At 50.2% G+C, this 144179-nt stretch overlaps 1 protein-coding gene across 2 annotated transcripts; it reads right to left on the bottom strand.

Moving 5' to 3' along the window:
* Positions 1–26276: 26276 nt before the first annotated feature.
* LOC116947946 (homeobox protein Meis1-like) lies at positions 26277–120241 on the bottom strand. 2 transcript variants are annotated; one of them, XM_032964291.2, is made up of 14 exons: positions 120101–120241; positions 119454–119680; positions 115330–115471; positions 114110–114160; positions 112404–112454; positions 110738–110890; positions 96141–96267; positions 64364–64506; positions 48289–48365; positions 34648–34706; positions 34083–34169; positions 32638–32726; positions 29479–29855; positions 26277–28121 (listed from the first exon to the last, which is right to left on the bottom strand). In XM_032964291.2, the coding sequence occupies exons 1-12, from the start codon at positions 120110–120112 to the stop codon at positions 32671–32673; spliced, it is 1185 nt and encodes a 394-aa protein (XP_032820182.1). In that variant the 5' UTR covers positions 120113–120241; the 3' UTR covers positions 26277–28121; positions 29479–29855; positions 32638–32670. The 2 variants fall into 2 exon arrangements, with proteins under 2 accessions (XP_032820182.1, XP_032820183.1); XM_032964292.2 differs by having other exon boundaries at positions 32638–32723.
* Between the last annotated feature and the right edge of the window lie 23938 nt (positions 120242–144179).

The raw sequence follows: 144179 nt of genomic DNA, 5'->3' as shown, positions 1-144179 counted from the left end.
AAATAATCCTGTGACGTCTTTCGCAAGAGTGCGACGTCGGCATACGTCAAAATCCAAACTTTTTACAAATTTGTTGAATTGCTCACAAATTACTCAAGCTTCAAATCAAGTTTTTACTCTAAGCGATCATCGCCCTCCCCACCCCCCCTCCACTGAAAAAATCTTGGCAAGGTCCTCCTGAAAAAAAGCCACGAGACTCAATGAGACTTTTGTGGGTACACACGTATAATAATAATAATAAGAACAAACACAGCAAACAGGATGAACACATTACAAAGATTCAAAATGTAACATTTAACAGGCTGTTGGGGCAAGAGCACGATGATACTTTTGTGGGTAAACACGTATAATGATAATAAGAACAAACACAGCAAACAGGATGAACACATTACAAAGATTCAAAATTTAACAGGCTGTTGGGGCAAGAGCACGATGTGGATGTGTGGCCAATTCCATGCGAGACTGCCTTTGTCTCGTTCCAGCGCTGACATTTACACGTCTCATCAGGGACTCATTTCAGGATGGGTCAACCTTGAGGAAACAAGAGGACGGGTTCGCACATCACTCACCACTGATGTTAACCGCGTGGCAGGGATCAAACTCAGGTCGCGCCGGGTGTGGAGCGCAATGCGATATCCACAACGGCCCTTTTTTTGAATCCACCACTCAGATGAAAACCTCCTTAGTCCCACGAAGGTTATGGGGTTATTTTGCCGCACTTCACCACGCTGTTCTCGGTGCGAATTGATGAAAAACATTACACACACTGATCGTAAATAACATTTTACTTCAGCTGTTTTAAGAAATTGTGCCGATTAATTAGGCCTATATTGTTGGGTTAAGCAGGGCAGCCCCATAGTTTATATGGAGTGCTCTTGCCAATAACATTTGGTAACTGGCAGCATTCATTTACCAAGTCTGACTGCTGGTGAAGTGTTGGTAACGGTTGCCTGCTGGCATCCAAGATGGTTTTGATCTTCCACGAAGCTCATGGTCCACCCTAAACCGCATCCGTACAAACCATGGCAGATGTGAATACCGGATGCATGAATGGAAAGTAAAATGTATCCGATGTGCAACTCTTTTCATCCAGAACGGACCGTATAACGTATACCGACGCAATGCCCGATCCACGAATACAATGGATAAATTATAGTGATGCATTTTGCTGCTCCTGATACGGTTATGCCATCTACATCAGGCGTACGAACGAAGAAGACTGCTGATGACAACCCAGAAGGTCGAAATCAGTTCCTAAGTTTTGCGAGCCGAAATAAATGCTACCTGATCGTACTGACAAAGAAACTCAACACATTGCGTCAATAACATTGTGGCCTGAAAGGGAGAAAATACATAAAACGACGATTCGGGAAATAGCCCTTCTTCGTAGCACAGATAGGGTGGATAATGGATCTCTTATCTCTACAGCCTGCGTATTTGCTCTTAAGGGCCACTGGCCAAACCATTGCCCATTGTTTTCCTTTTAAGGCCACAGCATTCTTAGCAAATGCCGAGGGGATTTTACTTTTCTTTGTTAATTGTGCTCGTGCACTACTTGCCAACGCAGGGTCAACCAAATGACGTGATGGCACATTGGTCTGGAAAACCAATCGGCTTCGCTGGACTGTGGAGAAATGGGCGACTGGTGGCTCAAATTATTTTGGTGGGGTGGTGCCGGCACCACAGCGGTGGCAGGCGAGTGGGGTGTGGGGAGGGGGGGGCAACGGCCGCTGATGGTACCTTGCCCTGGCTAACAGGTCCGTGTGTGAACGGTCCTGCTTATATTTACTGAAATGCCTTCAAGTGTATTTGGAAACGCTGAGATATATATAGAGAGAGCCACCGGCGGCAGCGTGGAAATCCGGCGTGATGAGATAGTCATTGGGCAATGTCCGACAGTGTATTTGTAAATGTACTCTTTTACAGTCACTTTCTCGGCTCAGCGAGCTGTGAATTTGAGTGGATTAGGGAGCCGCGGCCCTTCATTGTCACATGCCAATCAGCCAGAAGTCAGTGAACGCTTAGCGAGAGTCGTGAAGGGGGAGAGATTTAGTCGAGCGATGTCGAGCGACATCATTATCAGCGTCATCGGCCATGGTCGGTCCGCTGCTGCATGAAGGTCTCCCAAAACCGTTGCCTTTTCTCACTATGACGCGATGTACAATACTACACATAGCACCTGCACGCGAGCTGATTTCATTGCTCCATCTCCATGCTGAATGTGCTCTCGGATGTCATCAGGCAACCGTTACTAATGCACACCGACCAACTCAGCGTGGGAAGGCCTCCTTCATCAATCCTGCCGTGGATTGACAAGGGGCTGATAACCATATATCTGCATCGTTAAACGTACTCAGCGATTACAAATGCGTATTCAAGCAAATTTGATCGTGCTGTTTGTTGCTGGCTGCTTGGCATTTTGGGACTTTAGGCTTATCCCAAATAACCTTGATTGAAAATGTAGTTTGTTGAACATTAAGGTGGGTGCAATTTATTTTCGCATCTCGTTCTAAAAAAAAGCATAAAAAGCTGCGTGTTAAGGTGACTGCTCCCTAACTTAATCGAGCACCCCGATTTAGCCACTTAAATACGGTCGTGAGTTCATCAGCGCACAACAGCTATCGGTGATGGAGCAATCACGTAACCAACCGCTCATCTCTGCCAAATAATTGTGTAAAGCTGGCCAAACAGTGGTGGCAGTCAATACCGCAATCTCATGCACCCATAAACGTGTGCGCCTGGTGTCAATAAAATGACACAAAGTTGGTCACACACACACACGCACCTACCGGATTATACAACACACATGATTTTTTTTTAATACAGGGGCAGGGGAAGTTCATCTTATAATCCAAAGAATTCAGTAAATATTAAAAGCCTACATTTCTGCAGATATCTCCTAGCGCGGCAGTAAGGTAAGGTATATTGAGCTATATGGCTCTTTTTAAGAAACAACCTGGCCACAAATGATAGCTCAACGAAGTGGCTTACGTGGAAATTTATAGCAGCCAAATGCCCTAAACGCATGTTGATTCTAAATGTAGAGGGGAAAAACCGGAGGACTCGGAGAAAAATCCACGTGACTACGGGGAGAATATGCAAACTCCAAATATATAGGCGTCGGGATCGAACCCACTGCACCCTGCTGTATACCGCCTTGGTAGACAGGTGAATCACTTTCCTCTCTCGGCATACTGCGTGTGGTGGAGTAAATTGTGGGGTACTCCCACTTCCTCCAAGTCGTCTGGCCAGCGTGGAAGTGGAGGCCAAATTCGTTTTTTTTTTAAACTAATCTCTAGTGCTGCCTGCAAGTGGAGGCCCAATCGCCAGCAGTGGTGGGAGCGAGCAACTGCAGGGCAGCGTCTTTACCTTCCTTTTGCGACTACTGCTGCTGACATTTTAGCGGCCAAAACTTTTTGAGGATGCACGGCTCACGTTGTCGCAAGTGTGTTATTTGCACGGTATGTGCAATCATATCTAGCAAATCGTTGGCTCATCCTACTGTACGATGAGGTCTCTATTATGTCTAATCCCAAGTGACAGCCAATGAGTTAATTATGCCACAGATAGGACAAGGCAATGTTACAAGAAACTGATTACTAGGTAATGCATGCATTAACTGTTTGCAACAACACATTTGGCCGTGGTGAAAGACGAGCCCGATTAAGGCAGTAGCGTATCATCATTATTTTTTTGCAACTAATGAACAGATTTTTACACCAATAAAGGAGGCTTGTATGTGTTAATTGGGTGCCTTTCACGAGAATCGTTTGTAAAAGTGTGGCTATTCAAATTACCGTTCAACACTCACTTCACACTAATTAGTCCCCATTTTAGGCACTCGCGAGTGGAAAGTGGTGGAATGGCATTCAGATTTTGGAACATGCTACCCATCACTTTAAGATGTTTTCTTGTTCGTGTTTTTGTTTTATTGTTTGTTGCGGTTGCACACGATTCAAGAGCCGAATGGCTCACATGGCTATACCTAAATAAATAAATAAAAATGAAACTGAGCTGAAAACATCAACCAATTGTGCATTAAAATTACCTCCGTGTGAACACATTTTATATGCCTCCATCAGTTATTCTGTGCATAGAAAAAAAACTGTCTGGGGATAATGCGTTTATCTAAAAAAACTGTGAAACGATTGTTTCGTGTTCCGTACAATATATTTGTGAATTGAACTTGGGCCCATTTCTTACAGAAAGGGGTCCTTGCCTATATAAGCATCGGGCAGTTCACCAGCACGGATTCAAGCGAGCATAGCCGGGTCCCTCCTCCCTTTCTCCCGTTGTGATCTAATGAGAGAAAGCCCGGCTACAAAAGCATTGGGGAACAATAGATGTTATTCTGCGTTGTGTTCTTGTCCCTAACTGCATCACGTGGCTGGTTGAGATGACTGGGCAACTTTCACGAAGGGGGACCCACTGGTGGCTTTTTAAAGGCAACACTTTATTCAAAAGTGCTCTCATGGGTAGCTTTTGTATCTGTGCAACAATGACTAAGAGACTCCACATCACTAAACTGAATTTTTTTTAATTTTAGCAGGTAAGGCCCACTGAGCTATATACAGTGAGGGAAAAAAAGTATTTAATCCCCTGCTGATTTTGTACGTTTGTCCACTGACAAAGAAATGATCAGTCTATAATTTTAATGGTAGGTTTATTTGAACAGTGAGAGACAGAATAACAACAACAAAAATTCAGAAAAACGCATGTCAAAAATGTTATAAATTGATTTGCATTTTAATGAGGGCAATAAGTATTTGACCCCTCTGCAAAACATGACTTAGTACTTGGTGGCAAAATCCTTGTTGACAATCACAGAGGTCAGACGTTTCTTGTAGTTGGCCACCAGGTTTGCACACATCTCAGGAGGGATTTGTCCCACTCCTCTTTGCAGATCTTCTCCAAGTCATTAAGGTTTCGAGGCTGACGTTTGGCAACTCGAACCTTCAGCTCCCTCGACAGATTTTCCATGGGATTAAGGTCTGGAGACTGGCTAGGCCACTCCAGGACCTCAATGTGCTTCTTCTTGAGCCACTCCTTTGTTGCCTTGGCCGTGTGTTTTGAGTCATTGTCATGCTGGAATACCCATCCACGACCCATTTTCAATGCCCTGGCTGAAGGAAGGAGGTTCTCACTCAAGATTTGACGGTACATGGCCCCGTCCATCGTCCCTTTGATGCGGTGAAGTTGTCCTGTCCCCTTAGCAGAAAAACACCCCCAAAGCATAATGTTTCCACCTCCATGTTTGACGGTGGGGATGGTGTTCTTGGGGTCATAGTCAGAATTCCTCCTCCTCCAAACACGGCGAGTTGAGTTGATGCCAAAGAGCTCCATTTTGGTCTCATCTGACCACAACACTTTCACCCAGTTGTCCTCTGAATCATTCAGATGTTCATTGGCAAACTTCAGACGGGCATGTAAATGTGCTTTCTTGAGCAGGGGGACCTTTCGGGTGCTGCAGGATTTCAGTGCTTCACGGCGTATGGTGTTGCCAATTGTTTTCTTGGTGACTATGGTCCCAGCTGCCTTGAGATCATTGACAAGATCCTCCCGTGTAGTTCTGGGCTGATTCCTCACCGTTCTCATGATCATTGCAACTTCACGAGGTGAGATCTTGCATGGAGCCCCAGGCCGAGAGAGATTGACAGTTCGTTTGTGTTTCTTCCATTTGCGAATAATCGCACCAACTGTTGTCACCTTCTCACCAAGTTGCTTGGCAATAGTCTTGTAGCCCATTCCAGCTTTGTGTAGGTCTACAATCTTGTCCCTGACATCCTTGGAGAGCTCTTTGGTCGTGGCCATGGTGGAGAGTTTGGAATCTGATCGATTGATTGCTTCTGTGGACAGGTGTCTTTTATACAGGTAACAAGCTGAGATTAGGAGCACCCCCTTTAAGAGTGTGCTCCCAATCTCAGCTCATTACCTGTATGAAAGACACCTGGGAGACAGAAATCTTTCTGATTGAGAGGGGGTAAAATACTTATTTCCCTCATTAATATGCAAATCAATTTATAACATTTTTGACATGCGTTTTTCTGGAATTTTGTTGTTATTCTGTCTCTCACTGTTCAAATAAACCTACCATCAAAATTGTAGACTGATCATTTCTTTGTCAGTGGGCAAACGTACAAAATCAGCATGGGATCAAATACTTATTTCCCTCACTGTAGCTCTCTTTCAGAAGCGACGTGGCCACAAATGAAGTGAGCTATCGTGTGGAAATGTATTGCAGCCAAATACTCTAAACGCATGTCGATTCTAAATGTGAAGGGAAACACCAGAGGACCCAGAGAAAAATCCACGCGACCACGGGGAGAAAGATACATGCAAACTCCAACCATTCTACAGGCATCAGGGTCAGGATCGAACCCACGTCCTCCTGTATACCAGGCGAGGTAATTAACATCTCGCCACTGTGGTACCCACATGCTGCAAAACACCACCCTTCTCAATCCCACAGCAGCCCGCTAAGCCAGCACTCGCTATGATAACACAATATCACAACAAAAATACCTTTACATATATATTTTAGCCTAAATTAAGCATTAAAAACCACTGTAATGATACATAAATTAAACATTTACTTGTAATCAAAATTAATACATACATTTAATGTCGAATTATATAAATTAGGTAAATAACAGTGTTATAAAATTGGATCTCAACTCTACTAAAACTCTGCTCACACCAAAACTCTATGCCACATCTGAAGCTGCAGAGCAGCCATTTCGTTCATTTGAAACCATTAACACTAAAAACTGCTTAAAACGTTAATTTAACTACCCTAATGGCCTGTATTGTTTAACCATTTTAATCACTTTCCGATTTCTATGTATGCATCAATTAACCTCAGATTTTCCTAAGCAAAGTTATTACCACTCGTGAATATAACCAAATAAATTTAAACCACAAGCTTCCAACGCCATTTTGTTTCTACATCTTACCGCCAAAAACGATAAATTCCGTTAAATTAAACACTTCAAATAAACATCTATGTACCAGCAACAATCACCAAAGAGACACCACATCAACCCACACACAAGGCAAACCACCCTGCTCAATCCCCCTGAAGATGGAAAAGCAAACAAGTATTTTATTCACGAAGGATGTCGTGACCAATATCATCCATAATCGAGTTTTTTTGGGTTAGATCACCTACATATTTAAATCTCTGCATCTTTTGAGGAACGCCAGTGAAGACAACAGCTTCATCCGCTTAATTCTGAGTTTCTCCAATTTTCTATTTAAGCGATCTAACCCAAAAAACCTCTATTATGAAAGTATTTATTTCCTTTAAGCCCCCATCCAAATAATTAAATGTAATTATAATGTATTCATCATTATCTAATTAATAAACAATTTACTTGTTTTATCTGTCAATTATCGTTCATGGAGCCCACACTGGCTACATTCACTCATCCTGAATTGGGCTATAATTTAGGCACTCCTTTAAAAAAACTAATCATGAAGTTAGTTTTCAAAGCATCTTTTCGACAGCAAGTATTCCAAGAGCGTTCTGCCACAACACTGGAATGGGACCACCCAGCATCTTGACCCAAGTATACCTCAAAAGCTATATAGCTCAGTGGGCCTTACCTGGTAAAATATAAATAGTCCATTAATAGTTATAGTTACAACTATTGCTTTGTGCAGCCGCATCCTATAATCCACTTCCACTTCCTCCAGAATTGTGAATGTGCTGTAAAAGTCTGCAAGGGGCATGGCAGACTAGATTAGGTCACTAAATTTATTTTAAATTGTCAAAAAACGATTGGGGTCGCTTCCTGGGGACAGTTTTATTTTCAGAATATCCCAGACTCTGCCCATCAATCTGGAAACTACCTCTTGCGAATATTTATTCGCCGAGTATACACGCTCCTTAAGGTACGTCTCAATGAGTTCCTGCCATTCCTGGACTGTGTACTTATCCGACGCTTCGTCCCAGAAGAATGGAGTTTCCTTGGCACAACCAACCGAATCCCAGGTACATTTTAAGTCTGTGACTGGTCAACCCCAGAATCGCCAGGGATACCTAGCACGAGTGTCACATGCCCTGCCAATTTACTGTTGCTGCATGTTCATCAATTGGCCAATTTGGTGTGCCAGCTGGGTAGTTAGGTCAACTGAGCTCACTCACTAACTGCTATTCACGTCATTCTGTTGGATTCTCTCCGGGCCTGAGCTCGTAGCGCCTGGGATGCTGTCGTCAAACTGGCATTCCAACACCACGACCTCGCCATTGCTTCTCTAGCCACCTTCGAAGCCTGGCACCCATGAGCCCTATTGGTTGCTAATGGTCGCGCTTTCAGACGTGATTATATTATCCACCGTTGCATCCAATAAAAAAAATATATTACGTGTGTGCAACGCACCGACGCAAGAATGGGAATCATTCCAGAAAGCGGAAGCTTGTGAAAGAAACTCACAGAAACAAAGGAGAGAAAAAAATGCACCAACAAAATGTGTGGTAATAATATGAATACGAATAAATATTAGTCGTTTTTTTATTGTTCCGGTCTGCGTGTGCAGTGGTGGAGAGTTTGGAATCTGATTGATTGATTGCTTCTGTGGACAGGTGTCTTTTATACAGGTAACTGCAAGTTATAGAATTTAGACAGGGGAACAAAAAACACAAATCTCACATGCAGCCGGCCAACCCGCGCATGCGCAGCGAGCCCTTTTAAGCCAAATGGCTTGTGCAACAACAAAAAGTAACGGCACCGGTGTAGCTGGCCCGTACTGTTGTGATCGTAACAAGAGAACAGACTGGGGGAAAAAAAAACGCATTTGGGGAACGATGGATGTTGTTCTGCCTTTTGTGTTCTTGCCCCCTCCTGCAAACACGCGGCCGCTTGAGATGACTGGACAACTTCACCAAGCGGGAACACGGGTGGGTCTTTTAAAGGTAACACTTTACACAACGTACTCTTTTGTCACTTTTGTATATCTGCAGCAGTGATAACGAGACACCAACATCACCACACACGCCGCAAAACACAACCCTGCTCAATCCTCCAGTCGCCCACTAAGCCAGTACTTCCCGATAACATCTTAACAAAATACATAAAATATAGAGAACTCGCTTAGCGCGACCTTGTAGAACGCTGATTCGTTATAGCGTTATTTGTCTTGGAGAACATTTTTATGAACAAAGCGCATGAAATCAAAACATATACAGGCAGTCTCCGATTTATAACGTTCTAAATTTACGTTTAATGCCACCATGGATCGATTCACGATGCCGAAATTCGATTCACGCTTCATCTTCCAACACAACTTCCAAACACCTTTGAACAGTCAGTCTGGTTTCCGATGTGATTTGGCGTGGAGCTATTGTTATTTTCAAGTAGTTTCGTGGATTCTTAGCTCTTAAAACCTGTTAAATATGGCTGATAAAAGGAAAACACATCGACAAGTGATGTTTTTGCTCTTTCCAATGTCTATAGGTAAAACAGGGTCTGATTGACGATGATCCGATTAACAAGGGGGTTTCCAGGAACGCGTTGTACATCTGTAAAAAAAAATAACTTCATAGCTTATCGTATTATTCCAGGATAAATTAAAGATAAGTGATACAAGTGGCGACACGAAGCGGTGGCCGAGGAAACGTACACGCCGCCATTTTTTTATAGATTTGTTCAGCCAATAAGAGCTACGCACGCTCTGAGCCAATCAGAAGCTCACCCTCCGCAATTCGATCATCACGTATTGTGGTCACGATTTTTTTTGCAAATCGATTTGTTATTCAATATTATTACAGTTGCACTCCGAGCCATGGTGTGCTCGCCATCATCTTCTCGGCAGTCGCTCCCCAAACCTCGTCTCCCACTGCTGCGATGTAAGCGTATAGTAAAATGTACTCGTGCATACAGTACGTAATACTAAAGTTATTAGAAAACATTTTTATTTGTAGAATGTTTACCATCTGTATTATTAGTGCTCTTACCTATACCCTAATGGATCCCTCGAATATTGCACATGCATAAGAAATAACACTGTCGGGAACGCATCCCCATATATACAATGGCACAATGACCCCTTTTAGTGCTTTTTGGATTAGCACTCACTTATCTACGAACGCATCTTGAGCGCTAAGTGAGGTATGCCTGTATAATTTCAGCCTATATTTCCTATGCAAAACCTCTCATAATGCATTATATACATTAAACAAAATGTACTTGGAAAAATAATATTGATATCTAATTATATTATACAAATGAAGTAAATAATACTGTACTCATGATAAAGGCATTTAACAAGTAATATTCTATCTGAATCAACCATTACAGTATTCTCTGCGAAAACACCAATAACATCATGCTCACACCAAAACTCAATGCTAAATCTGCAGTTGCAGGGTGGCCATTTTTCAATTACCATTAAATTGAACTACCCTGGTAATGGCCTCCACTTTTTACAATCATAACGTTTTAATCGCTTACCGTTAACTACATACGCATTCGTTCACTACCGATTTTCCAAAACAAACTTGCTACCGCTCGTGATTAGTCCTGCCCTGCTCAGAAGTGAACAACCACTGCTTCCAAGTGAACGTTAACAACGAGGTCAGCTCCTTGCAGATGCAAAATCATGGACGGCCTCGGGGGATCTGTTCTTGCCCCAACTCTTCCACATTAACAGCAATGACCTACCGACTAAAAAGCCACAACAATTTGTCTACGCGGATGACATCTGCATCGCAACCCAAGCCTGTGACTTTGGCAGCCTGGAAAATACCCTGAACAGTGCCTGTCTGACCATGGTGGCAGTCTATCGGTGACTCCAGCCAAGTAAGAGCAAGACAGTTTGCAGTGTTTCACCTGCACAACGCCAGAGCCATCTACGGGCTCAAAGTAAACCTGAACGGCCAGTTTATTAGAATCAGAAAATGTATTCATACTGGAAGAATACGATGAGCTATTGAAGCTCTTTTTTACAGAAGACTGGGGCGAGGAATCAAGATTTGTGGATGTGACTAACAAGGACCTCGCCAGTGAATCGCCTGTCCAGATGCCTGGCTTCAACCTCCCAAGACTCCAGTGGATTCAGTTGAACCACTTCCGCTGTGACCAGAGGGGGTCTGTGCAGCTTTCAAACATCGATGGGGAATGACAGGACACTATGACGCACATCATCTCCGGCTTTGAAGTTCGTCAGGGCGTGCCTGGCGGACTGGTTTTCCTGCACGTGCTGGAGGACGCTGTCACATGGCTCTGTGGCTATGTGGGCTGACGTCCACTCACAGAATATTCACATTCATGTCTATTGTATCTGGTGCTCTGTGTGAAAGTCACGTGTAAAAGCATTCGCTAAATAAAACCGTGCGTGACAATAATGAATGTTCCATTTTTATGAAGTGAATGTGTGTTATCTTGGTGTGGTCTGGGAATATTTTTTGCTGTTGTTTTACTGCCTTTCCAAAGCTTTGGAATTGATTATGCAATTTAAACGTATATAATGTATTTATTTAAGGGCCGCCACGATGGTGAAATGTTATCTTCCTCACCTGGTATGAAGGAGGTCAGGAGTTCGATCCCATCCCTGACGTCTGTATATTTGGAGTTTGCGTGGTCTCCCCGTAGTCACGTGGACATTTCCTCCGGATCGACACTATTTAGAGTATTTTGCTATTCTAAATGTCCAATTGATAAGCCACTTTGTTGGGCTATCATTTGTGGCAGGTCGCTTTTGAACAATAAGTGAATACCTTCGTGGGCTTTGTCTGGTAGGATGGGGATGGTTTTAGTTTTATTTGCATATTTTTGGGTTATTTGTTTACTTTTCCTATACTCTGCACTCCTTTCAATTCATACCCGTCAACCCACATGGTTTATCCGTATTCTTGCAAAGGGAAATTTAATTTTCAGGCCCATACGGTGCACAGCCGTTTCAACATCGGCAATTTTTGTTTTATCTATTTGCATTTCTCCCTTGTGATGGGACTTTGTAGGATGAACGTTGAGATTTATAAGTGCACGGGGTGACCAATAAGGGGCCGCCCATAAATGACATCATGCGATTTTTGACGATTTTTGACCCCCCCTCCCTTCGTCACACGGCGTCACAAAGAGTCAGACCCCCCATCAAATATGACGTCAAAAAGCTCTGCCCCACCACCCCCTAAAAAACATGCTTCTAATCGCTTTAAACTATTGTCATTGTAGTGCGTATTTAATGTGGCGATGCACTCTGATGTTGTAGGAGAAAACATTTATTAAAAAGTCTATTTAATTATGTAGAACGTGTTGTGTATATTTATTTAAAGTTGCGCATTTTGATGTGACGTCACATTTCTCAAACCCCCCCCCCCCCTCGTCACACATCGTCACAAATGTCTGACCCCCGCCTAGGTGCGTGACGTCATTTATGGACGGCCCCTAAGGTCTGAATTGGTCTGTAATAAGGGAGGCAATTTTAAGGTTTTGACAAGTATATATCATGAATTTGTATTGTTTCTCGTAACGTTCTTATCCGCCCCGACTGGATATCTGTGAAAAAGAGTTTTATAGCTTTTCGGATTCCTCCAGTATAAATAAATGTTCTGATTCTCATTCCGAACTGAAACCACGAGGCCTCCGACGCAATTTTTATTTAACACCTTCGCGACAAAAAGGGTAAATTACATCACATTAAACACTTAATAGAAACATCTCGTACCTGCAACCGTGACGAAGAGACCCACACGCCGAAAAGCACCACCCTCCTCAACAAACAAGTATTTTATTCCTCTAAGCCTCCCGACTAAATCGCCACAACAAATGATCAAAGTCAATTTTAACATCAAATGCAATTATACATGTACTCATCATTATCCAATTACTCAACGAACACTTTAATCTGACAATTTTAGTTTAACGATATTAATGCAGTTTGTATCTTTATACCGAAAGGCTCAAACAGCACGTGGCTTTTACCAGTCGCCTCGAAGCCAGCACTGTCTGTGCGTGGCCGTAAAGTGCACGTGTGCACTTGGGGTCCAATCCCGAGTCACTATTGCATGACGTAATATCACACACGTCTCACTCCACGTTGCAATTGTCACCCCAACGGGCAGTAAGGAAACTTCAAGGTGCGGTGTGAGACTGCCACTGCGCACCTGATGACTGCAGACAAACGCAAACCGGCTACACACAAGCCTGACTGCTGATAGCGCACTGAATGTTGAAACCGGTCTAAGAATACGCTTCTGTTGATTCAATGCTGCTAAGATGCACTCCCAGAAGAATGTGCGGCCGATTTGGTTGTCTGAAAAATATATTTGGAGAGACAAATACCGTATGGGAAGGTGGAGTTATTTACCCTGTTGCGAGGGCAATTTACGATTGAGCGATTAAATTGTATTCGGGCGCCGCGGTGGCGAGATGTTGACTACCTCGCGTGGTATGCAGGAGGACGTGGGTTCGATCCCGACGCTGATGCCTATATATTTAGAGTCTGCATGTTCTCCCCGTGGTCGTGTGGATTTTTCTCCGCGTCCTCCAGTTTTTCCCTCCACATTTAGAAACATGCATTTAGAGTATTTGGCTGCTATATATTTCCACACGATAAGCCACTTCGGTGAGCCATAATTTGGGACCAATACGCTTCTGGAAAAGATCAATATAGCTCAGTGGGCCGTACCTGGTAAAATATAAAGAAATGTTTTAATTTTAACCGTCATCGCAGCGCTTCAATCGTTAATTTATCATTCATGATCAGCCAAGATCAATCCACTGCTGAATGAAGGCCTCTCCAAACCGCCACCATCACTCATGGTTCTGCGATTGCAACAATCCATCCGGCACCTGCACGGGGACTGATTTCAATCATGAATTTACGAATTACAGTTTTCATGTATACAATGCAACCTATAGAACTTCAATTGTAATACGTCACGGTGAGAAAAAAAGTGAAAAACGAAAAAGTTGCGTGTCCGTCCACGGGGACAGAACAAAGTGCTAACATGTTGTTTGTGAAATACGCTTGGGTCCTGCTGTAAACCAAGTCAAACTTGGCTTCTGTGCCAATTATGAAGGCAGAGCTCAATTATTCATAATAAAAAAAAAACTTCCAGCGTAAATCTCGTCTGCAATAATTAGGCTATCATGGTCTTCTTTTCGTCATCATCATCAATGTCATAATCATCAATTGTCATCATTGTCATCACCAATTATCTACCCACTGCTGGATGAAGGCCTTCCACAGCCGCCACTATCTCTCACGTTTTATGTATTTCAAGATTACGATCTAATATAGATGCCCAGCTAAAGTTAACGCTCTCAAGTCACTACACCATGAAGATAATTCAAATGTGTGCTCCAATAACAAGCCATGAATGTATGTATGTCGAACTTCTTTCGTACCTTACGTAGTCAACAATAGACGAATAGGTAGACCGAATCGATGAATAAATTACCCAACTATTGAATTAGAGTAATACGCGTAACATAATCGAAATGGGTGACTTTTAATGCTAAATAAGGTAAGAGGTGCAGAGCTGAAGAGATAATTGGCCAGTTTGGCATTTGAATGAGAAAGCAGAGAAGTGAGAATGTATTACTTTTTTTATTTTAACCTGCCTTTTTTTCCTGGTGTTCTGGATCGATCTGATACGTGGTAGTGCTGACCCGCGACCTACAGTTCTCCGCAGACCAGACAGCAACCAGGGCCGTAGCTGTCAAGTGTGCAGGCAGTGCAACTGCACCACGGCCCTTGGACCAGAGAGACGGAGGAGGCGCTGGGCTACGGAGAAAGAGAGTGGAAATTGGACGGGCCCCATTTAATTTCTCCGCAGCAAGGCCCATCGCAACCACACCTCTCTACCACTGCACAGGACCTGGGCTCCGATGCCAGATTATCCTGGTAGCAAAAATAGCATATGCTACGGGTCCCGCACTTTCAAGGGCCCCGCGCTAAATGCTATCAAGCTATCAATTCCGGTTCAGTGATTTAGCCTTTGCTCTATTACTATAGTACTATACTGCCTTCAACTTTTGCGAACGACTGGGTGTTTAAGGTTAGCGATTTGTCATATTATCTGGCTGTATAGCAAATGAAAAAATACAATTACTTTACTATGCCAGTTAAAAATGTGTGTCTTTTAATATTTCTGTGTTTTTGTATATTTAGGGCCCCTTTATAACATATGCTATAGGCCCCGCACTAGCTTAATCCGGCACTGCTGCAGGGGCCATACATCTGTAAATGCCAGAGACGGCAGTGGTGTCATGCAACACGAGCAGCTACCGAAGAAACCCCCGCCTGCTGCCGCCTTCATCCTCAAATAGGGAGATTAAATATTTGAAAAAAAAAAACATGTATTTCAAAATTAAAACGTGCTTAGAATTACGCTCAGGGACAGACATAGACCGAAATAATTGAGTCGAGAACAATCACAAGTGAGAGTCATCGTGCTGGCTGGACTCGGGCAACGCACATCACGAGAAGAGATGATGATGATGATGGCAGGTGGTTGAAACGGAACGAATTGGGCAGCCAAAGGAGAGAGCGCACCGGGAAGGGACGAGCAACTGTTGAGACGGAGCGATTACATCAGCTCGTGTGCAAGTGCTGAATGGATCGTTGCATCGTGGTACTATGAGACATGGCAATAGCTTGGGGAGGCATTCACCCAGCAGTGGATTGATCATATCTGCCACTGATGATGAACATTGAGTCTTGGTCTGGCTCACCCACGCTTCGTTATCTTTAAAAACTCAACAAATACCGTCAATAACACTGCATTTCAATAATACATATTTCAAAAATTTATCAAATAAAAATAATTTGTGGCGTTTCAGGCAATGACCCTTTTTCATATTCAATGGGTGATAGCACATAATTGCCGAAAAACGTCACCCATTAAATGTATGTTTTCTTTTAAGGCCACAAGGCGTTCTTGGCGAATGCTATGAGCGATTGCTTCGTTAATTATGTTTGTGCGCCACCAACAACGCAGCAGCATCACCAAATAAATATTTATCCGTAGTGAAATCACGGGCATCGGTTAAATGACCAATCGACTGTTACCCCAACCACGGTGGCATTGGCGCGTCTGACTTAAACAACAAACACTGCACATTTCACGTGTTTAATACGAGCCTCACACACACACAAAATTGCCTCCATCGATTCTCTATTACGGCTGAATAAAAAAAAAGTTTGAAAAAAAAATCTATTGAAATTTTCCAGCCAAGCTTTCAGCTCCATTACATCACGGTCCTCAGCAGGGCAAAAAACGGCTCACAATAAATCTTCAAACAGCCTCCTCACCCCCAGATAAGTAACAGATTGCTGGGGAATTAAGCCACTCTCTTAGCCACCCTATTACCCTCTGCTAGCGTGGCTTTGTTAGCCGTTAAAGACTCCCTTTAGTCACAGTTCCTGCCCCACCGTTAGCATCCTAAGCAGATTAGCAACTTTCATCTTTCTTCCGGGGAAGCACCTTAAGATAAACAAGTTTTTTTCCCCTCTCCGAAAAAAACCTTTGATCCATCAACTGAAGATAAGCTGCAATTGAATGTCGTTCACGTTTTTCCATTTCGCACGCAATGACGTGGGGCGTTTATGCACCAGCGAGTGGCGAGAACTGAGATGTGTTACAGTGCCGCGTTGGTTTTCGCAGTTGTGCCTGCACTACCCAGGTATGGGGGACCTTCTTTAGGAACTGAGACATCTCCTGGCACATGAAGCGAAACGTCGGACGTCCTGGCAAACAACAACGCGTAGAATAACGCGAACATATTATAAAGCTGATGTTTTTTTCTTGCAAAACGAAAACAATATACAATTTTCTTGGAGGTTAAAACAAACGTAGTATGCTTTGTAGCGTTAATATGCAGCGTAATAATTCGTGAAAAGCGTTCATTAATTTTGCAACCGATCATACAATGTTTTTTTTCAGATACACAGTGGGGTAGAACGGTGGCGCAGTGGTTAGCGGAATGCGCTCTGACCATTGCACCTCGAGTTCGATTCCTGGCCACGGCTAACAGCAGTGGCAAGTGATATCTGAACCGGCGCTTGGATCTTGTCGCTTCATCAACGCGCACTGACCGGCATGGTGAAGTATGGTCAAACAACTCTGCATGACTGCATCCAGCACTGGATTGGAAAAGGTCTGCACGACATCTATTTATTTATTATTTTGTAAATAGTGGGCATGGTACGCGCACTGAGGGATTGCAGCGATGAAATCAATTCGTGCGCAGGCGCTCAGTGGATTAGCTCAGCGGACATTCACGAGAAGTGGCGGGCAGCTTGGGGAGGCTTTCATCCAGCAGTGGATTGACCATGGCTGATTATTCTGACATGGCATGGGATTGCAGTGAGATACGGTTTATGCTGATGTGCGGGGATTGTCCCAGGCATTCGAGTCACGCGCAGCGAGCGACTGGCCTTCGGAGCGGCACATGCAAGCTGAGCAGAGAGTGTTCCAAATGAAGAGAGCACAGGCGGTCGCTCTCATTGGGCAACCGTGATGCTCACTCCAGAGTTAGACAACTTCTCATTGGCCACTCCATGAAACTAAGATTTGCACAGGACTGAGCGGGATCGAGTTACGCAGGATTGGGAACGCAACCTCGCAGGAGAATAATCTGGACACCGTCCGCCCCTTCACACTCTCACACTCACCCCACCCGACAGACAACATCCCTGGACAGCACTTGCTGATATTTTCACGACAACATCCAACCTGAGTACTGCTGCATATGACCTTCATCAGGAACTGTGAAAACCGTGAAAAAAAATTCCAATTTCTGAAAGGTAAAAGGTTAAGGTGCAGCCCTGCATTTGCTTGCTTATGTCACTTTAGCATGTAGGCTTTCGCGACCAATAATATCCATAATAGAGGTTTTTGGGTTAGATCGCGTAAATATACAGCACAACGGTGTGAGAGTAAACCCACATTACAATTCGAGTATATATAGTGGGTTTACTCTGCAACATACCGTACTAGTAACGAATTGGCATGTTTTGTTTACGTGACAAACCTTAGTAATTGGCTGTGTTATGTGGTGGTGGGATTAATGACACCTTTATATTTACGTGATCTAACCCAAAAACCTATATTATGCTTGTGCCACTGTTTGCAGAAGGGGCTTCAAGCTAGAGAAAGTTCAGTCTTGAAAGCCCTGCTTGAGGGTCATTTTGGTCTACCCATCCTCGTCGGCCGGACATCTAGGTAGAGGCAAGAATACCCAACACATCGCCTCTGGACTGCGAGTCCACGGTGCTGCTGACTTACACCACTGCGGCAGCATCAATGAAATCACGATATGCGTTTACATGGCCAACACAACGAAACACACTGTGAGCCACAAGCGAAAGGACAATAAGGGCAACACCACCACTTGCCGAGAACATATCCAACAGTGATAACTACACTTTTAGCAAGAGGCTAAAACAGGTCAAAGAAATAACCCTAGAGAGCCCCTCCGTAGGTATTTTTAATCATTGTATTTATATATATAAACGATCAAACAGTTACAATGGGAACATTTTAAATCGTTTATCCCTCAAACATAACCGCTAGCCAAGCCGAGACAAAAGGCCGCATTAAACAGAATGCCTTCAGAACCCAGGCTGAGCAGCGGAATGAGTTGGCGACTTGGATACGGGAGCCCACGTTGTTTTGTCATCAAATAAGGGCCCCTCCGGTGCTGGCAGTGGCGTGCGCTTTCTGTGCCAGGGCAACTCCTCGGAAACACGGGCGGCTGAATGGCGGCCTCCTCCCTTAGCCCCTAAACCCGGCCGAATTGCTAGGTGCCCGGAATCCGTGCTTTGGAAGCTCCCTTAATGACCGGCGAAGAAATCTTGGGCTCTTATAGATAGACAAACGAGTTTGCAACCAGCGAAAAGAAAAGAAAAAAACAGGTTGCTTTGTGGTAACCTCCTTCAGCCAGCCAGGAATTTGCGGGATCCTTTTTTTTTTACTTGCATACGAAGAGGGCACATGGATGATGGGATCCACACAGACTGACCACAACCGTGTTCCCCACAGAATTCTGATGATTTGCATTTGTTTTTGTTTGTAATCTTCATCCTCACGTTGTAGCAGCGGGCTTTGCTGGTGAACCACTGACACCTGCGGAAGGATGAGATTAAAAGGCCAAATGTGTTTTAGATGTTTTCTTGCAGAAGAATGGGAAGTTAAGCCAGTGCGATAGGAAGAAGAATGAAGATGTGCTGAGAGAGAACGGCTACAAGGAGGAATGACCGGGAAGTCTGACGTGGAGAAGGAAGGTGACCTGTGCAAAGACATCATATCCTCGGAGAGTCACGGCTGGAGATAATCACATTCAAGACCCTGACTGATCTCGCACCTCCAAATATTGGGGGGTTGCTGCGACCCTACGTTCTAACAACAACTCTGACGTCGATGGACTTAGATCTCCTCTGCATCGCCAGAAAGAAGCTCAAGTCCATGTGTGATCGGGCCTTATGTGGTACATGGATTGTGTAACTCTGCCATATTCTGTGAGGGAGTCCGATTCCGGTTGGAAATTTAAGTCCTGGCTAAAAAACATTTATCTTTAAGAAGGCATTTCCTATTTTGACTTCACCACTTCCTACCCAAGAACCACATTGTAATTGATTGAAAGCACGTTGAGGTTTTATGAAAGGCACTTGATAAGCTGTAATTATGATATGACAAAGACGATTCTGCAAGTTGACATGGAAGGGAATAGGACATGAGGGACATTGATCAGTTGGTGGGACAGTGTGAGACAGTTGGTGGGACAGTGTGAGACAGTGTGAGACAGTTGGTGCGACAGTGCGAGACAGTTGGGACAGTGCGAGACAATTGGTGGGACAATGTGAGAAAATTGGTGAAACAGTGTGAAACAGTTGGTGGGACAGTCTAAGCCAGTTGGTGGGACAGTGCAAGACAGTTGGTGGGACAGTGTGAGACAGTTGGTGGGACAGTCTTAAGGCAGTTGGTGGGACAGTCTAAGGCAGTTGGTGGGACAGTGCAAGACAGTTGGTGGGACAGTGTGAGACAGTTGGTGGGACAGTGCGAAACAGTTGGTGGGACAGTGCGATACAGTTGGTGGGACAATGCGAGACAGTTGGTGGGACAGTGCGAGACAGTTGGTAGGACAGTGCGAAACAGTTGGTGGGACAGTGCGAAACAGTTGGTGGGACAGTGCGAAACAGTTGGTGGGACATTTGGAGACATTTGCTGGGACAGTGTGAGACAGACAGGACTCCCCATGAGGGATGCTCAAGATTGTAAAAAAATACAAACCATCTGTCATGGACATCAACCCTCAGTTATGAGGATGACGCCAGACAGACAGGCATCTCCTTCCACGCAGGCTGCTGACTTTTTTGCCAGAGCCAGTAAGCTCGCTTGCAACTAAAACAAAACCTTAGAAGCCAGCAAGCGAAAATGTATTTAATTGTTTCCCCCCCCCCGCCCTCCCTGTGATTTACCAGCGCGTGGAAGAATGAGCGAGAGAAAGCCCCAAAAAGGTCGGGTTAAACTTTGCCCCAACAAAGGCTCTGCAAATGTGTCAACGTGTACTTAACGTGGCTCCGAAATTCGCTAGGATTCTTTCACACGACGCGAGACGCCACGCACACGGGTGCGCATGCAAGGCAAACAAAAAACGTCGACTTTTTCATACGACGCCAAAGCGTCAACATAGGGCGACGATGCTTCGTGTTGCCCCGCGTTGCGTTGTGTCGGCCGTCCAATTGCAAACGGCTTGATTTGTAAGTATTCTCTTTTTTTTAATAAAGAGATTTCTTTCCCACCGTTTAATACCAAACGAAAGTAGAAGTCCACGGCCACGGCGTTACAAAAAAAAAAGTTAATCAAAACGTTACGTAAGAACTTGTACCCTGTTCTTGTCGCCCTCCCACCCAGCGAGTCAGTGAGTGTAGCAGAAGCCTCTTGTGGCTGGGTCATGCCACATCCACTAGTCGCAGTACAGAAGGTGGACAATTATAAACCAACAATATATAAATTTAATGATTCAAACATCAATTCGGTGCACGCAAAATGTAACTAGGGCGACGCGGTGGCGAGATGTTAGCTTCCTCGCCTGCTTTGCAGGAGGTCGTGGCTTCGATTCTGACCCTGACGCCTGCTGTATATTTGGAGTTTGCGTGTCTCTCTAAGCATAGTCGCGTGGATTTTTATCTGGGTCCTAAAGTTTTTCCCTCCACATTTAGAATCAACGTGCGTTTAGAGTATTTGGCTGCAAAAAATTTGCACATGATGAGCCGCCACTTCGTTGTGGCCAGGTCGCTTCTGAAAAAGAGCTATACAGCTCAGTGGGCCTTACCTGGTAAAATAAAAAGTAGTTTCGTTTAAATAGTTTAGTTTAAATATACTCCTTGGTTCTTTCGGTAAAGTCACGTAGGTAACTTTACCGAAAGAACCAAAGAGTATGGATTCCTGCAGTCACGAAAAGTTTCAAATCAAGATTAGTTTAACTACATCTCCTATATCTCTGTAAATTAAACCACTGAATAATGATACGCATGCAACAAATGCTGCATGTAATATTTCTAGACCGAAAATGGCTGCAGTGTTCTCCAGAGCCATTCATCATCAACCCAGTGAAGGTGGAATGTTGGGCCAATGGTTCCAACCACATGCCAACGTTGGCCCAACGTTGAATGTTTACTGGGTAAGATGCCATGCTCCAGAGGTTGCCTAAGTTGTACAGTGTACAACCTCGCACTTTAAACGTGGGAGACTGTGCGTAAACAAGTGTTTGTGAAACGCATGAAAAATGTGTCCAGTTGCCCAAAAATATCTTTTCCAACCGGTCTCTGAGACGCCTTCAAATATATGTGCGCATATATTCGAGCCCTTTTTGTCAATCCCACTGGGTGGATGAAAGCCTCGCCACGCCTTCCCCATTCTGGCATGCGTGGTGGTAGACACATTGTGATATACACACCGGCGTGTGTGACTGTGGTCACTCAGAACAGGCCGTGGGACGTATAACGGACTCAATGGCCAATTCGCAACGACTTAAGGAAGCGTTATCACGGTAGTGATACACCGCCCTGCGACTCCCGGACGCAATTATTTGGCTCAACAACCTCGATGTAAGTGTACATCCTTGCTGTACATCGACATTAACCGTACGATGAGGACGACTGTTATCCAACACTCAATGTGAATAAGGTACTTTGGCAGAGGTACAGCTTGATGAGAAAGATAATTAACACAAACACGATTTACGTAGCATTTTACAACACTTAGCGTTCACGCTATTTCACCAGGGTCGTCCAGAGGTTTGGGACAGAGGGAACATTTCGCCCTGTGCTTCACAAAGGCGCTGGTTTTCATCGCTAATGAATAAAGAGGGGCTGAGAGGGGGGGTGGGGGGGGAGTCCCAAGTGGTTCGATGCCCAGGGGCCCCTCCAGGCACCTCTTAGGTATCCCTTGGGTGGTTCCACTAAATTTGGTGGCTCTCGTGCAGCGGCGGTCTCGTCAAAAACACAAGCGGGCCTTCCCTCCGCGACAAAGTTCGGCAACCACGCGCGGGATATGAAGGCGTCGTCGGCCACTCGCTTCGTTCTCCACGTTCGCCGCCGTTTTAGTGAAAAAAAATAAAACACTTTTTCAAATGTTAATGATAACGAAACATCTGCCCCGTGTTAATCAAGCATTGGGGGGGGGGGAGGGGTTGATTATTTATCTTTGTTTCTGTCATTGGGTGCTGGTGGTGGTGGAAGGGGTGAGTTGGTGGTGGTGATGGTGGTGATGTGAGTGGGAGGGGGGCAGCAGTTGTTTGGGGGGGGGGGGGGCTGGGCGAGTTGTGGGGGGGTATCGGGTAGGGGGGGTATCGAGGGGGGGGTAGTTTATTTATTTATTTTTGTTTCTATCATTTGGTGGTGGTTGTGGTGGTGGTGGAAGGGGTGGTATTGGAGTGGGTGAGTTGGTGGTGGTGATGGCTTGAGTGGGAGGGGGGCAGCAGCAGCAGCAGTTGTTGGGGGGAGAGGGCGGCTGGGCGAGTTGTGGGGGGGGGGGTAGGGATACCGGGGGGTGGGGGGGGGTATCGAGGGGGGTGGTGGGGTGGGGGGGGGTTGCCTGACAGTCGCCTAGTGATGTAGCGCCTGCTGCCATCACAGGCGGTTGCCTGGCAACCGGCGCCGCTCCGCAGCTGTCGTAGGGCCTCGTGTTCCGCAAGCAAAACCGCTCACTCAAGCACGACGGCCTCACCAGAACCAACCGATTTGAGGGGAGGGAGTGGAGAAAAAAGAGAGAGAGAGAAAAGAGAAGAGAGAAGAGGGAGCAGAAATGCCCAACGCCACACTCGTTAAACCTCGCCTCATGCATTTTTATGGAGTCTGGGCCTCATCGCACGTATACATTAGACGCGCGCGCGCGCGCACGTGCACAACAAAGACGAAGATCGTCACGCCACATCCCTCTCCCCCCCCTCCCTCACCCCTCCTCCTCAATCCACCCACCACCCTGCTGACCCCCATTAGCCTCACACACAGGCTGCTGGGGCACAGTGCTGTTAGCGAGCACCTATTAAGGCCGGCGCGGTGATTGAGGCTGACGGTGTGCCCGAAGGGTCACGCCTGGCCGCTTTGTTCATCCTCCCGACGGTGCCGTGTTACATCCCCGCCGCAGCGGACACTTGTTTCATGCTGAGTCGACCTAAGGGAGGCACGGTGGGTACCGTTTCAGATATTCGCCACTGATGGCCACACCGTGCCCAGGGCCACCTTTGTGTTTGTTGTTGTTTTTTTTCCCACTGCTTGCTGTTGTTTATTACACAAGCGTGGGCCAAGGCAGCCCCGTATGAACGAGCACTTAACACTCGCGTGGAGACATGACAGATCAAAGATTTGGCCACAAACACGACGGTGCGCTGTTGGAAGATTTTGCTGGGGGTTTTTTTTCTCTCTTTCCCCTGGATTTTTCTGCTGCTCCGTAGTCACTTTAAGGTGTTTTCTTTGTTCGTGTTTTTGTTTTGTTGCGGTTGCACCCGAGTCAAGAGCAGCATGGCTCACAGGGTTATCTTCTACATGTATATGTAAAAGGAAAAGTTGTGAATGTGTGTGTCTGTTCAAAATGCTTAGCGTACTTCCCGACATGCAACAAATTTGAAATTTGCCATGTGGGTACTTTCCAGACTGTACACCATGCAAAAATTATAAAAAAAAAAAAATTGGGGGGGGGGGGAGCTCAATAATGCATTTATTTTTTGCACGGCAAGTGAGCTGTGACGTCAAATCTGTCGTGTGACCCGCGCACGTGGAAGCGTAACGCATTGTAGTGTAGTGGTTAGCACGCTGTCTGTGTGTGTGGGTGTCTGTGTGTGTGGGGAGCGGTAGTGTAGCGGTTAGCGCGCCGCGCTACGAACCCGGCGACCCGAGTTCAATTCCCGCTCACGGCCACCACCGGTGACGATTATTTGAACCGGTCCTGGGCCTCCCCATAGGTCGACTCAGCCTCAAACGAGCAACTGTTGTGGTGTGAACATCGCCACTGGGGAGACAAAGGCGGCCGGGTGTGGCGAATCCAAGTCCCGGGCGAAGCCGGGTAGTGCAGCTAGTACCTAATAAATGCAACTGAACCTTAACAAACTGGGGGGGGAGCGATGCCAGTTCAGTATAAACCCGTGGGATGACAGGCGGTGGCACGTGCGTGCGGGCAGGAGGGGATGCGGCGAGCACCACGTTCGGCCACTTTGATTTCCCAAAATTCTGATGTTGTACGCAACTGCGCCCGTTATATGCTTCGCTCACAGTACTTTCCCCAACAGTCTATCGGGGTAAAATGCAGGGTATTTGTCTTTGTTTTAAATGAGTGCATGCAAGCAAGTACGTTACGGAATCTTCTGCTGAACTTTTCATGTTTTTTTATATAAACTAATCTTTTAAACTAAATTATATTTTTATTTTAACAGATAAGGCCCACTGAGCTATTAGGCTAATTTTTCAGAAGGCGCCTGGCCTGGCCACAACGAAGTGGCTTGTCACGTGAAAAATTATAGCAGCTAAATACTTTAAACGCGTGTTTCTAAATGTGGAGGGAAAATCCGTAGAACCCGGAGAATAATCCACGCGATCACGGGGAGACACGCGCGTGATCGCTGCCATCTTTGAGAGAGCTGATATTTATATGAGTGAATGCAAAAATGTAATAAAATTTTTTATCTCTCTCTCTCTATTTGGAACCAAATAACATTTTTTTTATTCTTTGGAAACAAAAACAATCCACTAATTTCATATGCCGATAACAAAAAAAAGTCTGTTGAACAAGCGACCGGGCTTAATGGCAAACACAGGGGTGTTTACACAAGTTGTGGGAAAATATGCAGAGGTCTCCGTCTTCCACCACAGTGTTATTTACACTTCTGGATATTACCGCGCTCGGAAAATGCCACTGCCACGATAGCTCAGCGTCGGATGTGCACGGGCTACAGTCCACGGTGGAAAAAGAACACCACTTTTTTTTACCGACACAACTGCACGCGCGGGCGAAAAAAGGCGCCTCTAACGCTAATTTAGTCCACGGGCCAGGGCAGAAATCGGTGCCACCTACGGTAGTAAAAACACACACTTCAGCCGGACCGATTTACACAGCGAATAAAAGTGAATGATTTTATAACCCCCCACTCGTGTTTACATAATTCACCATCATTGGTCGCTTCAAGAAATCGGAACCGCGAGCGTGATGCCACCTCTGATAGTATCGACAGGCTAAATATTTACTCTGGGCTCATGTTTTCGGGTTGCGCGTCATGCGTGTTGTCCGGCATGATGGCACTCATAGATTTTACTGCATGGGAGGTGCGATATCAGTAAATGATGATTAGATCTGAGGTTTTGCACCACGTGCCAAACACAGTTGCTGAATGGTGCCAGCGCGTGGAGTAAAACGTCGGATGGACATCGTGCTGAACAACATTTGCTCCAACCCAAAAAAACACATCGCAGGGCTGTGTTTTTCATTATGTATGTAGGTTGAACTTCTTTCGCACCGTACGTAGCCAACCGTGCTAATCGGGCGAAGGACAATTAAACACAAAAAGAACAGTTCTAAAGAAATGAGCGTTCAATCTAGATAACTTAAAAAAGCATGAGCTGCAGTGGCTTCCAGACGGCCGCAGAAGCGCATCCGAAAGTGTGCGATGCGGTGAACCTTCTTTGTAATCGCCCCTCGATTTATTTACAGAACGCTGTTACCTGCTGACACCGGCAGCTGTCATCATAAATACAGGTCACACATGTCCATGTTTAACGAGGTTGCCTTTCAAGCGCAGTCCGGGAGTATTTAAAATAACTGGTATACGCCACTCTTAAAAGATCAAAGACTTTTTATTGACTGTACAACATTAAGTATAAAAATGTCCCTCACACTTGCTTACACGTGAGCTTCTGATAAACATTTTAAACTTGCAGTGGAATGTCAGGGATTTCTCTTTCGGGATCCAAACAACAACAAAAAAAGGGGGGGGGGGAGGGGAGGGCATCACTCACGTCTTGAAAAATTCCTAAAATGGAAAGAACGGCGCATGAAAGAAAACATGTTGCGTGTGTGTGCGCGCGACACTCATGAATTAGCCTATGACAGTGCATACATATAGCAGTCACTGCACGTCAATTAAGTCTCTGAAAAACACAAGGAAGGTGGGGGGGGCAGAGATTTGTTGACTTATTTTCGTAGCAATTCCTCAACAGATTTCAAACCGTTTAATTTTTTTTATGCGCTGCCTACTACCACACCGTAACAAACCGCCTCTTTCCGACTGCCAATTACACCGTCCCTTTGGAGCGGACTCTTCCACGAGGAATACGGGGAAGGATTCGGCCCGGCCTAGTGCACAGAGAGGGGGGGGGGAGGATAAACCGAGCACTTTCCAGAGCGATCGAGAGCAGAATGGAATCCCGAGTACCTTCGTAAAGGGTACGCGCGACCTTGCAAAAAGTACCTTGACTAAAAGGTGCACACGTAACAGCAATCGAACACAGCAAAGCCATGGAGGTGAACACATTCGCAGAAAAAAAAAGTCTCCCTCGTCAGTATTAAATACAACAGTACCGTCCGTGGAGGGTATTCTTTAGAAGATATCCTCGGGTTATTTCGGAAACTACAGAAGCAAGCCAAGGCTGCTAGTGCATAACATTGTTTTTTAATGTGTTTGTTAATTTTTTATTATTAATTCTTTTACTTTATTTGTTCACAAACGACAACAGGCATGCAATGTTATTGAGACCCACACTCTGCACTAGTTGCAATCCCGGAATGTTCCAACTTCTTCCTTAAATCAAGCTACAGCCTCTGGAACTTCGTAAAATGTGTGCAGACAACGGACGCACGGAAATAATAAACAACAACAACAAACAAACAAAAGTACAAAACATCAAGCTCAGTCTCGGACATTACGGTGGTTTGCACTTGCTGGCAAAAATAAAACAGCCAAGGTGAAATATTTCCCATTCCTGGGGCCATTTGCGGAGATAAAACAAAAAGCTTCTTCTCAATGAGCCGGAGTTTTTTTTTTAGGAAGAACTTAACGGGCAGGGGGCCACACATATTGCTTGATTGACGTCACAGCTGAGAAAATCCGGCCCTCCACACAACGACCCTGGGAACAAGGATCGTCGTCGGCAGAAGAGGAATATCACAACGGCGATTCTCTCCACGATCTGGCTTTCCCTTTGTTTTAAGTCTCCTTCAACGTCTCCTTCTTCTCCGTTTGTTGTTGCTTGAGTACCCTGTTGCGAGAACAGTTGTGTGTGGCGTGGTCTTCCGAAAACCGGAGCAAAAAGGAGAATCGACTCGAAACAGTAGAAGCAGGTGTTGTCACAGTCGGTGGAACATTTCTCATAGGCATGCCACGCATTGCAAACGGTAGTTTCATTTTTTTTGTTTAAGGACACACGAAAAGGAAAAAAAAAACTAAAAACTGTCTCTTGCATGCCAGTAAGCATATATTTATAGTGTTTTCACTGTCTCTTCATTTATAAATAATACAAACGGCAAATTGGCCATCCTGTTGTTGCTGGTCCCTTTTAAATAGAGTGTCGCATATTAATCCCTTGAGGGTTCGTCGTGTTTTACTTGGGCAAGGTCCTTTTGTGGGGCAGTGGGTCGTCGAGATCTATGACGGCATGGTTTCTTCAGAAGGTCACTTCAGAACCTGAAAATAAAAAAAGTAAAAACCCAGTTATTCACGCTGACCGAGGACGTGGCAACGGTTCGTTCGCGGAAATGCGCTTGCGTCGGAAAGATGTGCCCCGACGTTTCGCTCCGCCTGCTGGGAGAGGGAATTCACGTTCCTGAAGTGGCCACCGAAACGTGGAACGGAACGTCGGACGTCATGCCGAAAAACGCGCGGTGCCTCCGATTGGCACGGTTGGCTACGTACGGTGCGAAAGAAGTTCAACATACGTACGCACGTACAACCCCAAAAACACATCGGACAGCAATATCCACACAAGCAACGGCTTGTGCGGATATTGCAAAGATCAAACAATTGGAAAGAGCTGATTCTCTGTGCCACTGTTAAACTTTAAGCATGTAGCCGCACAAGCTGACTTAACATAGTTTGACATTATTATTTTTATGCATAAATGAATGAACACTGTCATTTAATACCACGTGGGAGCTCATTGACATAGGGTCTCAGATTTTTGCTGAATATGGTACATTACAAATCTTGGATTGATTTATTGTATGTATGATTGATTCTATGTATGTATGTATGCATAGTCCAACATTGCAAAGGCAAACAATTGGGGGAAAAAACTTGAGTCATTTAAACCACGATTACTTCAGGTAAATGGGTATTCCTGGTTCCCAGCTACAGCTAGCATCATTGGCAAGTGATATCTGAGCCCAATGGGCTTCACCAACCCGCACTGACCAGCGTGGTGAAGTAAGATCATTAACTCCAATAACCAGCAGTGGATTGACAAAAGTGCATTGTTCTGTTTTTCTTAACTAAGTTGAGACCTGTTTTATACTGGTGTTAAGCACGATATCAAATAATAATAAAGGATGACGATGTTTGGACTGTTGGATTTTATAGCACAATAAAACAATTACATTTTTGAAAGTCGCACCACCATCGCCACCATTTTCATCATCATCATCACCACCACCGCCATCATCACCAAGATCCCTGGATTCAATCTTCAGCGAAGCTTATGAACCACAACCATAAACCGCATCCCCACAATACCTTGGCAGCAGATGCAAATACATCATGATAATGATGATGCACAAATGGAAAATTAAAAACTATTCCACAGTGTGCAGAGTCTGTGGTCACCACCCAGAAGAGAACCGTGAACTTATAATGACTCAATACCCAATTCACAAATACGAAGAAAGCATCATCAGAGCGATGCACTCCGCTACTCCCGATCCAATAATGTGGCTCAACACCTCGATGTCAAATTTTAGTTGTTGTTCTACATTAACATCAGCCGCATGAAGAAGAACCATCACCGCACCACCGCCACCACCATCATCGTCATAGGCATTAGCGTTACCTGGAATTTCTCCGCAGACTCTCCCGAGAGCTGTGTGAAAGTGACACGGAGGTGTGGGGCTGTCAAAGTGCCGAGTCGCTCCGTAGGTGAGCGTGCCTCGCTGTTACGTGTCGCCGCTGTTTCCTCGAGGTCTTGCCGTGGTTGAAAATTCGCATAGCAAACCCGGTTCGCTCAATGCATTTGCAGTGCCTATACAGTAACATTGATCAATTTTAAATAATATTTACAGCAAAAAAAAAATTCTCTCTTTTTTTTACAGTTTTTTTCTTTTTTTAAGGGGTTTGCTGACTTAGGTATAGCTATAACATATTTTGAATACACGTAAGGAAATTGTTGGTAATCGATGTTCGGTGGAAAATCCCAGATTCTGAAGTAACCTGCAAAATCACACCAGAGAGAGAGAGAGAAAAAAAAATGTGATTTGACATTTTCCACAACCTTGATTGTAACTCCTACTAACTTTAGCCTGGGTACGGCTGCGTGCGTGAATTGGTCTCAGCTGACAACTAGCGGTCAAGTCACAGAACCTACAATTTAGGAGCACGCAAAGGTGCATTGCCACAAACACAGCAGGATAGCACCACTCCCGTCATGCTTTGCAAGCGTGTCATGTTATCGCGGCGCTGTACGTTTCAATTCTCTCTCAGCCTTGTCCAGACCACCGGCTCAACAGGACTACAATGTGTGGCCGTATTGTCGTTTAGACCGCCAGCTCGAAGACTTGGAAAACGTGGGCGGCCCCAATAGGCACACGTGCAGCCATACCCGAATAAAGTTAAGACTACGAAAATAAAATTTGAAAAAAGATTAAAACGCATTTTTATTCCATGCTAACATTTCCGACATGACATTAAACGCTGCATTGGAGTTCCAAAGAAAACACTACTTAAAGGCATTGTTAAATCCAAGTATATGAAAGTACATCTGGATGTAAGCTTAGATCAGGGGTGGGGAACCTTTCCCTTTGGTGGGCCACACACACACACCTCGGCGTTATTCAATAACAAGAACAACACTGAGCATACACTGAGTAGTGTATAAAGAAGAGGGCCTTGCGGTGACAGTATTGACGGAGCGTGTTAAAATTATGAACACAGTGTTGTTGCCAGGTCTGAAATATTTCCCTTTCAGGGATGGATAAATATCGTTTGCAGGTCATTTCGAGCGGTATGCTTTGTGTGGTATGGACGCTTCAGTAGAAGTAGCGGGTTGCATCTGGCCAATGGCCTGTAGGTTCTCCATTCCTGGCCTAGATGTACAGACCTCTGTTGAGTTCAGTGCATGCTCCTACTCCATGTGGCACAACCAAAACTCCAATTTGAAAATTTACTTCAACAAATTAAAAAAAGTAAAAAATATATATGGCAGTGGCGTGGAGCAGTTGCACAGTGGTTAGCACACCGCGTTACGAACCTGGCGGTTCTGAGTTTGATTCCCGCCCACGGCTATAACATCGATGACAAGCGATATCTGAACCGGTCCTAGGCGCTCCCTTTCACCAACCCGCACTGACCAACATGATGAAGTACAGTTAAACAACCCCCCCCTCCCCATGTGCCACTTGGCATGATTACACTAACGATGACCCACATCTTCAAATGTACGCCCGAAACCGTGGAACTTCTCCGCATCCCCCACCACCCCCCCCCCCCCCCCCCGTACAAAAAGGGGCTTTTGTACCTCAGTAGACACTTCTCGTGTTCTCAAAGGACACTGGTTCGAATTGTTTGTGAACATTTATGCAGCTATAGCTTCAGTGACCTGCATACAGCGCGTGTTTGGTGGAGGACCGGTTTTGTCCTTAGGCGACGTATGACACTCAGCAGTTGGTTAATTGGGCCGTGCCACGGCAGACAATGGCCCACTCTTAGCGAGAGTGTTACAGAATATTAATAGGAAGTGAGTGGCCAGGAGCACCGGCCCCGGCATCCCCAACTCAAAAGACGTCGGCGCATCACAATGCACGGCCTCCTCCTCCTTGCGTACGGCTTTTGTATAGCGGCTCATGAGTCCATGTGCAGATCTGAGAGCCAAAGCACGGTCCCGTAGGAGGAATCTGAATGGACGTCTTCAACGCCTCTGGTGAATTTAACCAGGGTTCACAATGGCTCTCAATGTGGTCCACCGCGATTCTCGTCGGGAAACAATGCACCGCGTTTGAACAGCGTAGCATCGCGACCACAGTTTGAACCGTGTCTCTAAAGCCAGCGTCCAACTGCTGAGCGATCGATTGCGCGCAACTCGGTTGCAACCCGGTTGCGACCGGTTGTGCGCAACTCGGTTGCAAGCAACTAAACCGCCTGTAAGCGGACGTCTCACGGTGAAGACGGACTCGACTTTTCAAGCTCCCGTCTGCTCGGCGATTTGTAGCGACGTATGTCATCGCGTGGTGCGTTTGTGAACTCGGGATTGGTTGTGGAACCTCGTGGAAACTCTGTGCAAAAATGGGACTTGTGGACCTCAACGAGCTGCGGTTGTTACCATCCTGCATACGCGGTTTTCAACGATCGTGGAATGTATACATCCACACTGGAGTTCGCTTTGTATTCGGGCATGAGGGATTTGCCAACAGAATACGCCGTTAACATTCGTTTCTGTGCCACCACTAACTCAGATGTGGCCAAAGCAGTGGTGGGTGATGATTACTCAGGAGTGGGCCCAGCTGAAAAACAGTGTCTCACAGAAGGGATGGTGAGAAGATGTTCAGTCCCTCTCCTGGTATGGCAGGAGGTCGTGGATTCGATCCCAACCCTGAGCCTGCTGTATATTTGGAGTTTGCATGTTGCCTCTCCTCGTGGTCACGTGGAATTTTTTTTCCGGGTCCTCCGGTTTCCCCCTCCACATTTAGAAATGCGCGTTTAGAGCAATTGGCTGCTATGAATTCACTCATGATAAGCCGCCACTTCGTTGTGCTATCGTTTGTGGCCAGGTCGCTTTCTGAAAAAAGAAGGGGGTATTGCTCAGTGGGCCTTACCTGATAAAAAAAATAAAAAGATAGTTTAACAGTTTTTTTTTTTTGGTGCTTCTCACCAACTGCCAGTCGAGCCTCCTGCCCAGACTCAAGAACCACGCCCCACGTAGGCTTGGAAGCAATTGCCAAACGATTACCGAACGCGGTGTACGGAGGTATTAGGGGCAATTGCTTGAAACAACTCTTACCTCCATTGACCTTGCACGACCCGACTGCTGAAGTCACATGTAATGCCACTGGCCCTCCATGCCCATGCCCATGCCAGCCATGGGCCCTGCTGCAGCAACACAGACATTACGGGTTAACCACACGACACGGAACGCGTGCTATTGGGCAACGCTGCTAAGAGGGGGGAAGAAACGACTAACGAATGTACATAATGGATATAAAGAATGGATATAATGAATGTATATTATGACTATAATGAATGTATATAATGAATGTACGTAAATCGAGAGCTGTCACAACTTGGGATTGAACCGGAGAAGTGTCGCTAAAGTTACATTATTTTGCATATATACACATGTATATCCCCGTGTGATGTTGTCACAATTCATAGCATGCCTTTCGCTTCTCATCTTACGACTGTATTTGCGAGCACAATAACGCTGATTCCTGTAACATGCTAGAGCCATGCTTTCAAACTCAAGACTCGTTTGACATAACGTTGTGTTGAACTCCTTCCGTGTCGTACGTAGCCAACCGTGCTAATCGAATGCATAATAAAGAATGGTAAGCTGTTATGATGAATTGTGGGTAACGAACTATAAAAACTAGGTGTAGTTCATCAGCCTATGGTGCTTCTGGAATGATATTTTAACAGGCCATACTCTGCTGATGAGACTCAGAGCAGTCGAAACCAATGCAGATATATTATTAGAAGGTCGATACGTTGCGTGGATGCTGTGCATTCATCTGCGCCTTCCTCTTTGTTGCCCGCTCCCAGTACCGCTCTGGCTGGCCCCTGGACCCCAGTGCAGTCGCATTGGCTGCACACTTGATGGCTACACGACTGCTCTTACAGAGACAAAGATCCCCCGTTTAGCCTTAAAATAATGTTGGGGCAAGTGCTGCTAGCGAGCACCTATGAAGGCCCGCACAGCACACGAGGGGTGGGTGGCTAGCACCACGCTCGGCCGCCTTTGTCTCCCTCGTGGCGAAGTTTTTGCATGTCGCACAAGGTACTGATTTGAGGCTGAGTCGACCTAGGGGAGGCACAGGACCGGTTCAGATAATCGTCATCGATGGTGGCCGTGAGCGAGAATCGAACTCGGGTCGCTGGGTTCGTAGTGCAGTGCGCTAACCATTGCACTGCCAGATCCCACACAAAAACACGCACGCACACACGTACGCACGCACACACGTACGCACGCACACACGTACGCACACACACACGTACGCACGCACACACGTACGCACGCATACACGTACGCACACACACGTACGCACGCACACACGCACGCACGTACGCACGCAAGTACACACGCACACACGCACGCACGTACACACGTATGCACGCACACACATATGCACGCACACACGCACGCACACACGCACGCACTCACGCACGCACGCACACACGCACGCACACACGCACGCACGCACACACGCACGCACACACGCACGTACGTACCAGGCGGATGGAGGCCCATGTGCTGCTGCCCGTCCATTACAAACCCTCCCAAGTGCTGCCCGTCGGGGCTGTACCCCGAGCCTTGAGCTGAGAAAGTTAAATAAAATGTACATAATTATACATAGTATATATACATATTTAAAATGCCAATTTTTAATATAAAATGGGCTAATTAAAATTCAATGTACTGCAGTTCACTTTGTTTAAATTCTCCAACAGACGATAAATAATAGGTGATGGTTCACGTAGTGGCCATTCGTCATAGCAGCGGGGCCATTGCCCAAAATGTCACCAGTTACACGTGGTTTAGTTCCCCCTTTAAGGGCCACAGTGCTATTGACGAATTCATCGAGGCTTTGTGATTTGTGCTCATACACCACTGCCAAAGCAGCCTCGCAATTGTTTCGTACAACCGTCGACAATACGTTAGCAGCTTCAAACCAGCAAGCGACGAAACATTTATTAAACAGCGGTTCACAGCGGTTCACAAAGCAAGCAAAGAAAGCAAAGAACAATTAAGCGTGCAAAATCGTGAATAACGTTTCAAGTGAAAAACAGCACATACCTGTTCGATTCGACTGGTCAATCATAGGCTGAACTATCCTTCGCCTGGCGTTGATAAACCTACGCAGAGAGAGAGCGAGAAAAACAAAACGCAAAATTAAACAAAGGCGATCGGTAACGAAGCGTTAGATTTTTATTTATTTTTGCAAACGGACGCTGCCATTTTTTGGGAGTCGGAGTCTCCCAGAAGACACTGGTTTCACTGTCGGGCCGGGCAGTGACAGCTCATGATAAACGAGCTGGGAGGTCAAATCGCTACGGCGTGACATCACCCGCGCGCCAGCCTCGCTTCCAAGCCAAGCCAATCAGAGGGGGGTCATCACGCTGAGCTGAGCGTTCCTCTTGGCACAAGGTGTCTCCAGTTGGAGGAGCTACTGGGACCGTTAGGAATTCTCCCCCCTCCCCCCCCTTCGCTTTATAGCAGCTGCTGCGTTATTAAATACACACATATATATACCGTATTCTAAGGCTTGTTATAAGATGCTCCGCAAAAGTAAAACGCACCACACAATCGCCAGTATCTGCCTTCAAGTGGAATAAGGAATTCGCTCTCAAACGGCATGATCGTTAGTTCGGAATAAACTCGCTATTAATGTCCGCTCCGCTCGCTGACAATGGCGTCGTGTGCGCGAGGCCGAGAGACAGTGGTGCACCCAGCGGAAAAAATTTGCAGGAGGGCAAATCGTTTTTCCTTCCAACAGCACTGCCATATTCTCTGGTTTATAAGACGCTCCAGAATGGAAGACGCATCCCAATGCATGTGCTCGATGTCAATGGAGTTATACAGATCTGATCTCGCGCACACACACACACACACGGGATTATACGATGCACCCCCCAACTTTTGCTTCAAATTACAGAGAATAAAAAGTGAATCCTATAATCCAGAGATTGCGGTGTACATTACGTATAAGGGTACTCCATTTATAGATACCCCGCTAAAATAATAGGGTAAAATTATAAAGAGATCAGCCTTTTATCCAAAGCCTTTACATATCTCCCACCAAACTCGACGCGCTTATTAAACCTTCTGAACACAGTCGCTCTGTAACACAACGAGCCACCGCTTTCACCACATTCAGCTTGTCGGGAAGTCGGAGAAGAGGGGGTCATTAGCGATCGGTGGGGCATCTATAAACGGATCGCCCCTTACATTCGTAAAGAAGAAAAAAAACTTGCAAGTCCTCGAGCGGCGCGGGAATCCCTGGCCATCGTTAGAGACGCTCGCAGACTCATCCGGAGCTGTCAGTGCGCTCGGAGCGCAGTTCACAAGTCTCTGCCTTTGAGCCTCCCTCCCATTGTCGCGTCTGCTGCCTCATCAATTACCCCGTCGTCGTCTGGGAGTTTATCACCACGGCGGACCCCCCCCCACCCCTTCCCCCACCTCCCCAGGCCAGCTCTACCAGGGCAAGAATAGCGAGTCTGGATTTTATTTTGCTTCTCATAAAGATGCCGGGTCATTTGGAGGTCATGCCAGTCGTGCAGCAGCCTTTAAGGGTCCCATTTCGGTGCCAGTTTTAACAAGCGGCTAGCAGCCCCCCTCCCCCACCTCCTCCCCGCCTACCCCCCCGCCCCGACCCTGCATGCCTGCGACCATAAAGAGAGGATCAACTATGCCCCTCCAAAATATAGAACTCCTCTTAACCGCAACCCCCTTATCCGCAACTCCCATTACCTGTGGGAGATGTAGGTTTCGCAAAGACTCATATAATCAAACTCCCTATAATCTGCCTGTTTCCCTATCCTGTCTCCCTGTGTGTTTATTAGCGTGAAAGCGGGCCAAAAAAAATTAGGGAAAATTTCACGGATAACAGGAGCCGTGGTGTCCGTCCCCCACATCACCACGGATAAGAGTTGCTCTGCTTAAACACCAATTTCTTTTGGGTTGGGTGGGGGGGGAGGTAACTCATGACACTACAGGGGGAACCGCGACAGTTTTTCGGATCCGCTGAATAAATAAAAGAGATGCAAGGTCAAAGAGAAGCGAGCTGCCAAACAGCCAAAACATGCAACTACTGTGTTATTATTTTATATTATGCAGAGGGAAACAATAAAGCGTAAATTGACCATCACAGCTGCTCTCGAGACAGAAAATCTGCGTGATTGACGGCTGTATGCAAATGCGGCGGCAAATGTAGCTATCAATGCGGCTCCCCGACTCTCTACTGACCCCTTGTCTAATTTTCCGCAAATCACAGGAACGGCTTCGCAATTACCGGCCCTAAACCGCTAAATCGCTTTTTCTCATCCTCTCCCCCTGCCCATTGTCTGCTGCGGGGTCGGTGCGAAGTCCCGGTTGTTGCAGCCCGTTGTGCTCACTGGCACCAACCGCTCAGAGACGGGAGATGGAGCTACCACAGTGGGGAATATTTGTGAAGACAAATTAAGTGAGTTGAAAACGTAGTAGGCTTTAGCGACCAATATTATCCATATACAGGGGTTTTATTGGTTTCGTTTTTGGGATAGATCGCGTAAAATATAAATGTGTGCCGGTAAGCCCGCCACCGCTCGACACAGCCAATTAGTAAGGTGTGTCAAGTAAACAAAACGTGACAATTAGTTACTACGTCAGCACAGCGGTACGTGTTGGAGCGTAAACCCACAACATTTACAATTCAAGTACGATGTTTTGCCAATAATTACGACCAGCCTCATCAGGCGACAGCCAGAACTGTGGAGAAAACCTCCTGTTTCGGTCTTAAATAAAGTGAATCCACTGTTTTCCTTGGGAGAAAGCAAGTTGAGGATACAATGCCAGGTAATTAATATAATATATAGCAATCCACTGCTGGATGAAGGCCTCGCAATACCGTGCCAATCGTTAACACAGCAGCGGTCGGTAACCAAAATAACAGGAATATCCATTTTTCGGAATTCGGTAAACAACTTAATATTTCAAGAGCTGCCAATGTAATGTGAAAACGAGACGGTGGGTCCTTAATAAATAACGTCACGAAACAGCCCTTAAAGAGCCGCATGCGAGTTACGGAGCTGCAGGTTGCCGGCCCCTGATGATGGGGATTGTTTGACCGTACTTCACCACACTGGGTGTGTGAGGTTTTGGGGTCAAGACCGCTGCAGCTATCACATGCCAGTGGCGTTAGCCGTGGCTAGGAATTGAATTCAGGTCCCAAGGTTCATACATAACACAGCATGCAATTCACCGTGCCATCGCTCCACTGCGATAGAACGATACGATACAATTTGGATTTGAATAGCGCATGACTGCAACGGGCATCTCCAGACGCCAAACAGAGAAAGCGGGACATCACAGGGATTAAATGGCCAGGAATTGAACTCAGGTCACCGAGTTTATAGCACAACACACAAACCGGTATACCACCACGCCACCCTCAAACGGTAATTGCTGTATGTAAAAAATATTTGTTGTTGAAATGTGTATATATATATATTTTACAATACTGTCATGTGTGGTGGGCAGTGTGCTTTAGTCAATGAAAAGAATAAGGTGTGTTCCCCTTGGTGTGTTTTTTTGCATACATTAATGATAAATCTATATTTCCTAAACTGCATGAATAGCCACTGATGCGTGTTTATAATGATGCACCGTGGGATGGGATTAGCAACTTTTTTTTACCCGTGTGGGCACACCATGGGGATAGCTAGTAGAGTCAAGGATATAATGTATACAAAAAGACACGGGAATGGGAAAGGGAAGAGATGAGAGATATAAGAGGAAAAGGATGGAAGAGGACTGGAAGACGGCCAACCAAAGGGGGTTTGGAGAGATGAGGACAGGGAAGAAGAGGTTACATAAGGGCCAGCGAAACTGATGCACAGAGGGGCAGAGTCTGTTTTCACAGCGGGCAGGGAGGGGGGGGTGGGATTCAGAGTGGGGGTGGCCACACAGAAGTCACGTGATTTACGGTAGGCTCGAGCTGATTTAGATAAAGAGATGTAGTATAACAATGCACTCGTGGTCACAATTGCCTTAATATTTTCAGTGATGCTAAATAATTAAATGGAGCAGAGTAGCGGCAGTGGTCAGTGTACTGATCTATGGACCTCTTAACCAGAGTTTGATTCCTAGGCATGGCTAACATCAGTGAAGCGTGATATTTGAACCGGTCTGAGATTACCCCCCCGTCCACTTCACCAATCCGCACTGAACAGCATGGTGAAGTATGGTCAAACAACCCCCTGTTGTGTGGAGAGGCCTTCATTGTTCAGCAATAAATGGATAAAGGGCTGTATATTATTATTCATCAGCCATTGTCAATCTACTGCCGGATGAAGATCTCCCCAAGCAACCTGCCACTATCTTGCGAAGCAACAAATGTTATGATGATATTGTTCTTTTTATATAGAACAAAAAAACAAACTGAGAGTCAATTTATGTCATCTGAAATTTTTTTCTGTAAGGTGAGAATATCACATGAAACAATATATAAAACGTCAAAATGTACAATTTCTCCGAAAAAATGTTTACTCAACAAGCCCCTTCCGAAAAAGAAATAAAATCACAAACGTTAAAAATATCGGAAGATTGCGTCAAATAATTACCGATGCCAAATGTCAGAAATCTGCGGCCGAAACCCCCCGGTTTAGACCGCGCGCGAGCGCCGACCGACGGCACCGTCCAAAGTGTCAGAAGCTCGCGCGGAGTGCCCATCTCCACTTCACATGTAAATCCCGGCCCGAGAATACCCCCACAGCCCCCACCTGCCCTGCTCAAATCCCTCCCCCCCCCGCCCGCCCGCCCCCCCCCCACCCCCCCCCCGACTCTCGCACACGTTAAAACGCCTGGCAAACAATCCGTGATCAACATTAACAGATGGTTTTAATATTTAAAATGTTTACCGTGTGCCAAGGACTAGAATAATGAGGGCTTAACTCTACATCAGCAATCCCTGGCTCTTCACTGTGGGCCTCCCTCTCCCTCCCCGCTCTCTACCCCCTCCCCCTTTCTCTCCACGCGTTCTCTCTCTCTCTACGCTCTCATCTCCACTCCCGCCCCCTGCTCTCGGTTTCAGATGGCATCGCAGATTTACACGCCCCCCTGCTAATCTCTGTTTTCTGTCTTAACACAGCTGTAAACCACACTTCTTCCCTCCCAGCGTGGAGGAGGAGGAGCCTCCTGCAGTCTTCCTGTAAATGAAGGTCTCCAAACGACCTCCGCCTGGCCCTCACTGCAACACCCCCACGCCCCCCTACGCCTACTCCTCCCCACACGACTCCAAGTGAGGGGGGCAGGGGGCCATGCCGGGGTCAAATCTTGCCGGGGGCTGAGGTGGTGCGGAGGGGGAGGGAGTTGGAGGAGGAGGGCGGGGGGGGGCGGTGATGGTGTGGGGTTGGAACTCAACACGGCCGTGAAGTATTTTAAGCTGCTCCGAGTACCTTGGCATGCGAGAGAATGGTGGGGCCAGATACAGGCTGCGTGCTGCTTGCAGCAGGGCTACAAGGCAGGGGGGATGCAAGGAGCCCCTGGCTACGTTGCACTTTGCGCCGGGGCTACCGGCGATCCGGCCGCGAGAGCCGCCCTCAACGTGCGCCGGATAAATGTGAGCGCATCTTGCGCAACACAAACAACAACAACTACGGCAACTAAAAACAACAACAATAACGAACTGCTGTTACTCGTCAATAAATTACTCAATTGGGATTATACACAGCAACCATAGCCCCCTACCGAAAGACGAATGCCCCAGCAGGTCGCCTAAAACTTGGAGCAAGTGTCGCGAGGTTTCTCCCATGCGCATGGGGTGCCACCGCTCCACTGAAAAGCTGTTGCCAAAATAAAAGACGTGAAAATATTTACGTGGCAGATTTGTTATCCAAAGGCATCAAGCTTGCTGTATATTTCCCTCTATACAGGGAGATTGTGTGTGGGCAAGACAGACGAGATAAGGCCCAACATAGGAACACAGCCACATTGGCTTGAGCCATTCAGTAGCCCCTGAGTCGTGTTCTGCTTGAGAAGACCTCATCCAGCAGTGGAGAGAGCTGTGTTCGGTGTCAGAAGACCACCCCCTTCCCCATGGAGTCCAGCATGTCATGAGTGGCCATCCAGCACGTCCCGATAAACCGGGTGCATAATTAGCAAGCTTGGACGCCGCAGTGGCGAGATGTTAACTACCTCGCCCGGTATACAAGAGGTCGTGGGTTCGATCCCGACCCTGACGCCTGCTGTATATTTGGAGTTTGCATGTTCTCCCCGTGGTCACGTGAATTTTTCTCTGGGTCCTCCAGTTTTACCTACACATTTAGAATCAACATGCGTTAAGAGTATTTGGCTGCTATAAATTTCCAAATGATGTTAATCCACTTCGTTGAACTATCATTTGTGGCCAGGTCGCGTCTGAAAAAGAGCAATAGAGCTCAGTGGGCCATACCTGGTAAAATAAGAAAATGTTAGAGTTTCGAGACTATTACAGACAGTTCCTGCATTGGAATGTTTGATGTCCTATGAAGCAGGCGATTGCCCACATCCTCACCTCTTACATATATTTCTCATTAAGGCCACAGTGCTATTGATGGATGTGTTGAGTTTTTTTATTAATTGTGCTTATGCACCGCTGCCAAAGCAGCAGCAGCATCGCTACCAAGTAATTTGTTTGCATTTTAAGGAGTGTTTCACGTGTTGGAGGAGAGCCGAGAAGTTGGAGAAAACCCACAGAGCACACCAGAGGATAGCACTCAAAGGCCCCCAACGTGGGATGGAATGACAACTCCAAATATCGCACTGCAACCTTCTGAACCATCTAACAGGCCAGACATTTGGGAGTCTCTCAAAATCTATCATGTGGTCCACCACCAACCCTTGCCTCCGAAGCGACGGATCGCAGGAATGTGTCACCGTTTCCTTGGCCAAATATTCAACATACCTGTTGAAACTCGGTACTCACCGACGATCTCATTAATCTTATTAATGAGCCGAGCGGTGGCGGCAATGCACGCCTGTAAATCCAGCGCCTGTGAAGGCGAGGGTTGTGGATCGCACAACTGTCGTGAAACTCCCTTCTCTATGGGCGTCGAGGTGCCCTAACGTCGCTTGCCAGGAGACATCAGTACAGCAAGTGGAACAATCGCCGTCTGTTTCCATCTGTACGCAGATAGAGTATTGCCTGCCCAAGCACGCGAGTTTTCTCCGGGCGCTCCGGTTTCCTCCCACACGCATAAACACTCATCATTAATTGGCTGAAAATATTTTTTCAAACCCGAATGCAATACCAGCGTAAATAATATTCCTAGGACTAGCGTTGCTTTCCTGGATAATTAAATCATAATTATAAAAAAAATATTTGATATTCGTTTGCTCGACGGTGCAAAGACATCTGACCTTCCGTATTGACGCAAACACGGCACAGGTCTATAAACCTCAACGTGACGACAACAAATAATAACAAAAATAAAAACCGTAAACACTGCCACATGTAACTGAGGAATGCTGCGTGGTGGAAACTGTAGAGCAGATTTTTTTTTAGCCAAAGTTTTGTCCAAATGCCGCGTTGCGCGCTCCACTCCTTAGCGGGAGACGCGTGGACGTCCCAGTACAGTGCTCGCACTTTCATGTATAAGTTTACTCTCTCGAAAAGGAAATTACCGCATACGCCAAAGTATTTCCTGAAACCCAGCCAAGATTTTACCCTCAAATATTGTGCCCGAAATCATAATTTTCTCCTACTGAGCTAAACCCGTGGGTCCCTTAGGTCATATAATTAATAGTGGGGGGGGGGGGGGGGGAGACATGACATATCAATCTCTTTGGGGGTCGCTTTTTTCTTTGGCAACTGTCGTGAGCCGCCAAGTTTCTGTGCGGCCCACAACACAGCCGTCGCAGTCGCATCAGCCAAGACGACGCTTTGACACCGACTGGCCCGGGTATTTTATATTTTTTTAAATGTTTTTAAGCGGAATGCCACTTTTCCAGTTTTTGACCGCCAACCATCCCTTCGCTCCCTCCCCTTCCCACCGGCGTTCTCGCTCGTCCGCGTGTGTGTGTGTGTGTGGTGTTGGGGTTGTTTGAAAGCAGGCTCAGGGCTCACGAGTGTCAGCGGGCCTTTTCACGAGTGAAATGACGGGCCTTATCGGGGGGGAGGGGAGGGAGCGCGCGCGCACGCGCGCGCGGAAATACCGCAACCAAAGGAGTGAGCGAGCGAGAGAGCCTCGCGCGCGCGCGCGCATTTGCAGCTGTTTATCCGTTACACAAGAAACCCCGGTGCTGCTCCCCTCTTTGTCCGCCGGTGCGATTTTAGGCGGCGATTAGCCCACACCCGTTTGTGGCGCGTATCTCCAGCTCGGTTGGTGGGTTATTTTTTTCTCTCTCTTTCTACCGCCCGCTCCGGTACCGCCTATCCCGGCCCCCCCCCCCTCTCTCCCCGCAACCAAAAACGGCTTCATTCACTTGTTTTGTTGTTGTCACGGACGAGAGATATCTTTGGGCAAAGAGTGCCGTTTAAAAAAAAAAAAGACCCTGAAGCGTGCCGATGTCTTCAAATTGTGCGGAAACGTTTTTTTTTGGTTTTCGGATGTGTGCAGTTTTCGGAGAAAATGCGACGAGAGAGGGGAACAAAAAAAACGCAGCAGCGTGCAGCCAACCATCAGCGGTTTAAGATTAAATCGTCGTCGTCGTTTTGAGGAAGAATAATGTCAGGTGCGGCCTTGAGGAGTAGCCAGCGCAACCCCAGACACCACAATTTGCACCCACAAATGAACAAACACGGCGGCATGAAATGAACAAATCTGGAAAATAAAAATACTGCCAGATGAAGGCCTCCTTCCTAAGCCACCATCATTTGTGATCGATCCACTGCTGGATGAAGGCCTCCCTTACCCAAGCCATCACTTCCAGGATCAATCCACTGCTGGTGAAAGGCCTCCCTCTCCAAGCTGTCCCCAGCCCTCAATCCACAATGATGGAACATTAAGCGAGTATAAAAAATATATTAAGTAAAGTAAACATTTTTTTATATCCTCTCGTACACTGATTCTCAACCTTCACTGCAGCCTTCTACCCCTATGGTTCTCAATCGTAAAAAAAAGATTATGTTAATACATACATACGGTTTGCTGAAACAAAGTACTTGTATACTAATGTGCCCTTGCTTAATTTGTGTTTCGATTATTTAGCTTCTAAAAATATCTGGCCATGTCTCGCACCCCCAGAAAGGGCATCACGCACCCCCAGTGGGTGCGTGCACCCCAGGTTTTGAAGAACCACTGCTCTAGTAGGACCACCCGGATTGGGCAGGACAAGTCCGTAGAATGAATGGCAACCGAAAATAGCGTGGAACACATCCAAGTGACATCTATCGGTGAGATGGAACACTGAAAGCAGCTCATGCTCAGGTGCTTGATGGATTGTTACATTGTTACATCGCAGAACACAGAAAGGTGGTGACATCTGAGGGGGGGGGGGGGCTTTATCCAGCAGTAGATTGGTCATGGCTGATGATGATTTTTTTGTTATGTTTTATTTTTATTCTTTTATTTCCATTCTACATGACTTTACCGAAAGCGCCAAGAAGATTTTGATTTAAAGCTTTCGTGACTGCAGTAATTCATATTCTTAGCTCTTTCGGTGAAGTCACGTTGAAGGGAAACAATAAAATAATAAAATATATATAAAACAATAAAAACAATTCTCACGACGTTTCGACCATTTGTGTTATGGTCGAAACGTCGTTAGAATTTTGTATTGTTTTATATATATTTTTTATTATTTTATTGTTTCCCTTCAACGTGACTTCACCGAAAGAGCTAAGAATAACCAAGAATATGGCAAAGGTCACTTAGACGACCGGCAAAACATTTCAGAGGTAGCTCTGCGATGTCCGCTTCCGCAGGCTGCTCTCCAGCACCGAGGGCTGTCGCACCGCTCTGTGACATTTCCTGAGCGGCACGGCGGCAGGGAACCTCCCCCCCACCGGTTGCCTGCTAAGCGATGGGCAGAGGTGACAGGGACCCACAGCGAGTCCCACAGATGCATCCACACCGGACTCACTCCGTATCGGATCAGACGAGCAGAGCGGCAGCGGTGCTACAAATAAGGCCCTTTCAGCTCCCGCAGAGGTCCCCCCCATCCCTTCACCCCCCCCCCCCATCAACCTCCAGGCCCCAACGGCACTTTGTACGGACAGGACCTAACACTTCTTCTGTTTTTCCATCCCCTCGCCTCCCCACCACCTAACAGGGGCCTCAGAGGTGGGTGAAATCGTGCCACTGCTAGCGCCCCATCCGCCCCCCATCCCCACCCACCACCATCCCTATGTCCCTCCCGATGTTTTGTCTCTTGCCACGGCTGCGTCATTTCCCCAGGCCTCAACCAACGTTCGCCCACCCCCCCACCAACACTGCTCCCCTTCATTCGGACCGGCAGGCTCGGTGTCCGCGGCTGAAGCTGCCAAATTACGAACAAATCTACCCGGTATCCTGTCTGAAACGGGAGCCCCTCAACAGATACACCTTGATTATGTAAAGCGGGAACTTCCAGAAATGCAATTCTTTTTATTTTTTACGAAGCCGGCGGCGATCTTGTCAAAGAAAACATTTAACTACTTACACCCTAAACATGGCACTCACAGTCACGTGTGAAGGTAAAACCACCGAGATGGGGTTTTGTTGTCAGATTTATTTCTAACTTTGTATCTCTTTCTTTGGGGGGGTTTTATTGCACCACACCGTGCTCGACCCAGCCAAACACAGCGGCTCCACATCACTCACTCTCTCACTCTCCACTTCTTCTCTCCTCACACCGAGCCACTATCGGCATACCCTCCCGTCGGCGCTCGGTCGGGCGATTGTGCAATTCGAGAAACGCGCGGACTCTTGTCCACGACACCCTCAACAGTGCCGTGTGCTGCTGGGCCCCCATTGCGGCACGAACAAATTAACAAGACCAGCAACACGACCGCCTGCAACTGTGTCGCCGCCAACCATCGGGCCGCACGTAAACACGGGGAGAGCACTCCCTCCGCCACGGACGTGGCACTGGCCAAGAAGAGCAGGAGCGAGATGCTGGTAGAGCCAGAGCCGTCCCCGCGCCCGAACCACCCCGACCCTCCCCCCCCCCCCTACGTTCTGAGCGCTCCAACATTACACGCCCGTCGCCGACAGCGGTATAAATGGGTTCAACGCATCTCAAGTCAATTGGCCGATCGGCCGGCCGGTCGCCTCGAGTGGTGGCGGCAGTAGAGTCCCGGGTAGCCTCACCTCTCTGAGAGGGCGCTCTCTAGAGCTCGCTCAAGTGGAGACCCCCCCCCTTCCGCTAGCAGTGCCGTAAGCCAGCAATTGCAGGGCTGCGCCTTTAACCCCCCCACCACCCACCCTCCCCAGCACACCCGACCCCAAAAAAATCGCAGTCCCCGTTTCGTCATTCTCCGCCAGGTGATTTCACCCCCACGATTTAACAAAACAAACGGCAATATAAATATCCGCAGACCACAACAGTCGCAACAGTCGCGACCACCCTGATTGCTACTCTTCTTCTTGTTTTTTATTTTTATCTGGCGCTAACGGGCGAGCCGACCCCCGGGGGAGAAGGCGCTTCCACGGCCCACCCAGCACCTCCGGCGTGCCCCCCCCCCAACGTGCAGCTAGCGCCTAACAAGCCGGCGCTGCGCTATCCTGATGGCGGCAGCTGCAGACACATTATTTTCCTCTTCAGTCAGAACATCTCTGACCCAACCTTGACTCCTGCACACTGCTTGGGCGCACATGCCTATTGGTGTCAAGAAGACAATCCATATGGCACCTTCCCTCCTGTCCGCCCCCTCCCCACCACCACCATTGCATTCTAAGCCTCTCTCGTTCATTTCATGTGAAGATTTTGGTCTGCACATACGCAAAGACAAAGATCCCCCGTATAGCCTTGACAGATAGTTTGCACATGCAAAGAGACAAAAACCTCTGTTTAGCCTACACAAGCTGTCAGGGCAAGTGCTGTTAGTGAGCACCTATGAAGGCCGGCACGTTGCACACCAGGCGGTGTGGTAAGTGTTGTCTTTATTGTGGGTGCTGTGGGTGGTGTGGATGTTGTGGGTGGTGTGGGTGGTGGGTATGGTGTGGGTGGGGTGGCCAGCCGCCTGTGTGCTGATGTGTAAACACCGCACCAGGTTCTCATTTAAGGCTGAATTAACCATGTAGAGACACAAACACACACATACACCATACTATGGGCAAGCCAATGCGGCTCTAAGAGCTGGATTGAAACGAAAAGTCAAGCCCCATATTTAGGAGTATGCGCTAATCGTAAAATATGACGGTGAATTGATTTAAGGGACGATCACATCGAAGAATACGTTAATAATTGGATTCCGTGTGGATGTTTAATGGCTTATTCTCGAAACATTTCGACCCGCTCCTTGTGTATCCGACAAAGGATTCGTAGAACGTAACTTTTAAAAACTACATCTGCAAAAATTAAGCGCCACAAGCGGTTTATTGGGACGGAGGAGTCTTCGCGGTATCTTTAGATTTTTTTTTTACCCATAAAACAAATTCCAATAAAAAAATTACAATGATAATAAATTAACCTAAAACAAAGGGGAACATCTTCACTATGAATAAGACGAAAAAAGCTGTAAGGTTTTATTGTAGACGGAGAGGCATCCCCTTTAAACGCGGCGTACGCTGGAACGCAAAAAGGTGGTTAACGTTTTATTTGTTAATAAAAGAAAGTTCCCGTCATAAAAACCCACATTGAAATTCATGAAAATTAAGATCGTTCCGTAAATCTGGCGACCAATCGAGGCTTCGCGTTGAGCTTTCCCCGCTCTAATTTATTGTATATCTGACCACTGTTAAGCCCTTTTATGTGTAAGAATTTTTCCCTGACCTTTCATTACCAATTTATAGGGAAATGTGCTCTTTTCCATGGTTAATGGCAAAACTGGTCATCTTTATAGGCTAATAATAACACGCTGTTCCGAGGCAGTAAATTCATACACTGCCGAAGGTGCAGTGCATGACATGTGAACTGGGGAAGATAAGGGGGGGAATGTCTTTTTGGATTTCCTCCCCATTTCCTATGATTTCCCCTAAAGTCAGTGTGGCGAAAAGCATGGCAAGATAAGGCTGAAAAACTCCATAATTCTCCAGATGCGTCTCCTCACGCTGTGATACAGCAAATAAAACGGGATAAAAAATGAATGAGAGCAGAAGAGAAATCAATTGACCCCAGGCTGTGGATGGGGGCCAGAAGGCTGATAAAGTTGTGGGGCTCGGGAATGTTTGTCTATCTGTGGCCTGCAGATAAAGGGCTCTGTAAATGAAACATCTCAGATAAATACGGCGGGGGGTTAACTGTAAATGAAAGGGCCACCGTGTCATTTCTGTGAGGCGAAGCCTTGGATGGAATTATCGCGGATTGCTGTAATTACATTTTAGTGGAAACCTCAATCCGGACAAAACCCCGGAAGTCTTCAGTTGATACCTCGCAGCCTGGAAACTCCTGGGAGTGTTTAACGAATACATCACGGGGGGTATTCGCCCCCTTTTTCGATTCGACTCTCACACCGTCCAGCTCCCCCCCCCTCCCCCCTCCTTGGTGGAATTCCGCAGATCAACAAACAAAGCTGTCCCGTGCCATATTTTGACAACCATTAAGAGCCGGAGAGCGAATCGCTCCTTTTAATGAAAGGTTTGGCGAGCGGGCACGGGACAAAAAAAGAGGTCCCCTCACCAGTTGTTGACTTGAAGGATGGACAATCCAGTGTCTTGCGCCAGCTGCTTTTTCTGTTCTTCCGACGGGTACGGGTGCTGGAACAGACGGGCAACAATACGTCAGCGCAGCGCAGGCAACGGGCACGGCATCGGGCGTGCTCCAAATTTTTAATTTCAGCCATTTAGCATAAACGCCTATCGATGCTTACACATGAGATTATACCAATTAGCGGCATTTGAATGCTAAAACACGCTCCCGGTTCAGCGGTGTCCCTTATAAATAAATAAAAAACCAATCGGCTTCATTGTGGTTTGCTTTCTCTTTTTTTAAATAGCTTTTTCGGGATTTAAAATTTGAGACGTTTATCACGGAATCGAAGGAGATGCATTCTTATTGTTTTTGTCTGCGAAGCGCACACGGGGTAACGTACGCGCGGGGTAACGTGCGCGCGCGACGTCTGTATGCACGGCGGTGCAGGCCCAGAGACTCTTGGGTCTGCCGATATTTACATCCCATCACTGTTGGTTAAGTCACCAGGCAAGTGTTCCAGCTGCTTGGTGTTAATTTGATGTCACAACAGCAGATACGTGGAGACACTGGGATCGGGGGCTTGTTTTTTTCGTGGTAAAAAAAAAATATGCGTAGTTAATGTCACAAAGAACGGTCTTGGGAGTCGGAAGCCCGGAGGGGGCATGAGAAATGAAAAGGAATATTAACCCAAATGTTCTGCCACACAGCACGACCCAACATGGGTTTTTTTTTTGCCCTCCCGAACATCAAACCACGATCCAGTTTCCTTCTGTAGCCTCTCCCATCCATTCGCTTGTATAGCATCAAGGATCACCACAGGGTTGCTAATCTTATTACACATCTGTACCACGTGGCCTTTTTGTCTGGTTATTTAAAGCCCGATTGGAAACTGGAAATTGGTACGATGTAAATGTGAGCATATCTCACGTCCTTCATCTTGAGAAGAAGAAGATTATGACTTCATGCTCAATTATACCTACTCACTGCATTGTTCATTCAGTTAAAAGTGTTAACATTCTGGGTAATTTTCTAATTCATGTTTTATAAAAAAAAAAATGTTTTTTATTAATAATCAATTTGCTTCGAATGTAATTTGTGTTCATTATTACTCTTGTAGCTGTTGACAAGTGTTGTATTCCCTAGTATGACATGAAACAATGTATCTTGTTATCACAACATACAAAAATTACACAAGCACTTGAAATATGAGTAACATCATCGATATTTACTCCGAAGTGGATGAAATATTTCAGTAAATTCCGAACATGATTGATAATACACAGCGTTATGCAAACAATACTATAAAAAAGCTGTCTAACATACTACACTAATCCCTAAATGTTTTTTTTTGGGATAGTACATACCAGTTATTACGACCACCAAAAATTATATACAAACCCAAATATTCGATCATTCTCTATTTAATTCTCGGACTGAAGCCACTTGGGCAAAACAAATCGCACAACACTAAACGCCACTTCTTCGGGATAACAGCACCGCTCCTAAATTAGGTTTCATTTGGGGAAAACTGCCACGATATGAAGCCCTGGCAGAATTTTCACCAGACAGGGAGTACCAGGCCCGGAAAGGGCAGCCACAATCCATCAGTCAGCAACCCCTCGTGCGTTTTCAAGAACACAGAAAGTGCAAATCCTACACTAGGCCTCGCAGGCACGTGCCCCACACACACAACGGCAAGAAATGCACATTGGGGTTTTTTTTGTTTCCTGCAGAGGCTGCGGCCTAAATTGGGATTAAGTTTACCTCATAAATATGGAAGCTGATGTGTGGCAACCTCACAGTCAGTGCCTTCCCTCGACAGCCATGTTGGTTGATTGAGCACGACCTCCACTAGGCCTCACATTACTTAAGTTTATTAAAAACGGCAAAGAAAAATGAAGGTGTAAATCAGAAAAAATAAAGAATGAAACCCACCAATTTATGTTAGTACCACGACGTAAAAAAACGCATCCATTCAAATATTGTGAGCGCTATGAATAGAAAACTGTTTCAGATCCAAAAAATTGCTCCACAAAACTGAAATTCCAACGCATTTTAAATTCCTCAATGCTGCAAAAAATGTTTATTTTCCATTATGTGAACAGAATTGGACCATTTGTTATCATTTATATTTAACTGATATCGGTCATTGCAACAAAAATATGAATGTGTGTTTTAATGTTTGCAATTGCATTTTTAAAGAATATAAATTTCAGTTACTACCGTTCTAAAGTCCCAATCTTTTCAGATTTTGGACAACGTTGCTGAAATCCATGCACATGCACATAACAAGCGAACATTTTTTATTTTCTGGAAGAACATAAACCGTTTAATGTTACTCAATTCAAACGGCCATGTTTACGGCCAAAATTAAATGTAGTTGAGCAGGGCTACGCCACAGAATTCATTTACTAAGGCCAAGGGAAAACAGCAGAATGCAAAGGTCAAAGTTCAGAGTGCAGGAAGAAAGCCACCCATTTGTCATGTGGTTAGTTTATCGCTCACCGAATCCCCTTCTTTTTAAAGCACCCCGCTCCGCTCCTCAGAAATGTCTTTGGTGGAGACAAATGCTCAGACTGCTTAAAATTATTTACACGGGCTGCTCTCGCACGGCAGACATCATTAATTTCCCTCAGCCAAGCATGACTGGAGCCAGGCCCGAGCTGTTTTGATTAACAGGCGGGGAGATGTGTGCGTGGGCCTCCCATCCTACGACGTCCAACCCTCTCCAGCCACGCAGCAAGCCAGCAACGCAGCCGCCATTAGCCCCCCGTGCTCCTACGGATCACCCGCGCGTTTCGCGAAGGACACAACCAGTGTCGCACGCGCCCGGCGGATAACTTTTTGGTAAGGTGGGACGAATTATTATTCTGACCAAGAGAGTGAGAGTGAGAGTTGGCCATGGGTTATTCCCGAACTCTGTTTTTTCCTATTACAATCGGTTGCTACAAACACGAACGACTGAATTGACGCACTGAACGTACGTAATGACATGCACGTCGAGAATGTTACAACTTCATACGAACGACAAAAAAAATCTCAAACATGGCCTATGCTGTGGAGAAGAGCCATTGCCTGAAACGTTTCTTCTTATCACCGTTTTCCACTCGAGGGTCGGGCTATTTACGAATGCGTTGGGGTTTTTGTTATGACATACAATGGCCCTCTTAAAACATTTCCGAGGGTGGGAGGGGACTGTCCCCTTTTGCCCCCCGCCCCCCACCATGACCCCTCTGTTGGTGCTCCTCTTGCCTGCTTACACCATTAAGCTCGAGCTATGCAGCCTAAAAGATAACGCGTTTCAATGAGCCCCACCGTCAACATTGTGTCCGACTCTACAATTCCTCATTGCATCGTTGAGTATCGTTATCCACAAAGTAAACACATCTTGAGCAACAGAGAAGCTCTCACTCACGCACAAAAGACAAATACCCACCCCCCTCCTCCTCCTCCTCCTCCACCACCTCATAGCTACAAACAGACTTGGGATGGATGCTGTATGCGAGCACCTATTTTGGCCAGCACGGAGTACCAGTTGGGTTATGGCCAGCGCCATACACAAACTGCCTTTGTCTCGTCAGTGCTGAAATGTACACGCTGCACCTGCTATACTAAGTTAAGGCTGAGTTTACCTAGAGAAAGCCCATAAACCGGTTCAGAAATAATTCGCCGCTGACGTTAGCCATGGCCGGGAACCGAACTCAGGTTAACTGGGTTCAGGGTGCAATGCGGTAAACACTATACCGCTGCTGCCACACACACACATACACTCACTCACGCGCACACAAATATATACAATCGTTTGAGTGGAGTCTGGAATTTATCGTCTTGGCCTCTGTGGAGTTGTACTTTGTAACAATGCTCGTCTTTAGGTATACACTGTACAGCACGCTTGTGTGTGTGCGCGTGTGGCTTGCATGTTTGTGTATATATACACGCCGTTGTGTATATATACACCGCATAACCTGCGCACGCGCGCGCACGCAGGCACGCACGGGCGCAGCAAAATCCCCCCCAACGGTGCCCACCACGGAGGGCCACCGGAATTCTCTGCAAGACGGAACGAGCCTGAATGTATATTTGTGAAAATAACGCGATGTGGACAGACCGCAGGGGAAAGGGGGGGGGGGGGGGCGATCGCTCAGAGCGCGACGTGCCAGAGGGCTCATCCCGTGTGCGAAGAAGAGTCGCGTGCACGGCGGCGGCGGCGGCGGCGGCGGCGGCGGTGGCGGCGGCGGCGGCGGCGGCGCTCGCCCAGCCACGACGTTTCCTCGTGGGAAGATTTGTCTTTCTTCCGAGAGGAACCCGGTCGAATGTGTTCCCAAGCCATTTCAGGAAGCGACATTTATTGCGCCTACGTAACGTTGTCTATCATATATGTGTGTGTGTGTGTTATGTATGAGTAACTGTAAAGCATAGAACGTGACGTAAAAAGAGATTTTTTTTTAAATCTCAAAAATGGTCCATGGCATACAATGGCCATCCAAACATTTCGGGTAACCACCCCTCTTGCCCTCCCCCCGCCGTCCTCCACCCCACCCTTACCGCCCCCCCCGGGTGTCCCTCTGTTCCCACATTCAGGACGTGGCGGTGCAGTTGAAAGGAGGCAATGCGCCCAAGAGGACGTCCGCCGGCGGAGACGGAGCAATGGCGTTAGATCGTGTGCACAAGCTGGATGGCTTGGGGAGACCTTCATCCAGCAGTGGATTGACCGTGTCTCATGATTGAAGATGAGTAGAAACCTGCTATCCACAGCGCTTCCTTGGCACAGGTTGGGCAAGGGTTTAAAATTGAGATAGATTTTTTATTTATTTCAGCAGCAAGGGCCCGATAAGCTGTTAGGCTCTATTTCGTGGGCGTCCTGCGATGGCACCGGCGCAATATAATCCACTGCTGGCTGAAAGCCTCCCCACACAATATTGGTCTTGGGGGTTCGTTGACCATACTTCACCAAACTGGTCAGTGTGGGTTGGTGAAGCGCAGGGGGAGCCCAGAATCGGTTCAGATATCACTCGCCACTGACGTGAGTGGCCAGGATTCAAACACTGGTCGCTTGGTTCAACTTACGTACATTAAATTAATTCTTACAATAATAGTCTAATTTACTTTTGCAAACAGGTGTATTGCGTATATAACCTCATACCACAAACAAACAAAAATATCCCCCGTGTAGCCTTAATAGATCGTTGGGGCAAACGCTGTTAGCGAGCACCTCTGAAGGCCGGCACAGCACATAAGGGGGTGGGTGGCCAGCACGACGCTCGGCCACCTTTGTCTCCCCAGTGGCAATGTTCACACACCACACCAGGTACTCATTTGAGGCTGAGTCGACCTAGGGGATGCCCAGGACCAGTTCAGATAACTGTCACTGGTGGTGGCCATGAGCAGGACTTTAACCCAGGCCGCCGGGCTCATAGCGCACGAACTGCTAAACTCCCGCTACCCCACCGCAGAAAAATACATAAAAACATACACACGCACGCACCAATATGATTGCTGTTTTTCTGTACCTACGAGCCACTCACCTGCTCGGACCCCCCCCCCCTCCCCCGGTCGGCACAAAGGGAGGGGGAGCCAGAAGACGCCAGATGCATTTTGCGTTATCAAAAGATAGAGGAAGGCACGTGAAGAGAAAGAAACACCACCCTGCTACCCTCCCTCTGGCATCCAGCAATGCTCAGGCTGTGTGCTGAATCTCGGCCTAATCCTTTCCGGAACATTCCACACAGATAGAGCTATTCTGGCTTACGGATAACATTAGTCTTGCTCTATCAATCACATTTCGCAGACAAAGTCTTCCATTATTTTTCCCCCCCCTCCGGGGCGATCTCGTAGTTAATGCCTCTGTTTATAAGCTGCGCTATTTGCCCTCCTCGCAAGAACCAAAGCAAAAATAAAGTGAGCGAAATCCCATCAGGCTGCTGCGATTAAGCGCACACAGCAATCGCCGGCATCTGCCTTCAAGTGGAATACGGCGTTTGCTCTGAAACGGCGCGATCATTAGTTCGGTATAAACTCGCTATTAATGTCCGCTCCGCTCTCTGACAATGACGCCGTTTTTGCGTGAAGCCGTGAGACAGCGGCGCAACCGGCGGAAAGGGAGCATTGGGATCTACGGATGAAATGCACCTTACAAATGTTCATTATTATTATTATTAACACTATAGTATTGTTGGAAGACACACCCCAGACATCGACAAACTTGCACAAATTTGGTGGCGCACGCACACACACACACCTACAGGGCCATAAGACGTGACTCCTAGCTCTTGTGTTATACAATCCACTTGTCTTTAAATCCGGAGAATACAAGTCGGGGGGGGGGGCTGCTGCAGAGGAGTCACAGCCGTCGCGTGATGCGTGCATAATCGACGCAAGGTTGCCCACAAGCTATAAGCATCAGCGACGTCCACACGAGGAGACGTGAAAGAAACCCTTCCTGCACATCCAGATGCTCACGGTTGGGTGAACAGAGCTGGGGAACACCAGGCCATGAAGAATTTGGACACGATCATGACAGATTCTCAGAAGCAGCCGTGTCAGGTGGTGCGGCTGCACCAGGGCCCATGGGACAGAGAGCAGGGGTCCAGGTTCTGGACTACGAAGAGCAGGAGAGGGAAGACAAGTGACTTCCGTTTCATCCCGCGCACGCAGAGGATTCAGGCCAACTATGCTACACCATTGACCGTGTGGGGTTTTCTCTGGAGCCCTGGACCATTGTAGAGGTCCAGTGGTTGGTGAAAAAGGGTCTGGTGCTTGCTGCAGAAAAAGTTCGTGAGAAAAACGTCGGCTCTTCGTTGGTCCCGCTTTCCCCGTACCGTTGGACCTCAACTGCCTCGTGCACCCGTCGGGCAAAATTTGTTTGACACCTAAACGGCAAACTCTGCTTCGTTAATCCACCGCGAACACACTGTGTTTGTAATGCTGCCGGCGGGATGAGAAGGCAGCGATGAACATGGGGCAATGTTTAACTCGGCGCGACTGGGCACCTCAATGAAAGTAGCGCTGCTCGAGCCAAGGAAAACACTCCGCATAATACGATTAACACTAAACATTTTTAACGAGGTTGGCTGGAATTAAAGGAACTTTAATGGGGCACTGTATCCACTTCAGTCGCAAAGATTCCAGCTCACTTAACATGGATCTTGTTTCTATATTAAGCCCTCCCTTAAGGGGGAGCCCTGTTATCTTGAAATGACACGGGGTTTTAAAATGAAAATATTCCCGGCACACACACTCGGACACACACGCAGCACACACACACACACCGCACAACTGCACACACACACAGTCTGCATGCCAACCAAAGTCCATTAAGCTCGTAATTGGGGCCCATTTAAATAACGATCATCCGCAAGGATTCACAAACGCAGGCTAATGGCAGCAGGGTGGCGAGTTAGGAAAAGGGGGGGGGGTAGGGAGAAGAGGGGGGGGGGAGGAGGGGGCCTCTTTATGGCAGAGGGCCGTTGATTGTGGATCTGCATAATATATGTATTCTGGGATTTTCAATTTAAAGCATGTGCACAAATAATGTGTGGGATGTGGAAGTGTGTGCGCGCGTGCGTATGGCTGCTAGGGGACACGGCAGTTCGAGGGAGCCAAGCTGGTTTGACTGACGTCGCCAATTGTCTCAGCACATTGTCTGGCCCTTCCGAAAGCCGCCGCTGAAAGTGTAGGGGTTACCACCTTACAATCAGAACAAAGTACGGACAGAGATGGCACAGAGATCGAGTTGTACTTCAAAGCAACGCATCACCGCGGGCACGCAGGTGTTGGGGAAGACATTGGCGTCAAATTGCGCAAACCATTTGAACGAGATTCACAAATACGGAGGCGCAGGTTTTTTGCTACCACGCGCTGCGCAACTCTCAGACGGTCTGTTTTCGGGTCGTGCCCCTCGCTCCGTCTCGTTACGGCACGACGTCCAACGTTTCGCTCCACGTGGCGGTCTCAGCTCCTTCAGGAACTGAATGGAGGCATTCGGTAGAGGCATTTGGCTCCTGAAGAGGCCGCCAGCGCACGGAGCGAAACGCCGGACGTCGTGCCAAACCACGCGAAGTTGGTACGACCTGGAAGCACACCGCAGGCAGATTCTGGGCGGGGGTGCCCGCCCTGAAACCACTGGGAACTCGACTGTACAATGGTGGTTAGTGGACACAGCGGACACAACGGGAGCCCGGAGTGGAAGAAGATTCCGCCTGGAACAGGAAGGGTGCCGCCGGCGATGGCGAGATGTTATGTCCCTCGCCGGGTATACAGGAGGCCGTGGGTTCGACTCCGACCCTGACGATGCCCTGCATATTTGGAGCTTGTGTGTCTCTCTCCCCGTGGCCGCGTGGATTTTTCTCCGGGTCCTCCGATTTTTTTTCCCTCCAGATTTAGAAAAAAAACATGCGTTTAGAGTATTTGGCTGCTATACATTTCCACGTGATAATAATCCCCTTCGCTGAACTGTCATATGTGACCAGGTCACCTCTGAAACAGAGCTATAAAGCTCAGTGGACCTTACCTGGTGAAATAAAATAGTCAATATATATAAAAAAAAAAGTTAGTTTACATTGATCATTTTGCGATGCTGCCACGGTGGTGTAGCAGTTAGCACACTGGTCGTGGGCAGTATCTAACCACACTTCATCACGCTGGTCAGTGAGGGGGGGGGAAGTCGGTGAAGGTGAGAAGCGTAGAACTCCAGTATAACCATGTATTTTTGCTGCAATTGCCTTCCGCGTAGCCGTGCAGCAGGCTATAACACCTGTTATGCATGGTGCTCAAACGACCCATGCACTATCCAGGCTCAACCCTGCTTAAGTTCAAAGCTCCTGGTGAGATAGGGCATATTGCGGACGATTTGGTCATTGGGAGGAACCATCGCAGCACTAAAAACACAAATGCTATTTTTGGATGACGTTTTAATTTTTGCGAAGGGCTCTATGAATCTGTTTGTATCTGTCGCGTGGGTTAACCCAGCTGAACACGCGGCTTGGAATAGTTTTTTATCATTGTTTTTGGACAGTTAATTGCCGTGGGGCGAACTGGGCTTGCGATCGAGAGGCCGCCAGTTCCAGGTCGATCTCCCGCCACGGCAGATGTAACAACGGTCAGCGTCGCTCAAATCCCACACCCCCCCCCCACCACCACCACCTTCCCCCACCGTCTCTGTCTACCCAGGGATACAAATTGGTATAACCGCAGGTAAGTCGACCGGCACGTTACGTGTGGTGGAGTAAAGCGTGGGTATTGAGACCCCTCTTCAAAGATGACGTTTTGGCCGCCGGCATGAAAGGGTCGGCCGATACACCATCCAGAGCGGCTCTCCCCTGAAGGCCCTTGAGTGGAGGTCCTTCTGCGACCAGTGACGTGAGCGAGAAATTTCAGGGCTGCGCCTGAGCCTTTCGTCTTGAGCGGAGATAAGCCACTCTCCTTGAACTGAGAGTCGTGCTCCGCCAGCCACCCCCCCCCCGCCCCCTCCAAGAAGCACAACCACTCAGTGTGCACCTTTATATCCAGTGTGTTCCAATTACCGTGCTTACTACCGCCCGTCAAAGCAAATTCCCGACATGCTGTTGCTCTTGCGTGTGCAATTCGCTGTCCATGCATGCTCGCGGAGACGCGCCGCTTAAGAGCTGCGCTGGCAGTGCCATCGGTGACTGCACAGGCATCACACACACACAAACAAATTCACCATGAGGCGAAGATCCCCCCCCCCCCCCCCCATAATACAGGGGTTTTTATTTTGGGTTAGATCGCTGGAATATATAAATGTGTCGTTAAACCCGCCACCACCCGACACTGCCAATTTGTGAGGTTTGTCACGTAAACAGAACGTGCCTATTCGTTACTAGTACAGCACTAACCGGTGTCTTGGAGAGAAATTCCACAACATTTACAATCTGAGTACGACGTTTCACCAGTAATTACAACTAGCTTCATCAGGCGACAGCCAGATTTGTGGAGAAATCCTCCCATTTCGTTTCTTAGAGGGATTCCAGATTTTTGGGGCAAGTGCTGTTCGCGAACACTCAAGGTGGTGATGTGGCCAACACCACGCCCGGCCGCCTTTGTCTCCCCAGTGGCAATATGTAAACACTCATTTCAGGCTGAATCGACCTAGGGGAGGCCCAGGATCGGTTCAGATACCCACCACTGACATTGGTCGTGAGCGGGAATCGAATTCGGATCATCGCGCTAACCACTAAGCTATCGCTCCCACAACAACAACCGCCATTTGCCACTAAGTGGCGGTGGCATCACCATAGCGCTTGTACCAGGCTATGTGCATTTTGAGGCCACGTGAAGTGTTGAAGGCTCGCTGGCAGGAGGCTGCAGAACAGACCCAGGTGCCATGGGTTGACTGACTGAGATGACCGGCTGATGCACCACCTGTGCCCCCTACTGTGCCAACTTGCTGTATTTTAGCCGCCCGGTATTCCGCTCGTTGTTGTGAGCATTGCTCCTCTGCCCTCCGTTGTTGCTGGAGGGTGACTAACTCCAACTGCCCAGTAGCGTCCTTCACGAGCCTCCTCCACAGAGGCCTATCTTGACACCGCTGGGACTGGTCATTGGCAAGTTCACTCAGCTCCACATCATCTTGTACCCATCAGTCCATCTCTTCTCTAGCCCGTGCTAAGTTCGTTAGGCCCCCTTTAAACGAGCATGGCACGGAACACTTGAGGCTGAGTCGACCTTGGGGAGGCCCAGGTCCAGTTCCGACAATCGTCGCTGGTGTCGCCTGTGAGCAGGAATCGAACCCGGGTTGCTGGGTTCATAGCACAGCATGCTATCCACTACACTAACGCTCATTAACACACATGCATACAGTATATATACTATACCTATGACCAAATCACCCAAAATGCACCCTCAATCTCATCGGTGCACAAAAGCTAAGCAGAGTTTACGCTGGACAGTGCTTGGATGGGTGACCAGGTGCCATAGGGTGCCCACGAGCTTCGTTGCCAGCAGACCATAATACATACAAATCTATTTTTATTGAAATGTACTCTACTCCAATGTCTATGATGCCCTCTTTTTATTCATTAACCCACCCTGGTCAGCATGGTGAGCGCGTGGTCAAATTACACCCATGATCCGCACGGTTGTGCGGGAGACCCTCAACCGAAAGAGGGTCGTACACGAACAGCGTGAACATGTTTTTTTTTTTTACAAATCCAATGATGAAAGTGAACGAGTGCCGTTCGCTTCGATTAAAACGCAGCAGCAGCAGCAACAGCAGCAGCAGCGGCGGCGGAATTCTCCGGTGGACTCTGTCCCTCCCCACCGCCGGTTATCTCCGGCGGACACGCACGGCCGGAATCGCGCGGCACTCCTCCACAGCTACTTAGCGACAAAAGTAGGAAATGAAAGGGGGGGGGGGGAAAAAAGAGAAAAATCCACCCGACACGACCCTGAAACCAGAGGGGGGGGGGGGGCAGCTTTGGTGTCGTTCAACAACCCGTTTTGAAATTCACCATTGGCAGGAGCGAGGAGGAGATGAGAGGGAGAGCAGTGTGGAGCACGGGGCAGATGTCTGTATTGTGACTCATTTGCATAATCATGCAAATGGAAATCGGCGGTGTACCGCCGACACAGAGAGCAATTCACCAGGGAGGCCGGCATTGATTTGGATTGTCCTGGCCCCGGCTATACAAGTCAAATTAACTCCTTTGTACCGGCCAGAGCTCGGCGCTCCGTTATTCTGCTGCTCTGTATTCAGCCCCTCTCCCCCGCCTGCGAACATGCCTTCTGAGACTTGGGGCCAATTGACAGCGTTTGATTCGGCTTCTTAAATACGATGCGCAGGACCGAAGAGGTGGGTGGGGGGGGGTTGGGGGTCGGTCGGTCGGTCGGTCGGGAGGATGGGGTGGGTGGGGTTGGGGTGAGAGAGAGAGAGAAAGCCATGGGTAAGATCACTGTATCAGTGGAATTCAGTCAATTTAATAACCGCTCAGAACACCGGCTCTTAAGAGCGCCGCCACGTCACGGCTACGCGGAGATCTCTGTGTAACGGCAGTGGCCGTCAGGTGACCTCCCTAGTACCGCCCCCCCCCCCCTTACCACCCCCGCCGCCCCTAGCACCCTCGCCACCCCACAGCCACTACCGAGCCACCACCGCCACCCCCCATCCTCACCACCCTACTCCTTTCTGCAAAGACAAAAAGGCAGCTCCCTAGACCTCGCCCTCCGACCCACTCCCCCAGCCGGCCTACGTTCTCCTCCCATGAGCCTGTCAAGTCCTGTAATTAATGATGCCAGGTCATGACCCTTGCAAAAATGCACTTAAGGACTACTTAACGAGTTCAGATATAAGTTCAATATAAATTGCATTTGCTAATCGAAACATTAAGTACACTTTAAATGCGCTGCTTAATACCCCGCATTACGCAACGATGCAATAAACAGATGGGTACACATCCTCACGTTACCAGCAACAGACCAAGCCGCACCACTCAGACCCAATAACGCCGCGGTTACGATACCAAACACGACCGCCAATTAAATCACGATCTCTCTTCCCTCCCCCCACCCCCCGGCCGAAACCCCCCCCCCCGATCAAATAACCGCGCGCGGTACCCACAGCGTCAACAACGCATGCCGAGAAGAACCACCGCTGCTCGGACCCAACGCGCCGCTTACCCACAGGACATTAACGTCTCTTAGCCGCTATGCGAGAGCGCCGTCGCTCGATGAAAGCTTCGCAATACGCGGAGGGAAGGGGGGCAGGGGGCTGTGAACTTGGTCGCTCGCGTCGAGGCCGGCGGCCCGAGTGCTCCGAGCCGTGCGCTTTGATCAGGGGAGGCCTGCGAGCGGCACGACGAGTCAAAGGCCAAGAGGGTATTAGCGCTTTCACCGCGGCTCTTGAGCGCATGGTTGGAGCACCCTCGACCGGCACGCTGAATAAACCCTCGCTTCCGTTGCGTCCGACAAACATGGCCAAACACAGAAGGAGAAGAAGAAGAAGAAGAAAAAAACAACCCGCAACCCCCTGCCGGCATTTATCTTTCTCTCCGCGACAGCGAGCCGTTTGCAGAAGCGTCTCGAAAGCGGTGCCGTCGCCCGACGGACGCAGTGCCGCCCCGCCGCTAATGTGGCGGCTTTTGTGATCAGATGGGGAGTGAGGGGGCGGTGGGGGTGGTCGGGGGACAGAGGTGGGGGGGGTGCTGCCTCGAAACAATAATCATCGTGGACTCTGAAGGTAAAAGGGGGGGGGGGGAGGGGGGGGCGGTCGCAACGAGAGAAATCCCAAGCGCATTGCCCAGTTTCAGACGAGCGACTCTGAATAAATATGTAACATATCAGTATCCTTGCCGCCGAAAAGCTCGTCAATGACATTACGGGACAATGAGACAATTCATGCAGAGCAACCTTTAAACACAAGTCGGGAGTTTGTGACGGCTATCCCTCTGGAGGAAAACCCACGAAAGCTCAACGTGCGAGTGCGGTACGCACGCACACACTCGCTCGCATACACAATGCACAAAATTGATCCAATTCCTCGGCGATGTTTAGGTCCACTCGCCAAGCACAGCTGCATTCGCTCGGCAGTTTCGGTGGAAGGCGGCAGCCAGCGTCGCGCTGGGAGCGGAGCGCTGGGGGGGGGGGGGGGGGCCCGGCTCGGCGCAACTGCAGTGTGGAGTGCAGCGTTAATGATTTCGGGAGTCTATCCATTGCCTCGGCCCGAGCCAGCCGAGCGGGGAGCACCCGTTGAGAATTTGGCTAATGAAGAGCATAATCAACACATCTAGCCAGCCGGGGCTAGACAAAGGCCCCACAACGGCTTGCCCTTTCAATGCAGATAAAAAGTGATTAAATGCAGTGGATTGCCCAAATGACCTCGGATCGATTCACAAGCCTTTCCATTAGGCAGGGCTTTTTGTGCGAGCGTTCTTATTTGGTCAGCGGCCACGCAGGTTACACGGGGTGGGGGGCGGGGGGAGGAGGAAACTGGGGGGTTGGAGGGGGCAGGGCACGGGTGACCTCGCCGCTGTAACCCCACCGCTCCAGGGTCGGAGCACCTTCCCCCGCGTTGGTAGCGGCGCCGGTCGCCGGCGCTGCACGTGGGAACGTGCAGCGCCGTGACGCGGGTACAGGAGACCCCCCCCCCCCCCCCCCAGCGCTGACTCGTTGGCGCCAACGAGGGCTCGTGCATTCATTTCACCCGTGAATTCATTCCGGAATTTCAAATTGGGTCCTGTACCCGGGTTTAGGCGAACCCAGAAAACGTTTCCGCAGACGGCACACCACATCCAGTAAACATCTCGCGATGGCTGTAGCCATGCGTCACATGCCACTGTACCAGCGACCCACACAATATTCAATGAGATAGTAAGGCCTGCGTATATGTTGTGAGTGTGTGTATAGTGTACGCGCTGTAATATATGGAGAGATTAATTTCAGTCGGGGTCCGTCTGGGTCGGAGACCCGGAGAAAATATTTCGGTGCTCGGCACTCCACATCCGCGATTATTTCTTGCGCCACCTACCCAAGTCTACGAGCCACCCGGAAATTATTGAGCGAGAAATCAAGCCGTGCGTGAACGTACGAAACGGAGCAAAGTGACGGCCGTCATATAAAACAAACTCTGAAGCTTGTACGTACCGCGTGCCAAGGCTGGAGATGTTTAGGCCGCGTGCATTTTTTTTTGTTCAAACCGATAGATTTTTTAGTTATTCGCGAGAGGAACGATGGCTTGAATGTAAAATGTAAGCACGATAATTATTATTATATTATTCATACACCGCACGTTATGGTCTCACAAAGAGATGAAAGCGAATGTTAATAGTTATTTATTAACGCCACTACAAATGAAACCGTGCAAAAGGAACCAGGGGAAATGCTGCTCGCGCTCGTACTCATCCCACAGCTCGGAACGTGACTTTTTGCCAACAATTACAGCGCAGAGAACGCTAACTTAATGTCCCTCCGCTACCCCCCCCCACCCCACCCCCCTTGTGAACCAGCCCCACGGCATCAACGTGAATTGTTACGGGACACTGTGAGACGGGGCAAGAGGAACGACACGGATGAGAGATCGTACGCAACTAGTTAGAGGCGTCATATTGTCTGTGAAAGGAAAAGTCAGTGGGGGCGTGGGCCGGGGCGTGTCGTGAGAAGGGGATATCACCAAATAAAGTGGCGACATTTATGTAATTGGAAATAAGTTGTACGTGTGTGTACGCTGAACTTATTTCGTACCGTACGTAGCCAACCGTGCTTATCGGAGGTGCGGGAATTGCCGGTGGTAGAGACCGTCAAATAATACTGATAATTCCGACTTAGAACGCACACGACATTCAATGACTCTGAAGAACCAGAGGAGAGGAGGAAGGCAGCCACCACGGGGTGGGCCGGTGTCAACAATTACCCAAGCTCTGCGGTCCTCTGTATGTTAAGTTTTTATCAGCAAATTAATGAGTGTTTAAGTAGTGGGAGGAAACCGAAGCACCCACACAAAACCTACGCGTGCGAGGGGGAAACGCTCTATCCCGCGGTGACCTAACAGGCTCAATCCATATTGTTGCTGTGCCGGCTCCCTCCTCGACGCCCACCGGAAAAGAGTTTCACAGCGATTCGTGTGCGATCCACAAACCCTCGCCTCCACAGCGCTGGATTACAGGCCACGTGCATGCCACCATCGCCTGAATGAGCGCAGCAAAGCGAAAGGAGACGTGTCCCACACATCCACCACGGAGATGGAGGAACGGAATCATCTCGTGTGCACGGGGGAGCTAGTCCGGGGGTCGGCAACCTGTGGCTCAGGAGCCGCACGTGGCTTTTGGAAGGGCTGCTTCGTGACGTCGTTTATTAATGACCACCGTCTCGTGTCCATCACGTGCATTGCGGCTCTTGAAACATTGAGTTTTTTTTTTACCGAATTCGTAAAAATAATGCCTCTTCTTGTTATTTTTGGTTGCCGGCCCCTGAGCTAGTCAAATCTTCGCACTGCAATACCGTGAGATGATGGCGAATAACTTTTTGGGCGGGTCTTCATCAAGCAGTCGCTAGATCATGGCAGACGGCGACCACGACCGTGGGGACCGCAACGGGTCACGACCGCGGGACTCACCGTCAGGTGCTGGAAGAGCCAGGCCCGCATGATGTTGGTGGCCACCTTGGGGAAGATCCCCCGCTTTTTGTCCCGTTTCCGGTCCTTGTCCAGGTCGTCGTCGTCGCCCCCCTCGGAGGCCGCGCTGTTGTCGAGGCCGTCCCCTAAAGGATCGAGAGAGAGAGAGACGACAGATGAAGCGGAGAGATGACGCTTGCCTCGGGGCTGGAAGTACTCCGGTTTAACTAATTGATGCGGCGCGTGAGACCCCAGCGCGTCTCGCCCTGAAGTCATAATTTACAAACGATGGGGGTCTGGGGGGGGGCCGCGTTTGTTAAGCGGGCATCCATTCTGGAGGGGGGGGGGCACATCGCCCAACGTTGCCCGCTACCCATCAGAGGAGGCCGCGTGAAAGCGCAAAGCACCGCCGCCCGGCGTCGCAAGACTTTCTGGGGCACAGCTCCCCCCCCCCCCCTCCGCGCAACGTTACTCCGAACTGTTTCGCTTTCATGGCACGAACAACAACATCCATTATGATTATGACACGACAAGGCACACAACCGAGGGTGGCTTTTGAACCTGCAAGAAGCCCCCCCCCCCCCGCCCCTTTCACCTGCCACAGCCATTAAAGAAATATCTCCTCCCTTCTTAAAAGCCATCGCCTTTTCTCTCGCCTCGGGCAAAAAACCGTGCCTTGAAAGCGTGTGCCCCGAAGGCTTGTGAATTATGTACCGAACCAAGGAGCTTCAAGCCAAAATGGACCCTGGCAGTTGTGCGGTCTTAGAAGGGACCTAATCAGGGGGAATGAATATTCATCGCGGCGCGCGAGCACATCGTCTGCATCTGCCGCGGACGCCGTGCGCGGCTCCCTCCCAGAGTTCGCGAGCGGAGTTGCAAATCCGCGTTGGGCTTGCCGGGGGCAGGGGGTGAGGATTCTGCTGAATTCGAAACTTTCGCCTCTGCACGGCAACGGTTTGGAAAAGATAACACTTTCAAGCGTGCATATTTAAGAGTGGATGATTTATTTTTTTGTTTCAACGAAAAATTGTTTACGTTACCGTACGCTCAAACGGAACAAACCTATACACCAGGGCATACTCTGACCCCGACCTCACAGTGTCGGGGGCTTGTGTCACAACGTGGCCGCGTTCGATGCTAAACACGCAAGGCGTACGTGCTTATAAACGTACAACGACTCAGCTTTTATGTGGAAGCGTGCTTTCGACGTAAGGCTACGATGAAGCAGTTTTAGAATTAAGCCACGTGCGATGCGGTCGTGCTCTTGTGTTGTTGGGTTTTTTCTCTGATTTCTCTTTGCTTCAGTGTAGTACTTTGTTGTCATGTTGCTTTGCTTTTGTCATGTTGGTGACCCAGGTCACGCTTGCAAATGAGACTCTCATCCTGGTCTCTCGAGTTCAACAAAACCATCATCGTATCGTCATGCACTTGCAATGGGCATTCAATGCGATTGTTGTAAGGTCTCTTGTTGTAAGGATCCCATTCAACGTTTGCCACAATGTGACACAAATGTGTGGCAAATTGGCACTTAAAATTATTTTAATATTCAGATATTTTTATTTTCTTACAGATATTTTTCTTTTCTGGATTGTAATAACTCATCGCTTATACCCATACATCATTGGTTCACTATTGCAATTAAAACCTAAAATGTATTTCCCTTATAGGAGAGTCAAAATAACAACAACAAAAATTTCAACAAATCATTTTGGCGATATTGGCACAAACAACAAAACAAAACTCAACACGTACATCAATAACACTGTGGCCTTAAACGAAGAACTAGCACATTGATGTTCTCTGAAGATGGGCCATTGTCCAAAACGTGACCGATTATACAATTTTCCTTTCAAGGCCACAGTGTTATTGACGAATGTGCTTAAGATTTATTCTAAATTATTTTCAGCTTCACCATTATTAGAACACATCAGTACAGAACAGCCATCGTTGCTTACTGCCGCCTTAATGCACCAAGGGGGCCTTCGTGTGGACCGGCCGTCCCTGGTCAATGCGGGGTTACAAACGAGGCATTTACCGTTTAATCCAATGCGGTAGTTACACCGCGTCCTTACCGGGGAGTCGGACCGATGACAGACAAAGTTTTGGCGACAAGGTCACTGTCCACCGCGACACCTCGGCCGTGTCACAATATTAGCGCCGCGCTACCGATAACAACGCCGAAAATACACCGATAATAAGAGCGCGTGGGGGTAATTATCACGGCGGTGATTTGTTGCCGCACATTGGCAACCGGGGGCGCCGAATTCCTGGAAGCAAAAAAAAAAAACCTCGAACCTTTATTTGGCGGCGTAGGCATGCTGCAGGAAAATCTCTCACGCGCAACCCCGGGGGGGGGAGGAGTTGTAAAATTTAACTGAGTCACCCAGGAAAGCCACACCGAGTCCAAATAATCTTTTTTTTGTTTTGCACGAGGGTCCTCTGCTCCACGGTGAAGATGTTTGGCCAACAACAATGACACCGATTCCTGATTGGTTGCTTTTGCGCTGCTTCGGGTGAGTAGAATGTCAAGGGCTCAGAGCACTCTCGAGATCTGAGCTCTTGTTAAAAACCTGACGATGCCGTTGTGTAATGTCGAGCGAAACGACGTGGAAATTTGGAACGAAAAATTTGCTTGATCTTCTTCATCATCATCATCATTGCAATTTTTTTTCCCGTGAAGCACAATCAATTGGCACGTCTGCCCACGTGACAAATTGATGTGCGTGGCTCTGGTGGAGCATTAGAGTTAAGAACTGACACAATACCTACACGACCAAACCTAAAATAAACCGGTTACAAATCGTAATATTGGTCGTGAAAGCCCACGAATGAGTGAACAATGTCACTGCGTGTATTCAGCTCCTCCGGGAGGAAACCAGAGAAGTCAGAGGAATCTCACGCAGAACACGGGCGCATAACACACAAACCCCACGTGGTAAGGTGCGCGAGTCGGGAATCATATCCCGGTGCTACATGCCGCAAAGCACGAGTGTTAACACTGCGCCACCACATTGCCGCCTAAAAGAGTTGCATAACATTAATGGTTTCGCCACAAAGTCCATCGATGTGGGCCCAGAGAGGCCTTTGCATGTATGTATGTATGTTGAACCTCTTTCGCACCGTACGTAGCCAACCGTGCTAACGCGAGGTGCGGACGAAAGACAACAAATGAAATGCAACACAAAAAAGCGGTTGTTTTTCAATCTCGATTCAATCCTTTGGGAGAAGTTAAGAGACAGCAGCGTGGAGAGACCGCGTGGTGTCGGTTCCCGGGAGGTTGGGCCACGGCTCACCCCACGCTGCCGTAGCGCGACGCCGGCAACGGGTCAGCTCCCCTCCGGTACCGCTGATTTGCACGGCCCCTTTCTCGATCCACTGCTGGATGAGGGTGGGTTACGGCCGACTCAAGGAGCGTTCTCCACATCACGCGGGACATGTCGGGCAATCGCCCGGCACGTGCAGTTTGCCACGACCGTAATTTGCATTCCCAATGGGATGTTTGGTAAACGTGGGACGGACGTGCTGCGATTGGGTCGTGAGGACTGCGGTTTACCAAATCCTTCGTCATACGAACGAGTGACGGCGCATTGTCAGCCTGCTGCTGGATTATGAAGGATGGATTCCTCATGGCGGTTGCTTGACCATACTTCACCAACCTGGCTGATGTGGGCTGACGCGATTCCCGGCCACGCCTAGCATCAGTGGCGTGCCATATCTGAATCGGTTCTAGGCAGCCCCCATCACCAACCTGCATGAGCCAGCTGGCCGGGAATCAAACTCGGCTCGCCGGGTTCGTAGCACACTGTGCTAACTACTCCGCCACCACTCCACCGCACCATCACTCTGGTCTGAAACCAACGTCAACAAATAACCCAACTTATAGCTCTCTCCCCCTCTCTCTCTCTCTCAAGAGGGAGGAGGAGAGAGGCGTTCCACGTCTGACGCGACGAGTAGAGCCATGCGTGATGAACTGACGACACTTCAATAAATCTGCATCGCTCGTTGCGGCGGCATGACAGCACACCTGACCGCACATTCGGCCCGCGGGCCTCCGAGCGACCGAAACGGCCGCACTGCTCCTCTGTCGACAATTAAAGGGATCATAATCACGTGCGGGAACGTAGAAAAATAATAATTGATTTCCGAAAAGAAAAAAAACCAGGGGCTCACAACGCCGCCTCCTCGTCCTCCATCAACAACTGTGGAGGCTCATTAGAGACGGAGGCGCGGGCGCGGGGACCCAGGTTTCCAGGCCGGGCTTAGATACCGCGAGGAAATGCCGCGGGGCAGGTCCACGCGACGGCTAATGGCTTTTGACGGCCGCCTGGAAACGTGGACGCGGTAACCCGCGCCACCGCCTCCGAGCCCCCCCCCCCACCACCACTCCTCCAACTCCCCCCCCACCCCCCCCCCCGCGCGCCGCTTCCCTCGCGACAGGCACGGGAAATGTCAGAGTCTCTGCCCATGGGGTCCTGGGGGCCGCGTGCCAATTAGGGGCGGCAGCGGCGCAGCAGAGACACCGCGGGAGAGGGACGCCCCCACCCCCCCCCCCCAACCTACCCCGGACCGCACCGCGCGACAGTGAGGAGATCGCAGGCGGGCAACGGTGCCACACAAGAACGTGCGGCTGGTGCAGTGCCCTGCCCGCCCGCCCGCCCGCCCGCGCTCTCTCTCTCATGCTCGGCGGGCTCGCGGCCCCATTTCTGAGATCTTTATGCACCCAATCACACTGTCAATTTTCTGGATGCCGCGGGGTCAGTCAGGGGAGTATTTGTAATGCGGCGATAAAAGAGCGTAAAAATCAAAAACCGCTGTATGTAGGGAGCAGATTTACATAGTCACATGGGAGCCATTACCACGAGAGGGGATTCTTTCAGCACTGAACACAACAAATAAACTGCAGCGACAAAAAAATAATTAGCCGAAAATTAATTATGAATCCAAAGATGCCTAACCACTTGAGATCAGACAACTTGGCTAAAGTTTATTTTTATTATAATAATTATTATTTATTAACGTTTTTTTTCCCCCTCCCCCTCGGCCGCTATTTCAACATGAATAACAGCGCCCGATGAGGTGGCAGCATCACGCGGGGGGCCCCTGACGCCGGCGGACGGATAACAAGCCAAACATGGGCGGATAACGAATCGAGTGTGGGCGGATTAAGAATCGAGTGTGGGTGGATTAAGAATCGAGTGTGGGTGGATAACGAATCGAGTGTGGGTGGATAACGAATCGAGTGTGGGTGGATTAAGAATCGAGTGTGGGTGGATTAAGAATCGAGTGTGGGCGGATAACGAATCGAGTGTGGGCAGATAACGAATCGAGTGTGGGTGGATAACGAATCGAGTGTGGGCGGATAACGAATCGAGTGTGGGTGGATAACGAATCGAGTGTGGGTAAATTAAGAATCGAGTGTGGGTGGATAACGAATCGAGTGTGGGTGGATAACGAATCGAGTGTGGGTGGATTAAGAATCGAGTGTGGGTGGATAACGAATCGAGTGTGGGTGGATAACGAATCGAGTGTGGGTGGATTAAGAATCGAGCGTGGGCGGATAACGAATCGAGCGTAGGTGCTTGCAGGGCCTATCACGGGACGACTCCCGAATTAAAGCGGCTACTTTGCTCATGTGACCCACAAATGAGAGGGAATAACCCGGGGATGGCAACCATGCAAGACTGGTAGCATGAGAGCGATCAGCCGAGAGTGGGGCGGGGGGGCACGGGGGGCAGCGATTGAAGAACATCGCCGCCACCGCCGCACGAGTGTGACCAAAGTGCAACGATCACACGGTGGTGGGGGGGGGGGGGCAGGTGGTGGCAGGGGTGGTGAGCGGTGGGGGGCCCGGGCCCGTGACAGGGACGCGCAGAGGGCACCGGCACGCCGAGTCATCGGGTCATCAGCCCTCGGGAGCGGCAACGCGGTTCGACGACGACCGTGACCACGACGACGACGAGGGATCGGCGCGCGAGCGAGGAGGCGGCCGCCCCGCGCCACGCGCGACGTGCTCACCCGGTCACGACGGAGGGCGCGGGGGAATTCCTCGGATTTGCGGCGCAACCGTCCCCGCCGCGGGCCGCTCGGAGGGTTCGTGACCCTCTTTACCCCCTGGCCGTACCCCGGCCTCACAACACCGCAGGGTCCTTTCAAGGGTTTTTTTTTTTTTTTCCTCCTGCCGAGGATTAAACCCTCACTTTCTCCCCGTGTTTCATCCCGGCTCTTCGGGATCAAAACGGCGTTTATCGCATTCAGTCGGCGCTCAATGGGCCCAAATGTTGGGAGCAGCGGGGGTCTCCCCTTTGTCTGGGATTCCCACATTTAGCGGCGGCGGCGGCGGCGGTGGCGGCCGGAGGAGGAGGCTGGGAGGACAGCTTTCCCATATGGTCCCCTCTGCCAGATTTCACCCTCAGTGGTACTAAAGGGGAGCACTTTACGGTGCTTCTGCGTCGCTGCCTCGTACACTAACACGTGGATTCTCTAAATGATCCATGGCTTGAAAGAGAGAACTGTGCCCATATAATCCTGGGCAATTTTTTTTTTTTACCAGCAGCTAAGCTGGGACGAAGTCGCGTTACATCACAACGTTTGGGGGGGGGGGGGGGGGAGCGATCGCCTCCTAGTGCTAAGGGCAGCAGAGAAAGAACACGCAGAGGGCAGTAGTATTTTAAGACCTGCGTCTCTATCCGTATTTAGGTTTTTTTTGGGGGGGGGGGGGGGAATTGTTTCACGGGCGGGAGGGAGTTTTCTTTTTCTTCTTCTATAGCGTTACATTTTGAATGCTTTCCCACCAGCGTTCTTTTCAATATCCATTGCAAAACAGTTGAAAGCAATAGGACACAGTGGATTCCACACATGCCGCGTATTCATCGGCCAGGATGGGCTCGCGAGGCAAGGCCCTGACCCATAACAAAAGGAGACAAAACCAGCGCCTGCAGATAAAAATCTAAACTGTTTGGGGGGGGGGGCTAGGGGGCTAGGGCAACGCACCCACCCAGCAGCCCCACACAATGAGCCGGCTTGTAGTAACGCAGCATCGCGGGCCTGTCAACGGGCGGCATTCATAACACAGCGGGGACGGCGAGAGCGCGGCCGGCGTGGTGCTTGCACGCCGGCCGCGCGCGAGCCTAAATATTTGGGCCGGTTTCTTTTTTGTTACGTTTTTCAGGAGGCGGAGAAATTCCGGCGGTTGACGGAGAAAGTCACCGTGGGGGGAGGGGTGGGGGGGGGGTGTAAGGAGCGGACGAGCGACGCGGTTGGCGCGCCGGCGAAAGGCGATTCCGCCACAAAGCCGGGTTTGGATCCCACTCGCGGGTGACGTCGGTGGCGAGTGACGGTGTGCAAAGCGGTCCTGGGTATCCCTACCGGCACAACAGCCGGGCTGACCGGCGGTGGTGAAGTATGGACAAATGGCTCCCACGTCCGACGACATGGCATGAGGTGGCTGTCATTGAGCGGTGGAACGGCGAGGCTCTGTACCATGATTGCTTAAGGTAAAGGATCAATAGAGAAAGCAAAGTGGACGGAATCACAATCTAGCATTGTTAGCCTCATTAAAATCCATCCGGATAAACTGTGCGCACACATACAGATATTCACGTGCACGTATTGTGGAAGGGTTAGAGTGGATTTCCTCAGAAGATTTTGATATTTTACCTTTATTTATCTTATTTGATCACCAACTACGTCACACGGCATGTGCACACGAGTGAACAGGGCAGGCCCTTCCTTCACAATAGATTTTTTTTTACGTGAATGAGACGAATTTTTGTAATTGCGGGGCTAATTGTGAAGTGTGACATCTATACTATTTATCGTGAAATATACCAACTCAGTTAAATTTCACTGTATATTAAAAACCTGGCTGGCGTGAGTTTGCGCGCAATTTACCAGACGGCACAATTCCCAAATTAGTTGACTGCCACTTGTTTAAATATCGCCGTATCTTACATCGTACTGTACACAAGTGTTTTGGAGTGGACTATCATCGGCACAGGAGTCAGCGCTACGAACCTGCTAACCCGAGTTCTATTCCCGTCTGAACCGGTCACGGGCGCCCTTAAACAAATCGCACTGACCGTCGGGGTGAAGTATGGCAACAACAAAACAACCCCACGGCGAACACAGCATGAGGAGGCCTTCACCCGGCAGCGGTTTGGCAAAGTGCTGAAAATTATCGCGCATCTCTGATTCAGCAATTTTTTTTTCCGCAGTATCAGCCGGATAAATTATCGCCACTTTATCTGACGCAGGCACACGCTGAAGGCGACCACAACCCCTTAAAATAAAACAAACGATCCAGGGACGCGACCAAGGGGAGGGGATACCTCCCGAGCGAGCGGAGCCATGCCATCGATGCGAGAGCGTAACGTAAAACTTGTAGCTGCGCCTGAGCATCGTTAACCGGGCCGCGGAGAAAGGGTGAAGTCAAGCATAATGGATGAGGACATCAAGACGGAAATGCTGATCTGCGTATTGATCAGTGATGACCGCCACTAGACGGCCATACGGGGAACGCTACGGCGGCTTTGTCTCGCACAAATTAAGTCAATTGTTCTTTTCGCCCCGGCCACGATTTACTACCCGGTTGGGGCCCCCCACAAACCACAAACCTGCCCCCCAACCCACCCCGACTGCAAACAAAGAGCGTTGGCAGTTTATTTTCTCATCGTGCATAGTCTTTAAACCGTCATTGCCATAATCGCGTCTCGAAATCCCAACGTCGGATTTGAGTCGTTCGTAAGGCGCACGTGGACCAACAAAAAAAATTGCCCGCCGATGACGAAACATAAGCCAAATCGAACGTTTCCGCAAAGAGAGATTTCCTGGACCGTGCAAGTCATGCGTAAAATGTATTTAAAACATTAACAAGCGCCGCACGCCGCAGCGGACGTCGCGACGCCACGCGACGGTGCAAAGGAGGCCTCGATCGCCCCGCTCGGGGTTCCAACCCCGAGCGGGGCGACTCTCGGGAGCGTCCGCGGCCGTTCGTCTTTACCCGAGCGACCGCAACTTAAAAAAGTGGCGTTTATCTCAAAAAATAACTTTACGAGCCGGGCTCCTTCACAAGTTTGTTTTTCAGTGGCCGAGCGCTCGGGTAATGTTAGCAGCAGATTTGCTCGCTCTGTCCCGCGTTAATCCTTAAGGGATCACGAGCAGGGGGGGGGGGGGCGGTTGAGGGGTGCTCTCCCAGCCGCTCACAGAGTTCCATTGTGCGCGCAATGGAATGCAGGAAATGGCTGAATAAAAGGGCGGACTGCTGCGATAGCCCATCCTCCCTCCCATCCTCCTCTTCTCCATTCCACTCTGTCCGCTATCTTCCTGAGCATGCCACAAAACATCTGCCCCTTTTAGCCGAATTCCACAGCACCCCACTGCTGCCATACATCCCTACCCCCCCACGCCGCCGCCCCCCTCCCCCCAACCTAACCCAGACGTATTTTTCGTACAAATGTCGCCCCCAAAAAACCTTTCCCCACAAGCCCAGAACTTTACCATTCTGAATGCATCGAGAGCCCCTTGCAGGAGCCGTGAAATGCCAGAATCGGAGCTGGGGAATTACCCACCATGCCACTGCGGCAGAGCCCCATGCTTAATTAAAGAGCAAGGGCCTGGGCCTGGGCCTGGGCAGCCCCCCCCCCCCACCGCCGCCGCCCTCCCCGCCCCCCACCTCTCGGCGTCAAGGCCGCATTTCGCCGGCGCGCAAACCACGTCGCTCGTCTGCTTCTTACAGCAGCAGCTGCAAACAAACGCCATGCCCGCTCGTCCCCAGCACAAACCTACTCGTACTACGACTACCACAGACGAGGAGGAGTCAGTTGTGCAGACATCGCACCCACCCTGCCCTGCCAACACAGACTTAAGACACTCCTACCAGACCATCGCATGACCCCGCCACTTCCAGATCGCAGACTGGACACTGTTGCCAGACCTGTATCTGTGCGGCCGGAAACTGACCATCAACAGAAGAGTGGCCAGGGCTGAACCTCCCCCCCCACCCTGCCACCCCAGCTCCTACTTGGAATACGTCCAAGCGGGAGTGGATTCTCGAACTCTAAATTTCAAAAAAAGTTCCTGTGCTCACAACAGTGAAACAGGGCTGCGACGTTATACTGCGTGCGATGTAATAATCTGATTTAAGGCTTTCTTAAATGTAATTAAGAGTGTAACAATGCAACGGTTTTCAAAGACGGACGGATAGCCATCTCGATGTCCGAGAAATCAGCAGGAACCCATTGGCCAATTGATTACGAATGCAGGCGAAGTCGAAACGTTTTCCCGTGAAACAAAACGAGAAAAAAGATTACTGTCGGAAACGCTAATAAATAAATATAGTCTCCACGCAGTGAAAATGTGGTCCTAATTCATCGTGACACCCGCGTAAATCTTCACCCCCGGGTTCCCGCGGCACCGCGGCGGCCGAGTTCTGCCTCCAGGAAGAGCCCCCTCTGATAATTATTGAGCCACAAAGTCAACCCCTCCGGGATGGGTTTGTCTTCTTTTTGCGATAAAACCAGAGACTTAAACAGCGAAAAGACCACCACAGCCATCTTGAAATCGTTTTCGCGTCAGCCACGGGACGCCGGAGGCCGGGCCAAAACTTGAGTGTGCCGCGGCAAATCCAGCGCGCCGATGCCCGCTCGCGTTACACCGCCGCCACCGCCGACCAGAGGACGCACGAAGAGTAATTTGTTCCCTGGCTTGGGGAACGCTCCCCCACCGAAGCTACCATTATACCCTCAAATAAATACCACGTGCAATTTTAAATGTTCTCAATCCCAGCCACAACCACCTTTTTATTGACACAAACAGTTGTGGACCGGATGCTGCTGCCGCTGCGTAGGTGCTTGAGGTTTTGCGCGCTTTCTTCGCCAGTGTCTGAGTGATTTACTCCCCCCCGATACGTCCCGTCTCCTTTTTGCAGCCCTGAGGCAAACGCGGAAGATTCCGCATTCCTATGGCCCGCCACGAGTCTCTCCATAAGGAGAACCACCGTCGACTTCCCCACAAAGTTGTGCTTCACTTATGTGTCCCAGAAGGATTATGGGCCGAGCCAAATCCACAAGCAGCAATTGAACTCCCAACCTTCCGACCGCGAGCCGCTCGCTCCGCCGCTGAGCCACATGGCCAGTTCCGTACAGCTCCTCTTTGACGTGTTGTCGGGTTGTATTCAGTGTCGTTCAGCATGAAGTCCGACGTTTCACTCCACGTGCCGGAGGCTTCTTCTTCACCAAAGAAGCACCTCCGCGGTGTAACGATGCGCCGGTCTCATCAACCGACATCGACGAGTCTCGAGCTCACAATCCGCGCGTTAAATTCGCATTGCGTGTGTCTCCGTTTCGTCCATTCGTATAACGTCGCATCCAACAATGTGGTCACGTGACTCCCGCAGCCACCAGTGGCCGCTGCATGTTCACCCCCATGTTCAAGCAAAGAATGAAGTGCGAAATCCGATCGCGACAACCCATTGGACTGCTGGAGCTGAGGATAACTACTCCCCTTGTTAGCGGCAGTAGGTCGTCGCTAATCCATCAATGGTGGCCAGCGGTGAAAGTGTTCCTCCAGGTGTCGCCGTGATCCATCGCCCTCGAGCCAGACCCCCGCCCGACCCTCCCCCCCCCGCCCGGATCGGCGCGGCCCGCATCACCGAGTGCAACGATCCGTGCGCGATCAGCACTGCGCTGAGCTTTTCCTGGGGCAGTGGAGCCCACGCTCGCGTTCCGCTTTCATTCAGGACCTATGGTTTAGGGGTGCCGCTCAAATGGCATCAGTTTAGTTTTTTTTCTTTTTACTACATTTGACTAAATTCACGCTTGTTACCAAATTAGTCAATTGCTCGTGCATATAGATATATCGTAGCGTTTCACCCGAGTTTTCTGTTTTAGTGAACTGACAGGATGCATATTTTACGAGCGGCTTTTTGCAAACTTCATTAGGGTGAGGATTTGAGTCCATTGCAAAAAAATGCATCCCTGGGGCAAAGCGATGGGAAAAAGTCATCGTTTAAGTGACTCCTGTTAAATTTTAAGATGGTCGCGGTCATTATTAACTTCTGTCGAAAAAGGAAATCGTAAACTGTAGCACCGCTCCACCACTTCGTACGTTCACTTGTGAATATATAAATTATATTCAAATCAGCGGGAATTACAGCGTGCGTACGTGTGCAGAACTCGTGTCGATGCAATGCTGGACGAGGATCTCGCCACGCCATGTTGGCCATTGAGGTGTATTTGGCCACGCTTCACCACGCTGGTCAGTGCGGATTGGCAAAGGCGGCGAGCATATAGACGCGCGGGAAGCATACAACGACGGTGCAACAACTGATTTCCCCCCGTGTACACTCGCACATTTCACATGAACAGTTTTCTATTTCGTGAAGCCCAATAGTCTGTACATTTAGGTGAACGCAAAACCAAAACTCTCGCGCGAGGGCGCAACCCGCAACGTTTGACCGCACACGCCTCGCACACTCGGCGTATAATCCACATTCACCCCCCCCCCCCACTTATATATCAAATCACATCGTTTAAATGCCGCGCACCCGCGGTTGTTTTTCCCCACAGCGGCCTCTGCGACGAGGGCGGACGAGCGAGGCGCCTGCCTCCGACGACGACGACGACGGCGCGACAAAAAAACCGCGGAGGGGAGAAGGGCAATGGCGCAGAACGCGTTTCTTTCTCACTGTCAACAAGAATTCTGCTACAAGTGGCTCGAAATAACACCCTTGGAGAGCCAGTTAAGCAACAGAGAGAGCACCCCCCCCTGCACCCCCCCCCTGCACCCCCCCCCCTACACCCCCCCCCTCACCCCCGCAAGGCTGGGTGTGCGTGAGCACAGCGCGCAACCGAGAAAGAGAGAGGGCCCAGGGGCGACGAATGGGTGGGGAGGAGCAGGAGGAGGAAGAAGAGGTGGGTCAGAATAAAGTCTCATACCCCCCCCCCCCCACCATGCCCCCACCCCCAGCAGCCACCTCCCTCCAAGCGTCTCGTCCGTCTAGTTTAACCTGTGTGGCAGGGGCGTCTCGTGAAAAAAATGTTAGGGCAGCAAAAAGAGAGAGAGAAAAATGAGGAAAAGCGGGGGGGGGGGGGGGGCAAAAAAAGCCTCCAGGATTAGTGGCTTAAGTACAGCGGAATCAATGGGAAGATAATGTGGATGTGGAGCAGCAAGGGTTTGGCCATCTCATCTGCTGCCACCGCGATTTATGTTCTTCTATCTCTCGGCCAGACTCTAGCAATTTCATTAATTGATTTCTTTGCCGGCGGAGAGAGTTTGCTGCGAGGGCCCTTATCATTGGCAGGACAAAACAATAAAACACAAGTGTCACAACACAGCGCCGATCGCGGCGGAGGGGGCTGTGGGCCCCCGCGATGGGTTTGTCTGTGTGTGCGCGTTCTGTCCGCGGCGAACAATTGCAGCTGGTGCTGCTGCTGCTGCTGGTGAGGCTGATTTTAATTATATATAAAAAACAACAACACGCGATTTATAATACAGATCATTCTCAAGAAGATATGTATCAAACTTCAACTGCTGCGTCGGTTTTTTTCGCGGTCGCGGTAGTAGCTCTCCGCGCTTGTCACGACGTCCGACGTTTCCGGCCCTCCCCCCGCCCCATGCTGAGAGAAGGACGCTCAGCGTTGCAGCTTGCAAGGCACCGGGCGGTATTCGCACACTCTCGTAGAGCGAGAGACTCAAGAGTTCGCGAGGAGGAACGACACGCAATCGGGAAGGCGACCGCGTGATAATCAGGCACCAGCAACTGCCCAAGCTCTGCAGTCCTCTATATATTAAGGCGATCCAAGCACGACCTGAAGGAAACGTCAAACAGCTACACTTAGCTCTCATCGAGAAAGTCACCGGCTTACTAAACACCCTCCACCCCGTATTTGTCCCTCCACGTAAAAAAAAAACATTTGAAGTTTATTTTTGTTTTTTTTATGCATCCCAAATGGATCACACGGCCTTCTGAGAATAATTGTCTTTCGTTGCAGCAATCGGTGTAGCTGGCTGCTTGACGTGTTGGACCCTTTCTGGGCCTGCGCTCAAAAACTTTGGTATATAAAAACCACACCTATAAATAAATAATTATTACACATTATTCCACGCTTATTGCTCTGACGTGCGTGCGCTCCTTCTATTATAAGCTGCTCCTCGCTTGTACCTCAGTGACCGGTCACGTTAATAAAGAATAAAAACACGCATCATTCTACGTGTTCACCGCCTATCCCCCCTCCACTTACCCCCTCTCCCCCCGCTTCAAAATGAATAAATTATAAATGTTTTTGCGGGAGATTTTGTGCACGTTTCGCATTTTCGACATTATCCGCAACACATTATCCGGGCGAAGCCTCAGCTCCATCATCAGCTCAGACAATAAAGTGTTGACTGTTATGTACCTATGCATATTGAACTTCTTTCTTACCGTACGCAGCCAACCGTGCTAATCGGAGGTGCGGCGGAAGGACAGCAAACTAAACACAAGAAGCAGTTCTAAAGAAGTGAGTTTTCAATCTAGGTGGTTTAAAAGTGCACGGCTAAAGTGGCTCCCTGATATCGGACGGAAGAGCGTTCCAGACGGCCGCAGAAGCGCATCAAAGAAGTGCGCGATGCGGTGACCGCCTTTGCTTGATGGCCAGTCGAAAGCCGCTGCTGCGAGGATGACCGGGAGTTCGCGCGATGGTTGCACGTGCCACACGGCAACGTACTGCTTGAGCAACGTACTCACCAACAGGGCCCATTCGTGTGGTTGGCCGCCAATATTTTCAAAGTCAACGCTGACTGCTCGTCGGAAACCCCACCCTCGCCCCCCCCCCCCCCCCCCCCTGACAAATTTTCACTTTCAAATCGGCACGTGGAAAAAGAGAGGTTAAAAATCGGCAGCCTTACCCCCAGTTTACATCGGTAGGTGTTCAAGTTTGTTTTATTTCAACCAGGTGAGGACTCAAAAGACTCGGATTAAGTCACCTGAGGAATCAGTCTGCCAGAAGGCAGTAATGATTGCTGCTGCTGTGTATCATCCCAATTGAGCAATTTACGGTGTAAATTTCGAATTTTGTCAAATATGGACACTGTAAAGCGGACGGCGTGTAGAATTAAATATTCAGTTAATACACACGGCTGTATTATTCAGGGCGGCCGCTCGATTGGAACCGCGAACCTCCGCAACAAACTGCGAACGCGCTACCTCTGGGCCATGTTGGCAAGCATGAAGCCAATGCACGTTACACCTGATGCTCACGGTGATGGGTGGTAAAATATCTTTTGCGGTTCCCATGAATTCTCAGACCGTGGCATTAAAACAACGGTCAACACTGTCCGAGCATGCTCCCTGGTGGAACTCGGATGCGTTCATTGAAATGTCTTTGTTAGCTCTGTATGTCCTGAAAAGTGCGCAAGGAAGCTTGGAGAGAGAGAGAGAGGGAATTGGGGTGATTGGAATTGCACCGAGCGACAGCAAGAGCAACTCATGATTCAGACAGCGTACGCAAGTTAGGGAGGCGTCATTTTGAGTGCTAGGAAAAGTCAGTGTGCTTTGCAAGGGACGCATCGCGGCTCCTAGGAATGGCGGGCTGTGGTCGAGACTGAAGACAGAGTGGCAGCCAAAGGAAGGAAACGCGCCCGAGAGGATGCCCGCTGTGTTGACGGAGAGATTCATATCAGCTCATCTTCAGGTGCCGGATGGTTTGCGGCAGTGACACCGCACGGCCGTGACAAACGATGACGGATTTTGGAGGCGTTCATTCGGCAGCGGATATAGACCGTGCTTGACAAATGCTGTCGACGATGTTGACGATAAACATGCTTAACCACTGGACCCCCGGGCAGCCTCAGATCTTGCCTTTTTGTTTGCTGCTTAAAAGGCTGCAAGATATGCCTTTGATAAATAGAGATATACATCTGTTGGAAAATAACAGCGTCTCGAACGGTTGTTTTGAACGTCACGGAGAACACACGAGGCTGCCACATGCCGGCTCCGGAAAGTGCCCGTGAACTCGGGGAATAATCGGTGGGGGGAATTAGTTCCGCCTCGGCGAGAAAGCAAGTAGGTGTAACGTCTCGTAATTTAATTATACGACAATGCAAAACACAGATCGCACTTTCCCAGGGAGTTCGTGAAGGCACGGGGGGGGGGGGGAGGAGAGAGCCGCGAGACCCTCTCCCTGCCTGCGACCTTCGGCGTTTTTCTTAGTACCAAATTTGCCGGCGTAACTCCGGCAAAACCGCATTGACCGCCGTCGACAGATGTCGCACTCACGCGCGCGTGCGTTTTTTTTGTTGTTGGTGTTTGTTTTCGTCCACGTCCGTTGTTTGTGTGGCTTTCCCGTTGACAATTGCTAACAGAGGGCATCGCGGGCCCAGTTCCGCGCTTCTGGATGCACGGCTTCAGACGCTTGAAAGAAAGACGCGGGTGCTCGTTTTGTGTGATCGCGAAGTGATTTTTTTTTTACACGTTGGGCAAGTTCGTGTGTATGTTTAACTTCTTTCGCACCGTACTTCGTCGACCGTGCTAATCGGAGGTGCGGAGGAAAGGACAACAAACTAAGCACAGAAAGCGGCTCTAAGGAAATTAGTTTCCAATCTAGATGGTTCGAAAGTGCATGCTTCCAGTGGCTTCCTAACAATGGTAGGAAGAGCGTTCCAGACGGCCGCAGACGCGCATCTGAAAGCGTGACCGCCTTTGTTCGATGGTTAGTCAAGAGCTGCTGCGAGTATGAACAGAGTTCGCGTGATGGTTTATGGTCCTTGACGAGATCAGCGAGGTATTGTGGTTAATTTGTGGCAAGCCCTTTGTGTGTGTAATGAGCGCGACCTCATAACGTATTCGTACGGCAAACCTGGAAGCCAATGGAGCTCTGCGAGCACCGGACGGACGCGGTCGGATCTTGAAGTAGCCGTCGTGACACTTGCCAAATAATATTGTACACACGCTGCGGTTTGCAAAAATTATCGCGTGTTACGACTGTAATCCCGACAGAAATAAGTTGTCCATCTAACTTGACGAGGGGGAAATTCTCATCATGTCAGACATACTCAAGATGGCGACGGTGCATTCTATTGCACGCGCGTGTGTGTGTGTCTGAAACCATCAATTTATTTCATATACGCGCCGTAATTTCGAAGACTACAGATCATTAAAATGAAAATTACAACCCATGTGCATTAATGGACAAATAAAATGGAACAAAAGCTGAACAGTGCCAAATGAGCGTGGCGAGGTTGGGAGGCCTTTCATCCAGCAGTGGATTAACCATGGCTGACGATGTGTGTGTTTTTTTTTTAAAACGATATTTGAATTTTGACTTTGAGGTTTTCCAAAGTTGCAGAACTTCTAAACGACTCGTTTGCACGTCAATATTTGCACCTTACTAAAGTAAGCAGAGCAAATTCAAAATCTCAATAGATTCCGAAAAAAATCGCTCCTCTGTCACTCGGCTTGTTCTCTCTCCCGTCTCGATCCCCCAACCCCCCCTCGCCCCAACCCCCCCACCCCCGAGTCATACTTCCCCATTGCCCACCTCCTCCTCCCCTCCTCCATCCATCCCAGAGCACTCGATCGGCGGCAGGATTGATCGCCGTCCGCTCGCTAATCAGCCGACCCCCTTTGATTATTTTTTTGGAGACCCCCACTGTTTGTTTCCCGGGGATTCTAGGGAACGTTTGTTTATTCCCAGTTCACCCGGAGTTCACGGAGGAATCGAGCGGAGCCAGGGGAGGCGATTGCGTTGCGCGCCCCGGCAAATGCCCGCGTGCTCCTCGACACGGGATGAACCTGTCGGAGCTAAATTATCACCGTCCATATTTAAAAAAAAAAAGATTCAATCGGTCCGAGTGAATTACTGTTTGTTTGGCCCCCCACATCCACCCACCCTTGCTCGTGCGGTTTTGTAATTTCATAAATTTAAGAGTGGTAATCTCGCTTAACTGAAAAACACAATAACCCAGAGTGCTATTAGCACATCACTTATAATCATCGGGTGTGTTTAATTATTTATTTGCTAACCTGCCCGTTTCTCCACCGTAACTTATATCGCGAAAAGCGTACGGCGCTTTTCGCCGACGTCATCACACAGTCCACGATCAATCCACTGATGGATGAAGCAGCCCCCTCCCCACTGCCGGCCACTACCACCAATCCACAGCCATCTCTCACCATCCTGCACACCCACCAGCTGATTCTGTCGCTCCACCTCCTCACACCGGCCGTGCTCTTCCATCACCTCCCCTTACTTTGGCCGCAACTTCGCACTTTCCTCCCCCCCCCCAACTCCCCCCGTGGTTCGTTTCAGACCGCAGGCTGCCAATCCGCTCTGGCCGCGAAGTGCCCCCTGTCCAGACGGGGCCCACTTCTCTCGCTTTTCCTGCACAGCCGACGCGACGATCCTAACGCTTTCCCTGATCTGCTCGAGCAAGGCGTATCGTGCGGTGCACGGCAGCGGACGGTGCAGTAAACATCACTTAACTTATTGACGAGAGGCCATACTGGGTTTCACTGCGGTCTTCCTTCCTGCCCTGGGCAGAATAGTGAACCAGGTGCCCCAGTATCAGAGATAGGGCCCTGCCTAAAGGTAAGCTGATCCTGCCTGCTAATGTTTGTGTTCCAAAGCTTAAGCCTCCCCCTCTCCACCCGCCCCCAACCCCCATCTCTAGTATCGAGCACTCAAACGCGAACACTCCTGGACATAAGCCGGTCGAGCGCTACATTAAACCCATTAAAAGGCATTGCATTTGCATACGTAATTAACGGAGCTGTTTGCTTTCATTATGGGCACGCGTTTCACAAACTGCTTCACGTTGAAGTGGCAAGGATGCAAAGTTGATATCTATATTCATATTTTTTTTAAACGGCAACCCAGATACAAAAAGCTCAAGGACTCATTGGTGTGACGCGTGAGAGTTACGCCAATGACTCAAATGCGTCCAACCAGAGACGAACGGAGTACACGTTTCGTGCGTGCGTGCCTAATACAGCTCCGATAATCTGATGTGCGCGCGACAAGCAAGGGATTAATCTTTTTTACCCGCCCCGTACAAAAGAAAGTATGAAGAAAATAAGACTAGGTTTTACCTATTTTGGTGCTACGATGTTCAAACACCAGATTCCTTTTGCAAGGAATCAAGTCTGCATTAACCACAAAAAGGACTTGTGGTGAGCATGCAAACTAAATATGCTCTGATAATCTATACATTGTCTTTGACGCTGATTGGTCTACACCAGAGACAGCCTTCTTTAGGGCCCAGCCTCACCAGTGTCAGACCAGAGAACAACGCCAAAAGGCGAACGGAAAAAAAAGCGTTGCTTTCTTGACGAGATCAAATGTGGAACCGCAGCGAACTTCAGGCACGTCGCCACGTTTCGCTGCCACCTATAAAACGCAACTCCTCGATTTACATTGAGAACCGTGCCCGTTAAAAAAAGTCCATTGAATTAACAATACCGCCACGGATTCAAATCTCGCAGCAGCGCAACAAAAGTGTTAGACAATGCTTTTCAGGACGAATATTGCTAAAACCTTTTTATTAAATTTCATCTGAATTATATGTTGTAGTGCAATTGTCCATGACAGTATTCCAAACCTATTTGATTCATTCTACACTCCGTTGTTTGATCGTACGGTATTATATTCTTATTCGTGAGCACGTGATACGATAAGCAACACGTATTGTATTGCTTGAAATACGTGTTTGACGCTGTTGCATTATTGAATGATTGAATTTCTCTACATCTGTCCGCCTTAGTTTTCTAGGCGAGACCTGCATTGCAGCGCACCGCTGTTCATCTCTTTTGATTGACCCCTAGATCTTCCTTCGTGAATAAAAAAAACGCATTTGCACGTGAAACAGGTGCTCAGCCGACGATAATAACGACGGCGATTCAATTACCCGCCGAGCCGCGGAATATCGCGACGTGAAGCCGGTGGTGCGCGTTGTAATCCGCACGTCGCCTACCGCCTTCATCAACCCTCGTCTGCGTTACGTAATAACGTGCACCGAATCGCCCCGGCAGTGAATGGGGCAAACAACAAAAAAGAAAACATATTCTTTGGGTCTTTCGGTAAAGTCACGTGTAGATAGGTAAAAAAAACTACTAATACAGTGGGGGAAAAAAGTATTTGATCCCCTGCTGATTTTGTATGTTTGCTCACTGACGAAGAAATGATAAGTCTATAATTTTAATGGTAGGTTTATTTGAACAGTGAGAGACAGAATAACAACAACAAATTCCAGAAAAACGCATGTCAAATATGTTATAAATCGATTTGCATTTTAATGAGGGAAATAAGTATTTGACCCCCTCTCAATCAGAAAGATTTCTGGCTCCCAGGTGTCTTTTATACAGGTAACGAGCTGAGATTAGGAGCACACTCTTAAAGGGAGTGCTCCTAATCTCAGCTTGTTACCTGTATAAAAGACACCAGTCCACAGAAGCAATCAATCAGATTCCAAACTCTCCACCATAGCCAAGACCAGAGAGCTCTCCAAGGATGTCAGGGACAAGATTGTAGACCTACACAAGGCTGGAATGGTCTACAAGACCATTGCCAAGCAGCTTGGTGAGAAGGTGACAACAGTTGGTGCGATTATTCGCAAATGGAAGAAGCACAAAAGAACCGTCAATCTACCTCGGCCTGGGGCTCCATGCAAGATCTCACCTCGTGGAGTTGCAATGATCACGAGAACGGTGAGGAATCAGCCCAGAACTACACGGGAAGATCTTGTCAATGATCTCAAGGCAGCTAGGACCATCGTCACCAAGAAAACAATTGGTAACACACTACGCCGTGAAGGACTGAAATCCTGCAGCGCCCGCAAGGTCCCCTTGCTCAAGAAAGCACATATACATGCCCGTCTGAAGTTTGCCAATGAACATCTGAATGATTCAGAGGACAACTGGGTGAAAGTGTTGTGGTCAGATGAGACCAAAATGGAGCTGTTTGGCATCAACTCAACTCGCCGTGTTTGGAGGAGGAGGAATGCTGCCTATGACCCCAAGAACACCATCCCCACCGTCAAACATGGAGGTGGAAACATTATGCTTTGGGGGTGTTTTTCTGCTAAGGGGACAGGACAACTTCACCACATCAAAGGGACGATGGACGGGGCCATGTACCGTCAAATCTTGGGTGAGAACCTCCTTCCCTCAGCCAGGGCATTGAAAATAGGTCGTGGATGGGTATTCCAGCATGACAATGACCCAAAACACACGGCCAAGGCAACAAAGGAGTGGCTCAAGAAGAAGCACATTAAGGTCCTGGAGTGGCCTAGCCAGTCTCCAGACCTTAATCCCATAGAAAATCTGTGGAGGGAGCTGAAGGTTCGAGTTGCCAAATGTCAGCCTCGAAACCTTAATGACTTGAAGAAGATCTGCAAAGAGGAGTGGGACAAAATCCCTCCTGAGATGTGTGCAAACCTGGTGGCCAACTACAAGAAACGTCTGACCTCTGTGATTGCCAACAAGGGTTTTGCCACCAAGTACTAAGTCATGTTTTGCAGAGGGGTCAAATACTTATTTCCCTCATTAAAATGCAAATCAATTTATAACATTTTTGACATGCGTTTTCTGCACTTTTTTTGTTATTCGGTCTCTCACTGTTCAAATAAACCTACCATTAAAATTATTGACTGATCATTTCTTTGTCAGTGGGAAAACGTACAAAATCAGCAGGGGATCAAATACTTTTTTCCCTCACTGTATTTTTTTAACCATCCTACGTGACTTTACCGAAAGACCCAAAGCTTATGAATTCCTGCAGTCACGAAGGCTTCAAGTAAAAAAAAGAAAACGTCGGGCCACGGAGAGAGATTCAACTGCAATGGCAGCGGTAAATAATTAAACGCGGGGCCACTACTTCCTTGCAATCGTCTGATTCCTACAAACCACCGGGACACGCATTCACAGCTCACGGGGAAAACCGAGGGGGCCCTGCGACCGGCCCGCAGCACCGAGAGGGAATGAGAGGAAGAGAGCCACGTGCTCGCTCTCTTGGCGCGCCACTGTCGCACAAACGTCGCAAACACTTAAGATCAGTTTGCGGGAAATTATTATTTGTGTGCAGACGAGCCTGCCAAGTGCTTTATTGCATCCGCCACCCTCGTCCGCCCCATGCCCTCCTGCAAGAACTTCACGGCCGTCACAATGCGCCCACTAATTAGCCGCGCTGAAAGCTGATATCTCCACAAGCCAGTAATACTCCCGGCATTTTAATATTTACACTGCAAATGGTGCCAAATAGATGCGATCATTATCTGACACATCACATCAGCGGTTAATGGTGAAAGAAAAAAAATAAACCAACCATGGGTTGGTTTATTTTTTTTTGGGGCGGGGGGGGGGGCTTTTTCTCCGACCATGAAAATGTGCAGAACTAACGCAGAATCAGGGTCCCGCTAATATCACCGTCGCTATTCCCCTGCGAGCACGACGCGACGAGCCGTACGCCTCAACGCAGACGTTAATTTTCAACGCCGACAGTGCCGCGCAAAAAATGACGGATCAAGAATTTGGTTACATAAAAAACCAATCCTCTCCGTACGGCGTTCACGCACCGCAAGCACGTGAACGCATAAAACAAAAATGCGGTTAAAAACGCAGCGATATGGAAATGATCCATTTCTACATTCGCAATGCGTTCTTAACAAATGCAAGGCGGCGTTCGGACCTTCCGAATAATGTACGTCTGAAAACGCTAATGACGGCACGGGGGGTGAATTTTTCGAAAGCTGCGCGCAGTCTCCCTCACTCCGTGGCGTTTCGGAAACGGCAGCACTGTATTTTGCCGTACAGTAAACATGGGCTACCACTCAGGTCTGGCGAGATGGCCCAGAGGCAGAGAGCTTCACGAGTCTCGAAAGCACCGCCCACACAGGACCCCGCGGCACCGCGCGCGCGTTGTTAAACCAGAACAATTTGTAGAAAATAGCTCGGGAAAATAAAATACAAAAATAACGCGCGCGCCTTAGAAGGGCCACGCGATCGGACAATGGGAATTGGGGATGTAGCGGCAGAGACGCCGGTCGCCGAGCAATTTCTTCCTGCCCGGGAGCCACCCGCGGCCACACCGGAGGAAGAAGAACGAACGAACGAACAACAACAAAACCCGTAACATAACGCCGTCCCCAAGAATTGACGAGAGGGTTCAAATGGTGCATCGCGACGTAAATTTGTACGCACAACGTCCATCGATATCTTCCCCTCCCCGCCCGCTCTCCTTCCCGGAGGGCCCGCCAACAGCTGGCACAAGCGTCGCCCACGACGGCATTCATAACGCGAGGACCGACAAATGCAACAACAGGAAGAAAAAAAACCACACACGCACACACACGCACACACGCACGCGCGTGCGCGTTCCTGAGGGCCACAAAAGCTGCCACGTTTTATTTTTTACTTAAAAAAGGGAACGGCGGCGCAGGTAAACCGCGTGGAGCGTGCGCGCATCCGCGCGCGCGTTGATGGAAATAATGAGCGTCACCGCGAGCAAGCCGCGAGCATTGCCCTCATGTGCGCCGACACGAGACCGACGTTTGGCAAACGCAGAAAGAAAACGCGCACGCGCGCGCGCGTGCCGGCAACGTCGTCGGCTCCGGTGCGATACATTTTACGCCCTGTTCCGCAGACTCCTGGGCCCGTTGAATTAATGAGCGCCGTGCGTAATGTGGAAGCTAATTAATTGACGGGGAAAAAAAAAATATTCAGCGGGCTTGCAACCCCCGCCGCCCGCCCGCCCGCCCGCCCGCCCGCCCGCCGCGCCTCCAAATTCGCTGGGTCACTACAGAGGGGCTGCTCTTCTGTATCCCCCCCCCGCCACCCCCTTCGTCTCTCCCAACCCCCACAGCCGCAGCACTCGGCTCAAACAAGCGGGGCTTCGCTTGGATAATGATGGCTTTGGTTACAACGCCCCAGGCGATTTTCCCGATGTTCCTGAATTTGCCTTAGTAATGCAAAGATTCCATACCAGAGCCGATCGCGGGCGTACGCAGACCCCGGCGATATCTGATTGCCGGCTAATTTAACACAGAGGGGGGCTTTTTTTTTTTGCTGAGTACAGCAAGGTGAACAGGATGGCGGGGGGGGGGGGTGGAGATGCGGAGAAGCTTTGGGAGTTTCTGGTCCCGATTTGTTTTTCTTTAATTCTCGAAGCCTATCAAAAAATATTTCGGACAGCGGAGAAAGTTCGGTGCAATGTAAAAAAAGAAAATTGGGAAATGTTTTCATTCTAATTTAAATACGCATACTTCCTGTGCCCGTGAAATGTATTCTCTTCGGCCAACAACGGAAGGGAATTTATAAAAATCCGACCGTTTGTTATTTCACTGCACTGTAGCGGAAATGATTCGTCAGCAATTAAGTCTGAAATGAAATCAACCGCGTGGCGAGTCGTTGGGTTTGCTTGAAAAATAAATAAATATACATTTGCCTCCAACACAATGCAATTGTTGAGTCGTGCAAAAAAATTATTGAAAATGTTCACAATAAAAGACGACAACTTATATATATAAAAAAAAATTCCATAAACAAAGTTATTTACGGTTGGAAAAAATAAAAAATAAAAAAAAAATTGGTTCTCACCCTCTCCCCCACACACCATCGCACCCTCCATGACACCCCCGACCCCAAAGAGTCGCGCTTAACATTAAACCAAACTGTTCCTTTCACACTGGGGCAGGCGCAGAGCATCGGGTCAACAGCGGCAAATAATGAAAGGTCCTCTCCTCCACTGGCTTTGTCCATTTCGCCCGAGCCCTCTCCGCTTTTGCTCGTCTCAGCCGGGGCTTAATTTCTCGATGAATATTTACCCGGCCGCTGGGAGACTGGAGTAGGCGCCTCGTGAATGCCAGCTACGGTACGCGTTGTTGCACTGTATCTCTTCTATGCTCCCACACCTTTGCTTCCCTCCTTTCCACAACCAGCCCCGCCACGGCCAGCGTGGTGCGGCGCGGCTCTCATCCAGCCGCGGATTGACCAAAGGACTGCGCAATGTGCATGTGAGCCACGATGATCTTATGATCCATGACGATGATTCGGTCGAAGTGACCCCGACCGGCGTTGAACTTTCGAATGCGAGTCGTGCGTTCTCACGACGCCGACACGTGACTGCGCCCCCACATTGTGGGCGTTTTGCCGAAAAGCGTGAATGGGGAGGCTTGCCTTGTATGCACGTATGTATGCTGGACTTCTTTCGCGCCGTACGTGGCCAGCCCCGTGCTCATCTGTTGTGCGGCTTTCGGGTGACAGGAGAGCGGAGAGGAATCCGAGAAAGCCTCCCACGCTTACGACACTCGTAGCTCCACACACATGGATGCGATCTAATGCTCTTGCTACCATCTCCATGCCCCCTCGCAAGCGCAAGGCAACAACACGTGGCATTCCCAGGCACGCTACGCTGCTTAGCTTCCGAGAATCTCATGAGATGGAGTGCATTAGGGGTGGTTTGGTCGTGTTAAAAAAAAAGTATAGAAATGTAAGTTCTTTTATTTAGATATGGGAGAGAGACTGCTGAGATAACAACATAGATATGAATACACACCTCTTTTGTAAGAGACGTTGAATCTCTATAAGGAAGGAATCGCTATCTTTTGCTACATCATTTTGTCGTGAGCAATTCTGCGTTTTTGGATTTGGGCCTGTGACGAGGTACAAAGATCCCCCGTATAGCCTGTAACAGACTGTTGGGGCAAGTGCTGTTAGCGAGTAGCACCTTTGAAGGCCGGCACAGCACACGAGAGGGTGGGCGGCCAACACCGAGCCCGGCCGCCTTTGTCTCCCCAGTGATGATGTTTACAACCTGCACCAGGTACTAATTTGAGGCTGAGTCGACCTAGGGGAGGACCAGGACCGGTCCATGTAATCGTCGTCGATGTTGGCCGCGAGTGGCAACAGAACTCGAGTGGTCGGGTTCGTGGTGCAGCGCCGCACCGCCGCTCCCCACTGCGATGCACGCACACATGCACGCACACGCGCGCAGCTCCCAGGACGACATTAACCCCGACACGCGAGCCACAATAGAGCTCTGGTGAGCCGCACGACATCTGTAAGGAGGCGTTGCGGCCACTCACCGAGAGGGTATATAAATAAATAACGCCGGCTCACCGCGGCGCCCACTCGTGGGGTCGCGAACTATATTATCGCGCGAGACGTAACGCGACAAAGGTAGCCTGAATGTCGATCGACTTCTGTATTTCTCCACGCACGTAAAACAACACTGAACTCAAGGGGGTATGTGGGGGGGTGGGGGGTGCTGCTCACGAGCTGCCACCCCGCCACCGCTCGAAGCGAACGTGAAGCAAATGACGCGACCGTGCGGTTAGTGCCGCCGTCCCCCCCCTCCCCCCAGAGAGAGGCGACAGCAGTGGCAGCACGAACGCCGGCCGAGACGTGCGCGCTACCAAAGACAGCGCAGGCGGTGCAACTGCACCGGGGCCCGCACGAGACCAGGCGCTAGGACTACGAAGAGGAGGGAAGGCGGGCAGGGAGGTGGGAGGGGGCCCATTTAATATTCTTTCACCAGGGCCCATGCCAACTCCAGTATGCCACTGCCACCAGGCCACCTCTATCAATACAGAGGAAAAAGATCCCCCCCTTAAATGCCACGTAGGCTGCAGGGGGCGCATGCTATTCGCATGACCAGGCCGTGCGGCCAGGACCACACCCGGGCTGCCTTTATCTCCCCAGTTCTGATATTTACACACCGCGCTATTTAAGGCCAAGTCAACCTAGGGAAGGCCCAGGTCGGTTCAGACATCACTGGCCACCGACATGAGCAGTGGCTGGGAATGGAACGCATGTCGCCGGGTTCATAGCGCAGCGGTATAAACCATTGTGCTAATGCAAATACGCACACACGTGGACACACACCCACGCAGTCATACTCTCTCACACACAGACACCAGATTCCCATTTAGCCTTTCTACTGGGGCAAGTCCACACGCAAGTGCGCACGCACACGCACACACCCACCCACCCACACATACAAAAAACAAAGACAATGTTCCCCCCGTATAGCCAGATCACACTGTTGGGCCAAGTGCTGTTAGCGAGCAGTGGGTGGCCAGCACCACGCCTGACCGCCTTTGTCTCCCCAGTGGTGATGTTTACACACCGCACCGGGTACTCATTTGAGGCTGAGTCGACCTAGGGGAGGCCCAGATATTCATGACTGGTATTGGCCGTGAGCGGGAATCGAACTCGGGTTGCCAGGTTCATAGAGCAGTGCCCTAACCACTGCACCACCGCTCCACACAAGTGCACACACAGACACACACACCCGCACCCATTCACACACACACATACACAGCCACGCACAAAGGTGCAAACAAACATACCCTGCCTGTGTGAGGGGCACATCGGCAGAACAAAACGTCACAGTGCAGCCTTCATGAATCTCCATCTCTTCAGCCCAATATCATCATCATCATCACACGTAAAATTAATTTATCTCAATATCAATCCTTTACAAACGACAAATATGACCAATGCAAGATCGTGAGCATTTAATCCGCCGATTTAGCAAATGACTGATAATGTCGAATTGCAGCCACGTCTCACAATTGCAAGGTGCGACTTAAAAAATGAAAGATAAAGTCTAAAACCAAGCTATCACCGTTTAACAAAATCTCCCACATCTTAGTCCCCCCCTAACTTTATGCAAAAAAAGGGGCAAACTTTAGTTTCGTGGCATTGCCGGTAAAAATCAACGTACGGGCGCTCGCCGCGTAGAGGCAGCAAAAATAAAATAATCAAACGCGCTTCCGACAGATTCTCGTCCCGACATCGTCCGGTGAAAAAAGACGGGCATCGCGACGATATTTTTAGCCGGCGAAAATTCCCCCGGCGCCGAGCAGCATCTGTGAGGAGCGAGGGAGCGGCGAGCGTGTCACCTTGCCGTGCCTCGTGGCGTGTTCGCCGGGCGCCGCTGGGGCTGCCTCCACAAACCCGATGGCAACTTTAAAACAATGAAAATACGACGGGGGGGGGGGATGTAACCTGGAGCAGGACAAATGTTTGACCCCCTCTTGCTCTGCGATAACCATCCACAGTTAATTATAGCATTCAAAAAATAAAGACGGTTCTGGCTGCATTGCAACTGTTGAGGTGTTATGGGACGGTGACACGCTGTTGTAGGGCGGTGGCCACAACCACGTCCGCTACGGCCACCACCCTGGGGGGCTGTGGGGGACGCTGTGATCCCTCCCAGCCCCACCCCACTCAGAGAGGGACAGTATAAAAGGTGGGACCCGGAGAGCTGAGGGGGAGTTCGACTCAAGCAAGATGAAGGACCAGTGAAGAGAGAAGACCCACTAGCCAGGCCCTGGAACACCCTTGATCCGCTGTCCTTTTGAGGGCCGGGCAAAGCAAGCCAGCGTGCGACACACAGAGCCGCGAGGGCCGATGTCCTTCTGAGGGCCGGACTCGTGGGGCTGGTGGTCGGGACCTGCGCCGGAGCTGGGCCAGGTCAGAGAGCTCGGGAGAGAGGGCCAGGTGCGAGGGAACCAGGGAGCTAGCGCGTGTAGAGCTCGGGGACCGTTCCCTCTGTAGAGTACGGGTGAAGAGGCCGTTATCTCTTCAAGTATTAGATTCGATACTGTAACAGAAGTGTTTATAATAAATACGTGTTGCCTCTAAGAACAGTCTCCGACGTCGATAAGGCCACTACACAACTTCCGAAGCGTTTAATACCGCCCTCCTCCTGCCCACGCACCGCCCCCCCTCCTCCACTGCTGTAAGTTCGCATTTTTTTAGGTGTCTTTTGTTAAGGTGTCAAATGTCTTCTTTGTTGAAATATTATCGTTTTTTTGGGGGGGGGTGGAATGTAACGTGCAATCCGGGATTAACTGCTTCTTGTTGTATTCTTGGTTTCTTTCGGTAGAGTCACGAAAGAACCGAGAATATGAATCCCTGCTGTCACGAAAGCTTTAAATCAAAATGCTTCTTGTTGTGTTTAGTTTGTTGTCCTTCCCCCGCACCTCCGATTATCACGGTCGGCTGTCTGTGGCGCGAAACAAGTTCAACGTACGTACACGAAACGTACACGCCTCGAGCCGGCCGCAGCAGCCGGGCGGCCCTCGCGGGCAGGACGCGGCGGTGGCCAGAAGGCCGAAAGGCACCGCAATCGCCGATGGCCGGTAAATGGAGCGGCGGCCAAAGGTGGACGGAACGCGTGCCGGAGGACTTCCCGCCGATGGTATGCATCGAAGGAATCAGAGTGCGCGCGCAGGTGCTCGTGAGACCGTTGCATCGGAGCACTGCGGGCGATGGTAGGCCCTTCGTCCAGCAGTGGATTGACCGTGGCTGATCCTGATGATTTGATGCCGCTGGTGGGTCGCTAGAGATGTTTTTAGCGGGAGCTGTGCGGTTCGCGCGTGCTGCTGCTGCTGCTGCCGCCGCTGCTACGACTCTACTGATGAACACTCGGAGTTTTTGCGTTTAATGAACACGGCCGCCCATGAGACGGAATGGGGTAGCTCCATCCGGCCAGGATATAATGAGAGCTTGCCCCATGTGCTGTAGAATAATGTGCGTCTATATATATAAAAAAAGAGAAATATGTTAATAAATAGTTCACAGTCAAAATATTAAGGCGTATAAGATGAGGCCCAACATGTCTCAGGCAAGGGACGATGGCCTGTGGTCGAGACTAACGATGGAGTAACAGCCAAAGGAGGGAAAATCCCCAGGTGTATGCCTCCAACACCCCCTACCCCTTTTGGAGATGGGGCGATGGGATCAGCTGGCGTGCAGGCGCGAGGCGTGTTGTTACATCGCAGGACCGAGGTCCTTCGACCGGCATTGTGATAGATTATGGACGATGACGACGATGATGATAATGATAACAAAAACAACTAATCACCCTCAATGGCAATGGAAGCGCAGCAAAAATCCAATGTTGCACTACACTTATAAGCTCCCACATCTATACTTCCCGGCCATCGCCAACCCGCAGCGACCAGCACGGTGAAATGTAGTCAAATGACCCCCACGACCCCGCCTGGTGTGGGAACGCCCTCGCCCAGCAGTAGATCGACAAGAAAAAAAAACCGAAACGTGCACACACGTGCAGCTTGCTGTTGACAGGCCGCGTCACACCAGGAAAGTTACAACTTGTGCCCGGCCTCAACAAGGTAAAACAGATCTGGTCACACACAAACGCAAGCACACACGCGGATACACACACACACGCGCGCACACACAAAGACAAATATCCCCCGTATAGCCTGAACAGACTGTTGGGGAAAGTACTGTTAGCGAGCACCTATTAAGGCCGGCACGGTGCGGCCAGCACCACGCCCGGCCACCTTTGTCTTCCTAGTGGCGATGCTTACACACCGCACCGGGTACTCATTTGAGGCTGAGTCGACCGAGGGGAGGCCCAGGACCAGTTCAGATAATCGTCACCGGCGTTGGCCGTGAGCGGGAATCGAACTCGGGTCGCCAGGTTCGTAGCGCAGCGCACTAATCAGGTCACTACCTTTCTCTCACACACACGCACACATGCATACACTCACACACGCATACACGCACACACGCACGCACGCCCGCGCACACAAACGCACACAAACCACAGCTACGGGAATACAAGAAAGCAGCCGCTACTTTTGCTTTTAAAAAACAGCGAGAGAAAAAAATTGCGCCTCTTAAAATCCAGAAAATATCAAAGGAATGTGGACAAGTCGTCCCAGTACTTTATTTCAGTCGGAAACGGTCTGGAAAGCTGCTGTGGGAGTAGGTTTGCATGCCACGTCCGTCTAGTCCTATTCTGTCTTCATTTCTCCCTACGTTCCCATAGACACTCTCATGGGATTCGAAAAATGTAGGGTACAATAATATGGGATTATTACCTCGTGATCAGACAGACCCTTACACCGATGATCGCTATCGTTCGTGAGCCAGAGCAGAAATTGGTACTCACCTAACTTCGCAACACTTCGGTTGTACCAATGCATTTACACGGCAATTAAGAGCGAATTACTTGATGACCCACTAATGTCAAATTATCAGCACGCAACTCACTGGGTATTGTGGCCACGTTTAAAGAAATTGTAACCACTAAGGTTATGCCACTATCAGGTGGAAGTACCTGACCTGGGGGGCTCGCTCCAAGGCAGCAGAGCAGCGTTGTGGAGAGTGTATCAAGTAGGGGTGCCACGGTGGCGAGATGTTCGCTGCCTTGCCTGATATACAAGAGGTCGCGGGTTCGATCCCGACCCTGACGCCTGTATATCTGGAGCATGCGTGTTCTCTCTTCCCGCGGTCGCGTGGATTTTTCTCCGGGTCCTCCGGTATTTCCTTCCACATTTAGAAACAGCGCGTGTTTCGAACATTTGCCTGCTAGAAAATCCCACGCAATATGCCACTTCGTTTTGCGATGGCCAGGTCGCTTCTGATAAAGTAGCTCTACAACGAGCGGCATCCTCCCCGCACCTCCATACATAGCTCAGTGGGCCTTACCTGCAGGGGCGGAGCCAGGGGGGTGACAGGGTAGACAATTGTCACCCCCGAAAAAAAATAAAAAATTGAAAATCTGAAACATTCTGCGTATAAGTGTACGACGTTCGGTCTGGTGGACTCCGTGCAACTGCACTGTCAGAGTGCGTCGCCAACCGATGGCGTCTAGTTCAACAGCCTGACTCTGTAATCATTCTTGAAATTAAAATTTGTTGAATGTCACCCCGGCCTGAAAATCCTGGCTCCGCCCTTGTTTACCTGGTGTACGTTTTTTTTTATACATATAGTTTAAAAGCGAGGAGTGAATCAGCGGGCGCGTGCCGTGCGCGTGCCAGCGCGCCTCACCTTGCTCGCTGCTGTTGTCGCCGCTCTGCGAGGCGAGTCCGCCGCTCGAGGGCCCCGGAGTTCCGCCGGAGTGCGTGGAGAGGACGTCATCGTGGTCCCGGTTCCACAGCGACGGATTCGGGGCCATCTGCGCCGTTCACAGATGAAGGGGAGGAAGGAACGAATGAACGAACGAATGATGGAAGGAGCACGTCGGCGAACAGGGAGGCAAGCAAATCGAATCGGCTATCATGGTCAATCGACGCAGTTGTTGAGAAACCAAATGGCGAGGGGGTGATTTAAAATACTGGACATCTGTGAGGAAGAGCTCTGTATGATACAGGTTTTTTTGGGTTAGATCGCGTAAATATATAAATGTGTCGTTAAATCCGCCACCACCCGACACAGCAAATTAGTTGGGTTTGTCACGTAAACAGAACGTGGCGATTCGTTACCCGGTGAGCCGAGTTTGATTCACGGCCGCGGTTAACATCAGTGGCAGGTGAAATCAAAACCCGTCCTACCCCGCCCCCCCTCCACACAACCGCAACCCCTCCACCAACTCACACTTACAAATGTAGTGAAGTATGGTAAAAAAAAAACCCATAGCCACATAGCAAAGCCTTCCTCTAAAAGCGTACTGAGAACGGCTGGAACGTATTTAACACTATACTGGCATACTAGGTACGTGTATGGCCGTTTTGTCTCTCCACTGCTGGATGAATGTCTTCCTCACGCCGTGCGGGTCATGGGGTTTCATTCGCCATACTTCACTATGCTGGTCGGTGTGGGTTGCTGAAAGTTTACAAATCACTCGCCACCGACATTAGCCATGGCCAGAAATTAAACTCAGCTTACCGGAGGTTCACAGTGCATGAGGCCCCGGGCTCCGAAGTGTTTTTGTTGATGCGCAACATCAAACCCCGGCAAACTGACAAAAGCAACGAGCGCCATTACCCAGAAGGCCATCTGGTTGCCGACATCAAGCGTCGAGGATCGACACTGCGGTGCTGCTCGAGCTTAGACCGCGAACCCGCGGTGGTTGAGCAAGCAAACACGTGCAGAAAAACACGCGGCCGCCGCCACATTGGCGTGTTTATACATCGCATAAAAGGCGGCAATTAATGAACGAAGCAAGCCTGCTTCTCCAACAGACGTTATAGTTTGCGGGTGCATGTGGTCAGTGGGCACCTCGGGGCAAAATAATAAAATTAGGCTTTATTCATTAAACACGTCCTACCTCTAAAGAACGATATTTCAAACGCATAATAAAATGGTAAATATTTTCACTCATTTTTGCTCACTTGCTTTTGAAACCTTCCAGGCACTTTGCGCCACTTTTATGAATAATAAACAAGCCAGTACTTTATAACATCCAAATGCCCGGCTCACAAAACATAGTATTTCACACAGGCCTCTGTACCTGCCAAACAAACTCCACAACTTCTCACAACACAGGGCTGGTTGCAATTTTGAAAAAAAATTTGAATTAAAAAATAAACCAGAAGCTCAAGAATGCAGGGGAAACTGTAAGACAACATAATAGCACCTATGCTTAAAGCACATGCTGTTGTTCCATACAGTGTCCGACGTTTTGCTCCGTGGCCTGAGAGCTTCTCCAGGAACAGAATCATTCAGTTTGCCTAGTTCCGGTTTCTGAATAAAGGTCCCAACACGTGCAGCGAAACGTCGGACATCGCGCCGAACACGTCGGGAGAGCTGTACGGCACAACCGTGATCACCTACGGCAAGCAACAGCGACATAAAAGTGAGAGGTTATCTCACACTCATTGTTTACCGCACACATTTCATTATCCTTCGGCTGCTTATCAAGCGAGCAGTGAAAAAAAGTGCTCGCGTATAAAGTGAGCAGTGAAAGGCCCGCGTAGCCGATGAAAGTTTTACAGCCGCAATACTTGCGAGAGGTACAGAAAGTTTTAAGTTCGTGGGATTTTTTTACTCAGAGGGCCCCCCCTCCCCTCTCCCCCCTCCCCTCTCCCCCCCCCTTTTTTTTAAAGGAGGTGAGGTTAATTAGCACCCAACTGGCCGAGCCAAAAAAAATGAGACGACTGTGAGAACCACTCACGCTGCCCTCCTCCTCCTCCTCCCCACCGCCTTCCCCGCATGCCACAGAGCCCCTCCTGCACCCCCACCACCGGCCCACCCCGCCGGCCTAACCGCAGCGCCTCCCACTCCATTCAGACGGCCAAACAGCGTTCAGTGGAAGCAATTACCCCGGCCACATGCCTGCAGCCTGCCCAGAGACGCGAGGGCAGTGCACCACGTGCGAGCCGGGCGAAACGCCGTGGCAGTCCAAAACCACATGCCGCCGTTCGCTGGCCGGACACATGGGTGAGCTTTTTGGGAAACCTGGGCCGTGTTGGCTGCCACGGCGGAGAGGGCCACGTGGAAATAAGGTATCGCCACCGCCGATGCCGCTGCCACCATATGGACATAAGTGCATGGCAACAACCCGTGTAAAGTTGAGTTATTGAGACGCGCGAAGGGTTTTCGCTTCGCTGCTGTGGCCTCGCCGAGGGCATTTCCCAGCGGGGCTACTGATGTCAGCTGTGGCAGGGAATCGAATTCAGGTCGGCAGTGCGCGAGCCAATATGCCACCGCCTCCGTCCCTTTAATTTCCGATGTAAACCTGTAAAGCCCGTGCCCCACAGAGAAGGTTACGGATCCTTTGAAATGGCTGGGAGCTTCAGTGGTAGCCGAAGACTCCTTGATGAAGCGAAATTCCATAAGAGTGTTTTGATAATGCATCACGAGCAATGTTTTTTTCATTCAAAGATATGGTCCAATAATTCAGACACCAGGGTGAGCGGTGGCCCGCTGGCAAGCGACGGTGATGGGGGGAACACTGCTAGGGATAGAGGAAGACCACGATCTGATTGGACGTCAAACATAAAACACTGGACGGGACGGAAGCCGTCTCAGTTGAACGATGCAGCGACGGTCAGAGAGAAGCGGAGAGAAGTGGAGAGCAGTGGAGAGACCGCGGTGGGAAGATATCGGTTGAGGGAACGGTCATGCCCCCATTGGCAAAGGCCAAAGGGAATAGAGGAAGAAGACGCAGTGTGTCCGACAATATTTTGCGTCACAGCTTCGTCAAGTCGCTGATGCTGCGGGTGCAGTTGTTATACATGAGAGAGAGAGAGCGGCACATTTGTGCAGCCCAACGATGCCATTTGAAAAAGATAATTTGTCATTTTTATCTCAAGTATAATTGTTTATCGTCCCTTGCCAATCCACTGGTGGATGAAGGCCTCCCCATGCCTGCATCAGTCGTGGGGGTTGTGTGACCATACTTCACCACACTGGTCAGTGCAAGTGCGAGATGGGTTACAGTGAGGGGAAAAAAGTATTTGATCCCCTACTGATTTTGTACGTTTGCCCACTGACAAAGAAATGATCAGCCTATACTTTTAATGGTAGGTTTATTTGAACAGTGAAAGACAGAATCACAAAAACAAAAATCCAGAAAAACGCATGTCAAAAATGTTATAAATTGATTTGCATTTTAATGAGGGGAAAAAGTATTTGATCCCCTACTGATTTTGTACGTTTGCCCACTGACAAAGAAATGATCAGCCTATGCTTTTAATGGTAGGCTTATTTGAACAGTGAAAGACAGAATCACAAAAACAAAAATCCAGAAAAACGCATGTCAAAAATGTTATAAATTGATTTGCATTTTAATGAGGGAAATAAGTATTTGACCCCTCTGCAGAACATGACTTAGTACTTGGTGGCAATACCCTTGTTGGCAATCACAGAGGTCAGACGTTTCTTGTAGTTGGTCACCAGGTTTGCACACATCTCAGGAGGGATTTTGTCCCACTCCTCTTTGCAGATCTTCTCCAAGTCATTAAGCTTTCGAGGCTGACGTTTGGCAACTCGAACCTTCAGCTCCCTCCACAGATTTTCTATGGGATTAAGGTCTGGAGACTGGCTAGGCCACTCCAGGACCTTATGTGCTTCTTCTTGAGCCACTCCTTTGTTGCCTTGGCTGTGTTTTGGGTCATTGTCATGCTGGAATACCCATCCACGACCTATTTTCAATGCCCTGGCTGAGGGAAGAAGGTTCTCACCCAAGATTTGACGGTACATGGCCCCGTCCATCGTCCCTTTGATGCGGTGAAGTTGTCATGTCCCCTTAGCAGAAAAACACCCCCAAAGCATAATGTTTCCACCTCCATGTTTGACGGTGGGGATGGTGTTCTTGGGGTCATAGGCAGCATTCCTACTCCTCCAAACACGGCGAGTTGAGTTGATGCCAAAGAGCTCCATTTTGGTCTCATCTGACCACAACACTTTCACCCAGTTGTCCTCTGAATCATTCAGATGTGCATTGGCAAACTTCAGACGGGCATGTATATGTGCTTTCTTGAGCAGGGGGACCTTGCGGGCGCTGCAGGATTTCAGTCCTTTACGGCGTAGTGTGTTACCAATTGTTTTCTTGGTGACTATGGTCCCAGCTGCCTTGAGATCATTGACAAGATCCTCCCGTGTAGTTCTGGGCTGATTCCTCACCGTTCTCATAATCATTGCAACTCCACAAGGTGAGATCTTGCATGGAGCCCCAGGCCGAGGGAGATTGACAGTTCTTTTGTGTTTCTTCCATTTGCGAATAATCGCACCAACTGTTGTCACCTTCTCACCAAGCTGCTTGGCAATGGTATTGTAGCCCATTCCAACCTTGTGTAGGTCTACAATCTTGTCCCTGACATCCTTGGAGAGCTCTTTGGTCCTGGCCATGGTGGAGAGTTTGGAATCTGATTGATTGATTGCTTCTGTGGACAGGTGTCTTTTATACAGGTAACAAGCTGAGATTAGGAGCACTCCGTTTAAGAGTGTGCTCCTAATCTCAGCTCGTTACCTGTATAAAAGACACCTGGGAGCCAGAAATATTTTTGATTGAGAGAGGGTCAAATACTTATTTCCCTCATTAAAATGCAAATCAATTTATAACACTTTTGACATGCGTTTTTCTGGATTTTGTTGTTAATATTCTGTCTCTCACTGTTCAAATAAACCTACCATTAAACTTATAGACTGATCATTTCTTTGTCAGTGGGCAAACGTACAAAATCAGCAGGGGATCAAATACTTTTTTTCCCTCACTGTAGATGGCATCCAGGACTGGGCCATGTTATCACCTGCCACTGATGTTAGCTGCGGCCAGGAATCCCTATATTCGCAGCTCAGCGTGCCTACCAATGCGCCGCCACTCCATCTCTATAATTTCCAGGGTAAACTCATAAAGCCGACGCCCCATAGAGAAAGTTATGAAGCCTTTGAAAACACCGGTAATTTTTTTTTTACTTTCATAAGAAGTTCAACGAAATAAAGCGTAAATAAATAAAGAAAGTAACGTGGGTCGAAGTTTTTTTTTTTTACCCGTCAACGGATCAATTTCAAATGGAACACAGAGTAATCCACTTAATTGGAGGTGATGTGCTTTGAGGATAAGGATTACGGCGTACAGCGTCTCGACATTTCTCGGAGCAAATTTTTTGTCCTCCTGGGCGTGTGTTTTCTGCCGACGCGAAGATGGGAACCAGATGACAGAGGGCAGGGAGGCGCGAGGTGCTCGGCATCGGACTCGGGACCCAATAACACCCTCGGTAGAAGAACAAAAAAACCACGCACGCTCCTCGAGCGGTGAGAGACCCTCAAAGCCCGGCACAAATTAACGCGCTGGCTTTACGGAGGGGAGGGGGGGGGGACACGGCGAGCCGGACACGTCTGCGTCCACTCAAGACAAAGGGGTTTAGTTCCGCCCTGAGTTTGCAACCCCCCGGAAAAGTATTTCACGCACCCGGCACACCGCATCCAGTATACTGTACCTATCGCTGTGGCTACTGGTCACGTGACACCTACCCGAGTTTTCCAGTGACCGGGAAAATATTTCCACACCTGCAACACCACATCCAGTAAGCCTCTTACTGTGGCTGTTGGCTGCTAGTCACGTGACACTTACCCTAGTCTATCAGTGACCCAGCAGATATCCAGTGAAATATTCTGCCCTGACCAAGACAAAACGTGACGAATGCAAGCCTACAAATACATAAAACGGCCACATTTCTCTTTCGCGAGAGGATGCGTTGCACTGGATATGAACGCATTTTTCTGGAAACCTGAAATACCAATAATATATACGCTTTCTTTCTTTCTTTCGTTTATCACTAAATTTGGAGCAGTGGAAATACAGGCCGATGGTGGCACACAATAAATGTTCCAGAAATAATTTATATATATTTTTTCCCCTTTCCCCATACCAGTATTTTCTGAACGCTAACCTTTACATTACACGACTATGCAAACTTTGGCACCAAATGACATTTTGAAGTAGTTATGTTGACAAAGCAAAGAAAATATTGTCCATGTCTTCCAGGGCATTTCCTAGCACACGTTTTGTGTTTCAAATGACATTTATCTGTTTTAATAAGAAAAGGTAAACAAAAAATGGGTTTTAAAGGTTTGCATAATTTCAGTTCTTCCAATAAACATATTTGAATCGTGATTAACTTAGCAGCGTTTGCTTTGTGTCAAACGCGTCGATTCTGGAGAGACGCACGCACGCGCACGAGCATGGAGAGAGGCCAAACGACAGCGAAATTTGTTCGCCGTATTGCAAAAATAAAAATCGAAGGGCTGCGATGTAACGACGTCACGTCCTCCCAGGTTGTCTGCTGTACATTGGGGGGGTGGGGGGGGGGCAGGGAGGGGGGGGCGCGTAACCTCCTCTTTATCCCGCGAGAAGATTGCGCAATGACGGAATGCCCGAAACGCATTTTCGTCAAATTGCGCTTGGTTATTCGCTGCCAAAGAGCCCCCGCGCGAAATTGCAACCCTTCGAAATTCCGCATGAGCACACGCACTTGATCGCGTGACTTCACAGACGACCACGAGACGAGGAGGAGAGGAACATGCCTCGGCGCCCGTGTTGTCAGGCACACAGTGTCCTTCTAGCCAGACCTCACTTTGGACATTTTAACCCCTGAGCTACAATTTGGCACGAGGTGCACACCCCCCCCCCCGCCCCCCACCCCCCAAACCGAGCATCACGCAATCGCGCGCTACGAGAGTTGTCGGGGGGGGAGGGGGGGGAGCGGCAATCGTTAAACCCTAGGGATGTCTCTCTCCGTCGTTATTTATTCCTCGCACAGACATAACCTCGTTTTTGACTTGGACGACATGGGGGGAGAAGCGGGGCGGAGGGGGGCGGGGGTAGAAGGTGAAATTCTGTCTGGGAAATCCAACAAAAAAAATTAAATAGCCGACACGTTCGGCGACGAGAACACCGCCGTGGCCTTAAAAGGAAAATAATGGAATGGGCGACGTTTCGGGCAATGGCCCTTCTTGGCCAGAGAGGTGGCGACGACGACCAAGAATGGGTTTTTAATGCCGCTCTTTCAAAATGTAAACGAACCTGTCTCTATCAGGGCGAAGGATTGTATGAACAAATAAAATCCCACCCCCCCCCCCCCCCCACCGTGTATGGCGCCTCATAGGGGTGTCGGGGGCAAGTGATGCAAGCAAGCGCCTATTAAGGCTGGGGTGATTCTCGAGGAGGTGGCGTGACCAAAGAGCACGGCCGACGGAATATTATTGCCGAAGTTTACGATCCTCACCAGGTACTCGCTGAGGCCCAGGACTCGTTCGGACGCTACCCATCACTGGCGTCAGCCGTGGCTGGGGATCAAGCCCAGGTCACCGCGTTGGTATTGTAGTGCACTGACCGCCGCAGCGCCGCTCGCGTGAGATATCCCGATGTGTACCTGAACACGCACTAGTGGTGGTGAGATGTTAACTACCTCGCTTGGTCTACAGGAGGTCGTGGGTTCGATCCTGACCCTGACGCCTGCTGCTGTATATTTGGAATTTTCATGTTCTCCCCATGGTCGCGCAGATTTTTTTCTCCGGATCCTCCGGTTTTTCCCTCCACATTTATAAACATGCGTTTAAAAGTATTTGGCTGCTATGAATTTCCACGTGGTAATAATCCACTTCGTTGACCTATCATTTGTGGTCAGGTCGCCTTACCTGGTAAAATAAAAATAGAACAGCACGTGTATGCTGCATTACATCCCGGGTAGACCCACAAATGGTTCAGCTGCTTCACCGCTGTTGGCGGTGGCTGAGAATCAAACTTAGGTCGGCGAGTTCGTAAGGCAGCCCACTAACCACTGCACCGCCTCTCCAATATATTAACCACGTGTGTGCATGCATTCACACAACTGATTTTATTGACCCCAGATTGATGATGGGCTGTGTCACAACTCAACCAGGATTTGAACTTGAAACCTTCCAATTGCGAGCCGCTTGCTCTGCTGGTTAGCCACGACAGCGGTTGTTCTATGCATTGACTCACCCCCCGCCATGGGAATGTGGAATTTCCACCACTGGCTAATGGCTGTAAACGGGAGACAAGTACCCCCTGAATGCGCCCTCGTATAGCCTGAACAGACTGTTGGGACATGTGCTGTTAGCGGGTACCTATGAAAGCCGACACGGCACACAAAGGGGTGGGTGGCCAGCACCACGCCCGGCCGCCTTTGTCTCCCCAGTGCTGATATTACACACTCCACCAGGTACTCATTTAGGGTTGAGTCGACCTAGGCGAGGCCCAGAACCCGTTCAAATATTCGCCGCTGTTATTGCCCGTGACCGGGAATCGAACTCGAGTCGCGGGTTGAGTCACGCGGTGTGCTCACCGCTGCGTCACCGCTCCTCACTTTTTCGACACGAACGCGAAGAAAGGGAAAGGTCTCCCCGTGTAGCCTCAATGGACTTTTGGGGCAAGTGCCGTTATCGAGCACCCCCGTATATATAGACACACACCACACACACACACGCACCTACACACACTGTACGTTACGTCTCAAAGCACGACAGCGTTGCGACACAAAGGGTATGCGGGGCTTCTCGTGCGGATTGATGAGCGGCGGAGCCACGTCCACACGCCACGCGAGCGAGGCTCTGTGATTAACGTTAATTACGTCAGCCACACACACACACAAATTATTTTGAGACCGGGCGAGAGGAATGCAAATGTCAAGCTGAACTGTACAAAACCGTGGAGAGAGAGAGCGAGCGAGAGAACTCGGCTCACGAACAGAATGCAACCCGCGCCAACAGCACTGCCACAGTCAACGAAAAAAAACCACACAAAACCACACACACACAGCGAGAGAGAGACAACTTGCCCAATGACATTTCTCCCCAAATCGCCGAGGAATTGGGGGGAGGGGACGTGGAACGTCTCGGAATTAAAATACCCCCGGCGGACTGCGATATGACGTGAAATGTGGAAAGAGAGAGAGAGAACCCACAACGCCTTCCGTGAGACGGCGGACGGAGGAGGATAGGGCTGATCGTCGTACAGTGAGCGCAGTTCGTCCGACTGTGAAAAATTAGCCGCTCCACCGAAGGTTAAGCATGGGCGCTTGTGCATGAATGAGTAAGCTGATAATGTACAGTGTAACCAATCCCGAATCCAGAAACAACATGGAAGGGGCTTTCGGTGGGGCTTTAGGCTTTTCGGAGCCCACAGGATATGGGGCTCAATGATGTGTGCTGGCTCAGCGAAAATATTTAAAAAAACCCTCTTCAACAACGGTGTGCTAAGCACTAAAAAAAAAATCACCCACCACCACCCCCCGTCACGTTTCGGACTTATACGTCACAGAGGCAAAATGTATCGAGAGATAAGATTTGATTCTAGATTTAAAGCTTTCGTGACTGCTAGGATCCATACTCTTTGGTCCTATTGGGTAAAGTCACGTAGGTGAAAATAAAATAACAAAAAATCACGACGTTTCGGCCACAACACAAGCGGCCTTCATCAGGTGAAGGGACGAGACTGTCTGGATTTTCACCTACGTGACTTTACCCAATAGAACCAAAGAGTATAGATAAGATTTGCCCAATAACCCTGCCATGCTGTCGTTGTTGTTGCCCTGACGGAATTCGTGCTAATTTTGCTGACCTTTGTCTACCCACTGCTTGAGTGAAAGCTCCCCACCCGCCACCACCACCTCCACCGCCCCCAGCATGACGTGTGGGTTACGTGGGGGGCTGTTTGACCATACTTCATCGTACTGGTCGGCGTGGGACGGTGGATGTGGTCTCACTGGCTGCACAGGAAGCCGGCACTTGTTCGGATATCACTCCCCACTGATATTAGCCGAGGCTGGGAATCGAACTTAGGCCACTGGGTCAATAGTGCCCCGCTTTTCCCTACATGATTATAATCTGATTATTATTATTTTTTTTAAAATACGCAGTGCAAAATCTGGTAAAACACAATTTTTGGGGAATTCTTATTGAGTGTGTCAAATATATACTGTAGGTGCCAAGCGCTTAGCATCTGTAAAACACAATATCAGCGATTCAAATACACGAGGGCACACCGAATAAAAGTTTCACGAGCCGGATACACGCCGCACACTATTTGTTGATCAGGGCAATACAACTTCACGCTGGGTTTTTTTATTTTTTAGAATAAAATAAACTCGTCTCTAGACGAACGTAAAAAGTGGGGGGGGTGGCGGTGTTGGCGCAGCGAGACTAAATTTAAACAACTTTCCACCGCCGGTGTGAGGAGAAGCGAGTGGTGGGGTGGGGAGCGCTGAGAAACTCCCAACAGATGGCTAGGAGCAGTGTTTGCGAGCGATTACGAAACTTGTTTTGAGCCGGCGAGATGATATAACTGGATCCGTCTGAGAGGCGGATCAAACATCTTCCTGCGCCCCAGGATGGCAGCATCTGCTCTCTCTCTCTCGGCCTGGTGCTCCAGGACTCCAGAGGGTGAGAGACGAAAAACTCTCAGAGCAGGCCACCTGCACGGACGAGGCTGCGCCGTGGCTTCAAACGCTCGCAGTCGGGGCGGGCAGAGCAGCACATCAAACAAACGTGATGGAATCCATGCACTCGCCCCCAAACCATTTCACGATGGGCCTAAAATGACAATTACTACTTTCTAATGAATTCGGCATGCCGTGCCCGGCCCCGAAACCTTGGGGCCAAATTGCCCATGGCTAGTCTTCTTGGCTCGGTTGTCATCGCCGTCATCGTCGCTGGGCCATGATCGATCCTCTGCTAGATACAAAGCCGTGGCCCTCACTCGCGGCCCCGACGATGCAACTATCCGCCCCAAAGAACGGCCCGGCTATTCGCGTAATTTGTGCGGTGAATGGTTCGGGTGTTCTCCGAGCTTACGTTCGTGTGAGCGTGGTATTCGGGGGCATACGTTGTCAGTGGTGTAGATGTCGAGTGTGCAGGCGGTGCTATTGCACCAGGGCACAACGGGACCGAGGTTAAGAATAGGAGGGACAATTGGGCAGGGGGCCCAATTTCATTCCTTGCACCGGGACCCGTGCCAAACACACTATGCCACGCGATGTGGTGTCACTTTTATTTTTTAAACCTTTAAAACTTTGTCTATGAGGGACAATACGTTTAAATAGGTGAGTACATGATATAAATGTCCAAACACGCTGGACATGGTTCTAACGTGTACATTCACACACAGACCGTGTACGTTTTCCACATCAGCTGTTATGAAAAGCGACGAATCATCGCATTACTGGAAAATTTCCCACTCACGATAAATTAATGGCCATTGGGCAATGAGATGGCTTAATTTTGCGAAATGCAATATGACAAGTCACCGATCTGGCGACGGATGGCACCATGTCCAGAGTACTTTTAAAACGACAATAAAGAAAACGATTGAAAGAGTTCACGCCAACGTTTCGCTGAGGGGGGGGCTCGAATCTTACGAACCCGTGACCGAACGTCGATCCTCCCTCACCCGAAACGAGGCGCAACTTTTAATGAAGACGCAAACGCGCCGATGGTTGGACGGACGCAGAAGCAGAAGGGGCCTATCAATCCGGAAATAAATTAACTGTAGTTGATTCGCCGGTTTCCGCAGGAATGTGCAGCCCCCACTGATCGGATTTATTTCATCAGGGGGGAAATGAACCTGAAATATTTATACGCAATTTTTCCCACCCGTTAATGGCAAAACACTGGGCGCGCATGGATTAACGCGCGCCCAAATTAACAAGGTAGCCTCCAACACCAGATGCATCAAATTTTAATATTCGGGTCCCACTTAGTGGCCCTGACGAGCGAACGTATTTATAGGTTCCGCCAAATGGACCCGAGCCTGTAGATCACGTGTGCTGCGATGGCAAAAAAGAGAAAACGGCCACCTCGGCTTTGAGGACGATATTCTTATTAATGCGAACGGCGCTCGGCAGACTAATGCTTCGTCATTTCGGTGGTTTATAATAACCAATGCCATTTTAATTTTTTTATCTAATGCTTTACATCGGGTAGGGATGGGGATGAGGGGCCGGGGAGATGGATCAGGCGGCCCACGTTTCAGTGTTAACCAGGATCACGCGCATCAGCGACGCTGGTCTCAACCGCTAAGCAATATCGGCGCATTTTCTCACGCGCCCGCATTATTATAATGATTCTTTTGGCATAGATTACAAAAAAAAACCTCATCGCATATTAAATGCGAAGAAAACTTCTCCATTAAACATTTAAGGGGCGACCCGGCCTGAGCTCGTTTAACATTCCACGCCTATTTCCACCCCACATGGCCATCACTTAATGGCTACAGGGTGCAGAGAAAATCAAACTCAATTATCAAATAATCAAAAGAGAATTGTTACATTAGTAATTCTATTACTAAAGCAGGGAAGAGATTTACAAATGAACTCTAATTAATGAGCCGCGGATCTCCTGCGCTGCCGTGGCAGAACGCTTTGTGGTTCTGAATTACTGGTAGCACGGAGCTGCTCCATTAATTCTGCTCAAGCTAATGGAGCCTCTAACGAATGGCACGGCCGCCCTTCCGCGAACGCACGCACGCTGCCCCCCCCCCCACCCCACACCCCGCCCCCCCCCCGGCCCCCCTCCACACAACCCCACCCCACCTTACGCCCACACTTACACACACTTTACACGCGCAAGTGTGAGCGCGAGCGAGCGAGCGTCTCATCCACGTGGACTTGCAACGGGGGCGACACGTGTGCAACTGCAGCCAGATGATGAGCCATCAATACCCCTTTAAGCCAAATCCTATTTCCCAACAGGCAGCATTCAAAACATCCTGGTTGGGCTTAGCCACCCTACTTGCTTTCAAAGAGTCGCTGGATGTGTCCCGCAAGCATGCGTCGTTTTTCTTGATCAACTGGGATTAAAGCGGCACAAACTGTGCGGACAACCCACCCTTTAACCTTTCGCTCGCGGTTACAGTTTTAACGGCGTAGGGGGTCCTCGTTCTGATAGTAGTAATAATAATAATAAAACGATAATTTAGGTGAAAAATGTTTTGTCACGACCATCCTTAGCGCACACGCTTGGCAAAGCGTGTTTTGAAATGTCTGCCGTGCGCGCCGTCAAATGCTACATTGCCGCGAAAAACTTGACGCTAATTGTTACGCGGATAAACATTTGCTTTTTAGCAACAACAACAAACAAAAATTAGAATTCCTCCTAAAACACGTTCCTGTAAACGTCGCGAGCCGCGATGTGACCGCGAGCTTCACCCAGAAAATGACCCCCCCGCTAATTTATCCCAACGCGGCGGGATATCACTGCGATAGTAGCAGGCGACCCAACGGAGACTCCACAAACTTCGCCGGCGCAGAACCTGACCACCACCCCCCCCCCCCAACGTCAATAGGTGAACCTTAATCGCTACAGCGTGGCTTTCAATTACACAATCCTAACCACCCAGTCCCTTTTTTTTTATATATATAGCGGGGGGGGGGTGGGGGGGGAGGTACTGGCGTGCTTCGTGTTTTTAAGAAATTCATTCAAGGTTTTTTTTCCTGCTCCGCGTAGATTTATAGACAGTCGGCATTAACGCCCCCACCCCCCTCTCGCTTTACGAGGGATCAATAGGGCCTTGAGCCCTCGGCCCGCTCTTAAATACGGTGAAGCTCTGATTTTTTCCGATATGCCAAGCGGCTCGGGTGCGTGAAAGGGGTTAAATGAGCAGCCCAGAAATCCGTGTACAATACACATCAGGACGTAATTAGGCCCTTGCTGTGACCAACATGAAAGCCGCTAGCACTGCAAGCCAGCCTATATTGAACTCATAAATTTCCTTGGCACTTGGAGCTTGGAAAACAACATTTGTCAAATCTAATGAGTTTTTCCTCCCCTTTTTTTCAGTTCATACGATGGAACAACTGGAGGAGCGGCATTAACGCGTATTCATTGCAGGCAGGCAGGCAAGGCAGGAGAGAGAGAGAGAGGGAGAAAAAAACCGAAAAAAATATAGAAGCAATTGGACTGGATGAAGGCAATTTCAGGCATCGCGCTAGAAAGCATTTTGAGAACGATATCTCAAACTGGCGTGCTGGGGCAGAACAACTGAAGTCGGCATCAAAACATCAATATTATTGACCCGATCCGTTAACAAAGCGAAACTTCCGCGCAACATGCCGCAAAGACCGGCAGCAGCGGCAGCGGCAGCAGCAGCAGCTGCGGCGGCCGTGGCGGCGGCCGTGGTGGCCGTGGCGGCGGCCGTGGCGGCGGCCGTGGCGGCGGCAGCTAGCGGGGGAGGGAGCGCTCACCTGCTCCACCAGGTTGCTGGAGGAGGGCCGCGAGACGTCGTCGTCTCCCTTGGTGCTGCTCTCGTCCCGGTCGTCGATGACCAGGTCTATGGGCATCTTGCCCTTGAGGCAGCTGATGTACCGGTGGCAGAAGTTGTCGCAGAGTTCGTGAACCTGTGTCCACGCGGGAGGTGGACAAAGAGGTGCATTTAGAGGCCGAGGAGGAGGAGGAGGAGGAGGAGGGAGGGGCGGGGGGGACAAGGAAGGGGAAAAAAAAAGCTCTGATGGGAAAAAAGGGCACACACTGGGGCCCCTCGTCCTGATGTTAAAAGGAATCTTTGTTTTGCTGAATGTAACAGAATCCTGGAATGGCCTTGAATCATTCTGGTGACAACAAGGCTCTTACAATGGGGGGGAGTAAAAGGCATAATTAATTCAAATTAGTAGAATTCTAACGTGGACCACAGCGTTTACTCCTTGTTTCGCAAAAAAAAAAAATCCACATTGCCGCTCCATTGTTGTCGAGTGTAACGGAGATGTACGGCAGATTGCGCGTAAAAAAAAACCGCGCATGCACGGGCACGCAACTCTTTCCTCCGCTTTGCTTTGCGATTTAACAAACCGAAATAAATTCACAGCGACTTTCTCCACCGCCGCCGTGTGTTCGTCAACTTTTTTTTTTTACACGGTGAAAATTGTAACAATCGCCGCGTCATCGTTTTGCGAAGGGAAGTTAAAAACACGAGGAATCGTCGGTGGGTTAATTCGGATCGCATCATGGATGCGCAGTGGAATGCTGGACATCGCGACGGCATGGGTATGGTCCTTCAACCAGCAGTGGATTGTTCACGGCTGATGGATGATGTATGGATAACTTAACACTATTTTTGTAAACATATATATAGTTGAATGGACCACTTCACGAGCGAGGGCGTTATAAATTGCGCGATAATCACGCCATGGGGATTTTATATTTAAATATTAATTCAGTTTGTTGATGACCAGTTTTTTTTTTATTGAGACATTGGCCCAAACGTCGCCTATTAGATTATATATATATCCCATCATTTAACACCAGTGTCAAAATTTACGAACGTGCAGAGTCTTGTTGTTAATTGTGCTTGTGCAACACCGCAGCGGCATTGCCATGTAATTTTTGACCAATCCGCAGGGTGACTGAAAATTTCATTTTTCTTTTCCAGCCTTGAATTTAAAATGTATTTTTTACTTTTAAAACAACTTTTTTTTTCTAGCAAAAAGAAAACTTTTAAAAATCATCGTAGACACTACACTACCAAATAACATTGAAACAAAGTAAGACTTTAAATAGAACGGATATTGTCGCACAGTCAACACATGCCACATCCATTTTCTGAAGAAGAAGAAGAAATCTATACATCAATTAATGAACTACTCTACTTTTTTAAATGAAACTAGTGGCTTATTCTACGAAGTAATAACACCTACCGACATTACAAGGGTTATAAACCCATGCCTGTCCGCGTGTGTAAAACCACTTTCTAGATGTGTAACGTTACTACACATCACAGCGTTAGCAGCTTTAATGACACCCAGCGGCTTTTACAAGTTAAGAAACGACACACATTGTACCGAGGACTCTTTTTTTTTTGGCGGAGGGTGGGAGGTTAAAATACAGCGAGAGATTGTGTGAATTTCATCTGCTCACCTTTTCCAACTCGAGTAAGTGAAATCTTAACACTTGAATTGACTGGATCATCTGCAAGTGACAATAACAGTATATATATTTTTAAAGAGCCACAAATTACTCAAAATATATAACTTATGATGATGATAATAACAATGTTTCAATACAATGGGAATGCTATTTCAATATGTCACATCTTTAAGACACATCACTCTCGAACAACTATCCACGCACTTGTGTTAAATACGTTTTTTTTTTAAATTGAGCCTAATTTTATAATTAACCCCAAGATCGGGTAAGGCAAAGGCGAGATGATTATATTTATCTGATGAAAGCATACGTTTTAAACATACACTTCGCAACAGTGCGCGCACTCTTTCACAAGAGCCACACTCATCTGTTATTAACATCATCATCATCATAACAACAGTGAGCCAGCAGCGGAAACATCCGTTGAATGTTCGCACACGCGTAGGGCGCGGATATTTCACAACCACCGTCTCTCCAACCATCGCCGTTCTCGTCATCGTCCAGTGATCCCCAGCAAACACAACCACTTTGCTACAAAACAGCATAAAGACCGCCGACATTTTCGCCTTGGCTATCGTCGTTTAAATAGAACTGACATCTTACTGTGTAAACGATACACCCCCCCCCACCACCACCACCACCAAACCGCACCCTGCCGCGTAGCCTGAACAGACTGTTGGGGCAAGTCGCTGTTATTGCGAGCACCTATAAAGAACAGGCACGGTGTACGAATGTGGTGGGTGGTGTGGCAAGGTACCACCACGCAATGCTGTTGTTGTTGTTGTGGTGGTGCAAGTCGTCGTAACAGGCTACTCGTGTGAATCCCGAGTCGACCTAGGGGAAGGCCAGGCCTAGGACTGGTTCAGATAACAACACGTCGATGTTCTTGGGCACGTGAGCGTGAATCTAACTCCGGGTGGTGGTGGTGGTGGTGGTTGTTGTTGGTGGTGGTTCGAGAGCGCAGCGTGCTAACCGCTGCGCCACCGCTCCCCCTCTCCAACCCCCAACAAAACCGCCCGTGTCCTTCACGTACACCGCGCGACGCGACACACGACACACCACACTGGCCAGGCCAGGCTATTCATCGTGAGCCGTTCCACAGCTCACGATGAAACAGCAACAACAAAAAAACCCCCTAACGAAACAATCGTGCTGCGTCGACAAAAGACAAAAGATCACCCCGTGTCGCCTGTAACAGACCTCAACAGTGCTGTTAGCGAGCATCTATGAAGGCCGGCACGGCGCACGAGGAAGTGGGTCGCCAGCAACAACGCCCGGGCCGCCTTTGTCTCCCCAGCGGCGATGTTTTACAAAACCGCACCGGGCACTCAATTCGAGGCCGAGTCGACCGCGAACCGACCGCGAACCGGTTCAGATAATCGTCACCGGTGTTGGCCGTGAGCGGGAATCGAACCCGGGTCGCCAGGTACAGTGGCGCAGCGCAGCGCTAGCACCCGACATCACCGCTCCCCCGACACACACGCACACACGCGCACGCACGTAAAGACATACGCGCACGCACACACACGCACGCACACACGCACAGACATACACGCACACGCGCGCACACACGCGCGCACACACGCACGCGCTGGCTGGCACACGGGACGATACTCATCGCGTGTATTTATTCGAGACGAGATAATGCGCAACTCGAGGAACAGGAGAGATAGGGGGAGGCGGCAAGTTTCGCTTACCAGATTGTCGAGCTCCGGGTTCGAGGTGTAGAAGGGGCTGTCCGCTCGGACCTGCGAACAGCCGCGCGGTCAGTGCAGCGGTGGGGAAGAGGGGTGGGTGGGTGGGTGGGCAGGTTACGAGCAACCTGTCTCTTGCGGTCACGCGCGACGACTCGGCAACTTCGGACACGACTACGACGACTTTTTGACTCGACAACTATCGACGACGGCGGTGGGGGGGGGGGGGCACGCGAGAGACGGGCGGGGGTGGGTGAAACTTTCTCTCTCGAGCCATTATCGCTCGCGATTAGCGGAATGGGTTCCCCTCCTGACACCCACCCCCTCACCATCAACCCACCCCACCTTGCCCAACGTCGCATTGACACGGCGCTCGGACACGCACCCAGAGACAAAGGTCCCCCGTGTTGCCTCGACGGACGCGTCGGGAGCAAGTGCCGTGAGCGAACACCTCGCGAAGGTCGGCACGACGCACGAGGGAGTGGCGTGGTCGGTCACGACGCACTTGCCCAAGCCTCTGTCTTACCAAATGGCTCACCAAGTACAATACTCAGTTGAAGGAAGGAGAGGGGGGGGGGTGGAGAAAACTCGCCGGACTGATTCGGATAGTTCTAAACGTTACGCTGCGCGATCACGTTTACACGGAGATTCATATCAACCGCCGGGGATCTCTCCTGTTCGATATGCTCCGCAGACGGAACACCACGTCCAGTATACGCGCCGTCTCTCGCCATCGCCGCGGCTACTGCGAGACACGCGCGGTAGCCGCTGCTGCCGGTGTAGGCTAAGGCGGGCGAGCCGGGTAAGGTGCGGCGAGGAATTGAGCCGTGCCGTGTTTCAACGTCCGTAGGTTTAAACACGCAGAAGCTGAGCTCGCCGACGAGCCAACATTTCACACGCGCGTTTATCCGGAACTCTTTAAGTTTACAAAACGATATATTTTGTTTTGTTGCGACAGATCATGTGTGCAAATATACAACACGGAACACAGCAGCAGCAGCAGCAGCTCAACAATTATCAGTACAGTAATAAGAAAACGTTGTGTTGCCACGTGTAAGAAATACTGTAATCGAGGCGCACACGCGCGCGCGTGCCGAGTGTTCATCCGCTGTCAATCGTTGCGCCCCCCTGGCCCTCAGCCTCTCAGCTGCCGGGCAGGTGAGAGGCTGCCGGGCAGGTGAGAGGCTGGCACGACATCCCCCAGCACCCACCGCCCCCCGTACCTGCTTGGCGAACACGGCCAGATCCTCGTTGAAGGAGTCGGAAGAGCAAACGTCGCCCCCCGCGACTCCTGGCTCCCTCGGGGTGCATGTCGCCAACTCGCACTTCTCAAACACGAGGGCCAGCAGCGGGAACAGCGGATGTCTGCATCACAGGGGGGGGGGGGCAGGTTAGGATGGGGGGGGGGCATGCGTTTCCGTACACGCGACTCTAAAAGTGAAAACACGACGGTACACATTGCACACGTAAAATAGTCGCGCGTACATCCCGCGCGGCAACACACACACACACAACACGTGCACAACGCGTGCGTGTGTACAACATAGCTGTTAGTGTACAGATATGTACCGCGCGCAACCCCACGCGTGCCCATACACACAACACGTGTGTAACGTGCACGTGCGCACACATTTGGTGCGCACACGGGCACAGCACGCACGAAGACACCGCGCATCATACGTGCATACACAAGCACAAAATATAAAATATTCACACGAACATACGTGCGCACACACACACACACAAAGTACACACACGGATAAAACATGCGTTCGTACATCCGGGCACACGTGCGCGCGCACACAAAGATAAAGACAAAGATCCCTCATATAGCCTTAACAGACTGTAGGGACAAGTGCTGTTAGAGAGCACCTATGAAGACCGGTAACGCTACACGAGGGGGTGGGTGGCCAGCACCACGCCCGACCGCCTTTGTCTCCCTAGTGGCGATGTTTACACACTGAACCAGATACTCATTTGAGGCTGAGTCGACCTAGGGGAGGCCCAGAACCGGTTCAGATAATCGTCACTGGTGTTGGCCGTGAGCGGGAATCGAACTTGGGTAGCCGGGTTCATAGCGCAGCGCGCTAACCGCTACACTTTCGCTCCCCACGTGCGCGCGCACACACGCACGTACGCACACACATGTACACAGACATTCACAAGCAAACACACGTAAACGCGTACATCGACACAACACAAAACGCGCACATGTATGCACACGTATGGTACGCGCACGCACACGCCACACACGTGTTCCCACGCTATGCGTATGCTCACAAAATAACAATCACACGCGCATGCATGCATACGCAGTCACACATGTATACACGCGCAAATATATACGTACAAGCCACACGCACACACATACCGTATACATTGTTCTAACACCAACACATCTATTAGCGAAACACACGAGAACACATACATACATACGCTCACAAATGTAGGTATACTTGCGTAAATGTACACACGCACTCGCAACGCATCGACGCTCAAGCACACGTACAGACACGTACACACATAGACACTCACACGTAAACACACACGTATACAAATAGACACTCACACGTACACACATAGACACTCACACGTGAACACACACACGTACACACATAGACACTCACACGTATACATACACACGTACACACATAGACACTCAAACGTAAACATACACAAGTACACACATAGACACTCACACATAAACACACACACGCACGTACACACATAGACACTCACACGTATACATACACACGTGCACACATAGACACTCAGACGTAAACATACACACACGTACACACATAGACACTCACACGTAAACACACACACGTACACACACAGACACTCACACGTGAACACACACGTACACACACAGACACTCACACGTGAACACACACGTACACACAGACACTCACACGTAAACACACGTACACACGTAGACCCTCACACGTAAACACACACACGCACGTACACATAGACACTCACACGTGAACACACACACGTACACACAGACACTCACAGGTAAACACACGCACGTACACACATAGACACGTAAACACACACACGCACGTAAACATAGACACTCACACGTAAACACGCACGTAAACATAGACACTCACACGTAAACATACACACGTAAACACTCACACGTAAACAGACACGTACACACATAGACACAGGTAAACACAAACACACGCACGTACACACATAGACATCTCACATGTAAACACAAACGCGTAAACACACACGCACGTACACACACAGACACTCACTCTTAAACACACACACACGCACGTACACACATAGACACTCACACGTAAACACACACACGCACGTAGACATAGACACTCACACGTGAACACACGCACGTGCACACACACTCACACGTGAACACGCACGTGCACACACAGACACTCACACGTGAACACACACACGTGCACACATACAGACACTCACGTGAACACACGCACGTGCATACATAGACACTCACACGTGAACACACGCACGTGCACACACAGACACTCACACGTGAACACGCACGTGCACACATAGACACTCACGTAAACACACGCACGTACACATAGACATTCACACGTGAACACACACACGCACGTACACATAGACACTCACACGTGAACACACACACGCACGTACGCACATAGACACTCACACGTGAACACATACACACTCACACGTGAACACACACACGCACGTGCACACACAGACACTCACACGTGAACACAAAGCACTCGCACGGCACACAGACACACACGTGAACACACACACGTACACACACACTCACACGTGCACACATAGACACTCACACGTGAACACACGTACGTACACAGACACTCACACGTGAACACAAAGCACTCGCACGGCACACATAGACACTCACACGTGAACACACACACGTGCACACACACTCACACGTGCACACATAGACACTCACACGTGAACACAAAGCACACGCACGGCACACATAGACACTCACACGTGAACACACGCACGTACACAGACACTCACACGTGAACACAAAGCACACGCACGGCACACATAGACACTCACACGTGAACACACACACGTGCACAGACACTGACACGTGAACACAAAGCACTCGCACGGCACACATAGGCACTCACACGTGAACACACACACGTGCACAGACACTCACACGTGAACACACGCACGTACACAGACACTCACACGTGAACACAAAGCACTCGCACGGCACACATAGACACTCACACGTGAACACACGCACGTACACAGACACTCACACATGAACACAAAGCACTCGCACGGCACACATAGACACTCACACGTGAACACACGCACGTACACAGACACTCACACGTGAACACAAAGCACTCGCACGGCACACACACACGCGCACGTGTCACCGTGTGACACAACCGCGAGTTACGCCTCGGCGCGTGCCTCCTCCGCACGGACAACTTTCTCCGCGCCCTCTATCAGCGACGTTTCGCAGTTTGATATCATTTCTATAAATTACCAGCAATTAAGTGATCAATTACCCCGCTTCAACAATCGGTTTGTTCCGCCGGCTTGTGCGCGCGGGGAATATTTTGTTGTTTCTTTCTGGAGTGATTATTAAAACTCGAATCATCATCATCATCCCGCAGCCATGTTGAGGGCGGGCCAGCGGGGATCATGAATGGGCAACGGAGAGGGGAACAGCTCCCCCCTCGCCAACCTGCGCCTGTCCCCCCTCGGACCACGACCCCCCAAAAAAAACTTTTGGGGTCCCATAACGGCTTGCTGGGTATCCCCCCCCCACTTTTCCCGTGGCAAGTCCCAGCCGCAGCTGGGGTCGCGAACTCGGGGTAGGCGAGTTGGTGGACGAGTGGACTCTGCACATCATCACCACCACCACGACCATCATCAACCAAACAAACCCTACAACCAACTACCCACATTAAACTCGAAAAGCAATTGCATCTCGCTGTGCCGTTCTCGGGATTCTACCGCGTACTGTTTTGGCACGACGTCCGACGTTTCGCTCTCCGTGCCGAGATCTACTTTCTTCTCAGCTCGGGTACATTGGAAGCGAAGAACGTCGACCAACATTCGTGCCGAAACATGACCACCCGAAAACCGCACGCGAGCCGAGCGGAACTAACCGAGAAGACATTCTCGGCAAGCTGCAACGGCAGTCGGAAGAAATCTAAAATTTTGTTGTAATTATTAGAGATTTTAACCCCCCCTCCTCCCCCCACCACCACCATCAACCTACCTCGTCTACCCCTTTGTTACCGTTACAAAATAAGAAATCCCACAAGTTGTAGCGCAGACTCTCGCCCTCTCGCTCGTCGGGAGCCCGTACCCGTAAATGGAGTCCTTGTCCCTCTTGAGCGCATCGTTGACGGGCGAGCCCATTCCGGCTGACATGACGCCCGCGTGCGCGGGGTGCGGGTACTGGTGGCCGTGCAGAGGCGGCCCGTGGTTCAGGTGATGCACGGGCTGCATGGGCCTCGGCGCGTGCGGGTCCCCGTACATGGAGGCCGGCACCCCGACCCCGTCCATGCCGCCGTAATGGCCCAGCTCATCGTACTGCGGGAACGACGAGCGGACGCGAAGAAGAGAGGAGATGAGAAGAAGAGAAGAGGAGGTGGGGAAGGAGGTGACGGCGAGGCTGAGCGCGGCGCTTTAAGTTGCGATCGCGGCGTCAAGTGAAGTGGAGTGGCCGCCGTGCGCGCCGTGCAGGCGGCGGCGGCGGCGGCTGCACTCGCGCTGCGCTCCGTGCGTGCACGGCGGCGGCATCGAGCCGCCATCACGTCAGAAGCGGCGGCGGCGGCGGCTGCGGCGAGAGGCTGTGGGAGGCTGCGAGCCCCGACAGCTGGGCGAGAGCTTGCGGAGCAGAGCGCCCGGGATGCGAGCACGCGTGGTGAGAGAGAGAGACACGGTGGTGGTGGTGGTGGGGGGGAGAGAGAGAGAAAGAGCGAGAGAGGTGAGCACTCCGGATTAACCTACCCTCTGCGCCATGGGTCCGCGCTCTCGGGCTCTCCTCTCCCAGCCGCCTCCGCCGCCGTCAAAAGCCCGGGCCGCTCCCAGCGCCTCCGCTGACGCCGCTCGCCCTCCCGCCCGTCCGCCTGTCTCTCCCCCCCCCCCCCCCGCCGTACGTCGTCTCCGCGGCTCCCGCAGCCGATCCCGACTCGCAGCACCCCCCCCCCTCCTCTCCCCGAGAGAGACGCGGGACTCTCCCCGGTCGCGGCGGACGATCCGAGGCGGGACCGAGCGCGCGTTCGGGCTGCGTGAAGCCGTCAACAGGCGCCTCTCCGGAGCCGAGCGGGGCTCATGGCTTTTTGCCACTCCAGCTGTCAATCAGCACCGCGTTGTCAAGGCACTGAATGAGTGATGATCCGGCGCGCTATTCGACTGGTCGCCGCGCGATGCTTGGCCTCGGCAGCGAAGGCAGCGTCGGAGCGAGGTGGTGGGGGGGGGGGGATAGGCAAGAGTCGTTTTCAAACGTCTGATACACAGAGGCGCTGTGCTCCGCGTGTGTGTGCGCGCGCGCGTGCGTGCGTGTGTGTCGCGCGGTAGATGTGTGTGTGTGTGCGCGCGCCCGGGCGCTTGTGTCTTGCGTTCAGGGTGTGTTTGTGTGTACGTATAGGCGTGTTGCGCGTGTATGTGTGTCTCGCCCCCTTCACCCCCACCACCACCCACCACCCGCCTCCCACCCCTGCGCTAAGCTGTATCGGGAGGGAGGCTTGCTGCGAGCGGCTGTGTCTGCGCGGAGGCGCGCGCGGGGTGCCGCGTCTGGAGGTGAGGGCCGACTCACGGAAAGCGCCGGGGCCGCCGTTCGGGGTGGAAAAGAGGCAAGCGGCCTGAAATAGCGCGGGCAGGGGCAGGGAGGGAGGGAGGGGGGGCAGAGGAGGGAGGGAGGGGGGGCAGAGGAGGGAGGAGGGGGGGGCAGCAGAGGAGGGAGGGGCGGTGAGAGAGAGAGCGAGCGAGAGCGAGAGAGTGCGGAGCGGAGCGAGGGAAGAGAGGGGGGAATGATACTGATTGTGTGACGGTAACACCCCGCGCACCATCATCAATGTAAACTCGCATGCGTGCGCGTACGCGCGTGCGTGCGTGCGTGTGAGCGAGCGCGCGCGCGCAGTGAGATGCCGCTTCATAATAGCGCCTTTTCCCAATCAAAGCGGCGCTATGAATTATGCACGTTGCGCGTCTCTCTCGTTCGCCTCCTGCGTTCTCCTTGCGTCTCCGTGAGGACACAACGAAAAAAAAGCGCAACTCGCGGCCAAACTTTCAAAAAGCGAACTGGAACTGCTAAACTTTTTTTCTGTCGAAGTGGGGGGCGGGCGGGCGGGGGGGGGGGGCAGGGTGGGTGGGGGGGGGGTGCGGAGCAGCGGGAGGGTGGGGGGCTCGGCTCGGTGTTGCGGGAGGGGAGTGGTGGGGGACGTGGGGGGGGTGCTGGTGGAGTGAGTTATCTGTAGCCGTAGCCTTCGCGACAAAACTGACACCGGCCGAAAGTAACTTGACTTGATTGGTAAGTAGACACTAATTGGTGAGTATGAGTGCGTGGTGGAGTCGCGGGCGCGTCGCTGTTCACGCGAGGTGGAACGAGAGAGGAGCGAATTCGCACGAACGCCGACGTTGGAACGACTCCCCCCCATCCCTCCCCCCCCCCCCCCCCGTGTGCGATTGAAATTTTCTGGCTACGGCGGAGGATTCGAGCGCTTGAACGCAACATTTTCGCTGTCGATTTCACGCTTTTGACTCTTGTTGCACCAACCGAACCGACAACAATAACAAAAACCCACCACACCACCAACAACACGCAACTTGCGGCCAGGCACTTTTAATAACGCGGGGGGTTGGCTCCTCCACGTGTTACAAGCCAGGAGGACATTTTAAACCAGAAAAATATCGATCCGGACCCCTCGCGATCAATGAAGCCGAACAAACGAGCCTAGCGCCATAGGAATATTCAGCAGCAGCAGCAGGGATAATGATGACAGCTTCGGGTGCCCGTGAGTTTTGTCGGGAAGCGGTGCGCGCGATGGTCACACGCACGGGTCCCGTACGTGATCACGACCAGGGGGGAGGGTGCCGTCACAGCCGTTTGCTATTGTACGGCGTGTGAGCCAACAACAGCCGCATTGTACACTCAGTGCGTGCGCGTGTGTAGTGCAGTGTGTGTAGTGTATGTAGTGTGTGTAGTGTATGTAGTGCGTTTAGTGTATGTAGTGTGTGTAGTGTAGTGCGTGTAGTGTGGTGTCGTGTGTGTAGTGTGTGTAGTGTAGTGCGTGTAGTGTGGTGTGTAGTGTGTATCGTGTGTGTAGTGTGTGTAGTGTATGTAGTGTGTGTAGTGTGGTGTGTGTAGTGTAGTGTGTGTAGTGTATGTTATGTGTGTAGTGTGTGTAGTGTATGTAGTGTGTGTAGTGTAGTGTGTGTAGTGTAGTGTGTGTAGTGTATGTTATGTGTGTAGTGTGTGTAGTGTAGGGTGTGTAGTGTGTGTAGTGTAGTGTGTGTCGTATGTGTAGTAAGTGGGGAGCGGCAGTGTAGTGGTTAGCGCGCTGCGCTACGAACCCGGCCACCCGGGTTCGATTCCCGCTCACGGCCAACACCAGGGACGATTATCTGATACCGGTCCTGGGCCTCCCCTAGGTCGACTCAGCCTCAATTTAGTACCTGGTGCGGTGTGTAAACATCGCCACTAGGGAGACAAAGGTGGCCGGGCGTAGTGTTGGCCACCAACCCCCTCGTGTGCCGTGCCGGCATTCATAGGTGCTGCTCGCTAACAGCACTTGACCCAACAGTCTGTTAAGGTTACACAGGAAATATTTATCTTTATAGTGTAGTGTAGCAGTTAGCGCGCTGCGCTACAAACACCGGCGACCCGAGTTCGATTCCGGGATTATCTTAACCCGATCCTGGGCCTCCGCAAGGTCGACTCAGCCTCAAATGAGTAGTGTACCTTTTGTGTATGCATCGCCATTGGAGAGACAAAGGCGGCCGGGCGTGGTTCTGGCCATCCACTCGTGTCCCGATCCGGCCTTCATCGGTGCTCGCTAACAGAACTTGCCCCAAAGCTCTATTAAGGCTATACGGGTGATCTTTGTTTTGTACACACATTACACACGAGATACATGTATGTCCGAAAATATTAGCCAAGCAATGCATGACACGCTAGGTACAAGTGTGTACGCATTGCACACTAGGTATATGTATACACGTGTGTGTGTGCCTTCCATAGGTGCTCGCACTTGCCCCCAATAGCCCGTGTCGGCTATTCGGGGGATCTTTGCCTTTGTACCAGTCAGCAGTTGTGCGTTACTTGAGTGTTCTAGTGCGTGCGCGTGTGTGTTATCCATAGTTGAAACGTAGCTTACTGCCAAAGCAATTTTCGGAATTGCATGATATTTCCTTGAAGGATACAATTACGTGGACGCATGTCATCTTTAAAGGGAGTGTCCGTTACAATGTTAATGTTTGTTATCGTGGCTGCGCGCATCCTGTGCAGCGATTCGCGTTCTGCTCTTGAGTGTGCGCGCGCGCGTGCATGCGAGTTGGTGCGGAGCATAAACATTGGCAGTGGGGGGAGACAAAGGCGGCCGGGTGTGGGATGCCGGCCACGTCTTACCGCTTGCTCGTGTTAATAGGTGCTCGATAACAGCACTTGCCCCCAACAGTCTCCGTATAGGGCTACACGTGGGACCTTTGTCTTTGTATTGTGCGTTCGTGCGTGCCGTGAGTGTCTTTGTGAAAACGTTGCTGTGAATTCACGGGGCTGTACGCGCCGCCTTTAATTGTTTGCGTGAATTCTCTAAGTTTGTGCGATCTCCGGTTGAACATCCACGAAGCGACATAGAGAACGTTGAGCGCGAACGTGTTCATAGGCTGATGGTCGCCTCGGTGTTACCCGGTGAACGCGCAACTCCGCAACTCATGTGAACGCGGGCGTTACTGCAACGCCACAGTCACTTGTTGTTGTTTACAGGGTACCAGCGAGAGAGTGGGCCTGTGTGTTGATGCTCAATGTATATTCACGTGTGTTAATAGTTTATATATAAATACTGTAATTATCCGGATTTTACGGTACACCAATATTTGTACTATATTATGCTTTAAAATATAATTTGTATTTAATATTGTTATTGTTGATGTTGTGTGATTGCGCGCGCCGCGTGTTACAAATAATATTCTTGTACGTCTCTGTGAGTTATACTGCAGTGTATTTATGCGTGTGAGTTTGTATTCGTGATGTAAACGCTTAGGCGCTGCGTGCCTCGAATTAAACGTACAGCAAAACATCGCCTTTTACAGCTGCCACTGTTGTACATCGCCACGTTGATTCTCTTCAAGTATTTATGCTAACGTTAAATTAAAATACAAAAAGTTATCATTTGCGAAATTACACCAAGCAGTCGCCGATTAGTGTGTATGCATTAAAGTTTGGGAAACTTTTTTTTTGTGGTTGTGTAATATTTGTAAAGACATTTTACATGGCTGTGTCGGTATGTATTTGCTTATTTTTGTAACCTAGAAGATACTAAAATATAATTGATTTGGATGAGTCGTCTTGTCTCGGGCATTTAAATATGATATGTAATTGTAATAAATAAAAGCACTATTTTTTTACTCGCACCCTTAACGTGATTTATTTTTTAAAATATAATTTTAGGTAAAGTTACACAAGCCACGTGAACGGGGAGGAAACACGTGAACACAAGACTAATATTTTTTTTTTAAACAATACGGGCATGAATGCAGCACGTGCAATAAATACAGAGCGAGGCGTGTGAACACGTGGACGAAGGCGCGTCGATATATAGGCGAATGCGCCGATGAACACGTGTTAGTTTACATGTGTCAAATCTTAAACCCGCATGAACACAGCGCGTAGAATATTTGCGACATGCACGCGTGAGCGCAAGATGTTTAATGTCTGCAATGTGAACGCAGAGCGTAGAAAATAATTTAAATTACGAGCGCGTGAACACAATAAATAGAATATATGTACGTCAAATGAACACTTGAACACAACACGTAGCACATAAGTTACATTATAAATGCATGACCACTAGTAAACTATATGTAAGTGAACACATGAACACACCACGTAGCATATAAGTAAAATCATGAGCACGTGAATACAACGCGTAGATTATATGCGACATTGTGAAAACAGTACATATAATATAATCAAGTGAGCTGATAAACAAGCGAACGTATGTGTAATATTTCTAAGTTGAACACATGGACACAGCACGCATATTGGTGAAATGTTAGCACATGAACACAACGCGCGCGCTAATCGGATGAACACAATAACAAAGCACTCGATACATGCGCGGTGGTGAACACATGAACAAAAGTACGCGCGGAATGCAGGCAAATTAAGCCGAACACGTGAACACCACGTGCGGAATTTAATTTATCTCTATACACCCTGAGCGCCACACGATTGCGTAGCGATACGCTGGCGAGATTAACACACACGCGCGCATTAACAGAAATAATGTACGCCGCGCGCGTGAACCAATGCTGAGGTTAAAATAAAAACGTCCAGAAAGCGTTGGAGATGAACCCAGGAGCACATTGCGGTAGTCAACTTGAACGTAAGTGAACGGTTTGGCCTGGGTTGTGTGGTACGGCCCCGCTGATGCGTGGGATTAAAAGGGCACCCCCTGTCCCACCGCTCCTCTTTTTCGTAGTCCAGTCGAACCGAGCCCCTCTCTTCTCTGGCCCCGTGCCTGCGCGCTCGATTAGCTCCGGCCCCTCGACATGAGACGCGGCGCGAACGCTGTGAGATACGTAAATAAGTATGTACGTTGAACTTCTTTCGCGCCGTACGTGACCGACCGCGCTCATGCGTAAACCGAGCAGGTGAGCACATCCCCCAGAACACGTAGAGCGTCACGGGCGAGCGAGATGACTACCGCACGAACGCAGCACGCGTAACAACGCAACGCGTGACGGGGTGACGCGTGAACACTTTGCACGCACCCGCGTGGCGGCGGCAATCGGGGGGGGCATTCAACATCGCGTGAGTGCCACAACACCTCGGGGGGGGGGTCTCCCCCCAACTCTCCACCACGACTACCCTCTCTCTCCGACTCTCTCCGAACTCTCCCGACTCGCTGACTCTCCCTACCCTCTATCTCGTGTCTATCGCTCGCTCTGCGACCCCCTCCCTCCCTCGCTCCACGTCTTCTCGTCCTGAGCCCACAGCCCGCACCGGACTCGCACCTCGTTAAGAGTCCCCCCCCCCGCCACGTGCTCCCAGACGCGGACGTCTCGCGTTGTTCACCGGAGCGCGCAAACCAACGCGCCGCCAACCAACAGCAAGCGGCAAGAGTAACAAGCGGCGACCAGTGGTGCTGCGGCAACGTTGGTCTGTACTGGAGGTGTCCTTTTAGTGTGTGGTTGTGGTTGTTGTGGTTGTTGTTGTGGTTGCACGAGGTTGCTCGGGTTGCCCGTGTTGGCGGGTGATGGAGGTTCAGGGTGAGAGGTAGATTGGGGGGCTAGAGTTAGAGATGGGGGTAGATTGGGGGGCTAGGGTTAGAGATGGGGGTAGATTGGGGGGCTAGAGTTAGAGATGGGGGTAGATTGGGGGGCTAGGGTTAGAGATGGGGGTGGATTGAGGGGCTAGGGTTAGAGATGGGGGTAGATTGGGGGGCTAGGGTTAGAGATGGGGGTAAATTGGGGGGCTATGGTTAGAGATGGGGGTAGATTGGGGGGCTATGGTTAGAGATGGGGGTAGATTGGGGGACTAGGCTTAGAGATGGGGGTAGATTGGGGGGCTAGGGTTAGAGATGGGGGTAGATTGGGGGGCTAGGGTTAGAGATGGGGTAGATTGGGGGGCTAGGGTTAGAGATGGGGGTAGATTGGGGGGCTAGGTTTAGAGATGGGGTATATTGGGGGGCTAGGGTTAGAGATGGGGGTAGATTGGGGGGCTAGCGTTAGAGATGGGGTAGATTGGGGGGCTAGGGTTAGAGATGGGGTAGATTGGGGAGCTAGGGTTAGAGATGGGGTAGATTGGGGGCTAGGGTTAGAGATGGGGGTAGATTGGGGGGCTATGGTTAGAGATGGGGTAGATTGGGGGGCTAGGGTTAGAGATGGGGTAGATTGGGGGGCTAGGGTTAGAGATGGGGGTAGATTGGGGGGCTAGGGTTAGAGGTGGGGGTAGATTGGGGGGCTAGCGTTAGAGATGGGGTAGATTGGGGGGCTAGGGTTAGAGATGGGGTAGATTGGGGGGCTAGGGTTAGAGATGGGGGTAGATTGGGGGGCTAGGGTTAGAGGTGGGGGTAGATTGGGGGGCTAGCGTTAGAGATGGGGTAGATTGGGGGACTAGGGTTAGAGATGGGGTAGATTGGGGAGCTAGGGTTAGAGATGGGGTAGATTGGGGGGCTAGGGTTAGAGATGGGGTAGATTGGGGGGCTATGGTTAGAGATGGGGTAGATTGGGGGGCTAGGGTTAGAGATGGGGTAGATTGGGGGGCTAGGGTTAGAGATGGGGGTAGATTGGGGGGCTAGGGTTAGAGATGGGGGTAGATTGGGGGGCTAGGGTTAGAGATGGGGGTAGATTGGGGGGCTAGAGATGGGGGTAGATTGGGGGGCTAGGGTTAGAGATGGGGGTAGATTGGGGGGCTAGGGTTAGAGATGGGGGTAGATTGGGGGGCTTGGGTTAGAGATGGGGGTAGATTGGGGGGCTATGGTTAGAGATGGGGGTAGATTTGGGGGCTAGGGTTAGAGATGTGGTAGATTGGGGGGCTTGGGTTTGGCTGGGGAGGGGAGGAGGGTTCGAGATATGTTCGACTCGGGGGGCTAGAGTTATGCTGGGGGGTAGGGTTAGATGTAGGGGTATATTGGGGGGCTAGGATTAGTCTGGGGGGGGGGGCTTGGGTTATTCTGGAGGCTAAGGTTAGGGATATGGTTAGACTAGGGGGGGGGGGGGCTAGTGTTCGGCTGGGCGGTAGGGTTGGGGATAGAGTTAGGCTGAGGGGGTTATGGGGAGGCGGGGTGTTGGGGGGGTGAGATGGGGGAGGGGGGCGGGGTTAGGGTGAGGGGCGCCGACCAGAGACCGGTCATTAGTTCACGCCACCTCCCCCTGCGGGGCTGAGTGGGGGTGGGGGGTTAGTGGGCTGGAGCGGGAGGAGGGGGCCCAGGCGAGGGGTGAGGTAAGAAAGGGGGGGGGGTTACCCCTGGAGATGGGGCGGGGGTGGGGTGTAAGGGCGGGGCTCGCTGCCCACGCTCCGTGCAGGATCGCGGGTCACGCTGGGGGGTATCGCGGGGACCCTGGCACCCGTAGCTCGGACACACGGAGACCCCGAAGCGACCCCGAGACGCGGGGCACAGTGAGGGGGGGGAGGGGGGGCACAACGCGGAGGAGCGATCTCTCGCACCGCCTCTGTCATCTGAGCCCCGTCGGGTGAGGACGCCGCGGTGGCTGGGGGATGTTGACTACCTCGCCAGGTATACAGGAGGTCGTCCCTGACGCCTGCTGTTTATTTGGCGTTTTCTTGTCTCTCTCTCTCTTTCCCCGTGGTCGCGTGGATTCATCTCGGGGGGCTCGGTCTTTACCCCTACCTACACATTTAGAATCAAAATGCGTTTTAGAGTACTGTATTTGGCTGCTAAAACATTTCCACACGACAAGCCACGGCTCTGAGCTATCATTTGTGGACAGGTCGCTTGCGAAAAAGAGACACCTAGCTCAGTGCGCCTTACCTGGTAAAATAAAATAAAAAGAGTTTCTAGTTTTATAGAAATGCCCCTGTGTTGGAGTTCTTGTACCCCCGTGTCTGCGTTTCGCTGCCGCTGTTGTAGGGGTTCACATACCCCGGCGTTTGAGGACTCCTGTATCCCTTTTCCGGGATGCTCGTGCCCCTGTGGAGATGAAAACCCGTACACCCGTGTCTAGAATCCCATTCCCCCACCCCCTATCCGGGGTTCAAACAACCCCAACGCGGCGAGTCTCATGTTCCCTACCCCGTGTCCAGGTCCCAGGGTCCCCGTCCCGGACCCCTTGATTTCTGGGGTTCACACCCCGGTTTATTTACCCCCCCCCTCACCTCCATTTAGAGGGGTTCCCTTATTCCCCACGTGACATTTCCTGTGTCTGCGTTCCTGCGTCTCTGTTATCGATGTTCACCTCACGCCCGTGGTGTCAGGGGTCCTCCCTGACCGTACCCCCCCCCCCTGTTTCTGGGGTTCACATCCCCCCCTCGCACCACCCCCTTGCCCTGACCCCCCCCCCGCCTCCCCACCACCACCCCCTTGGGTGGCGGGGGTGTCGGGGGTGGGGTTGGAGGTGGCGGGGGTGGGGTTGGAGGTGGCGTGGGTGGGGTTGGGGGTGCTTCGTCGTGCGAGTGAAGGGGTCGCGGTCTGCCCCCGACACAAAGGCCTGGAAGCCAACCCGCTTAGAGGTATCATTAGCATCGTCGTGGACTCGGACAAAGGAACATTCTACCCGCGGTGGTGTTTAAAGATATCATTTCTTCACAGCCCCGAGACGGAGAGGCCTCTCTATCTCTCCGTTTACGACGAAGGGTCGTTTCCCGAAACGTCGCCCATTTACCCGTTTAGGTTTCGATTATGGGTTCAGTGCTGCCGTATGGGCGGATGCGTTGCGCTTTAGAGCCCAGTTACAAAACTGGCTAGCCACACAAACACGCGTTTACAGATATCCACACAAACACGCGTTTACAGATATCCACATAGACACGCGTTTACAGATATCCACACAGACACGTGTTCACATGTATCCACACAGACACGCGTTTACAGATATCCACACAGACACGCGTTTACAGATATCCACACAGACACGCGTTTACAGATATTCGCACAGACACGCGTTTACAGATATTCGCACAAACACGTGTTTACAGATATCCACACAGACACGTGTTTACAGATATCCACACAAACACGCGTTTGCAGATATCTACACAAACACGCGTTTACAGATATCCACACAAACACGTGTTTACAGATATCGACACAGACACGTGTTTACAGATATCCACACGAACACGTGTTTACAGATATCCACACAGACACGTGTTTACAGATATTCACACAGACACGCGTTTACAGATATCCACACAAACACGCGTTTACAGATATCCGTACAAACACGCGTTTACAGATATCCACACAGACACGTGTTTACAGATATTTACACAAACACGCGTTTACAGATATCCACAAAGACACGTGTTTACAGATATTTACACAAACGCGTTTACAGATATTCACACGAACACGTGTTTACAGATATCCGTACAAACACGCGTTTACAAATATCTACACAAACACGCGTTTACAGATATCCACACAGACACGTGTTTACAGATATCTACACAAACACGCGTTTACAGATATCTACGCAAACACGTGTTTACAGATATTCACACGAACACGTCTTTACAGATATCCACACAGACACGCGTTTACAGACATCCACACAGACACGCGTTTACAGATATCCACACAAACACGCGTTTGCAGATATCCACACACGCGTTTACAGATATCCACACACGCGTTTACAGATATCCACACGAACACGAGTTTACAGATATCTGCACAAACACGCGTTTACAGATATCCACACAAACACGCGTTTACAGATATCCACACAAACACGCGTTTACAGATATCCACACCCGCACGCGTTTACAGATATATACACAAACACGCGTTTACAGATATCCACACGAGCACGCGTTTACAGATATCCAGACAGACACGCGTTTACAGATATCCGTCGCTTTGCTCAAGTCAACAACATCGCGTTTGCAGGTTGCTGCTGTTGTTGTTGGTTTGCTCTAAAGCAAAAACAACAGCAGAAGCAGCAGCAGCAACAACAGCTGCTAACTTTCAAAAGTGCAACTGTGTATATGGGTCGGGCGTGCTTGTGAGTAGTGAGAGATTGATTGTGTGCAGGAATTCGTCTCTAGAAATGTTTTTTTTCGGAACGCTGCCTATAGATAGGTTCGCTTGGAGTAGAGATTATCGGCGTAAGGCACTGCCACTAGAGTGCAAGGTACGTCTACCCTTAACATTACGCGTATTATTTTACCATACATTCCGATTATCATATTAAACGCGCACAGTCTATTCGTCTATTCAAACGTATATATACATGAACAAAATGAGGCGAGATGGATATTGCATGGCCAAATATAATTTACGGAGCAGCCGTTCGGGATTGTTCTGGTTTAAATTGACCGCTGCTACAATAACAACAACAATAAAACAACAGCAAGAGCTACACACTTTTGGAAGTGGAACTGAGTTAGGGTTTGCGATGTCACAATTCTAAAACGTCGGGCTGTGCGTCTGTCTGTCGTAGCGCGTGTGTGTTGGTGTACACGTGTGTGTGTGTGTTGATGTACACGTGTGTGTGTGTTGATGTACACGTGTGTGTGTGTTGGTGTACGCGTGTGCATGTGGTGGGAGCGGTAGCATAGCGGTTAGCGCGCTGCGCTACGAACCCAGCCACCCGAGTTCGATTTCCTCTCACGGCCAACACCATTGACGATCATCTGAACCCGGTTCTGGAACTCATCTAGGTCGACTCAGCCTCAGATGAGTACCTGGTGCCGTGTGTGAACATCAGTACTGGGGAGACAAAGGCCGCCGGGCGTGGTGCTGGCCACCCGTTTACTTTTGTGTGTGGTTACGAGAGTGTCTGTACACGACCGTGCGAGTGTAGTGGTGTACGTGTACACGAGAGTAGTAGTGTACGTGTGCACATGTGTGGTACACGAGTGTGAGTACACACACACGTGTGTGTATGTGGCGTCGTGGTTTGCTCACTTGCGCTATACATATAGCGACCATCTATCTGCACCGGTCCTGGGCTTCCCCTAGGTAGACTCAGCCATAACTGAGTCACATGCTGGGTGCGTTGGATTAAAAATCATCCCTGGGGGGGAGACAAAGGCGGTCGGGCGTGGCTGACCAGATCACCGCCCCCTCGGGCGCGGTGCAGCCTTTAATAGGCACTCGCAAACAACACTTGACCCCAGCGGTGTGTGCGTGTGAGCTACACGGGTGATCTCTGTCTCTGTGCGCGAGTCTTGTGTGTCGACGAGGGTATTTGTGTACACGAGAGTTAATGCGTATCAAATACAGGCGCGTGTTCATGTGTGAAGATTAAGGGCGGTCTCGTGTGGATTCATGTTGTTTTGCTGACATAAATGTTTAATACAAAACTATATTGTTTACGACTTAATGAAGTCTAATATAGGTGGGTTCAGTATGTATTGTTTACGTAACACTGGGCCCGTACGGGTATATCTTATAAGGTATAGCAGCAAATATTGTATATTTAAATGTATTTATCAATTTACGAGGAATATAAAATATACTAATTAGTTTGGGTCGTTCGCTCGCAAGTGATACACAAAGTGTACAAACTATAGCAAACTCCCACTTTGGTAAACACCACTGCACTTACATTGGACCAAAACATGTATACGTATACGATAGATTTACTAATCGAGCGATGACACTCATTTGAGAGCAGAACGCACTTACGCATTAGATGTTTGTTTGTTTTTAAATATCCGTGCGCGTGTGTTGCTGTATTTGTGGACTAGGAGGGGATATTGAGACAACGTGATGAGTCCTGGTGAAGCTTTCGAGTGTTTTTTTTTATCCATGCTGAATTGTAAAAATAGCTGTCAACCCATACGCTTTACCCGTATTCCTGTAAGGGAATTTTCGTTTTCAGGTCCATACGATGTACAGCCGTTCCAGTACGGGCAAAAAAACAATATTTTTGTCTATTTGTTTGTGTTTCTCCCTTGTGATGGGACTTTGTAGGATGAACGTTGAGATTTATAATGGGCGCGGGGTGACCAATAAGGTCTGAATTGGTCTGTAATGAGGTAGGCACCGATAAGGGGTTGACAGGTATGGAAATAAGGCGAGGCTATGAACATATACATTTTGCCAGGGACCTTGAAGAATGTTAGTTTTCACGTTTCGACCAACTTTTCCGTGTGCGTGTTTGTATATATATAGCTCACGGCCAACACCAGTGACGATTATTTGAACCCGTCCTGGGCCTCCCCTAGGTCAACGCAGCCTCAAATGAGTACCTGGTGCGGGGTGTAAACATAGCCACTTGGGAGACAAAGGCGGCCGGGCGTGGTGTCGGCCACTCGTCCCCTCGTGTGCTGTGCCGACCTTCATAGGTGCTCGCTAACAGCACTTGCTTCAACAGTCTGTTACAGGCTATGCGGGGGTCTTTGCCTTTGTGAGGAGTGGTGGTTGTGGAAGAGGTTAGTGCGCTGCACGACTAAGCCGACGAGCCGAGTTCAATTCCCGCTCCGGGCCAACTCCCTTGATAATTATCTGCACCAGTCCTAAGTAGACTCAGCCTCAAATGAGCACCTGGTGCGTAAGCACATTCATCGGAGATACAAAGGCGGATGGGCGTGGTGGTGCTGGCCACCCACCCCGTCGTGTGCCGTGCCGGTCTTTATAGCTAACAGCACTTGCCCCAACAGTCGGTTAAGGCTATATGGGGGATTTTGTCTTTGTTATATATGCACCTACGTGTACACACGTGCATTGCGTTTAAGTGAAATGTATATAACTTATAAGAACATATAAATAACATATGCTAGGGTATGTGTGCTGCACAAATAATAATTCAGAGCCTTTTGTCGATCCACTACTAAATGAAGACCTCCCCACTCCATTCCGATTATGGGAGGGGGTCGGGGGGGTGTTTAACCATACTTCACCACGCTGGTCAGTGAAGGTGAATAGGAGGGGGTAAGACTGGTTCGGATATCACTCGTCACTAATGTTAGCCATAGGCCTGGAACCAAACCCAGGTTGCTGGGTTCTTAGTGTAGCGCGCTAAGCGATGCACCATCTTTCCTCCCAATAAATGTAAATAATCAGCTCTTAAATTTTTATTTAAAGCTCTTATTTAGCCAAGCAGTGCGAGGAATCCGCGTGTTACAGCTTACTGGCTTTCTTCATCGAACACAATTGCATTGTAATATTTAAAATATAAAAAAAAACATTTTACGACATAATTAGTTTAGTTTTAATATTTTGCGTCGTTAATATGCACGCATTCTCCGGAGCTTCAACACTTTTCGCAGACAAGAGCCGTGGCACAGTGGTTAGCGCACTGCTGCGCTACGAATCTCGACACCGCGCGCTGTTACATTCCCGGCCACGGCTAACGTCAGTGGCGAGCGATATCGGAACCGGCCGCTGCTGTGTTGCATCGTCCCTTTCACTAACCCGCAGCGTTCATTGTGGTGAAGAATAACCAACCCCCCCCCCCATCGCTCCCCGCTCCCCGCGCCACCCAATATGGCCCACACGGCGCGGGGAGACTTTCATCCAGCAGTGGATTGACAAAGGAACCGTTGTTGTCTGGACGGTCGAGTCGCTCTGTGGGGGGTGGGGAGGGGGGGAGCTTCTTGGCACTACTCGCTTCGCTCAGAGGAAATACCACTTCTGATTGCGCTTCTGACATGAGCAGACCCGTACGCGTACAATCGTTGCGCGCACGCCCGCGATTGCGCATCGCGTGCGCGAGTCAAGTTTTGTTTTAGTCGTTCGCAAATCTGCGCCCCACAAAACTTCCCACACGCGGTGATGTACGCTCTCAGACCGCGGGGAGTCACGTGCACGCGTGTAGGATTTCCTGAAGAGGGCCAATCGGCCGGAACGTTGAGATTATCCGTGCCTTGCTTTTTTATTTTTCATTATCCAATTCTGATTTTTTGTTATGATTTCATTCACGTAAAACGTGTACGCGTGTCGATAAGATTCTAAGTTCCCCTGTACATGCAATGCAAGGTCCACAACACTCTGAATTGGACTGTTGCCTCTTACTGTTGTATTCTTATTTTATAATGATAAGCCCTGCACGTTAATTGTGTTTTTATAATAAAGTAGATTTCAACGAAGACTATGCGTACGTACCGAGCTGTTTACCGCTTGAAATATACGCCTTTCAATACCGTCGGAGCGGTGGCGCAGCGGTTAACGCACTGCGCTATGACTCCAGACGCCTAAGTTCGATTCCGAGGCCACGATCAAACAGGCACCATGAACCACCACGGAGTGGGCAAGGAGGCGTTCCACCAGACGTAGATTTCCGAACGTTTTCAAAGTGATTTCCTGGTGCTCAAACGAGAATTTAAACTTTGGTGCTCACATCTGCCGTTTACACCCTTGAGCCAGTGGTGGTAATTCCACATTCCCATGGCGGGGGGCAGTCTATTCGTAGGACAACCCCTCTTGACTTCCCCACAATGTTGGTACTTATTTTTTTATCGACCACGCAGGGATGGATGATGGTCTGAATTCATCCCCCGCAACCGGGGTTTGAACTTGCAAACTTTCCGATCGGGAGTCGCTCGCTCCACCATTGACGCAGGCTTCTCTGTCTACGACTATTATACAATTTGCGTTCACTTTTCTAGACGAATAAATCTCAAATGAATACGAGGACTAACATTCGCAGTAATATCCACAAAGCGCCGGACCGAACGAAGCGTCGCGTGATTCCTGTCACAGAAATGAAAAGCGTCTTTTGACGAAACTTTCCTGAAAAGACGCTTATCATACAAACATTCAGACAGACACAGATCCCTACGGGCTGTTCGGGCAAGTGCTGTTAGCGAGCACCTATTAAGGTCAGCACGGCGCACGAGTGGGTGGAACAAACACACACACACACAGGCACATCGAGTCGCTCAGCGTTCGTTTGCACAAAGTCACTTTAAGATGTTTTCTTGTTCATGTTTTATTTTTTTTGTTTGTTGCGGTTGCACCCGATTCAAGAGCCGAATGGCTCACAGGGCTATACCAAATAAATGAAACTATTAAACTATGAAAACTATATACTCAAGGCTCACGCCGTGCAAAGTCAAAGGGCCGATTCCTCCCCGTCACTTCTCACGTATTCCCCTCGCCGATGCGGGCACTTTACCCGTGGCCAAAACTCCAGAGGAAGAAACGACGAGTTGGGGGGGGGTGTGGAAGAGGAGAAGAGAGGAGGGGGGGGCGCCTCCGAGCCCTGAGTCTCGAGTCTCGCTCGTATCGCTCCAGCCTCACGGCAAGATGATGATGCAGAAGACGATACCGGGGCAATGCAGCGAGCAAGAGCGACACCTCGTGGAGGCGAGGACATCGACAGGATCCTCGCAGAAATCAGCCACCTCTCGAAGCCGCCGGGGGCGGGGTTGTACCGCGGTTTTTTTGTGGGGGGGGGGAGGGCATGGCGTGATGTCCGACGTTTCGCTCCACGTGCTCAGAGCTTTTTTGTTTGTTGCTGTCAAGAACCGATTGAGTTCGTGAAGAAAGCGCCCGTCACGTGAAGCGAAACGTTGGACATCACGCCGAAACGTCGGTGCCCTTCACAGCTCTCCACCGACGCGGTTATCGGGTTGGCGCAAGCGTTGTTAACTCGCGAGTGATGGCCGACGGTTCGATCCACGGTCCGTGAGCTCGCCCTGCGCGGATCTCTAAGCTGCGTGTTGATGTGGTTGTCACGATCTTGGGGTGTTTACTCTCTCTCTCCGAGACGTCCTGTCGCTGCGAGTTCTCGTCCCGTTTGAAATAAAGTCGATACGCAAATAAGCAAAGAAAAACACGTTTAAACGTTCGCGAGCAGTTTTGTGACACGATCGCGCATGTGTGTGTGTGTGTGCGTGTGGAGAGCGGTGGTGCAGCGGTTAGCGCGCTGCGCTACGAACCTTGGCGACCCGAGTTCGATTCCAGCTCACGGCCAACATCAGGTGACGATCATCTGAACCGGTCCTGGACCTCCGCTAGGTCGACTCAGCCTTAAATGAGTACCTGGTGCGGTGTGTGAACATCGCCACTGGGGAGACAAAGGCGGCCGGGCGTGGTGTTGGCCACCCACCCCCTCGCGTGCCGTGCCGTGCCGGCCTTCAAAGGTGCTCGCTAACAGCACTTTCCCCAACAGCCTGTTAAAGCTGTACCGGGGATCTTTGTCTTTGTTTGTGTGTGTGTGGAGAGCGGTGGCGCAGCGGTTAGCGTACTGCGCTACGAACCCGGCGACGCAAGTTCCATTCCCACTCACGGCCAATAATAGTGGCGATATATTTGAACCGGTCGTGGGCCTCCCCTAGGTCGACTCAGCCTTCAACGAGTACCTGGTGCGGTGTGTGAACATACGCACTGCGGAGACAAAGGCGGCCGGGCGTGGTCTTGTCCATACCAACCACATCCTGTGCCGCGTTGGCTTTCGTAGGTGCTACCCGCTAACAGCAACCTCGCTCCAACAGTCTGTTGAAGGCTAACATGGAGAGATCTTCGTGTGGGGAGCGGCGGCTTGACACCAGCGGCGAGTGATGCTTTAAATCGATCATTTGCTAGGCCTCCCTAAGGTCGACTCAGCCTCAAATGAGCAAACTCGTGCAACCTTCAGCAGTGGAGGGGAGGGAGGAGGGGAAGGAGGGAGGTTCGCTTCGTGAACGAAACTCGTGCACACGAAAAGCCACGCGGACGACTCGCGCAAAGCGGTCGGGGGCATCCTGTGAACCTGGCGGCGTCAAACCGCGCTCAGCTCGGCGCCCCCCCAAAAAAAAAAATCCGCTCCCCAATCGACCGGGCGCACAGCAGCACAACGAGCAGCGATGTTGGGGTGCACAACATCGAGCGCAATCAACTCGATCGGTCTTTTGCATGTTTTGGTCTTTCGTTCGTCTACGATGCTCGTCGAGTCAAACCTTGGACTCTACGACTCCTAGAGGGAGAGAGAGAGAGAGATAATGTGAGAGCGCATCTGCAACCAGGGGACAGACATGCTTAATTGACACATTTCTGCGGGCGCCGAAGCCTATTAGGATGGCACCTGTTAGGGTGGCAGGGCGCGACGCTGCCTCCTCCATCCCTGCTCCGGGGGCTGTTGCGCTCAATTTGGGCTTTAAATTAGCCTGATGGTGCCTTTGCATAATTGAGGGGAGGCAAGTTGATTGATGCGAGGCCATTTGGAAAGGAGCGAGATTTCGCGCCTCGCAAATGGAAGGCTTCACAAAGCGCCCCTATCCCTCACCCTCCTCCTCCTCCCGTGACCCCGTCCCCGCTCCCCCACCTATCTCGCCATCCACTCTCGCCTCTCGTACCCCAACCACCGCCCCCCCCCCCTTTGCGGACCCCAACGCCCTCTCTGCTCCCCGTGCAATCCCTCGACTCCACCAGGGCACCCAAATCATCACCCCCCCTCCTCCCCCATCCCCAGATACTATACCCCCCCCCCCCCCACACACACTAACCCTCCTCCTGCCCCCCACGCGAACTCTCCTCTCTCGCCACAAAATGGCACTTTGTACATCCATCCCTCCATCCATCCATCTCTCCATCCATACATCTCTCTATCCATCCATCGCGTCATTTCTCTCGCCCTCCTTCCATCCATCTCTCCGTATACCTATTCCACCCACCATTCCCTCCCAACGCCCAACTCTCCATTCATCTCTTCATCCATTCCGCCCTCCATCTATCTCTCCCTCCCTCCCTCCCTCCGTGCACCTCTCTCTCTGTCCCCCTATCCATCCAGACCTCCATCCATCTCTCCATCCCTAACCTTGCAAATCCGCGCATGTCTATAAGCCGTGCACACGCACAGCCACGCCGGCGACGCCACCAACGCCGTGGTACCGACAGCTCTCACTACTTCCGTTGCGTCGTGTACCAAGAGCTCGCTATTCAGCACGATGTCCGACGTTTCGCTCCACGTGCCGGCCAACTCCTTCAGGAACTTGCCCGAAGGCGGCTCGCCTTTCTGCCTGCTCGAAATCAGCTCGCGAAGAAGCCGGCGGCTGCCCGTTGGCGCGAAACGTCGAACAATCACGACGGGCAACACTCGGTACAACCCTAAAAAAAAGGAATCGTACAAAGGTTATATTTGAACACGTGTTGGTGTTGTTGTTGTTGTTGTTATTGTCATTAGCACGCGGATCTTTGCATTTATGCGTAGAAACAGACGCGTCTAGCAGGTGAGGAGGTGGCGCAGAGGGGGTGTTGGGGTGTTGGGGTGTAGGAGTGTGGGGGTGTAGGGGTGTAGGGGTGTAGGGGTGTAGGGGTGTAGGGGTGTTGGGGTGTAGGGGTGTTGGGGTGTTGGGGTGTAGGAGTGTGGGGGTGTAGGGGTGTAGGGGTGTAGGGGTGTAGGAGTGTGGGGGTGTAGGGGTGTTGGGGTGTAGGGGTGTTGGGGTGTAGGGGTGTAGGAGTGTAGGGGTGTGAGGGTGTAGGGGTGTAGGGGTGTTGGGGTGTAGGAGTGTGGGGGTGTAGGGGTGTAGGAGTGTAGGGGTGTAGGGGTGTAGGAGTGTAGGGGTGTTGGGGTGTAGGAGTGTGGGGGTGTAGGGGTGTAGGAGTGTGGGGGTGTAGGGGTGTAGGGGTGTAGGGGTGTTGGGGTGTAGGAGTGTGGGGGTGTAGGGGTGTAGGAGTGTAGGGGTGTAGGGGTGTAGGAGTGTAGGGGTGTTGGGGTGTAGGAGTGTGGGGGTGTAGGGGTGTAGGGGTGTAGGGGTGTAGGGGTGTAGGAGTGTGGGGGTGTAGGGGTGTGGGGGTGTGAGGGTGTAGGGGTGTGGGGCTCAGACTCGGCTCAGACAAATACATCTCACCCGCGTTATTTGTATAAAGGCAGAGCGTGGCGTCTGGGCAGGGCAAAGGGGAGTCGAGAAGTCCGCTCGACCTCTGCCGCTGGCCCTTCTGTGATGCCGTCAACTCTCTCGGCGATAGCGACAAGAAAAAAAAAACACCCGACCCCGGCGCGCACCTGACAACAACAACAACAACAGCGACAACAACAACAACAACGTTAAAAAGCGCCGACGATTGTCATTGCAGTTGAGCGGGCTGCGCGCGTGACGCGCTCTCAGATAAGATATCCCGCGCACCGCTCTCTTCCTGCCTGCCTGCCACCCTCCCTACCCCTCCTCTTCCTCCCACCTCCTCCTCCACCAGTACCTGTCTACCTCCTCTGCCACCACCTCTACCTCTTTCATTCCATCTCCACCACCTTCACCTCCATTCTCTGCCTCTCATCTCCCTCACTACGTTCGCTTCATCGCCTCTTCCTCCTCCAGCACCATCGCTACCTCCCTCCACCCTCCCTCCCTCGCTCTCCACCACCTGAACCTCCCCCTCCCTCTCCTCCACCACCTCCACCTCCCCCTCCCTCTCCTCCACCACCTCCACCTCCCACCCCCCTCCCTCTCCTCCACCTCCCACCCCCCCTCCACCACCTCCCCCTGCTTCTCACCCTCCCACCCCGAGACCCTCGCGCAGCCTCGCAGCCGAGGGGAACAAATCCCCAAGGCGCACCTCGTGAGAAGGAGGCGCGCGCATTGTTCCCGCATTTGTTGCCAAAACAAAGGGCGTCAGTGTAGCGCGCACAACAAACAAAAACAGCGCGCGCGCTCACACACACACACAGACACAAAGCTCCCCCGTATAGCCTTCACCAGACTGTTGTGGAAAGTGCCGTTCACGAGTAGCACCTATGAAGGCCGGCACGGTACACGAGGGGGTGGGTGACCAACACCACGCCCGGCCTCCTTTGTCTCCCCAGTGGCGATGTTTAAACACCGCACCAGGTGGTCATTTGAGGCTGAGTCGACCTAGGGGAGGCCCAGGACCGGTTCAGATAATCGTCGCTGGTGTTGGCCGTGAGCGAGAATCGAACTCGGGTCGCCGGGTTCGTAGCGTAGCGCGCTAACCGCTACACTACCGCTCCCCACACCGACACGCACACTGACACACACACACCGACACGCACACTGACACACACACACACACACACCGACACGCACACTGACACACACACACACCGACACGCACACACACACCGACACACACACTGACACACACACACTGACACACACACACTGACACACACACACCGACACGCACAATGACACACACACACCGACACGCACACTGACACACACACACACCGACACGCACACTGACACACACACACACTGACATACACACACTGACACACACACACCGACACGCACACTGACACACACACACACCGACACGCACAATGACACACACACACCGACACGCACACTGACACACACACACACACACCGACACGCACACTGACACACACACCCCGACACGCACACTGACACACACACACACACACACACCGACACGCACACTGACACACACACCGACACGCACACACACACCGACACGCACACTGACACATACACACTGACACACACACACTGACACACACACACTGACACACACACACTGACACACACACACCGACACGCACACTGACACACACACGCACACTGACACACACACACTGACACACACACACACCGACACCCACACTGACACACACACCCCGACACGCACACTGACACACAGACACCGACACGCACACTGACACACACACACCGACACGCACGCGCCTACAATGAATGGGGCAAGAGCGCGGTGTTATGTGTGCGTGTGTGGCAGGTTCCCATGCAGTCTCACGTTGCGCTTTTGTTAAACACGTACACGTGTTACTCCTGCTGCTGCTACTGCGTGGGGTTACTCGCGTCTGATGTGCAGAGCCCTCCCACGTGTTTTTGCTAAAAAAAAAAATTGACCGACCATGTCCGACGTTTCGCTCCGCGTGTTGAGAGCTTCTTCCGGCAAACGAATGAAAGTCGGTCACTGTGGGCCCATGTTTGCGGGCATCATTCACGGTCCACATGTTTGGGAACGCTGCTAAGTTGGGCTTAGAGTAGGTATTATCGGCGTAAGGCACTACCACGAGAGTGCAAGGTACCTCTATCCATAATAATGTTACATTTTGTACCCAAAAGACATGTGGCAACCCTAGGCAGCATTATTCACCTACGTGTTTTGCACACCACCACATATACAACCGCATACCCTACCAGACACACCACGGCACACAAAACAAAGACAAAGATCCCCCGTACTGCTGGGGAAAGTGCTGTTGGCGAGCACCTATGAAGGTGAAGGTGCTCGCCAACAAAATAACTGTCAATCTCCCTCGGCCTGGGGCTCCATGCAAGATCTCACCTCGTGGAGTTGCAATGATCATGAGAACGGTGAGGAATCAGCCCAGAACTACACGGGAGGATCTTGTCAATGATCTCAAGGCAGCTGGGACCATAGTCACCAAGAAAACAATTGGTAACACACTACGCCGTGAAGGACTGAAATCCTGCAGCACCCGCAAGGTCCCCCTGCTCAAGAAAGCACATATACATGCCCGTCTGAAGTTTGCCAATTAACATCTGAATGATTCAGAGGACAACTGGGTGAAAGTGTTGTGGTCAGATGAGACCAAAATGGAGCTCTTTGGCATCAACTCAACTCGCCGTGTTTGGAGGAGGAGGAATGCTGCCTATGACCCCAAGAACACCATCCCCACCGTCAAACATGGAGGTGGAAACATTATGCTTTGGGGGTGTTTTTCTGCTAAGGGGACATGACAACTTCACCGCATCAAAGGGACGATGGACGGGGCCATGTACCGTCAAATATTGGGTGAGAACTTCCTTCCCTCAGCCAGGGCATTGAAAATGGGTCGTGGATGGGTATTCCAGCATGACAATGACCCAAAACACACGGCCAAGGCAACAAAGGAGTGGCTCAATAAGAAGCACATTAAGGTCCTGGAGTGGCCTAGCCAGTCTCCAGACCTTAATCCCATAGAAAATCTGTGGAGGGAGCTGAAGGTTCGCGTTGCCAAGCGTCAGCCTCAAACCCTTAATGACTTGGAGAAGATCTGCAAAGAGGAGTGGGACAAAATCCCTCCTGAAATGTGTGCAAACTTGGTGGCCAACTACAAGAAACGTCTGATCTCTGTGATTGCCAACAAGGGTTTTGCCACCAAGTAATGTCATGTTTTGCAGAGGGGTCAAATACTTATTTCCCTCATTAAAATGCAAATCAATTTATAACATTTTTGACATGCGTTTTTCTGGATTTTTTTGTTGTTATTCTGTCTCTCACTGTTCAAATAAACCTACCATTAAAATTATAGACTGATAATTTCTTTGTCAGTGGGCAAACGTACAAAATCAGCAGGGGATCAAATACTTTTTTCCCTCACTGTATGTGGCGCGCTGTATAACTCCCGGAATAGCTTTCCGAACCGTTCCGTTTATGTTTCGGCTGAGAGCAAGCACCCCTACCGCTCGTCCATCTGTCCGCACGTCTGTCTGTATGGCTATCTGTCTGTATGTCTGTCTCTGTGACACCTGGCGTCCGTCCCGTGACCACCTGGTTAGCGACCCTTGGACAACTTCACGTGGCCTCTCAGAGTGCACCTGGGCCTGCAACAGGCGCCGTGGTGATGTCGCCGCCACTTAGTGGCGAGCGTTGTTGGTATGTATGTCTGTCGTCTGTCTGGCTGCGTGTCTGTCTGTGTGTTGTCAATCTTGGGGGGCGGTGGTGTAGCGGTTAGCGCGCTGCGCTACGAACTTGGCGTTCCGAGTTCGATTCCCGCTCACGGCCAACACCAGTGATGATTATCTGAAACGGTCCTGGGCCTCCCCTAGGTCCACTCAGCCTCAAACGAGTACCTGTTTCAGTGTGTAAAAATCATCGCCACTGGGGAGACAAAGGCGACCGGGCGTGGTGCTGGCCACCCATCCCCCTTCGTGTGCCGTGCCGGCCTTCATAGGTGCTCGCTAACAGCACTTGCCCCAACAGTCTGTCACAGGCTGTGCGGGGGATCTTTGTCCTTGTTTATCGTGCGGTTGGCAGTGAACACGTGGGCGCACAACGCCGTTCGCGCGCGTTCTGAGCCACCCCCCGCACCCCGGTTATCGTTCATCTCGGGGGGCCACCGGCGGCTGCTGTGTTACTCAAGCCTTCAATTACACCGTGCGTCCAGATTACATCACGGCTGGTGGGGCCTTTAGATAATGCCTATTTAATGATCACGCCGGGCAAAATCCTCCCCACCACCGCGGCGACGATATCGGCTCGCGGTTGCGCACCCGAAGTCGGAGGCTGACCTCGACTAAAATCCCCGCGGACGGGGCCAGGGGAACGTCGTGGGTGGGGGGGGGGGGGGGGAGGACGTCCGC

This window comes from Petromyzon marinus, chromosome 31 (assembly GCF_048934315.1).
Source record: "Petromyzon marinus isolate PM22_M1 ecotype Great Lakes invasive population chromosome 31, UKy_Petmar_22M1.pri1.0, whole genome shotgun sequence".
Classification (NCBI taxonomy): domain Eukaryota; kingdom Metazoa; phylum Chordata; class Hyperoartia; order Petromyzontiformes; family Petromyzontidae; genus Petromyzon; species Petromyzon marinus.
Note: the sequence above shows the minus strand (reverse complement) of the source record. Positions and strands in the feature narration are given on the sequence as shown.

Bases quoted from the DNA above. Each gene is read 5' to 3' on its own strand.
- LOC116947946 (XM_032964291.2), bottom strand. The intron at 114,161-115,329 runs GTACGGGGGGCG...GGCTGTTCGCAG, and splicing joins TGGCCGTGTTCGCCAAGCAG to GTCCGAGCGGACAGCCCCTT. The intron at 34,707-48,288 runs GTGAGGGGACCT...CTCTCTGCGTAG, and splicing joins ATCCTTCAAGTCAACAACTG to GTTTATCAACGCCAGGCGAA.